The following is a 144179-nucleotide window of genomic DNA, read 5'->3' as shown; positions in this document are numbered from 1 at the left end:
CTCATACTGCAACAACACTGAGTCGTGCGAGCACCGCAACCTTGAGACTCAGTAACCTATTACACTTGTCGGGTGTGTATCCATTGTTGGGATACCGGACGACGACGACTTGGGGGATGACGCGTAAGCAGCAGGGGACAGCGATAAAGGGAATGGAAGTACTTGCTGGCAGCGGTGTGGATAGTTGGAGGACCTGGTTTATCGAGAACGTGTGAGTGCTCTGTTGGGTCGAACGTAGCTGGGAGGCAGTAGCCTGGACTGTGAAGTTTTATAGGCGCCATCACGCCAGTTGGAGTTTAACTATCAGCTGCTCGACCGTTGGAGAGAGCAAGCCTCCTCGAGAAACCGTTACGTCCCCACATTGTAGGCTGTATGGTTAGACCTTTTTTTAACTCGCAGTTAATTTTGTTCTTAACTGACGTGTGAGCCACTGCATCCTGGTTCCTTTAGAGTTTATTTGGTATTTTGGTCGTTCCTCCAATCTCCCGGGGAATTCCGCTTTAAAGTATTACTGTCCGTACGTGTGAGATGACTTTTTGTGTTGGAGAGAAGGAGATGGCTATCCCGGCGGTAGCGTAACTACTGGCAGGGTCTCCCGTGCCGGAGAGGATGCAGACAAAGAGTCTGTCACAACGTCCCACTTTTTCCTTTATCCAGGCCTGAATTTTCCTTTCTTGAAATGGTAACATAGCTCTTAGCCACAGCGAAGGTAGCCTCCCTATGGAAGTAAACCCTGAGGGAAAACCCACGTCCTCGGAATCTGGACGAATCAAAAGGCATCGACTCTGGTTAAGAACAAGGACTCCGATTTGTGTGACATGGAATGTGCAGGGGTTAGAATGAAAAATTGAGAATATAATTAGAGAAATGGAAGTACTAAAAATGGCTATCCCAGTAGTGGCAGAAACGAAAAAGAAAGGATATGAACAAGAAGTAACTAGGGACTGCCTTCTGTTTTGGAGTTAAGTGGAAAGAAACATAAAGAGCAAAACGAAGAGTAGCTGTTTTTTAAAAAAGAAAACGGAAATAAGGAATAATTAATTGGAAAGAAGTGAATGAAACGATAATCACTGTAAATTCATGAAATAAAGTTGGTCTTAATTAGGGTGTATGTTCCTACTGCAGATGAGCCTGACGAGAAGAAGTGAGATTTCTTCAATGATTTACAAGAAGTGGTTGACGAATGTTCAGATGGACGTGTGTTACCAATAGTGGGATATTTAAATGGACGAACTGAGAAAAAAAGATTAAATAATGACGTTGTAGGATCTTGGGGAGAGGATGTAGAAAGCGATAAAGGAAAGAGGTTGACCAACTTCTTTAAGTTTCAGAAGTGTATTCTTAGGAATGGCCGATTCCAGCCTAAATAAATACATAAGTATACCTGACTCAATCCATCAAGGAACCTAAAATCAATTATAGACTATGTAATAGTGCGGAGACAGCGGATAATTAAGGTGCAGGATGTAAGGGTAAAAAAAGAAACAGATTGTGGCTCCGATCATTTTATAGTTGCTTCAAAATCTACTTTTCCGGTTAAGACCAAGGTGAAACTGGAGGGGAAAGAGGTGGATGCTGGTAGTAGAACCGTGGAGGATCCAAAATATAAGCAACATCTGCTACAAGAATAAAGTGTGAAAACTTCGTATTAGCAATGATTAAATCCAGGATTGGACGCAGTGGAGGCGGACTGGAATGCCAATGAGCTACACGGTTTCTTGAAACAGTCAATTAAGGAAGCAGCGGAGGAGGCTGTAGAAAGGCAAGAGAGAAAAGTAAGAACTGACAGATGTCGACGGTGTTGTTGAAGGTAGTTGATGAGAAGAAGAAACTATATCACATTTGGGTGTGAAGGGGACTGGAAAGGTAAAAGGTGTATAAAAAAGGGCTAAGAGCAACAAAATGTAAGGAAGAGGAATCGGAAAGAGGGAAATAGAGCATTCGCTTGTATATAGGGGGTCGATTGAGGCACGGAGGAAGATGAAAATGTGTATCAATACCGCACCCACAATGCAGCCTATTTCTATTGGATAAAGGAAAAAGCGCTTTGAAGAACTTCTAGTAGAAAAAATACTTGACCGCGTGATACACGTCCACAACAAAAACAGTACATTATGTAATAAAGAACCTGTGTTAGAGTTAGAGATAAAAGAGATGATAAAAAAGGCAAGAAATGAAAAGGCAAGTGATTCGGGAAAAGCTGTGATGGAATTGTGGAAATATCGGCCCCCTCAAATGGAGAGACTTGAGATATGTAAACAGTTCAATCAGGTAGTGAAGAAAGGGAAAATACCGAGAGATTTGTGTGTGTCATGCATATCTTCTATCTACAAAAAAGGAAACAAGAAGAACCCAAATAATTATAGGGGAATTAGTTTTATGGCTTCTATCAGTAGACCTGTTAGCGCTGTACTGAGAAACAGGTTGAAGAATGATATTGAAGCAAAGATGCGAGGGGAACAGGCAGGTTTTACAGTTGGACGATCTTGTGTGGATTATATTTTTAGCCTTTTAGAAGGTCCATGTGAAGGATCAGGAAAAACACCTAATATTTGTGGATTTAGAAAAAGTGTATGATTTTGTACCCATCAGCGGACTATGGGAAGCGATGGTATATATTGGTGGAGGAGCACAATATATATCCGTAATTCAAAGAATATGCCACTAATCGTACACAGTAGTCAAAGTAGGAAGAGTGAAACGTTCCAAACATAGAAAGGACTCAGACAGTGCTGCAGTATGTCACCGACCCTGTTTAAAATATATAAGCAGTATACATTGGAACAGTGGAATCAGACACGTGGAGCTAAGAGATTTCCTTCCCAGCATAATACTGTCTGTTCATTACTATTTGCCAATGATAAGGTACTGATAGCACGAAGTAGAAAGGATATCAAATTTACCACAAAAAAGTTAATGGAAGCATTTGAACGAAGTGGGCTTAGAATGAATGTGAGCAAAACAGAATTTCTAGTAATATGAGGACATGGAAGAGATATAGTACTGCCGCAAGGAACTATTACAGCTGTAAAGCAACTTCAGTACTTAGGTCCGATCGTTTATTCCTCGAGAAACTGTTAGGCAGATGTGGAACGCAGGTTCGAACAGGCAAGAGGAGCAATTAAAATGTTAAATAAAGTTCTGTAGATCCGAGGAATATCAAAAGAAACAAAGAAGAGGATTTTGCAAATTGTAGTGGAAAATATACTAACGTACGGCACAGAAGAATGGACCAGGAGGGAGCGGTAGAGAAATAGAATACAGGCAGTAGATTAGGTTAGGTTAGGTTAGTGTTTAACGTCCCGTCGACAACGAGCTCATTAGAGACGGATACAGGCAGTAGAGAAGGATGGAATAGAGAGGACAGCCAGGATATCCTGAACAAAGCAGATAATAAATGAGGAAATTAGGGAAATAATGGATATGGAACAACCAGCTAACCCTAATTCGAGCAAAGATTTGAGAATAGAGCTCTTCAACGGCATGGGGCATGTTCGGCGAATGGGGCAAGGATGACCGCCAAAAGCAGTACTGGAATAGTCGCCTCCAGGAAGCAGGAGGCGTAGACGGCCGAGATTAACGTGGAGGGCGGGAGTAATTGGAATGGTGAGGAAAAGAGATCTGAAAGAAAAAGATTGCCATAACAGCGAATGGGAATGCAGGGTAATTGCTGAATAGTGAAGAAGCCCTTTGAAGTAAGTAAGTCCTCCAATATGCTGTTGTGAACCAAAGTCACTCATTCGTATTTTCCTACCCGGTTGAGTTCAGCTGATTTTCTGGACACGAATTCTTGATTGGTGGCGAACATGGGTTACAATTTGACGTTTTTGTCTACTTGTCACGTTACTGAGTAACATGGCTGGATTATCTGTCTGGTGCATTACTTATTCAGTGCTTGTCAACCTTCTCTGCAATTCATTCGTGTTTCGGTACTTTACTGAAATAGTATTCAATGCCTTTAGTGCTTACCAAACTGATCTAATTGATTGGCACTTTGTATTTTATTAGAATACTGTTTAATATTTTCAGTTATTCTCAAACTTGTTTTATTCGTTGATGTTTTTGCATGTAATTAGAATAGAATTTCATTCTGCTGATAGTCATGTGTTACACGACAGATCAGCCGTTATATAGCGCCTTAGTTATAGAATCCAGGATAAAACGCAGAATGGGGCCTCATTATATGCTTTTATTGGTCTTGTGGCATTCTCCAAATCATTTTGTAATGTAAATTCTTCACAAGAGGTATCTATTTTAGTAAAACATCTGAGTCTAGTAAATCTACATTATTTGCTACCAGGTGTTTTCCGAACTAGCAGCCTATGTAACAACTGTCTTGGTGATTTGGTTGTTTCCCGTTTCTGGCTGGTGAACTTAGCTGATTCCTTCCGTGTATTTGGTCGGCTAATGCCGTTGTTTGCTTATCGGTAACCCCCAACATTGAGCGTTTTCCTTGTTCTGGTGTTCTATATTTCAGTTGTAAATGGTACCAATAAGGGAATCTTTATATGTATTATTAATTTCGGTTATTAATTAATGCAACTGATTTTCTCTAAATCCCACTTACGTAAATCTAAGCGACACCGTTTAGAGAAAGACTCTAGTATAAGTTCAGACTAGTGTCATGATCGAGCTTTGCGCCTAAAGCTCACTGTGTTTATAAGTCTGATAACCTACCTGCCCGTGGAGGCATGTTTAGACGTAAGCTTAATATCCATAAAAATGGTTGCTTATAAATTTTTTGTATTTTAACCTAATTTGCGTGACCGTCGGCTGTTAATTCAGTTATTCTGTATTTGTCTTAAATGCTATGTAAGTTCCGTATAGTGACTTCACAGGGTTGGCTAGTGTTGCTCTAAACTGGTCATTACAGCCAAGGCATAGTGTTCCTTAATGAAATTTGCATACAGTACGTGAGTACTTTAAATTATCTTGGCTTCGCTGTTGTAGACATTTATCATTGGTCTTTAAGCCGTTTCTGCAGTTACTAATGTAATTATTTACTTAATCAGCTGATTTTCTTGATTTGTAGTTGCCGTGCGGCAGTTAATTATTTTACTGCATCTGCTGAGTGCTTAACTTATTTTCATACTGGCGCACCAATGTGGGGCGATCTTTCTTGCTGTCCTTTCTTTTTTGTTATTGACGCTGTACCTCACAAGTGGCTCGTAGTGAAATTGCGTGCTTATGGAATATCGTCTCAGTTATGTGAAGGGATTTGCGATTTCCTGATAGAGAGGTCACAGTTCGTAGTAATTGGCGAAAAGTCATTGAGAAAAACAGAAGTGATTTCAGGTGTTCCCCATGGCAGTGTTATAGGCACTTTGCTGTTCCTTATCTACATAAACGATTTGGGAGACAATCTGAGCAGCCGTCTTCGGTTGTTTGCGGATGACGCTGTCGTTTATCGACTAATAAAGTCATCAGAAGATAAAAACAAACGATTTAGAGAAAATATCTGAATGATGCGAAAAGTGTCAGTTGACCCTAAATAACAAAAAGTGTGAGGTCATCCACATGAGTGCTAAAAGGAACTTGTTAAACTTAGGTTACACGATAAATCAGTCTAATCTAAAAACCGATAATTCAACTAAATACCTAGGTATTACAATTACGAACAACTTAAACTGGAAAGAACACATAGAAAATGTTGTGGGGAAGGCTAACCAAGGGCTGCGTTTTATTGGCAGGACACTTAGAAAACGTAACAGTCCTACTAAGGAGACTGCCTACACTACGCTTGTCCGTCCTCTTTTATAGTACTGCTGCGCGTTGTGGGATCCTTACCAGATAGGACTGACGGAGTAAAGCTAAAAGTTCAAAGAAAGGCAGCACGTTTTCTATTATCACGAAATATGGGAAAGAGTGTCACAGAAATGATACAGGATTTGGGATGGACATCATTAAAAGAAAGGCGTTTTTCGTTGCGACGGAATCTTCTCACGAAATTCCATTCACCAACTTTCTCTTCCGAATGCGAAAATATTTTGTTGACACTGACCCATATAGGGAGGAACGATCACCACGATAAAATAAGGGAAATCAGAGCTCGTACGGAAAGATATAGGTGTTTATTCTTTCCGCGCGCTATACGATATTGGAATAATAGAGAATTGTGAAAGTGGTTCGATGAACCCTCTGCCACGCACTTAAATGTGATTTGCAGAGTATCCATGTAGTTGTAGATGTAGATGCTCCCATGCGTTTTAAGTATTGTGTTTACTGATGTGGAGAGTCTTGACTTTAAATACCTAGTCATCAATGCTCGTACTATTAAATTATATACTTCCGCCTTTGTAACGGGTCTTAATTGTTCATAACAATGAAGTACTGATTAAGTATATTTCGTGGTCCTAGTACCTTACCAGTCAGTAAACAGCTCCCTACCGCTTCAAACACCTCGTCTGTATCTTACTGTTGGCACTCATATGATGCCCGGTAACGTTCCGCAGTCTTCCTTCAAACCGGGAACTGTCCATCGGATTGCTGCAGGTTATTCATTGCTCCAGATTACTCGTTTCCAGTCATCCACCGTCCAGTGTCGCCGCACTTTACACCCCATAACTGGACTGCTAGGAGCACTTTGGTATTTGCTTGATTCCTTCCACGCTCTCTTGTGATCTTTTACAACCACCCTCCGCAATGCTCGACGGACTCTGTACACCAGTACATGAGGTGTGTCTGGTTCTGGTTTAGCTGTGGCTGTTCCTTCGCGAGACCACTTCGCAGTCGTGGCCAGCTTCAGAAGAGATACACCTGTTACTCAGGTGACAACCAATGACTAGACCGCATTCGAAGACACTGAGATCTCCCGATTTACTCATTCTATTGTTACTGCTTCTCTGCTGGCAGCACAATACTCACCTTCGTCTTTTTTACTTGAGGGCCAATCTCTCGTGCAGCTTGTGATCAGCTTCGCATTCAATATGGGTGCACAACATTTCTGATCAGATATTGTACAGGATTGTAAAACAAGTGACAGGGCCAACAATAATTCGCGAGAACTCTAGAAACTAGTAGTACCTCCATGTCTGCAGAAATTCTCTTTCGTTAGGAACAGGCACTGAATTGCTTCGGAGTTTAAGTATCAGTGAGACAAGTTGTATGGTAGCTCTGCTTCCACAGCAGCAATTGCGCGCACTCCACCTGACACGCCTCGATATGCGTCGCTTCCGGCCTGCGACGGAAGCCCCCTGCTGGTTACCTGTGTTCTGACAGCGGCCTTCACATTTAAAGCGGCCGAGCAACGCCAGCAGTTCCGACCTCCCAACCGCTACTGTCTGCTCTGCTCTGACGTCTGAAGGCGTAGTCTCTCAGTGTGTCAGCCTGACACTGTACTCACGTTTCGACATTATGGCTTTGAAAAGACATAGTTTTCATCAAACAACTACCATCTCTACTTTTCAGTACTCGATATAGAGATACACGGTCCAGTCACGTTCATGTGACTACTACCTATGTTCAGCGTCAACGTGCTACAACCACTCACAGACAGCACGTGGAAGCACTAGCAGTGGAGGAAATATAAAGCGTTTCTGGGAGAAGGGGGGAGGGCGGTGGCGAAAAAAAGTGCAGTCATTGTCGTAATAAGGAAACGGAACCAATTATTTAACGTATCAAAGGTCACGATCATTGGCTTTCGGGCCAAGGGCAGAAACATATCCGAAACAGCTAAGTTTGTAAAGTATTCGCGTGCTGCCGCGGTTAAAGTATACTACTGGCCATTAAAATTGCTACACCACGAAGATGACCTGCTACAGACGCGAAATTTAACCGACAGGAAGAAGATGCTGTGATATGCAAATGATTAGCTTTTCTGAGCATTCATACAAGGTTGGCGCCGGTGGCAACACCTACAACGTGCTGACGTGCGGAAAGTTTCTAACCGATTTCTCATACACAAACAGCAGTTGACTGGCGTTGCCTGGTGAAACGTTGTTGTGATGCCTCGTGTAAGGAGGAAAAATGCGAACCATCACGTTTCCGACTTTGATAAAGGATGGATTGTAGCCTATCGCGATTGCGGTTTATCGTATCGCGACATTGCTGCTCGCGATGGTCGAGATCCAACGACTGTTAGCAGAAAATGGAATCGGTGGGTTCAGGAGAGTAATACGGAACGCCGTGCTGGATCCAAATGGCCTCGTATCACTACCAGTCGAGATGACAGGCTTATTATCCGCATGGATGTAACGGATCGTGCAGCCACGTCTCGATCCCTGAGTCAACAGATGGGGACGATTGAAAGACAACAACCACCTGCACGAACAGTTCGACGACGTATGCAGCAGCATGGACTATCAGTTCGGAGACCACGGCTGCGGTTACCCTTGGCGCTGCATCACAGACAGGCGCACCTGCGATGGTGTACTCAACGACGAACCTGGGTGCACGAATGGCAAAACGTCATTTTTTCGGATGAATCCAGTTTCTGTTTGCAACATCATGATGGTCGCACCCGTGTTTGGTGACATCGCCGTGAACACTCATTGGAAGCATGTATTCGTCATCGCCATACTGGCATATCACCCGACACGATGGTATGGGGTGCCATTGGTTACACGTCTCGGTCACCTCTTGTTCGCATTGACGGCACTTTGAACAGTGGACGTTACATTTCAGATGTGTTACGACCCGTGACTGTACCCTTCATTCGATCCCTGCGAAACCCTAAATTTCAGCAGGATAATGCACGACCGCATGTTGCAGGTCCCGTACGGGCCTTTTACAGAAAATGTTCGACTGCTGCCCTGGCCAGCACATTCTCCAGATCTCTCACCAATTGAAAACGTCTGGTCAATGGTGGCCGAGCAACTGGCTCGTCACAATACGCCAGTCACTACTCTTGATGAACTGTGGTATCGTGTTGAAGCTGCACGGGCAGCTGTACCTGTACACGCCATCCAAGCTCTGTATGACTCAAAGCCCAGGCATATCAAGGCCGTTATTACGGCCAGAGGTGGTTGTTCTGGGTACTGATTTCTCAGGATCTATGCACCCAAATTGCATGAAAATGTAACCACATGTCAGTTCTAGTATAATATATTTGTCGAATGAATACCCGTTATCATCTGCATTTATTCTTTGTGTAGCAATTTTAATGGCCAGTAGTGTATATCGTGCGTGACAAAATGAAGCTACCCAAATCAGCACCGAGGCAACTATGGTGCGCCGTTGGCCTTAGAGGTGAACGACAGCTGTTGAGATGTGTGCCGGCAATTAGACGTGCCAATGTTGAGGAACTGACCACCAAGATGAACCAAGTGGCTACCAACAGTACCTCCTCAATGACCGTTCAGCGAACTTTTCCGCGTAAGGGCCTCCGCAGCAGGAACCAGGTACATGCACTAATGCCGACAGTTGCTCATCGGCGACGAAGGCTGGAATTTGAACGCTACCAATTGACGGAAGGGTCTACGCCGCAGGAGAAAGCGTTATGGTCTTCGAAGTGTTTTCGTGGATTCTCTGGGTAATCTCGTCATTCTGGAAGACATACTGGGTCAACGTAAGTCCTTGGGGACCGCGTCCACCTCTATATGCAGCTTGTTTTTCTCTGTAGAGGGTCTGTTTGATGAATGTAGGTGGGTAAACTATAGTACGATACAGCAAAAACGGATTGTTGTAAATTTTCTGCAACACTTAACATTGACCGGAGAAAGAGATTTTTACTCTGCAGCGGAGTGTACACTGATATGACACTTCCTGGCAGATTAAAACTGTGTGCCGGACCGAGACTCGAACTCGGGACCTTTGCCTTTCGCGGGCACGTGCTCTCTCATCTGAGCTACCCAAGCACGACTCACGCTCCGAGTTCGAGTCTCGGTCCGGCACACAGTTTTAATCTGCCAGGAAGTTTCTCTTTTAGAAATGCCGCTGTCGGGGACGTGATTGTGAAGCAGAGGCCCGAAAGAATAACGACAGCTAAACCGAGACCAGGCAGACCACTCGTACTTGCGGAGGCTGGTTGTAAAAACCGACACGAAATGAGCGGAAGGAATCACACGTGAGCTCCAAAGCGCTATGAGCAGTCCAGCTAACACAGTGACTGTATATAGGGAGTTAAGATAAATATGTTACAGCTCCACTTAAGGCACACATCTCTGCAGTCATAGCTAACCCACGCTTGAGATGGTGTAGAGAGGAACGGCACTGGCAACGAGTGATTTGAGTGATGAACAGCCTGTTGCAGACTGATGGAATGGTTTGGATTTGGCGAAAGCCTGGGGAACGTTACCTTAAGTGCAGAGGAGGTGTTATCACGGAATAGGGATGTGTTTCATCGTTATGGTCTTCTCCACTTATTGCACTTAACGAAAATCCTAAATGCGGAAGGATACGAATCCATTTTACAGCGTACGCATTTTACTGTGTGCAGTAGAGCAACAGTTCGGAGGCAATGATTGTATCAGCAATGAAATGCACTCTGTCATATCGCGGCTTCTGCAGACAATAGTTTGTGGGCGATAACATTGCTGAAATGGACTGGTCTGCCTAAAGATCTGACCTGAACCCAATGGAATACGTCTGAGATGAACTAGAACATCAACTTCACTCCAGACCCCAGCATCTGACATCACTGTGATCTCTGGTTTCGGCTGTTGAGGAATTCCGAAAAGCATTTCACGCGGTTCCCTGCTGCAGGTTGTTAACGAAGGTACGATCATACGGAATAAGTTCACAGATATGTGAGTGGCTGGAAGACTTCTTAAGCAATAAACCCCGTATATTGTCCTCGACGGCGAGTGTTCATCGGAGACAAAGGTATCGTCAGGAGTGCCCCAGCTAAGTGGTATTGGGCCTTTGTTGTTCTCTATAGACATAAATGATTTGGCGGACAGTTTGTTTGCTGATGATGGGGTGGTGTACGGTAAGGTGTCGAAGCTGAGTGACTGTAGGAAGATACAAGACGACCTAGACAAAATTTCCTGTTGGTGTGATGAATGACAGCTAGCCCCAAATGTGAAAAAATGGAAGTTAATGCAGATGAGTAGGAAGAGTGAACGTGTAATGTTCGGATACAGTATTATTAGTGTCCTGCCTGACACAATCAAGTCGTTTAAATATTGGAGCATTACGTTGCAAAGCGATTTGAAATGGGACGAGCGTGTGAGAACTATGGTAGGGAAGGCGACTGTTCGACTTCAGTTTATTGGGAGAATTTTAGGAAAGAGTTGTTCATCCGAGACAGTATGTAGGACGCTGGTGCTATCTATTCTTGAATACTGTTCAAGTGTTTGGAATCCGTATCAGGTCGGATTGAAGGAAGACATCGAAGTAGTTCAGAAGCGGGCTGCTAGATGTGTTACCGGTAGGTCTGAACAACACGTAAGTGGCACGGAGATGCTTCGGGATCTCAAATGGGAATCTCTCGAGGGAAGCCGATGTTCTTTTCGAGAAACACTGTTGAAAACATTTAGAGAACCGGCACTTGAAGATGACTACCGAACGAATCTCCTGCAGCCAACATACATTGCGCGCAAGGACTGCGAACATAAGATAGGAGAAATTAGGGCTCATACAGAGGCATATAGGCGGTCGTTTTTCCCCCGCTCTATTTGCGAGTGGAACAGGAAAGGAAATGAATGATAGTGGTGCAAGGTAGCCTCCGTCACACACCATACGGTGGCTTGCAGAGTATCTATGTAGATGTAGATGTAGAATGTGCTGCCGTAAGTTACCGTATACTTTTGAACATTAGCGTTTAATAGAAAAGTTAGATAACAGAAACGTTACATTACTGTAGAGACCATTCAGTAATTTTATCGTAATCCCTTATAAACATTACTTTTGCAAAAGAGTAGGTCCCTTGTGTATTACTCGTTGTTGTGTGCAGCACTGCGCAAGTGTACTCAAGAGATAAGCAAAACAGCAACAGAAACAGAAAAGCTGGCTGCGGATAATTCACGGATATGCTTTCTTCAACAATCCGTCAGCAGGAGTAAGAAATAGCGACATTGCGACGCTTCACGTTTTTTGACGTAGTGTTCGGGAGTATTCACATCCACAAAGAAAGGTCGCGACGTACAATATCTGAATATTATACTCGTGAATTGGTTCCCAATACTTTTCAAAATTTGTTGTTTGTCGAAATTACAACAAACTGTTGATGGTGTCTAATAACTCGGACTGGGAGGTTAACACGCATGTCTATATAGCGACAAGGTGTACTCATGTTGCGATGAGATAGGAACGAGGAAACGACAAGTCACGTTCATAAAAGACTTAGGCTTTCACTCGGTACTGAGCGAGTTACATAACGTCTAATCATCAAGTTTAAGAGTTCTTGCCGCGCTTCTGTTAAGTCTCCGCCTAAAAAAGTTCAGCGTAACGCACATTGCCTTTAAAAATACCATCGATGGGCGATTCAGGTACCTGGATTGAGTACGTACCTGACTGTGGACCATGTTCATGCAACAACCCAGGCTGTAGTGAAAGGCCGAATTATCTCCAGAGCGAGGAGGAACTGAAGCACATCGCGATTTCATTCATCTGAGAGTTCGTGCTGAAACTATACAGAGTGTGCCAGGAATGAATGGTCAGTATTCATGAATATGACAGGCACGACCATTCGAAGCGAATAGTTCTAGTAAATATGATCTGTAAAGTGCGTGTCATATGAGCTATGAGCTCTTGTTCAGTAGAAGAGATGTTTTCCACAGTAGCGAAGATATACAAAGCTCGTAGATCTTAAGGTATGCACTAGAGCCCATGTTTATTGGACCTTGTGTTCTTGGTTTGGTCCCTATTAGCACTTCTCGAATTCTGGATTTCAGAAGAGTTGTCATACTCAGAAAGCCATTTACATTTCACTCGCCAAATTTTACAAGTTATAAGTAATAAAATAACTTCGGTTAGAATTTTCTGTGCATTATCCAAGGCATTTAACTGTGTGAATCACAATATTTTCCTAGATAAATTGAAGTTCTGTGGGACTGATGGCATAAACAGCCATAGGATAATGTCATATGTAACCAAAAGAATGGACAAAGTTGTGGTTAGTAATTAGATCAATGTAGTCCTGGGACTTTATGCTGACTGGCGAGAAAACATGTACTGAGCTCCTCAAGGCTCAGTGTTATGTCCACTATTGTTTCTCATATGTATGGAAACGATCTTCCATATGACATAAAACAAGAAGAATTGGTTCTTTTTTTATATGACACTAGTATTGTCATCAATCCCACCATACGCACAGATACAGAAGAACCGGTAAGCATGGTCTTAAAATTATCATTGACTAGTTTTCTATGAATGATTTCATCTTCAGTTTTAAAATGACACAACATATTCATTTCTGCACATCTAGGGGTACTACACTAATGATAAGTGTAGCACGTGGGGAAATAATAAATAAGATGGAAACTTCAAAATTCTTAGTTATTCATATTGATGAGAATTTAAGCTAGAAAAAACACATTTTGGAACTCATAAAACAACTTACTTCAGTCAAATTTGTACTTAGAATTATTGCAAATCTTGGGGAGAGACAAATCGATAAACTGACATATTTTGCACATTTTCTTTAAGAAAGAAAGTCTTCATTGCTCAAAAACATGCCGTAAGATTAATACATGGTGCACACCTACAGTCATCTTGAACACAGTGTATTTACTTCACCACGAAATTTGTTGCAAATAATCTACTAAAGTTCTAAAGGAAGAATTACACTCCTGGAAATGGAAAAAAAAGAACACATTGACACCGGTGTGTCAGACCCACCATACTTGCTCCGGACACTGCGAGAGGGCTGTACAAGCAATGATCACACGCACGGCACAGCGGACACACCAGGAACTGCGGTGGTGGCCGTCGAATGGCGCTAGCTGCGCAGCATTTGTGCACCGCCGCCGTCAGTGTCAGCCAGTTTGCCGTGGCATACGGAGCTCCATCGCAGTCTTTAACACTGGTAGCATGCCGCGACAGCGTGGACGTGAACCATATGTGCAGTTGACGGACTTTGAGCGAGGGCGTATAGTGGGCATGCGGGAGGCCGGGTGGACGTACCGCCGAATTGCTCAACACGTGGGGTGTGAGGTCTCCACAGTACATCGATGTTGTCTCCAGTGGTCGGCGGAAGGTGCACGTGCCCGTCGACCTGGGACCGGACCGCAGCGACGCACGGATGCACGCCAAGACCGTAGGATCCTACGCAGTGCCGTAGGGGACAGCACCGCCAGTTCCCAGCAAATTAGGGACACTGTTGCTCCTGGGGTATCGGCGAGGACCATTCGCAACCGTCTCCATGAAGCTGGGCTACGGTCCCGCACACCGTTAGGCCGTCTTCCGCTCACGCCCCAACATCGTGCAGCCCGCCTCCAGTGGTGTCGCGACAGGCGTGAATGGAGGGACGAATGGAGACGTGTCGTCTTCAGCGATGAGAGTCGCTTCTGCCTTGGTGCCAATGATGGTCGTATGCGTGTTTGGCGCCGTGCAGGTGAGCGCCACAATCAGGACTGCATACGACCGAGGCACACAGGGCCAACACCCGGCATCATGGTGTGGGGAGCGATGTCCTACACTGGCCGTACACCACTGGTGATCGTCGAGGGGACACTGAATAGTGCACGGTACATCCAAACCGTCATCGAACCCATCGTTCTACCATTCCTAGACCGGCAAGGGAACTTGCTGTTCCAACAGGACAATGCACGTCCGCATGTATCCCGTGCCACCCAACGTGCTCTAGAAGGTGTAAGTCAACTACCCTGGCCAGCAAGATCTCCGGATCTGTCCCCCATTGAGCATGTTTGGGACTGGATGAAGCGTCGTCTCATGCGGTCTGCACGTCCAGCACGAACGCTGGTCCAACTGAGGCGCCAGGTGGAAATGGCATGGCAAGCCGTTCCACAGGACTACATCCAGCATCTCTACGATCGTCTCCATGGGAGAATAGCAGCCTGCATTGCTGCGAAAGGTGGATATACACTGTACTAGTGCCGACATTGTGCATGCTCTGTTGCCTGTGTCTATGTGCCTGTGGTTCTGTCAGTGTGATCATGTGATGTATCTGACCCCAGGAATGTGCCAATAAAGTTTCCCCTTCCTGGGACAATGAATTCACGGTGTTCTTATTTCAATTTCCAGGAGTGTATGTCCATAATTACAGTATCAGAAGCAAAAATGACATTCATTACTCCACATTAAGGCTGTCTTTAGCACAAAAAGGCGTGCACAATGCTGCGACAAAAATTTTTGATAACTTACACAGGGATATAGCAAAGTAAAATTTCAAAACAAACTAAAAAAGTTTCTTGTTGACAACTCTTTCTATTCTGTAGAAGAACTTCTATTATTATTGTAATGTGTGAAAGGTGGTGGCTAGAAAGTACTAACTGACGTCTGTAGATATTTTGAAAAAGTAAGTTAAAAGATAAAATTAAAAAAAGTGTTACGCATGTAACAACATTTAAAAATTAAGTCGTGACATGTATCTAAAATGACTCGTTACTCATCATTAGAAATTATCGTGCAGATGATCCATGGAACATGAAGCTATCTAACTAACTATGGAAAGCAAAGACCTCGTAGTAACGGATATTTATTTCACGGCATCGAATATGAACCTTATGTTTACTAGCAGTTTTATTTCAAATGATCGTTACTGTAATATCCCTGAATATTGTCCTTTCCTCCTGGGTCATCCATAATACATGCAGTGAAGTGCAGCTGACTGTGTACCAATGAGTGCCACAGAACTTATGTTTTAATGTGGTAGCGGAAATCCCCAATTCTTTCAAGGCATACTCACAGTATGATTGTAGAAGACGGTATTACTTCCTGATAATGACGATATTATTAAAGAGAAAACAAAAGAGAGCCTACAATGTATGCTAAAATATTTCAAATTTGTATGTAAGGTCTAATCTGCAAAAGTACCAGAAGGAATAATGTGAAATTACTCAGATAATTTAAAATTTGTATCACTCTTTGATCGCAAAAAAGCACTTGCAATCAAAGATTGATATCAATTAAAAGACTTAAACACTCAGATAATATTAAGTAAGTAATAAACAGGTCATTAGTAAGTCGGTTATGTGGTTGCAAGTAGCTATGCTTTTCGATTGTGGTGGTTGGTTGGTTGATTTGGGGGGTGGGGGGAGGGGGGTAGTGACTAAATAGCGAGGTCATCGGTCTCAGCGGGTTAGGGAAGGATGGAGAAGGAAATCGGCCATACGTTTCCAAGAAACCATCTCGGCATTTGACTGAAGTGATTTAGGGAAATTACAGGAAACCTAAATCAACAGATGGTGATACGATAAGAATATGTGAACAGAATCACAGTAAACATATGAAATTCGGCCTTTTACGCGATATGAAACTCATAACAAAAAGATCACTACAAAAACTGAATTTACATGCTGATGTGTGGCAGAAAATCTTTTTAACTACCCCAGAAAATTCACGGAAAATATTTTGTCGTACAAGTGAGTACAATTACACCCACACATGAAATAATGAAACGTATTGCTTGATACGCAGATAAGGCTGCATCGTAACTGAAAGCAAAGGCACGTAGTTTACCGTTTCTTTTGACAAGATGTAATTATAGAAGGAGCGCAACTTCAGTTGCACAATGATACACGGTACAGAATGATTGGCGTTGTTGAAGGGACCACCGTCACGTCAGCCTTAGGTGACTCACAGAATCACGAAAACCTTGAACGAGATAACCAGATGGAGACATGAACCCTGTTCTTCCAAAACAGGAATGAAGTGTCGTAAGTTTATTGGCACTTCACAAGATAAGGCAGCGATATGGAAAGTAAGCGAGGTTAAAATGATAGAAAAACGAGGATGAAACATGAGATAAATTATTAATCAAAGGGAAAGTTCAAATGGCTCTGAGCACTATGGGACTCAACATCTGTGGTCATAAGTCCCATAGAACTTAGAACTACTTAAACCTAACTAACCTAAGGACATCACACACATCCATGCCCGAGGCAGGATTCGAACCTGCGATCGTAGCAGTCGCGCGGTTCCGGACTGAGCGCCTATAACCGCTAGACCACCGCGGCCGGCAATCAAAGGGAAAGAAAAACATACGTAGGTTAAGAGGAATGCAGGAATAAGGACTACTGAAAAGATTGTCGGACCACTTCCTCAATCGTCGAAGGAGACCGTAGATATTGTATGTTATTCACTGTAAGACATTAACCCCTAGACTTCCGGAATCAAGTAAAATATGGCACACATCACTGACACGAAACGTTATTCAAAGTTCTCTTTTGCACGAACTTCACGCTACGTTAGTGGTTGATGAATCGGTTAGTGACTGAAATGGAAACCAAAGTGCTTTCACAAGCATACGTCGTATTCACAAGCGCCTCCCGAGGGAAGGCACCACACGAGGAACGGCAGACAGCAGTCCTTGACCGACCGCCAGACCCCACAGCATTTACGAGGCGCGTCTGCATTCCAGCCTCAAAGGTCTCCGATCGAGTCCCGTTACTGACACGGTTCTGAGCGAGAGAAACCGCGTCGCGTCAACGCTTACTAGGAAACGGGATTAACTCCATTACGTCACTAACCTCTGAGCTGACACAGGTTCCCTTAAAAGATGCTGTGGCACTAGAGACGTCTCGGCATTATGTAATGTTCCTTAAACTGCAGCTGTGCTCATGGTATGGCTGCAAACGCTTATCAGTATATTTCAGCAAACGCGAACTCGGGGTAACGTCGCTCTCTCGAAAAGTGAAAACGGTGAATCAACATGAAAGACAGGGTGGGGGGTTGACAAAAGTAACGAATATTCCGTTCTGAGGATAGTGCTTCTACCACCTCATGAGTCAGCTGATCAAACATCATCTCTGTGGAAGCGTCTGATACAAAAGAGTGCTTCTTTCCGTAAATACTATTTCAAATGAAACTTCCTGGCAGATTAAAACTGTGTGCCCGACCGAGACTCGAACTCGGGACCTTTGCCTTTCGCGGGCAAGTGCTCCACCATCTGAGCTACCGAAGCACGACTCACGCCCGGTCCTCACAGCTTTACTTCTGCCAGTATCTCATTCTGGAACTATTTCAAATGCTCGCTGCTTTTTCACTTTCGGGCAGTTGTCCAAAATCGTTTCTTGTGACAGACATGATGTTATGGGTAAAAGAAAAACAAAGAAATAATCGACCCAGTGAAAGCGTGTTTGATCAACAAAACCGAAGAACAGACGAGAGCGTAACGCCTCACAGTTAAGTGCATTTAGGAACTACAATATATTTCGTTGATTATCACTTATTTTCAAGCAAGAACGTACGCGGTACCGGTACCGATTTGGTAGCAGAGGAAAAATTTTGTCATGACTGGCTCTCCCAAGAGTTTCAATCTTCTGCGGGAATGCGGTCTGTTTGAGGGACCATCTCTCAATTTATATCTTCCAGTGATCTGTCAAACTGTTGTGGCTGTATCATATCTACCAACATAATCTTAGCTACTTCTTCCGTCCTTTCTACGACACTGCTTTCATTTCCCTCGTGCAGCCCTTATATACATTCCCTCCAACTTCTGCATTCCTTTCTCTCTTAGTACCGGGTTGCCATACGAGCTCTCGATAATCACACAGCTGCTTCCGGTTCCCCAGAAGTCTCTTTACCTTTCCTATTGGCAGTCTCTATCGTTCCCGTAGTTAAGCAAACTTCTGCATCCCTGCGTTCCTCGTCTAGACTTTCCTGCTTTGCTATTTTGTACTTTCTGTCACTCTCGTTCCTTTAGACCAATTTTTTCCCTTTCGCCTGATTCATTTACTGCTTTTATGGCAACACTGCTTCGGTTTTACGTAGCGATTCATCTGTTTAGTCAACAGACAAAATGAATAAATGTCAGCTACATCCGAAGACGCCAGTATGATCAATGAGATCTGACATAGACAAGTGAAGAATCTACTGGGCATATATTTCAAAAACTAGGAGAACAACACAATTAATCAGAATTGCGACCATTCTTTCCTCAGCAAAATGTTTGTATATTTCCGAGTGTGTCCGACTTATGAATCCTGTGCTGCACGCTTCCGCACTGACATTTTAAGCTTTCGGGCGGTGTTCTGCTTCTCAGCAGCGGACACACAACGAGACAAGACAGAGGCCGGTGGTGCCTGCATTCCGGGAGAATAGCGGTCACGCAGCAAGTTGCAAGGTGTACGCAGAGGATAACACAGCAGGCCAGGCAAGGTCACTCCAAGGCCGACGCAGCTCGGTCGTCCGCCCCTGAAATGCTGGAGATAGCTACCACAACCTTGAGAGAGATATACAGTCATTGCACTTTTTCTGTTGCTTATTTTCGCTGTAGCTTTCAAATGGTTCAAATGGCTCTGAGCACTATGGGACTCAACTGCTGAGGTCATTAGTCCCCTAGAACTTAGAACTAGTTAAACCTAACTAACCTAAGGACATCACACACATCCATGCCCGAGGCAGGATTCGAACCTGCGACCGTAGCGGTCTCGCGGTTCCAGACTGCAGCGCCAGAACCGCGCGGCCACTTCGGCCGGCGCTGTAGCTTTAAGCTTGCCACATCTGCAAGAGAAGAGTTCTCACTACGTTAGAAGTTCACTGACAATTCAACCACTACTTGTGCGGGAAAGGTGAAAGCTAGACTGTGTCTACAGAAAATGCACATGACGGACTAAACTCATTGGAAGTATTCTACGAAAATGTTATTCAGGCACGAATTAAGTGGCTCACAAAACCTTCTTGAAACTAACAAGGATTGCTCGTGAGATGGAGGCCACTAGAGGTAGAAGTACACTACTGGCCATTAAAATTTCTACACCACGAAGATGACCTGCTACAGACGCGAAATTTAACCGACAGGAAGAAGATGCTGTGATATGCAAATGATTAGCTTTTCTGAGCATTCATACAAGGTTCGTGCCGGTGGCGACACCTACAACGGGCTGACACGAGGAAAGTTTCCAACCGATTTCTCATACACAGGCAGCAGTTGACCGGCGATGCCTGGTGAAACGTTGTTGTGATGCCACGTGTAAGGAGGAAAAATGCGTACCATCACGTTTACGACTTTGATAAAGGTCGGATTGTAGCCTATCGCGATTGCGGTTCATCGTATCTCGACATTGCTGCTCGAGTTGGTTGAGATCCAAGGACTGTTAACAGAATATGGAATCGGTGGGTTCAGTAGGATAATACGGAACGCCGTGGTGCATCCCAACGGCCTCGTATCACTAGCAGTCGAGGTGACAGGAATCTTATCCGCATGGCTGTAACGGATCGTGCAACCACGTCTCGATCCCTGAGTCAACAGGTGGGGACGTTTGTGGACGTTACATTTCAGATGTGTTACGACCCGGGGCTCTATCCTTCATTCGATCCCTGCGAAACCCTACATTTCAGCAGGATAATACACGACCGCATGTTGCAGGTCCTGTACGGGCCTTTCTGGATACAGAAAATGTTCGACTCCTGCCCTGGCCAGCACATTCTCCAGATCTCTCACCAACTGAAAACGTCTGGTCAATGGTGGCCGAGCAACTGGCTCGTCACAATACGCCAGTCACTACTCTTGATGAACTGTGGTCTCGTGTTGAAGCTGCATGGTCAGTTGTACCTGTACACGCCATCCGAGCTCTGTTTGACTCAGTGCCCAGGCGTATCAAGGCTGTTATTACGGCCAGAGGTGGTTGTTCTTGGTACTAATTTCTCAGGATCTATGCACCCATATTGCGTGAAAATGTAACTACATGTCAGTTCTAGTATAATATATTTGTCGAATGAATACCCGTTATCATCTGCATTTCTTCTTGGTGTAGCAATTTTAATGACCAGTAGTGTAATGTAGGAGATAGAGAACATTCCAAGAAGAGCACCACGTTTCGTCACGGTCTCATTTAGTGTGGGCGAGAGCATCACGGAAATTCTCTCGAGTGTTGGAAGCTACAAGAGACCCGTCATGCATCACGGAAAGAATTACAGTAAAAATTCTGATGTCGTACGTTCCAATAAATTATGCATCACTTTACCTCTTTTCTTATACGTAATAAGACCACGACAACCGGGGAAGATCGAGCAGATACAGAGTCTTACGGAAATCTTTCTTCCCTCTCGCGAATGAAAAAAAATCGGAGCATATGACAGACGTATCCGAAATTTTCTCAAAAATCCCTAAAGTGTTTTTCACAGTGATGATTCAGGCGCAGCTGGGCTAAGTCCCGGGCCAGAAAGGAAAAACAGAAAATACGACATGCATCGATGTATGTTCACAAATGTGCATAGCATGTCGACGGTCGAAACCGGCGTCATTGAACTAGTCCTTTCAGTGCGAGGTAATAGATATCAAGCGTTTACTCAGATACTCCCGGATTTAGGTGATACGTTAGATTATTAAGTGCATTTACCAGTGCTGAATTTTATTAAAGCGGATCATTATAATCACATAGAAATCGCGAGTATAAAACAAAGGTACCAAAGTGCTGCGAAAAAACACGTAGAACTGCTGTGATTCTTCCAATGTGCAGAATTTTTTGCAGGTTACAACGCTGACCCTGTCGAATATTGTCACAGGCGATGAGACATGGGCTGACCACTTAGAATCAGAAACAAACGACAATCGACGGAATAGCGCCACACTATGTCTCCTCCGAAGAAAAGGTTCAAAGTCGTACCCTCAGCCGGTAAAGTCTTGGCAACGGTCTTCTGGATTGTGCTGTTAGATTTCCTCTCTCACAGAGCAACGGTCAACAGCGAAATGTTCTGCGCTACCCTCAGAAAACTGAAGAAACAGCTTTAGAGCGTTCGTCGTCCCAAAAATGCAAACAAATTTCTCCTTCTCCGTAACAACGCAAGACCTCACATAAGTCTGCGTCCATAACAACGCAAGGCCTCACATAAGTCTGCGAATTTATTGGACTGTTGCTCGTCACCCTTCCTACAGCTCAGATCTCGCACCTCCCGACTTACACCTGAAGGATGCAAATGGTTCAAATGGCTCTGAGCACTATGGGACTTAACATCTGAGGTCATCAGTCCCCTAGAACTTAGAACTACTTAAACCTAACTAACCTAAGGACATCACACACATCCATGCCCGAGGCAGGATTCGAACCTGCGACCGAAGCGGTCGCGCGGTTCCAGACTGAAGCACCTAGAACCGTTCGGCCACACTGGCCGGCCCTGAAGGATGCACTAAGCAGGAAGCAGTACGTGGATGATGGCTAGGTTGCTGGTGCAGCAAAATGTTAGCTCCGACGTCGACCAGTAGAGTGGGACCATGCGAGCACACAGACTCTCTCAGTAAGGCTGTCGCACTGAGCGAAGATTACATTGAAACATGGATCTTTTTGACCGATAGTGTGCGGTGTAATACGGTGTATTGGAGTCCCAAATAAAATCAATCAATTGTTGAGTGACTGAGCTTGCCTGTGTTTACTTTTTCCGAATCTGATTACTCCCTAAGGTGTTCCCGCACGCTTACGACGAATTTCGCTGCACTCTGGACTTTCCCTCTGGCTCCCTGTTCACTTCGTAAATTCCGCCGTTATCGACCATAGGGACGGTCTGTTTGTTCCCGCCGTGTGTACGTCACCGTCAGTGCGAGTGATCATAAACGGTGTCCCACCTACGCCGAGTACGACAGAAAACTTTGACTGATACCCGGCTTGTTATATTCTATAAAACCGCGAAAGAGTCGGAGCCCTGGCCCATCGTGCAACGCTGTCTGACAGCGTTCCTCGCACGACGGGCCGCTCTCTGTGTGCGCGGCTGTGTAAACTCCAACGACGCCTACCTGCCCTGCAGTGAGGAGCCGCCTGACCTGTGTAGATGTCCGGAAGCTTTTCAAAACATTTACTTTGGGCGGCCAATAACCGTAACTCGATTCCCTGCAGAATATAACGCTCGCGTTCCCTACGGCTTCTGAGAAAATCAACAGCTAATAAAAACCTCCTGTACGCACAATATTTACTCAATCAATGCACAATTCGATTCTTCCTCTCCCCCACCCTACTTCTCTCTCTCTCTCTCTCTCTCTCTCTCTCTCTCTCTCTCTCTCTCTCTCTCCCTCTCTCTCTCTCTCTGTCTATGGCTATTTCCCCGTTTCTCCCTCCCTCTTGCATTTTCAAACAAACGCAGTTCTGCCTCGTGCACTTAGAACGGCTATCCGTGATGCCTACATCAATTTTCAGTCAGATTTCGAAAATAGCTACATTTCTTGGGAATTGGCAAACCGCTTAAGTTGCGTTTGGTCCTTTATTATTGGATCACTAACTGTTTCGTGGCACTAAAGGCCACACCTTCAGGTAAACATATAAGATGAGGCTTTTAGTGGCACGAAAACGTTGGTGATCCAACAATAAAGCGGAAGCGGTTTATTAATACCCAAGATGACTACTCATAGTTGTGGTTGCCCTACCGACAAGGTTGTCTGCAACTACATTTCTGTCGCTCTGAACACTCCCATGATTGTTTCATTCGCCAGAAAAGTACACAACCAGCAGCCGAGTGGAAAATTAATTCTAGGAACAAGGTAGACTGCATCTATGTTATTTACCCCGCAACATCATTTTCGACAGGAGTGCTAGTTCCGCAAGAATTGCAACAGAACTTCTTGCGAATTTCGGGAAGTAGGAAAAGAGGTACTGGCGGAAGTAAAGCCGTAAGGATGGGTCGTGAGTCATGCTTCAACAGTTCAGTCGGCAGAGGACTTGCCCGCGAAAGGGAAAGGTCGCAGATTGGAGTCCCAGTATTCAGTTTCAACAAGTTACTGGCTATGGTCGTCATCGACCATCTATGACTAGGTCAACCTCTGACGCAATGTGGTTTTCTCGGTGGTTGGAGTGAACTTCTGAATCGATCTTATGAACTGAATATGACCGATGATTGCCGAAACCAGTAATTTCTCATCAAAATTGTGTGTGATTGTGAAATAAAATATACTATTTTCAAAACATCTATTATGACAGCAGTGAAATATTTCTTGAGAAAATCTTAGGAAGTCCATGTACTACGTTAAGTCAATGAACGGTTCCATATTTCCATCTCCTCGCTCCTCGCTTGTATAAATTGAACAGAAAGATGAAATTTTACATTTCATTCTTTATAAATGCATTCAGACAAGAGGATTATACTGCTTTACTGCCGCAAATAACCTACGAATTGGTGCTACTGAAACAGGCATTACCAGTTTTAATGCCGTTTCCAGTCGCACTTTCTTTCGCGGTATGAGAGTTGTGCATCCGTTAAGCGTGAGGGACTCTAATGGATGTTTGAATAGCGTGGTGTCATGTCCGCGTTGTACAACGATGAGAGAACGGAGACCGTTAAACCTGGAGCCGGCACGTAACATACTCCTCTCGAATAGTACAAAGGGACCCGCCGGATTATTACCCATATGACGAAAGTTTGTCATCAACAATGTCACAAACACTTTCTCCATGAGATGCTACGAAGAGGTCAATGACATTCTTGCTCATTTTCCTGATCAGAAATTTTACGTAACCACCTCATGTCCCCTTCTCAGCCATATACTATTGGTGAAAATTTCTTCCACCATCATGATTCGAAACGGCTGTATCCGAGTCGAGCGCCGCCACACGAATACATCGGCAACAATTCGCCGTAGATTTAATTTCTAAATTGCTTCGGAGTCGTAACCGTTTCAAGATCATATTTCTCGAGAGCCTCCCCAGCAAAGACTACTTAATATGTCTGGAAAGTAGTCACTCCCTTCTTTAAAAGATGTTACAGAACGGAGCGCACAATTACTGAACACTATCCAGAAATACCGTTTGTTGCTGGATCCTAAAGTACAGTCTAGCCTCGAACATTGCTACATTCCTAAAGGAAAAGGAGATTCTCTTTTTTTTCGTAGGGTTAGTCGAACTCTCTGATCAAACAGTGCCACATTTATCATTCTCTGCCAATTAGTGAAGCTCAAGAACGAGCTTATACAGATGTTGGACCTACATATGAGAACAATAACCAAATAGGGGCTGGTAAAAACATCAACGGCAAATGTTAGTCTCCTCTCAAATAATAACGCTGATAACCTAGCCCTTGACGGCCCATAAGCTCCTTCTAATAATGAAATGCTAAATGTACAAAACGGTGGCCCTCCAAACGATTTCGTGCTGCCTGCAGGTCTGTCATCATTTTGTTCGTAATACTTGGAATAAAACGACAAGAAATTTTATGTATTTTTCGTACGAGAAATTATAAATTCAAAACTAGCAGTTGAAAACTGTAACCTATAGTTCCAATGTGGTTAGGATGTCAATGTTAGAGGTTGAACACCTTTTATTTAGTCGATAGCTGCACAGCGTACGAACGCGAGTTTCGTCGTCCCTAGCCTAATGACGATAAAAGTTAGATCGGCTCTAACTTTGTTCGGCGTTTGTCATGCAGCACAAAGAGTTCGACGCAAAGGAAGCTCTAGAAGCGTTTATTCTTCGGGTGGCCGTGTCTTTCCACCAACTCTTTTGTAGTCGTTGAAAACACTACGTGAATCTTAATTATTACTTTCTTTGTTTACTATAATTATTATATTTGAAACGTTACCATCAACAGTGACTGCATCAGTTAGTTGAAGTATTCGTTACAAGTTCTGCATAATAACGTGGACTAATCTAACACGATAGCGAGTGGTCGCTTTTTTAATGAAGAATGAACAGAAAAATACTGTTTTGTACAGCATGCTAATAACCCGCTTTAAGTTGAAGGGACATAACGATTGTCTTGCATGTGAGTAAGTATTCTTTTCATAGACGTCATCTCCGTCAGAGCAAACATTAGTGTTAAACTGGAATCTGATTCACAACAAAAATGTGTTTATAAAGAAAGCAAAAGACTACACTGCTGCTTTCCAAGCCAGTTACCGTTTTGCGAAGTAACAAGAAAAGGTCATACACAGTCGGAGAGACTGTAAAAACTTGTATAAGGCCATTTAAAAATGTCGCTTTTACTGCAGTTCACTGATGAGAATGTTTTTTTTTTCTTTTTTCCTTTCTGAATAAAGTTGTGCATTAATACCATTTATTATGCTTCTATCACTCTTTCAGCTTAAACTAATCTATACAAAAACAGTAGAAGTATTGCTCTTTATTCAATAACTTTCAAATAATAAGCTGAAATTATGTTTGACGCACCAAGATATTAAGTTTTTGAAAATCCGGTCCCCCGCTTTCTAGAAGTTACTTATCCTTGATTTACACTAAACGAAGTGGAAAGCACGATTACACTGCCTTCACAGATAATCCGTTAACCACACTAATGGGGTTTAATTTCCAGTTTTATCTATACGCGATCGAGGTCTTAGGTGAACTGAGTAACCGAAATGATAAGCATCGTTACGTGAGCCTGTTACAAAAATGCTCTCGTAGTGAGCTCCATCTTAGATGAGTTCCTTTTCAACTGCATTCCCCAAAGTAATGTGATACACTAACTTTCGAAACAGCGGATGCTACGTAGGGCATTTCATCTTGGTTTGTACGCTTTCTTAAATTATTAATTAACTGTCAGCACGATGGTTTTTCTGATGCTGGAGTTCTCAGGCGCATTTGTCAGTTTGAAATAACAGTTTCAGGCTTTATTTTTCTTTTCTTTCTTCGAGGTAATACGTCATTTGCGAAATACACCATAAGACAAAAAAAAAAAGAAATCATCCGAATAGGGCGCAAATCGGCAGATATGTACACCCACAGACAAAAAAAAAATTATTAGCCGCGTGGGATTAGCCGAGCGGTCTTAGGCGCTGCAGTCATGGACTGTGCGGCTGATCCCGGCGGAGGTTCGAGTCCTCCCTCGGGCATGGGTGTGTATGTTTGTCCTTAGGATGATTTAGGTTAAGTAGTGTGTAGGCTTAGGGACTGATGACCTTAGCAGTTAAGTCCCATAAAATTTCACACACTTTTTTTTAATGGTTACCACTACAGAAAAAATGATTGATTTATTCAAGAGAAAGAGTTTCACAAACAGAGCGAGGCAATAAGCAGTGGTCAACATCTGGGCCTTATGCAAGCAGTTATTCGGCTTGACACTGACTGATAGTTGGTGCATGTCCTCCTGAGCGATATTGTGCCGAATTCAGTCCACTTATCATGTTAGATCGACAAAATCCCGATACGGTTGGAGGGCCCTGCCCGTAATGCTCCAAACGTTCTCAAATGGGGAGAGAACTGGCGACCTTGCTGGCCAAGGTAGGGTTTTGCAAGCACGAAGACAAGCATTACAAACTGTCCCAGCGTGCGACGGGGCGTTATCTCGCCGAAATGAAAGCCCAGGATGGCTTGCCACAAAAGGCCGCAAAACGAGGCGTGGAATATCTTCGACTTACCATTGTGCTGAGGGTGCAGCGGATGACAACCAAAGGGGTCCTGCTATGAAAAGAAAACTCACCTCAGACCATCTCTCGTGGTTGCCGGGACGCATGGTGGGCGACAGTCAGGTTGGTATCCCACCGCTGTCTGGGGCGCCTCTAGACACGTCTTCGGCCTCATAATCTCATTGCATGGAATAGAATTGTCTTCAGTGATGAGTCCCGCTTCGAACTGAGCCCCACTGACCAGCGAAGACGTATCTGTAGACAGCGATGGGATACCAAGCCGACCTTCCCCTGCCATAAGCTCCGACAACCAGGAGTTACCTATCAAAGCACCTAGGCTAACATGTAAAGCTGATAACTAACACATTTTTAACTTAAGGTACTGAAAACTGCGGGAGGACCGAGACGGTTTGACTGAACAAAAGAGGGTCAGTCAATAAATAAGTTGCAAACTGGGTTGGAGACATCACAGCGGCATGTGTCTGTCTGAAATTATTTTCCTTGTCAACACACCCCACTTGTAAACTAAAACACTTATCCCATAGCTCGACAAAGCGTTAAAAGCCTGCAGCATAGAATTCTTGTGGCGGCGTTCGCGTCTAAGGAGTGACATCTCAGATAATAACATGTTTGAAATTACAATTAAATCAATCCCATTAGCTGCTGACAGGCGTTGATATACATAAAGGGGACAGTCGAAAATGTGTGCACCGACCGGGACTCGAACCTGCGATCTCCTGCTTACATGGTAGACGCTCTATCCATCTGGGCCACCGAGGGCGCAGAGGACAGTGCGACTGTCCCCGTTGATGTATATCAACGCCTGTCAGCAGCTAATGGCATTGATTTAATTGTAATTTCATTCTAGGGAGCTGCACTTGTTTATTTCATTATTTAAACTGCTGTAACCCACAAGGGTAGTGAAATACTCGTGAATGCGGTAACATGTGCCATTACTGGATAACTCGAGCAGTCAGGACGCTTCTTGAGTATGATTTTTTTTTTTTTTTGTCGTTTGCTGAATCCCTGTATCCAATTGAATCAAAATTTCCATGAGATACAGTTCTAACCTTAAACGGAACGAATTTCGGTCTGGACGTGTTCTGAGGACAGTTCCTCAGCTCACAAACATCGGGTTGTTCTATTCGGGTACACATTTGTAGCACACCTACTATCTTGATCTGCCTGCAAATCATTACTAATTGGACGCGGAATACTGTTTATCGTCTACCTTCCACCCGACATGTACTGTTGCCTTCTAGGTACTGGAACATGACTCGAACTGTTCGAACAGTTTACATCACAGTTCAGAAAATCTCGGGTTCTGTTCCATCTTTTTATCGGCCTACGATCTAGTGACCTTTGTTGGTACCATCAGAACAACCTGTCCCAGCGTTTTTAATGGACTATGGATTATCTTCTAGGGCGCAGATCACGCGTAACAGCTGAAACTAATAAACAAATAAAAGATTGTAATCAAGATTCTGTGTAATTCTCGAGCTTTCGATTGTCCTGCTATCTGCCAAGGTCTGATGGCACTTTCTCCAATACGGGTCATTCAGCAGTAATTTATTCTCGCAATAAAAATTACAGTCAGTTCATTATGATACAGTTCGTTTGATCGGCATATAATTCTTGATTAGTAGTCTTCACTGTTTCATCTGAACGTTGCCGTCTTGTTCTCAAACTGATTAAAATCTGGTAAAGTTTTTCTCTGTCATTCAAATATGTGAACAGTGATTGAATTGCTCGTTTGCAAAATACTAGGTAAATCATTACTGCCTGTTACAATCAAATAAATAAATAATAAATACTGTATTCAGTGAAGCAATATTTTTTGAAGGACAACATTTTCGTCTTTCTGTTACCTTCAGTTAAAATTCGGCATATATTTTTCTTATATCCATACATACTGTACGAGAGCGCGTATGGTAACGGTGTTCAACCGCAATAGGAGTGTGTGCATTGGTAGGGTTTAATGTTGTGTACTCCGCTGTTTCACGAAACTGTGAAATACATGTAGCGCCATAGCTTATTTGTTATGTCTAGTTCGTAGTTTCTTGCGTATCCCTTGAACTCGCGCCGCACGAGTCAAACGTCACGTGATCGTTCAAACGACCTCGATACTATATCGAACGCTGCGGCGTATCGGGAAATCTCGAGCCCGTTCGAATACGAGTGTCGCTTGCCAACCCTGCTAGATACGAGTAGGCGCAAAATTTAAAACGATATGCCGTATTTCGGCGTTTGCGACTATTTATTGATTGGCCGCCGTACGTCGAAGTTTGCCACACGTTGCAGCTGAGCGCGTTTTGACACAGAAATTGTGATCGTGATCGATCCCGGGTAGCTTTATAGAAACCGCATGACTCAGAGAATGGTTCCCCAATTATGACTATGGTGTAGCCTGTAGTTTATCGATTTATACTGTGTTGCAACTACTAGTTCAGATGTATCAAATATACCACAGAAAAAGACAGGAACTGCCATTAGATGCCAGGACAGGAACTTCGTATTAGCAAGATGTGTTACTTCTTCGCGATGATACTAAAGTTTACAGTGCCAATAGAATAAGTAAGTTCATACATCAATCTCGCTGGTAAATTTTTGTATATTTACAGCATATTTTCGAAAGAATACGCAGTAACTCATTTTCATCTTTTAATGAATATCTTTCACGAGAAAGGATTCTAAGTGACGACTTTTGCTTCGCAGAATTAATATCTCACTTACTTTATAAATGGAACTCAGTGCCCATTATAATTTTTAAGTAATAAAATATGCAAATTAATAAATACACAGTTAAAATTTATCTTTGATATCTGTTATTCCTACGCCGAGAGGCAATGAGCTCAATCTGTCAATATGATTTAAATCGGTGTTCTATACGTTCTCTGCATACAGTTCATTCTGCATTGCAGGTTGATACAGAACTTGACTTGGTGACGATAACTGCTTTATCATCCGCATTATCAGTTGTCAGTATGCCTTGCCGTATAGGAACTGCTAAAATTTACTAAACGCGAATAGGTATTTATATTTTAGTAGCTCAGTCTAACAGTCAGTATCCAGCAACGAGGTTATCTTCCGTGAATGTTGCCTTCCTCAGTGAAGTGAGAGTTACTGTGAAAGCTCTTCCTCTCAACTCATCAGAAAACGACGACTTCGAGACGAATGGGAAAGCATCAGGAGACAGGCAGCAACGAGCGGCGTGTCCGAAGCTGGCACGGGAAGAACCGTGCTAGGGGCGACCCTGATGTAGGTCATCTGGTCGCTCCCGTTATTCAGGCACAAGAACGACGTCCAGCAACACAACGAAACGTTGGCATTCATGACCGGCACTAAAACAGTAGTGCAATACAAAATTCCTTTCGCCCGATATTTCCAATGCCTATTTCACGATTTTTAGGTTAATTTTTAAGTTTTGCATTCTCACAAGAACAGATAAATCATCGATTACTACAAACATACCTATATCTTCATTTCTATCTTTGGTTTACGGTAAAGCTTGGATTGCTCTATACCACCCATATGCAGACGAAATTTCAGAGGTTAAGGGCATCTGTCTTTCCAGCTATTTCACAATTCAGTGAATCACGATACAATGAAAATACAAGACAGGTGTAGAAAGACGATAGAAACTCCCGAGGCAGTAACTGATCTGAGTGTGCTGGCGTGGATCCATCTTTCACTGTGACAAACCTTTATTTTCCTCTTCTTTAACCAGGTAGAAACCAAGCCAGAATTTACGATGGATCGTATCCAACAATACATTAATATTGTAAAAGAAATTACTTACATTTTTATGGAATTTACTTAGCGTACTTTATACCATTACGAAGATACGTACTTGTCAGTAACCAATGGTTATGTGAGAGCGATATCAAGGACACCATGGTGGATCCTGTTCGAAACGCTGTAGTCGTAGGAATATATTAGTAGCATAGCGGAAGAGAGGACAGTATATGGCAGAATACAGAGACTTCGACTACATGCAGTGCAAGAGACAAATGCAGTTCATTAATTTCCACCCTGTACTATGAAACTAAGAGCGCAGTGTTTATTGCAATGTCATCCATAGAGAACGGTTAAGTAGTCTATTATTTCTTTTATATTTTATGTTGAGCCCATTGGTGAAAAAAAGACGGTGGGCCTTGATTCAGTCATTAATTCTGGTCTTCTAGATGTTGAATCTCACCTTTCCAAATGACACGTTTCCATCCATGTGATAGTCGTAGCTTTTGAATGATCCTGCTACGGTTTGTTAAAAAGTGTGTAGAAAGCGAGAGTGCGGCGTTAGGTGAAGTTAGTGACGTTCAAGCTGTATGATCAGAGTCAAATGATTTTCACTTTTTAGTAATAAAAGCAACAACTTCAGGAAAGTATTTAGATATTCGTTTGGTGTGTTCCGAAGAAAGAACAGATACTAAATCAACCTATTGAGGTATAAATCCCTCGAACTCCGTTCAGATAAACTTTATAATATTTCACTTCACGTAATGCGAAATACTTCTTGGTTATCATAAACCTGTTTAAGCGTATAAAGACTGCTAGTGCTGTAAGCAATTTCTTAGAAAACTTTCCAACGTTTAGACTGTTTGCGGTCAATTTGCTTGGTGCATATATAGAATTTTGGCGACCAGCAACCTTTTTGTTACTTTCACATCACTTTGTAGCAATCTTCCTACTCAAAGGCTTCCCTCCCTCTCTCCCTCTGTCTAGCTCTCTCTGTTTCTTTCTCTCTCTTAACAATGTCTTCCCACGAAATAAAAAGTTTATTTTACTTATCACGGGTCTCCCCTGCCACACGTCTAGCACGGCAAACGAACCTTTGTATAAGAAGAAAGTGAACAGGGCACGTAATTAACTCCTGTAGGACACTTGACACCTGTTAGCCTTATGTTGTAACTGAAAACGTTTTTTGCACATGAAACGTATGAAGAACAGACGGAGTGAACGAGCGACCAGAACCCGTAAATGCATTCCAAATTTGGCATGTAGGTTGCCCACCAGGAACGTAGTTGATGAATAGTTCCTTCGTCATGCATTCAGGGTTCTTGATATACTTCTAAATCTTTAAAATGCAGACGTCATTGGACATTCGTCTGCATCATTTGAGGCTACAAACTGAATGCCGACTGTGGTTTATTTGTGTAGAGCTAAGTAGTATTGTCCTTTTAAATGAAATGAAACGTAAGATACGTATTTCGTATCTGTACACGACTAATAAACATTTCGTTTGACTGAATGTAAGAATATACTTCTGTCACCTATTATTTGACAAGGACCTGTTATTAGGTTCTAATTCACATCTACTTACATACTCTGCAAATGACTGTGATGTGCATGGGAGTTTGTACTTAGCATGTTAGGGTTTCTACCTGTTTCAGTCTCGTACGGAGCACCATAAGAATGGCTGTTTAAACGCCACTGTGCTTGCTGTAATCAATCGAATTTTGTCTCCAGTCTCCACAGGAACGATTCCTAAGGGGCTGCAAAACATCTCTAGATGCTTCACCTAATACTGGTTCTTGAAAGATTCTAAGTAGGCTTCCCGAGATAATATGAGTGCACACTGAAGAGTCTGCCATTTTTGGCTCTTTAATATTTTCATGCTCCTCCCCCAGAGTCAAATGACTGTTGATATCGCCCTTCATTGTATATATTTAATACTCCGTCTCAGTCATATTTAGTATGAGTCCCACTGCTTGAGAAATATCCTCTGATGGTACACAAAAGTGATATGTAAGCAGTCTCCTTTGTAGACTGCATTTTCTCAGTATCCTGTCAATGACAGGAAACCCGCCATCTGCTTTACCTAAGACTGAGACTATGTAATCATTTCATATCCCACAAACTGTTGCACACAGGTATTTGAACGAGCTGACTGATACTACTGTCACATATTGTTATGCAATATTGTTTCATTCTCTCCCACTATTCCATGGTTATTATTTTGTGAGCACTTGAGCTAAACAGCGAGACAGTGAACTGCCGGTGTGGTCGCATAGTCCTGTCGTCGGCAGAAGATAGTGAGTGGATCTCCTTGGAAGAAACGGACCTCCCCAGGGAGACGGCCAGTTCTCGCAAAAGTGAGGCTGGTGCCTGCGTTGTGCTATTATGGACAGAACTGGCATCCTGGCCTAGTTGTGTGTGTGTTTGGGGGGGGGGGGGGGGGGGAGGGGGCGCTATTCCGCCACAGCCGTCCCTAGACAATAACTGAGTGTTTTCTGCACATGCATCAAACGCCGGGACAGTGTGGCCCCACACAGCCAGTATGAGAAAGACGATTGATTTTGCTACAACTTTTGTTTCTGAAGTCTTGGTGCAAAGGGCCCGACAAGCTGCGGAAACACTACTGCAGACTAGTACCAGCCTTGTGTTTGTTAATGTGCATTTTGTACATCAAGAGTGGAAAGTTCCCACTGCGTTCCCCTGTTTTTCGCGGAATGAGCGATACTCTGCGTGCTAGCTGATATTAATCTGGGAACATATAAGCGTCGCAAACTGCGATAGCACGATCTACATTCTAAGTAGCTTGTTATTTTCTTACTTTGTCATGCAACTTGTGTTGCTCAATCTGATCATAATTTGTGGCATCTTGTTGTATCATTAACTTTGGTTTCACGAGGTGCCCAGATGAGCAGATCTTGTTGCACTTTCTCCAAACACTCTTCCACACTTTCTGGTACCTCCTTACAGGTCTGTTCAAATTGTAATTTGATATGAGTTTAGAGAACTTTGCTCTCTGCTAATTCTACTGTGATTTGTGTCAATCATTACACTGTTAATCTCAGTCTTGATTTAGATCTCAAGATCCCTCATTGTCTGTGTTTTTCCCATTGTTTGACAACCCACAAATAACAAGTGTAATTTGCAGTACACCAATTTCTTGTTCTCAATGTGGCAGTGCTTTGATAGTGTACGGTGACCAAACTCGGCTATCCGTTACAATAAGAATTCTGAGAAAAGAGCATTGAGTTCACTCGTGTCGTATGAGCAAAGATTTATTTTATAAGGAGAACTGCACTTGTGATCCTCGAGTCAGGAAGGGGTCACACCAGATTCAACTTTCACAACGTTTCTTCGTTTTGTGAGGTGCATAATTTTACATTTCTCTGTATTTCAAACAAAATCCTTACACCACATTGAAATCTTATGCAGATATGACTGAATATTTCTGCAGTTTTTTTTCTCGAGATATTACCCCATTATAATTTACTGCATCATTTGCGGAAAGACTGAGTTCATTATTAATACGGTATGCCATGTCATTATTACATGACATGAACAAATAATCCCAGCGCATATCCTTGGAGCACACTTGAAGTTACTGCTACATTATCGGTGAATCTTCATCCAACACAGCAAACAGCGTCCTCCCTACCACGAAATCCTGAATCCAGTCAATTTTTTTTTTCCTCATGTAATCGACATATTGTTAATAATCTCTTGTGTGGTACAGAGTCAAATGCTTTCTGGAAGCCAGGAAATGCTGTATCTGCTGACTGCTGTGAGTTGTGGCTTTCAGTATCTCATGCGAGAAAAGCGCAAGTTGGATTCTTCGGAGTCCATGCTGGCTGACTTAGAGGAGGTCATTATATTCGAGATACTTCATTATGCATGAGCTCGGAATGTGATCTAGGATTCTAGAACACATGGATATCATTGACGTACGACGATAGTTTTATGGATCACTTCTCCTGTTGTTCTTGTAGACGAGTGTGACCTGAGCTCTCTTCTGTACATACTGATTCGACGTTCTCCGTGTTTTGGCGTCAACTGCTGCTGTAATTCACAGTTTTTTTCGAATTATCTTAGATCATCTAAACATGAAGCGCATGTTAACCACAGATTAGTAATTTGGAAGAACCCCTTTCGAGCAGACTCACGAAAATAAACTCGTCGCTGATATTAAGTAATATGAGAACGGAAAACACCACCATTCCAAAAATTGCCAGTAACAAATTTAATCAGTATTAGCCAGTGGACATAACGTAAAACACATTTTGGCGGCGTGACGCGAGCTTCGATCGGCAGATCAGGTGAGTATTTACGTGGGTGGCTTCATATGCGGAGTTCGTTATCCGCTGGGCGCCCGCAGTTTCAACGTTGTATTGAAGTGGCTTCTATTTACCGTGAACTGCAACGCCTGAAAAGCAGTGCTACAAACACCAATACCATTTGCAGAGCTGTCCAATTTGCAGCTAGGACACAAAGACTTGCCGTCTCATTGCGAAAAGCACACAAAATCAGTGACTAACACTAGCAGTTGTGGCATTTAATTTGTTTTGCAGCTGCGGCTTCAGCATACATAAAGCTAAAGCATCGTAATAGGTTTGTCATTTACAGAAATCTATACGATATGTGCTGTTATAATTTGGATGGGGTTACAAACCTTGCGTCTTGTTTGTTTAGTGTACGACCAGACGCAAATTACCCCAGAATCATTAATATGCGTTCTTTTCACGGATTTGCGGACACAATACAGTTCATATTTTTCTCATGTAAGAAGTATACCCTAACGGTATTGTTAAGCGATACATTGTTCATTAGTAAACTTGCATTTTACAGAAAAATGTTAGCCACAGTGACGGCTCCGGAATTTACGAGTACGTCAGTGTTCACTGTTTCTAGACGCGTCCTTACTACTATAAACAACGGGATATTGCCCTACTAGTTGTCTGTTTGACGAAACATCTACCATGAATTCAGCGTGACGAATTACGAATTATCAGTAATATTCCACTTGGATGATCCGTGTGTGAAACGGAGCGTGTTGAGGCTACTCTTTGTTGGCAGGTTGTTTCCTCTGAGCGAAAGCCAATTTGATCTTGTCAGTTTAAAGTTGTGAGGCTGATTTATTCTGTATCTTTCACAGAGAAAATTATTTTGTTATTGTTACACTGTAAGGGTAATTGACTTCGTATGTGGCATTGAAAAGAAAATTGTAATTGTGAAATTAGGGTACATAATATTGTGGCGAGTTGATAGTACTGATGTTTTGGTGAGTAATTGGTGAGCGCGGACATCTATATTTAGCTGAGTGCTAACGTTAGTAATCCCTAATTACGCCAAAAATGTCTCCCGACATTTTTCTTGTTCCAGTTGTACACTCCTGGAAATGGAAAAAAGAACACATTGACACCGGTGTGTCAGACCCACCATACTTGCTCCGGACACTGCAAGAGGGCTGTACAAGCAATGATCACACGCACGGCACAGCGGACACACCAGGAACCGCGGTGTTGGCCGTCGAATGGCGCTAGCTGCGCAGCATTTGTGTACCGCCGCCGTCAGTGTCAGCCAGTTTGCCGTGGCATACGGACCTCCATCGCAGTCTTTAACACTGGTAGCATGCCGCGACAGCGTGGACGTGAACCGTATGTGCAGTTGACGGACTTTGAGCGAGGGCGTATAGTGGGCATGCGGGAGGCCGGGTGGACGTACCGCCGAATTGCTTAACACGTGGGGCGTGAGGTCTCCACAGTATATCGATGTTGTCGCCAGTGGTCGGCGGAAGGTGCACGTGCCCGTCGACCTGGGACCGGACCGCAGCGACGCACGGATGCACGCCAAGACCGTAGGATCCTACGCAGTGCCGTAGGGGACCGCACCGCCACTTCCCAGCAAATTAGGGACACTGTTGCTCCTGGGGTATCGGCGAGGACCATTCGCAACCGTCTCCTTGAAGCTGGGCTACGGTCCCGCACACCATTAGGCCGTCTTCCGCTCACGCCCCAACATCGTGCAGCCCGCCTCCAGTGGTGTCGCGACAGGCGTGAATGGAGGGACGAATGGAGACGTGTCGTCTTCAGCGATGAGAGTCGCTTCTGCCTTGGTGCCAATGATGGTCATATGCGTGTTTGGCGCCGTGCAGGTGAGCGCCACAATCAGGACTGCATACGACCGAGGCACACAGGGCCAACACCCGGCATCATGGTGTGGGGAGCGATCTCCTACACTGGCCGTACACCACTGGTGATCGTCGAGGGGACACTGAATAGTGCACGGTACATCCAAACCGTCATCGAACCCATCGTTCTACCATTCCTAGACCGGCAAGGAAACTTGCTAATGCACGTTCGCATGTATCCCGTGCTACCCAACGTGCTCTAGAAGGTGTAAGTCAACTACCCTGGCCAGCAAGATCTCCGGATCTGTCCTCCATTGAGAATGTTTGGGACTGGATGAAGCGTCGTCTCACGCGGTCTGCACGTCCAGCACGAACGCTGGTCCAACTGAGGCGCCAGGTGGAAATGGCATGGCAAGCCGTTTCACAGGACTACATCCAGCATCTCTACGATCGTCTCCATGGGAGAATAGCAGCCTGCATTGCTGCGAAAGGTGGATATACACTGTACTAGTGCCGACATTGTGCATGCTCTGTTGCCTGTGTCTATGTGCCTGTGGTTCTGTCAGTGTGATCATGTGATGTATCTGACCCCAGGAATGTGTCAATAAAGTTTCCCCTTCCTGGGACAATGAATTCACGGTGTTCTTATTTCAATTTCCAGGAGTGTATTTGGGGAACCTATTATCATTTTCCATTTTGGTGTCTGTGGACAAGGGCCAAATATTGTGAAGTATTATTGCTGTTGCACTAATTTTTATTACTGAGGCGAAGTCTTGTGATGAAGGAATTTTATCTTAACCTTTTATCTCAAGTCCTGCTTTAAAAAACTGCAGCTGAGCCGAAAATTAAGTGCAGCTTATTACTTACTGTCACATGTCAAGAAGGAAATTTTATGTTTAGTAAATAGTTTGTTTAACTGAGTACACACCTGCACAACCCCCAGTCGGAACCACACTCCACCCAAATCCTACTCTATGAGCATCACCTTTAGTGCGAACAGATGGTTGACAATCATAGCACAGAAGAGCCCCTATATCAATAGGCAGTTGCTTCTGAACACATATTTATAGGATTTTAATCATCAGGCTTTCGACTGGTTTGATGCAGCCCGCTGTGAATTCCTCTCTTGAGTCAACTTCTTCATTTCAGAGTAGGACTTCCACACGACGTCGTTATTTACTAGATGTATTCGAATTTTTTTCTTGCTCCACATTTTTTAACCTCTACACTTCGCTCTAGCGCTATGGAAGTTATTCCCTAATCTCTTAACAGATGTCCTATCATCATGTTCCTTCATCTCGTCGATGTTTACCATACATCCCTTTTCTCTCCGATTCTACGGAGAACCCCTTCATTCCTTACTTTATAAGTCCACCTGATATCCAACGTTCTTCTGTGTCACCACATCCCACACGCTCAGATTCTCGTCTGTTCCTGTGATCCCACTGTTCACGATTCACTACCAAAAATAATGTGCTCCAAACGTACACTCTCAGAAATTTCTTCCTCAAATTAAGACTTATGTTTCATACCATACACTGTCCTTGGCCAAGAAAGCCCCGTATGTCTGTGCTAGACTGCTTTTTATGTCCTCCTTGCTTCGTAAATTATGGGTTATTTTGCTCCAAAGGTAACAGAATTCTTTATCTTTGTCTCCTCGTGATCACCAATCCTGATGTTAAGTTTCTCGCTGTTTTCGTTTCTGCTATTTCTCAATACTTTTTTTTCTTTTTTCGGTTTATTTTCAATTCATATTCTATGCTCATTAACGTGCTAATTCCTTTCAGCACATTCACCCTGAGCATTAACCCCATTCTCGAACCTTTCTGTTATTTCCGCCATTGCTTCTCTAATGTATAGATTGAACAGTAGGAGCGAACGACCTTCTTACACTCTTTGTAATCCGAGCACTTCCTTCTTCGTCTTCAAATGTTATTGTTCCCTCTTGGTTCTTATACATGTTGTATACCACCCGTTTCTTTTCCTGCAGCCTACTCCCGTTTCTCTCAGAATTTCATACATCATGCACAATTTCTCTTCGTCGAACGCTTTTTCTAGATTTGCAAATCCTATGAACGTATTTTGATATTTCTTCCGTCTTGATTCCATTATCAAGCGCAGTATCTAACTTGGCTCTCTGGTGCCTCTACTTTTCCTAAAGCCAGCAGACCCATCCCAAACTTTCTTTTACATTCTTTTGTACACTGTTCTTGTCAATACCTGGGATGCATGAGATATTACACTGATTGCTCGATATTTTTCACACCTATCTGCCCTTCACATCTTCAGAATTTTGAGGACGATATTTTCTGAAAGTCTAAAGGTGTGACACCAGCCTCATAGTTCAGCTGCTGTTTCCCCCAATAACCTTAGGAATTCCAGTGGAATGCTATCCATCCATTCTTCTTTACCAACTTCTGCCTGCCCTATGTCTTGCTTATCAACTCCAGTTTGTTCTTCTATGAAGTCATCACATAAATCTACCTTCTATGGAGGCCTTCAGTGTACTCTTTCCACCTATCTGCTGTTTCCTCTGTGCTTAGCAATGAAATTCTCATTGCACTCTTAATGTTACCACTCTTGCTTTAAATTTCATCGACGATCATTTCTTTCTCAATTACTTCACATTTTTCCTGCAGCCATTCTGCCTTTTCCTCCCGGCACTTCCTCTTTCATTTTAATGGCTCTGAGCACTATGCGACTTAACTTCTGAGGTCATCAGTCGCCTAGAACTTAGAACTAATTAAACCTAACTAACCTAAGGACATCACACACATCCATTCCCGAGGCAGGATTCGAACCTGCGATCGTAGCGGTCACGCGGTTCCAGACTGAAGCACCTAGAACCAACCGCACGGCCACACCGGCCGGCGTTTTTTTTTTTTTTTTTTTTTTTTTTTCATTTGACTCCTAAGTGATTTGTATTGCTGTAGTCTTGTCGTTCCCTGAACATTTCTGTGCTTCTTCACGTCGATAAAGTGAAGTATTTCTTCTGTTACCCAAGGTTTCCTCGGCGTAACCTTCCATGTACCTTCGTGTGACCGTCCAAGATCTGTGAATTTTGCTTTTTAGAGATGTCCATCCCTCTTCAACTGAACTGTCTGTTGTGATATTCCTTAGCGAATTTCAACCGCGTTTCATCTTTCTTCAGTACTTCACTGCCCCCCTTCCTTCCATACTGATTGTTATGTACTGTTCTCTTAAACTTCAGTCTCCCGTTCATCATTACTAAATTGCGATCTATGTCTATATCTGCTCCTGGGTAAGCCTCTTCTTGTGATTCTTGGACAGTGTATTCGCTATTAACTTCTGAAATTTACAGCACAACTCAGTTACTGTTTCTCCCCCCTCATTCGTACTTCTTCGCCAATATTCTCCAGTAACCCTTTCTTCAGTTCCTTCCAACACTATCGCGTTCCAATCCCCCAAGATTATTAGATTTTCATCTCAATTTACGTATTGAATTACTCGTTCTATATACTCATTTATATGTGGACTTTCTGTCTCTTCATCTTCTGATTGCGACGTCGGCATGTATACCTGCACTCTCGTTGTCGGTGTTGGTTTGGTATCGAATTTGATGAGGACGATCCTAACAATGAACTGCGGATAGTAGTTTACTCTCTGCCCTTCTTTGCTATTCATAACGAATTCTACTCTCCTTATTCCATTTGCAACTGCTGCTGTTATTACCCTAAAATCGTCTGACCAGAAATCATTATTATATGTCCATATCACTTCACCGACGCCCGCTCTACCTCGACTGAGCCCTTTTCATATTTTCTAGGCTTCCTAATACGTTCAAAGCATTCCATGCTCCGACGCGTAGAATGTTACCCCTTCGTTGGTTATTTCATCTTTTTCTCATTATCACCTCCCCCTTGGTAATCCCTTCCCAGAGATCCGATGGGGGACTAGTCCAAAATGGAGAGAACATCAAGACACTTTTTTCAATTACAGACCGTATGTCTTGTGGATATACATTATATGTATTTAATGCAGTGGCTTCTGTTGCCTTCTGCATTCTCGTGTCGTTGATCGTTGTCAATTCTTCCTCCTTTTTGGGACAATTTTCCGCCCCAAAGTAAAGAGAGTGCTCTGAACCCTTGTCCGCTCCTCCGCCGTCCTTAACATGGCATTTGGCTGAACAAGACTGGCTTGGAAATGAAGAACACACTTCCTACTCCGCGATCGCAGTATAGAAAGTTTTATTGTTCCAAGATCTTGGAACAACAAAAGTTTCAATACTGCGATCGCGACATACGAAGTGTGTTCTTCAGTGAGTGGGTTCGAACCCTGGACACGAGACGGTATATTACTCATCAGAGACGCTACCCACTTCTTTTTTCTTTTTTTATGTTGTCCCTTTTGTGTGCACCTATCCTCTTACCTAACTAACTTCAACCCGCAAAAAATCAAAACGAAAATCCAATCTGCCCCACCTTTACTTTACCATAAAAAAAATGAACTATACCCCTTTGGCGTTGCCCTAACTATCATGTATAACAGAATGTTAGAAAAAATATGATTCAAAGGGTAAATTAAAATAACTTTCTATATGACTTATGCTACTTCAGTTAAAATAAACCTGCCAAGAAAAGATGCAACTGGAGTTTTCTTGTCCACTGCCATTGGCGTTTCATATCTCCAAAAACGTCATCTAAAATATCGGCTGCATTACTTATCCCTCAATGAATGCAGCTTTCCATGAATCAGACAAAATCTTTCCTTCCCCGTAGCTTTCAATTCAGGTCATTCTTTCTTCGATGTGATGCCGTGCGCAACGTCACACTGAGCCTGGCACTCTCCAACTAGAGGGTGGTTTCCGAAACCGCCAGACCACGGGTCCTAGGAGAGCTATTACACGAGACAGAAATACTTTTGTTATTTGATACCAATGTCTCATGTACACCGATTCCTCGCTAGGGATCCTTGAAGGGTTTAACTCTGAACTTCCCTTAGGCTTACGTTCACAGTTTTGTTCACTGCCTTGTATGTAACACGTTAATAATGGAAGTTGGTATGGAACATAGTTACCCATTATTACTGGGAAGAGTAAGTTTTGACTGATGTTAGTAATGTCTCTGTCCACGCCCCTGCCCGTTGGTTGAAGCAGCAGGTATTATTCGTAAAACTTCGTTGTTTTGAGCATAATGGACCGTAAGCAGACAGATTCCAGTTGCGCATTGACGTATGCGGACGACATATTCAGTAATATCTCAAAAACATAGTTTGAACACAGTCTCTGAATATCACTAGCGTCAAAACTGTCATGGACCCTTAGCGGGGAAACGGTTCCCGGGTGACAATTTAGTCACATACAAAAAGTATTTATTTTTATTTTCTCCACACACTCTAAAATTTTGTATACAGATTTTTTACAGCACATGTAATGAATCAACGTCGTAAACACCTAACACGAATATAATAGTGCGGAAAAACTTCCGTTTGTCATTGTATTTGCGAGTAGAAAACAGTTCCTCATCCTCGTGGGAGCGCTGTGTACCACACTTCCTTGCACACTCGGAGAGGTGGCCTCGTCATATTAAAATCGGCTCTGCATGCGAGCGTTTTGTTATATGCATCAAAGAAGGAATCCATAAAGTCGATTTGAAAACAGAAAGTCTTGAGAGAGAAAAAAACTAATGGCGAATACACTATCGCTGTCAGAAAACTCATTTAGCAAGATTATGAAAACGAAATTTATATTTCGCTCTCATTAATCATCCAGTAATATCTTTATATTTTCACGACTGATAGTATGTATAAGTCCCATGCTACTTGACAGAGCGTAGGGGAACGATGCGGGAGACCCGTATTGCCGTACTAGGCAAGGTCCTGGTGGAGGTGGTTTGATGTTACCTTCCTCCGACCGTAATGGGGATGAATGATGATGACGACGACACAACACCTAGTCATCTCGAGGCAGGTGAGAAATCCCTGACCCCGCCGGGAATCGAACCTGGGACCCCCTCCTCGGGAACCGAGAACAATACCGCGAGACTACGAGCGGCGGACGAATGACAGCTAGGTCAACGGAAAATGCAGCTTTCGGCGAAGTTTAACTGCTCTATTTCCGTCTCCTCAATTCTGATAACCAGGCCAGGATCAACTAGTTAAGGTGCGAACTATACGCAGGCACATGTGAGAAATTTGTACCTTCCGTGACTTCCTAGGTATTCTCAGCGAATAAATCAGGTCAGTATTAGGGAGGCATATCTGAAGACCTGAATATGGAACGTAAATTTTTCTTCAAGCAAAAATGATGTTTTAATTGAACTGCCTGCTTCATTTCCCAACACGAGCATAACCCACAAAATTGTCTCCCTAATGTTTTTCGGGATGGTGGCCTACGGCGCAAGATTAGAAATCTTCTCTCCTATTTTGAGCTCTTACTCGAATGTAATAGTTCTGACGATAACGAAGATGTCTTAATCGTCTCACATCATTCAAAATAACACATATTGCCGTGCAGTTTCTTATGGTTTATTAGACTTGCATATTCACTTTTTAAATCATATTCATGATATGCCTGGCGTCTAGATGGGAGTGTTCTGAACAGACACCTCTCGACAAGTTTAGAGAAAGGCTTAGTTTGAGGATGTTAATGCGCATAGAGACAATGAGTTCAATGCAAACTTGCTGCCTCTTCTTTTTCTCAAACTCATCCCTCTTCGTTATAGAGCTACCTCTTACCAAGCTCGAAACAATTTTTGAATTACGATTTGCAGAAAACCAAAACGTTGTAGTAAAAGTAAATTCCTATGGTAGTGTTTCTGGGTTTAGGTGCTTACTTAAGAAGGTTGCCACGACGCTTTGGGCTCTTTCCTTTACGAAATACGAGTTTCGTATTTCAGATGTAATTGTTTACTAAAACTGACCTTGGCGAACACGAGTTGCTCGCAGTTCTACTTTTACGTTGTTGACAACGAGATCTGACACCTCGCCGGTGATTCACTTTTAAAGACCATCGTCAATGGCCTGAGATGCCATGAGATGCCCTCAGTCATTGACTAACCTGAAAGAGATTTGAGGTTTAACTTTTTGACTAAGTCCAGTGTGAGAAATGTTCGCCACCACCACTCTTCTGCTGCCAGAAACACGTAAGTCTCTCCGCACTGGGGTCCACGCCAGCTACCTCTTGAATGAACGTCACCGCACTAACGCCCACCAGGGTTCTCGAATAACAAGCCAAGTTTCCATCGAGTGAAATACTGGATTTGAGCTAAGTAGAGGCAACACAAGAAATCCTCGTACAACTATTCTCCTTCATGTTTGGGTTGGTGTATAAATTCGTAGAGTTTTTCTGTAAGTTTAATAAACACAGCAGATAGACATAACAGAGATTTTAGTTATCAATAATATATTCTCCTTCACTATTTCTAATAGTATGCTAACGCTGGGGAAACATGTCGATTCCGCGACTGTAGAAATTACGTGGTTGTGAGGAAAACCCGTGGAGCCACGTTCGGGACGCATTTTCATCCGGAAAGGAAGTTCCTTGAACGTTGACACAGAGCGGAAAATTTGAAAATCTGAGGGCGCAAGTTCAGGTGAATAAGGCAGGCGCGGTTTGACTTCCCGACCCAACTCCAGTATAATGTTTTCTGTCAGTGTAGCAGAGTGCGGATGGGCGTTGTCGTGGACTGGCGTCACTTCACGCAGTCTTTCTGGTCGTTGCACTTGCATTGCGTCTACAAGACATCTCAGTTGTTAGCACTCGGATTACAGCTCGGGTAAGCAATTCGTACTACACCACACCGTCATTGTTCCACCAGATACATAACAATATCCTCTGCGGATGCCCGCAGATCTTCGTACAGGGAGTTGCTGCGCTGTTTGGGCTCAACCATTCCTTTCTTTTCCTTATACTAGGATAAAGACGCCATTTCTCGTCACCACTAACGGTACAGGACAGGAAAGGTCGCTGTTATTCACGAGCCAACTGATGACGAGCAAGCAGAGATGCACCAATGGCCCACCTGTTGATTTTTGTGATTTTGGTTTGTAGCATACCGTAACCATACATCCGATTTTTGAATCTTCCCCACTGTGTGCAAATGTCACATGATGGTGGAATGGTCACAGTTAATCACATTTCCCAATTCCAGAGTACAATGACTTGGATGATTGCGGATTAATACGTTCATACGATCTTCATCAAACCCCGAAGGTCTTCCTGAACGTGGAGTGTCATTAATGGTAAAAAAATCCTCCTTAAAACGAGGTAACTATTTTCTTGCCGTGTTCAGTCCAGTGACATTATCCCCATACACGACGCAAATGTTTATGCCTGTCACTGCCTCTGTCACCCCTCTACTGAACTCAAAACAGAATAATACGTCGGAAAAGTTCCGATTTCTCCACTTGACGCTCCATTTTCTAGCATCCATAGTTCCACGCATTACCTTCATCTGACAAAATGAAAATACGTAAACTCAAGTAGCGTAGGCAACTACAATAAAAATGACAGTCGATAAAAATACTCAAAGCACCCGGAATACCAACATGCTAAAAAGAAACACTACAAACTTATGCACCAAGCCAGATGGCAAATGTTTTGTAACCGTTCCTGTAGAGGATCTTGACGCCTTTCGAACTTCACAAAAGCTGCGCACACGTTCGCAGACTCACAAATGAAGATGACAAGATCGGACATTCAGACACATGTCGTTACTACTGACCCATGGGCTAGTTCAGCAATCAACAGCACGTAAAAGAAAACACATGAAATGTATTCGCTGTTGCGAATACGAACAATCATCAGCTGTATAAGGGAATTATGACAGTGAAAATTTGTGCTGGACCAAGATTCGAGACCAGATTTCCCACTTTACGCTTTAACGTTTTGGCTGTCCGCATACGACCCACAGCCAGATCAAAACTTCCATGTGTCATCGTCCCTGTACCTGTACACGCATTATGTAATTCCAGTACAGGGGAGGAAATGTATATGCATGTACGAAGGAATACTGCGTCGTTCTTCTTACCAACACAGGCACTGTGACATCGTAAAAGGAAATAACCTATCACATCATTATTATCAGGTTTCATCCGCTACAGACGTAAAGATAATTAACGATCGGGTGCAGCGCCCTGGGAATAAGTCAGCTGGCGTCCCATGTGTAAACTGTACCGTACAGAGCAAATACGCAGCACTTTCACGGGTAGTGCCGAGTAAGTGCGGGCGGCAGCCAGAACTGGAGGCGGAGCGAAACGTAATCACGCGGTCGGAATGAGCTCCGACAGCGTCCATTGTCTCCAACAGCAGGTAGCCGCCTCTCCCCCACCCCAGCGGTATCGCGTTTCCCATCTGCCGCGCAGGAGGGTCCTCTGAGGCCAGCTTTCATTACGCTACCAGATGTCACATCTACCGCACGCCTACTTGCTGCAAGTAAAGTCAGTTACCAGAATACGTGAGCACATCAACTGTGTCGCTACCATGAGACACAAGCAAGAGCAGACTTGTCGACGGATTCTATCAGTTGCATATTTTGCAACCAAGGAGCACCGGTATTAATATCTAGTTGAGCAATACTTGACGCAACAATCGTTAGCGCACATAGTACGGAAGGATGCAAAAATCAGTTTCGTATCGACAGATAAACACAGCGGACAAAAGCACCCCAGGAGACTTCAAGCTAATACCGTACAACACGACCTCTAGCCTTTATGCGTAGAGCTGACAAATTTCTTCAGCTATTCCACACCCAAATGAAGCAACTCATTCACGATTAGAACCTGTAGAACTACCTAAATGTGAGAATGTTGATTGTTACCTTTCACTGCCAAGAATTATTGTTGACGGTGACTTCAATTCGCCCTTGAAATGTTGGCAGAAATACTGTTTAAAGTTGGGGGTGGGCGTAAAACATCGTCCGAAACTGTTCTACATGCTTTCTTGGAAAATTATTTTGAGCAGTTAGTCCAGGAGCCCACTCAGAGTGTAAATAGTTGCGATGACACATTTGAAACCTTAGCAACAAACAAACGTAAGGGAATACGGAGCATCGTAACGATTACAGGGATTAGTGACCACAAGGTCGTTGTACCAAGACTGAGTAAGGTAGCATCCAAATCCACCACAAACAAACACAAAATATTTGTTTACTTTTGTTATTTGGGGCCCGCAGTGCAAAATATGTCTTTTAATGACATCATTATTTAATAATAATAGCCAGCTACACTGCTATGTAAGTTATTTATATCTTATCTCATTCACAATGAGCCCATTTCGGCAAGTTGCCATCGTCAGGTGCTCTGTAAATTTAAATTTAAATTAAAAACGTAAACTAAAACTAACTTTACGCAAAGACATAATTAGGAACAAACATATAAAAAAATAATAATAAACAACTGAATTTCACGCATCACTTATTTATAATGGTAACTATGTGAACATGTAACATCGCTGACCCACTGTCATCCAACTGTCATAAAAGTAGCATACGTGGAAAACCAAGTAACATCCGACATACATCTCCACTCTGCACCTGGGAGAAAGTAATAATTCCAAAACAGACAGGACATAACAGCAACGATGTTACGTGTAAGGTAAAACACCTAATGATATATTATGAATTTTCAGATCATAGTTACCAAACCAATATATTAAGACCATTGCTTACGCATGTATCTACAGAGCACCTGACGATGGCAATTTGCCGAAATGGGCTCATTGTGAATGAGGTAAAATATAAACAGCTTACATAACTTACACTCAATGAGATAAAATATAAACAGCTGGCTATTATTCATAAATAATCATGTCATTAAAAAACAAAACATTTGTACTTAAAAAAAGCAGATGAAAATGTGCTTGTCGACTTCCTAACAGACAGTCTCCACTCCTTCCAGACTACGTAATTATAGACCAGATGTGGCTTAATTTCAAAGAAATAGTATCTACAGCAGTTGGGAGACATACTGATAAGCGATGGCACTGATCTCACATAGTACACAAAACAGTCAGAACACTATTGGAGAAGTCACAGAAAAACGATGCCACATTTAAAAGAATGCAAAGTCTCCAAGATTTGCGACGTTTTACTGAATCTAGAAATTTAGCGCGGATTTCAATGCGAGATTCTTTTAATAGTTTCCGCAACGAATATGTCTGCTAACCGAGCAGAAAAGCCAAAGAGGCTGTCAACTTTATCAAGTCAAGTAAATAACTAGGGATTACAATTATAAACAGCTTAATTTGGGGCAATCACATAGATAATGTTGTGGGGAAGGCAAACCAAAGAGTAAGTTTTATTAGCAGAACACTTAGAAGATGCAACAGTTCTACTAAAGAAACTGCTTTCACTACATTTGTCCATCCTCCTCTAGAGCAGTGACGCACGGTATAGGATCCTTACCAGGTATAACTGACGGAAGGCATCGAAAAAGTTGAAAGAAAGCCTTATCGCGAAATACAAAACAAATATCTTGGTACTTTACTACACCGAAGTAATATATATGGGGAAACGAAAAATATGCTTCGTACACGATGCAGAAGGGTGTGCCGCTACTCTCCTTACGCTTCATTATCCAGGTACGTCTTCACGCATGTTGTATGCTATTCCACCTAAAATCGGACATGTTCTTGTCAGCTCGGTCAATGGGTATCTTCTACCAGCTGATGATCCAGCTGCGCGGAGGGTCGTGTAGGGCACTCCCTAAGTAATTAGAAAAACGTTGTCCATATTTGGGGTTCCGTACAATCTTGCAGTGAAGTTGTAGATAGATCTTTAGGTCCATCGTGAAATAAGTTATTGTACGACATGCTCATGGACCCCCGTGACTGCGTTGGTTTTATTGCGCGGGAAATATTGTTCATCTGCAAATAGTAGAAGCTAAGGTGTAATGTGTTCCGGAGTCAGTCGTAGAAAATACGACAAAATTTGTCGCACTAAGCGCCATACGTCTTCTGCCCCGCCACATGTGAGACGGTGCTCGTTCATGTCCTGTAACCCGCAGTCTGCACGTAGAGGCAAGTCGGCCATATTTATCTTGTGAAGGTGTGATCTGGTGATGTGTTTACCGTTGATTGTGATGTACCATGTGCATCGCACGTCTGTGTCCAATGTAACCGCATGTATCGTCCACCACACCACCTTCCAACTAACCTGAGGGTTTTTGGCCTCCACGATGTTTGGTGGACGCCTCTGCTGTAGGACGCGATATATAACCCGCGCCGGAGCCTGTTTCGTCGGTGGTACTGCGAGACGGACATAATTGTGTGCAGTGTAAAAGTGCCCGAAGTAGTAAAAGAGTGGGGGTATGTCTTTCGTCGTCAGTGGCGGCATAAGGGAGTACGGAGCTAAAGACTACAGCAGCAAACCCGTCAAACTTTCCGGATGGTGGCACCACAGCTTGATGTGTGAGCTGACATACAGGGTCACCGCTCTTTCGTGAGCATGGACTAGGCCAAGACCTCCTCTTTCTGCGGGAAGTGTCAGCGACTCATAACTGACTTCGAAGAGCATGCCTGTACTGACGTAGTCTCCGAATGCCGCTAACAGACGTCTAGGCATCAGCAACGGTATTGGAAGGACACGAGCTATGTGTGGAGGGCGCGATGCGAGGTAAACATTATCGAAGTGTGTCCCTTTACGAATGTCGAGGGTCCGCAGACGAAGGTTCGAGATCTGGACCCGAATTTGTTGTAATAAGCAGCGGTAGTAGTTAAGGGCCGCAGTGCGCCGTATGTCGTCGTGAAACTCTATTCCGAGATATCTGACAGTGCCACTAAGCTGTAGGGGTTCGACACACGCTGGAGTCAACCCGTCTCCTATGGCCATGGCCACCGATTTGGTGACGTTGAGACACGAACCGAGACTCGAACTCGGGACATTTGCCTTTCGCGAGCAAGTGTTCTACCGACTGAGCTACCAAGCACGACTCAGGATCCGTCCTCGCAGCTTGGATTCTCCCAGTACCTCATCTCCTACCTTCCAAAACTTCACAGAAACTCTTATTGAACCTTACAGAACTAGCACTCCTGCAAGAAAAGATATTGCGGAGACATGGCTTAGCCACAGCCCGCGGGATGTTTCCAGAATGAAATTTTTCACGCTGCACTAAGCCATGTCTCCACAATATCCTTTCTTCCAGAAGTACTAGTTCTGTAAGGTTCGCAGAAGAGCTTCTGTAATGTTAGGAAGATAGGACACGAGATACTGGCAGAAATGAAGCTGTGAGGGGGATTCGTGAGTCGTGCTTGGGTATCTCTGTCGGTAGAGCACTTGCCCACGAAGGCAAAGGCCACGAGTTCGAGTCTCGGTCCGGCACACAGTTTTAGTCTGCCAGGAAGTTTCATATCAGCGCACACTCCACTGCAGAATGAAAATCTCATTCCAGAGCACGCACTGTTCGAGAGTGGAACGGTAGAGAAAAGAGACTGATGGTGGTTTGATGAAACCTCTGCCAAGTGCCTGTAGACATAGAGAGCGATCGAAGTGCTCTTTTCTCGTGGATCGCTAATGTTTTTCCTGGCGAACTTATAATATGTGCTGAGAAAGGAAGCATTGTAGGAAAATTATTACTACCTCTTAGCTACAGTTGCGATTTAATATAGGTGATTACGGACTGTCAGATCTTTTCAGCTTAGTCACAGTGTAACGTGTTAATGCGGCGCCATGTGTGGCTGTCTCTACATTGAAACTCTGGTAACACTTCATACATGACGAGGAAATAGATGTGTTGCACTTTAAATTGTAAAGATCTAAAGAAGGTCCGTAACAACCAAAACTAGCAATCGCCTACATTAAATGGCAACCGTGACTTAAATAAATAATCAGTTATAAGATTAATTTCGTATCTACGTAATTGTACCTAGTTGTTATCTGTAAGACTTCTCTAACATTCAAATTTAAAATGAAACGCGTGCCACACAACCGGAAAGAGTAGTACTGACTGTCAAGAAGACTTTCTTTTCTTTTAGAAAGAAGCTATTGCTGCTTAGCCTTTTCCGGTCTAGTAAGTTTTGACGAGACTCTCGGTCTTTGGCTCGGGTGGTGTCGAGAAAACTTGGGAGTATTTCGGCGGCGCACTTGCAAGTCGTCTACACACAATAATGATGATCGTTGGGGCAAGACCCCGCAGCAAGAAGTTAATCACTGTCGAGAATTACGACGCCTCCACAGCATGTATTTCGTTATGACAACTGACGACCCGCTGAAGTCTTCACTACCACATAACGCTACCGTCTGAAGATGAAAGGCAGGTGTCGTTGAAAAACTATGAAGTTTTAGCGACGTCAGCAAATGGCACGTCGAAGAGCCCTGACCCTCGGTGACAACATAAAAGCTCCATATCAGCTTTATCAACGCAGCTCGAGCCTAATTGTAATGTGCTGTCATATAGCATTTTTTAGATTCTCGCAAAAATACAGGTCGAGATATTCTAGAAAACAATATGATTTCGCAATTATTATTTTCCGACGAAGATGACTGAGTTAAGGTGCAGGTCATCCCTCCAACGACTAGTTCGGCAAGTTGCCCACACATCTATATGCGAACCTGAGGTTCAGCGTGGAAGCAGAACTAGGGCTAGTGGGACATTCGACATTTCCGGGAATCAAACGACGTGCAAGTAAACACCTACTAAAGAAACACCATATTTAATGAAGAGAAATCTTCAGACGTAATAGTTACTTCGGTCGTTCACCTAGTAAGTGTTACAGGATCGTTATTGTTAGCAATATTTGTAAATGATGTAATGGATAACGTATCCCATTAAACCTACCGCGGATCCTATTGTTGTACTTATACATAAACTCGGAACGCTAGAAGACTGTAGCTAAATTCAGAAAGACCTGCAGAGTATCTACGATTAGTCCAAGTACTGGCAGTCGACCCTCAGAATACAAGAATGTAGCGCAATGCGCGTAAATTAGGGGAAAATTCTTCCATTGTGATTACACGATTTCCGAAAAAACACTGGAAACAATTACTTGAGTTAAATAGCGAGGAGCAATGCGGACGGAGCGATATTAAGAGAAACGACCACAAAAAAATTAATCGTAGGAGAAGCAGAAGCCAGAATCAGATTCATTGGAGGAATGTTCAGGAAATATAGGCTTACTCTTCCCAAGAAGAATGCAGCATATAAAACACTCGTTCAACCAATATTTGATTATCACTTAACAGTCTGAGATAGGATTGATAGAGGAAACAGAGACGCTCCAGAGAAGGGCGGCGTACTTCGTCAAAAGTTGGTTCGTCAAGAGTCAAGGAGGAGCTCATCGAACTCCAGAGTCAGAAGCTAAAAGAGAGGCGTTTCGCGTCACGGTTCTGTTTACTGTTAGAACTGCATGAACGTTAAGTTCGTAGAAGAGTCAGCAATCATTCATCCTGCGCGCCATTTGTGACTGGATCACGGAATAAAGGGGGAAGTAGTGTCAGCGATGCACAAAGTCACCTACCCCACAAACTATGAGGTAGATTGTGTGGTATAGGTGTAGAGTCGCATCAGTAGCAATGGGACGCTGCAATCCGTACTAGTCTTTGACATGCCAGTTCATTACTAACCACGAACTCTTTTGTTCATCTGCGAAAAAAGCTTTAATATGTGTAGTTCTCCTACCTACTACAAGAGAGAATAAGGTAACAGAAACAAGAATTATTTTGACAACAACGATAATGAAGTAATCAAAACAGCACTACCTAAAGATGTGAAGAAGTCTTTAAAATACACTGACAAAATTAAAATAACTGCAACCGCGATTAGTTATGGCTTTTATGTATTACCTTTTGTTTACTACTTTTCTTTATTCTGAAACGTAAGAATAAGTTAAATGTTCTTAGTGACGTGTAATTCAACAACAGTTGGTTCTGTAAAAGTGTACCGTCTCTGTTATTACCTTCTATTAATTGTTTTGAAAGCGTTTAGGCAATAATTTATATTATTGAGAACTTTTTGAAAAGCCCATGGTGCAAAATAACGTTCCTCCATAGGTAAGATTCCAAAATTTGGTCAATATTGTCGGCCGGTGTGACCGAGCGGTTCTAGGCGCTACAGTCTGGAAACGCGCGACCGCTACGTCGCAGGTTCGAATCCTGCCTCGGGCATGGATGTGTGTGATGTCCTTAGGTTAGTTAGGTTTAAGTAGTTCTAAGTTCTAGGGGACTGATGACCTCAGAAGTTAAGTCCCATAGTGCTCAGAGCCATTTTTTGGTCAATATTCAATTAACAATGAACGCCGTTGGATTCATACTACAATTTAAAAGCAAATTTCCCGTATTTCACATTTTAACCACTGTTCTAAGCTGCCACTATGTCGTTGTAACAACATTGACAGTATACTATGTTAGTTTCCTTTCCATCGAGCGAGATATCATGGTTCGGTGATTTCTGCTGGAATGGACGGCCATCCTGATACACGTTCCCCTTGGTTTCCTTAACCGACGATGGCAAATACTGGTCTTCATTCTCTGTAAAGGAGAAAGCAGATTTCGTCCTCCTTGATCGATACCGTTGGGCCTTCAAGCCCTGTTCGGACGATGTTTGTTTGTTTTGTCTTCCTCTGTTTTCGGTATCTGTCTTAACGTTTTGCTACAGGTTCCAGAGAACCGCCGCAAGCACTGCTCCCAGCGAATAAATTCGTCTTGCAAGATAACAACGTTCATTTTGTGTGTTTGGACTGGCTGTATGAGTGCACTTGAATTCCTACAACCAAAAATAAAAAATGGAAATATCTAACATTGGTTGTTTAGTCAGGAGTATAAAAGTCTTCCCTTACCACCACAATCGCCACAGTTGCACTTTATCGCATAACTAACTGACGAAACCGTCAAGACCTGGGTATTCATTTCGTCAATTTTCTGTTAGAAACTAAAACCAAAAGCGAACTGTGTTTTTAGTGTAATATTGAAAAAAATTCTTTGAAATTATGAAATAGTTTCTGCACACTGGGTGCAGCTGCTTCAGGTGTTTTCAACTCTATTTTTTAAATGTCTCTTCAAATGGTTCAAATGACTCTAAGCAGTATGGGCCTCAACATCTGAGGTCATCAGTTCCCTACACTTAGAACTACTTAAACCTAACTAACCTAAGGACATCACACACATCCATGCCCGAGGCAGGATTCGAACCTGCGACCGTAGCAGCATCGCGGTTCCGGACAGAAGTGCCTAGAACCGCTCGGCCACAGCGGCCGGCTAAATGTCTCTATGGCAACGGTTCTTTATAGCTCTCTAGAAGGCTATCGTTTTCGCCTAGAGCTGTAACAACCTGTAAAAAGCAAGGTAAGGTGGCAGAGATTTCCTTAACATGATTAGTCTGTAGGAGTGCCTTAATAGTAAAGGATAAATGAATTAAAACTTCACGCACGTAGCGGCAGTTTTTCACGTATCTCAGTGTTTATGACATAATATATCCTGATCTACGTGTCACACAGTGATTTTATATTTTAGGTACATACAGCGGCATATGTCGATACTGTCCGTGAAATTTATTGCAAACAGAGTTAGTAGTATAGCTGTAATAAATTTAAACGTCATACATGATGCAGCAGTTTTTCACGCAGCTCGTCCTTTATGACTTCATATCTCCTGAACTATGATAGATAGCTGGTTCTTACCCTCACAGCGACTGTTGCCTGACAGTAAGGGATTTGTGTGCCAAGATTGACTGAAATTAGTCCAGTGGTTTAGGAGGAGATGTGGAACATACACACATACATACATCAGTTTTTATAATCCGTACGGATTGCTGCCCATATGGTAGAGACAATTAGGAGTTCTTTAAGGATGTTTTAGGTGTAAAGCTCTCAACAATGTACTTACCTGCAGAACTTCAATACCTTCCAATGCCTGTATACGAAATAGAACGATTTTCTTGCAATGAATGATATCAGATCCGTTTGACCGCCACTCAGAATTTACATGCTTCGCTCCAAAGGAGAATTCAAGGTGGTATCACGCCAAAAGTATTCTTACACTGGGTGGGTGTTGTATTCACTCCGTTGTCCTGTTCACTGGCCGTCTCGGAAAAGCTGCTAAATGAATCTTCGTCCATCTGCTAAGCCTTTCCTGTCAAATGAACAGGAATGGTTGCAAAATTTGTGCTCTAGACACTCCCGACAATGTCTTCATTTCTGACGACGTTTTTCAATATGTTGAACCATTTGTTTTTACTCCCTGATGTTCAATAAGAATATACGTCTTTCTTTTCACATTAGTGTGATATTATGCTGCCACGAATCTGTTGAATAGTTGTACTGTGAATGTGACGAAATACAGTGTGTCGACATTGTTTTAATGTGATTCTGATGAGGTCCTAGGCCGAAAATCCGTTAGCTGTACAACAAAAAGAAATACGATCGAGACGGAAAGCAGGAAACAGAATTTCCTACGGTCGCTGCCTAAAGTCCTAAGTTTCTGTTATGTGTAATGAACGGGCTGTACGGATCATGCAAAATGCTGAACTTACACTTCCCCTCTTCTCAAGAAAGACTTAGCCTAACGCCAGATTATTCTCTAGGTCTTCAACAGAATACTGACAGCGATTTCCGTCTGGGAATATCGCGCCCTTGTTTTGCTGTTTTTAACAATCCTATTATATCGTTTTTCAGTGACAGGGACGGCAAGTTGAATGGAAGCTAATTCTGTTGCACATTAAACACAGAATCCAAGAGGAAAAGCGTCGGTTCCACAGCCCTTCCTGTTATCAGCCGATCTTAACTGCTTTTCGATACCGCTAATGCTACTTTCACCACTCTCCACTCCCGGAGCCATGCGACAGAGCAATAGAGGCAGTTGATATTCTGCTTTGCTGCAGTCCGGAACCGCGATGCTGCTACGGTCGCAGGTTCGAATCCTGCCTCGGGCATGGGTGTGTGTGATGTCCTTAGGTTACTTCGGTTTAAGTAGTTCTAAGTTCTAGGGGACTTATGACCTAAGATGTTGAGTCCCATAGTGCTCAGAGCCATTTGAACCATTTGATATTCTGCTTTCTTCCGGGAACGAATTTCGGGAAACAATGCTCGTAGAATCGGGCTTCCTTTCATCTTATCCACTATCTTTCTTATTTGTAATAAATTCATCAATACAAGATTTGAATTTATAAGTGGATGTTATCAAAAACTTTTTGATCACTGGTACTTTCACACAAAATTCTTTTTACACCGATAGCGAAACAACTGATCGACTGTCCACAAACCCGTGGCTTCTTCTGAATGAGTGGCTCGTTTTGAGTCTTCAGTAGCCTCCTAAAGTTCTCTTTAAGACATGGACAGTGCCTTGATGCTACCTTAAGCTGCCGTAGCGCAAGTGTGCGATCTTTAAGAGACTGGCAGTTGACTGTAGCCACGGTTTATAACTGTAATCGTAACTTTTATCTCCTTTGCCAATGTACACTTGTTGCCAAACATTTACCGATAGTTAAGTCCCACGTCAGCTGCACGTACTATAATCAATATGTGAATGCCTCGAATCTGTTCTTTCGGACATGTCCGAAAGAACAGAGAACACACGCTCATATAATTGATATGCATAGCTGGGTAATGGATCCATCTTCTTCAGTGCGGCTGCACAAATGCGTCCGCCAGCCGATGTGACCGAGCGGTTCTAGGTGCTTCAGTCTGGAACCGCGCGACCGCTACGGTCGCAGGTTCGAATCTTGCCCCGGGCATGGATGTGTGTGATGTCCTTAGGTTAGCTAGATTTAAGTAGTCCGGGGCTGATGACCGCAGATGTGAAGTCCCATAGTGCTCAGAGCCATTTGAACCATTTTTGAACAAATACGTCCAACCTCATGCGGGAATCTCAGAGCAGCGAACATGGAGTCAATGAACAGGGACTGTGGATAAGTGGCATTCGATGGTAGTGTCGATCGGCCTTGAGGCGGTTCGAGATAGTCCGCGCAATTATGATACTGCTGTGTCCAAGATGGCGCAGTGGTTAACGCAACAGCCTAGTAAGCAGGAGATTCCGGGTTCGAATCTCAGACTCGTACAAATTTTCGCTCGTCGCCGCCGATTCTGTGTAATGTCCCAAGGCAGCTGGCAGCAGTGATCCCCTCCGATTTACATATGGTCAGTATGACCACACGCTGATGCGATCACCATGGTTTGATCCACGTACAATGCGTTCAAAATTTTTGATCATTTACGTAAAATTTTGTCAGTTGATATGCTGTCTTTTGTTTTTGAAGCCTCTCTTTCGTGGTCGTAGTTTTGCAAGTAATATAAGAGCTCTGCTGTCTTTTGTGACTGTATAAACTCTTATTTTGAACACAAGCGGTTCGCTTTATTTAACGCATCTTCAGTGGTAAGATTTTATGGTTCCTACATTACTTACATGTGTTCTTACGCACAAAGGCGTTCGGCTTTTAACACACTGCACATGGAAACAAGAAAATATTGTGTCAGTGGGATATGTTGGTTTAAAAATCGAACGTCGGTACATAAGAACGCGTTGAGATAACGTAGGAGCAAAAATCACCACTGAAGATGCTTTAAAAAAGTGAAACGCTTGTTGTCCAAATGAGACTTTGCTCAGTCGCAGAAGACGGCGTAACTCCCGTATTATTTGTCAGTTTCCTTACCGCATCAGGCTTAAGTGAGAAGTCACGCCGTCAACAACTTCCTCCGTCGTAGCTGTCAAGCGCTAGTTGTCTTAATTGGCAAAGCGCTTTCCTCCCAAGAGTGCTGTTTCGTTTTACTTTGGTTCATAAATATTATCTTGACTGCAGTCAAATTTGTGAAATGACTGACAAAATCTCAAGAGCCTTTTCTCTCCAGCAGCTCCTAATTTATTTATCAAGTATTTTGAGAACCGCGATTTAAATTCGACTCCTTGTCTTCTTTCCTCTGTTTTTGTTGACATCAGCTGAACGGTTTCTGACGAGGAATATCTGGATTGAGACCTTCAGCACCTAAAAAGTGTCTTGTTGTGGTGAACGATACATTTAGCTGGCTCCCTCTTTGAAACGAAATTACGATGTTCGTCTATTAAATCAGCTGTTGCTGTTCTACATTTAGCAAACGAGACAGACAAAGCCACCCAAGAAAGAAGAGACGTTACGACCGTAAAAGACAGTCTCGGGTTTAGGGTTACTGGGATTTATAATGTTCCTTAAAGGTGTGGCATCTATTATGCTGGTCATGTTACACTCACTGTGACAAAAAGTTATGCACAGCGATGACACGGCAATGAAAATCGAGATATCTGCAAATCAGCGTCGCTACACAGCATACAATTATTGTTCCTTGCATCGACCTACAAGGATTCTTTCATCGAGGAACCCTTTGAGATCAGAAAGTATATCTATAACTTCTGCTATATTCAATGAAGTTTCAAAATAACAGCCGGATTACGTCGACTCCTTGCCACGATATTTCGTTTGACAACCATTCAGCCATCTTCAGGTGAGTGTCTTGCACTGGAGATTGTTGGTTTACATCGCTAACTTCATACCAAAAATTGGCGCAGAGACGCGTGCTCAAAGGCAGCCGCTACATGAGCGACCTCTGTCGATTTTCGCGTCCTCTTCGAATATTGCTCGCACGAAGGCGCATGCGCAATAGTGATACTACACGAGCGCTTTCTTCCGGAATGCGCGCTCGCGGAGTTGAAATTCAAATGTCAAAATTAATAAAATTAGTAGTCACTAGACATCTCATTTTATGACCAATGAATTTTTGATTTGCAAACGCTTAGAGCGTTTGAAATAAAGCAATAGTTATTAAAAGAAACGTGTCTGAATTCCTAAAGGACCAAACTACTGAGGTCATCGGTTCCTAGACTTACACACTAGTTAAACTTAATTATGCTAAGAACAACACACACACACACACACACACACACCCATGTCCGAGGGAGGACTCCGAATTTGTACAAGTAGACGCACGTTTCTCAAATTAGTGATCGCGATTTATTGTTGTACTTACTGCTGCAAGAAAATAATGAAGAAGAAATTGCACACCAACAGTTAAGTAACGGAAAAAACTGAAACACGTCTCATATTTGGACAAAGCTTGAGAAAAGTTTCCTTGCGACTTATGAAACGTCATTTATTACACTAGTATGTCTCATTATTACATAATATGTTATAGAGTGAACTTATAGGTCTGGTTCTAATTCAAAACCCTTAATTAAATGAAATTTTAATGCAGTGTACTGTCTTCATACAAAGTAATGCCTGCGTGTTAATTTCAGACTGAAAACCTAAATGAAAATTCCATTATTGATACAAACACAGCTATTTCTGTTGGAAGGTAAATCGATTTACCGGCTGAAAGTCCCAGAAAAGAAAAATTAAGAAGTAAAATAAAACAGCTGCAAGCAAAAAAAAAAAAGATATCTACAAAACAAAGTAGCTTCACTGTCATCTGAATCTAAAAGCTGTGGCAGCTTGCATATTTGAACAGTAATGAGTTTAAAAGCCTGTGTGACAAGCTGTTAGCTAAATATTTATCTCAAATTGTTTCCTTAGCATGTTTTCATTTAGTCGGTTTGATTAATTCCATTTCGTAAGAATGTCCATTTAGAGCCATAGTGGTAAACAGCTATCTTTTCGCTTTTACTCGGTTTCATTATAGCACCTAGCGCAACGCTTGACTTCATACAAATCAAAGGAGCCGCCCTCTGTTTTCCTTACTGTACACTATCTATTCTGTGACAGTACTATACCGATTCTTATGTCATGTTTTTATTGATAGTTTCTAACTGTCGGCGTTGTTATTAAATAAGCACTGATCTTTTCTTGAACTTTTTATAATAAACCAAACTTTCACACGAATGGAAATTTTGCGAGTAAACGTTCCTCGTTTTCAAAAAAGTTGTATTTAAAATCTATAAGTTTTAGCACTGTTGCTGTGGCAGATTGACATGCCAGTCTTTTATCAGGATATCAGCAAAAAACGGAACAATCTGTTATAATTGAGATCGAACAAATATCGAAAACCATCAGTTATAACCGGTACATGTATTTTAGTTCTGTATAATAGGTCTGTTTCCCCATTCCTTTTGAAGTGTAGGTCTGTACCCGCTAGACCACCACAATCGCTTTTCTGTGCCAATAATTTCCAATACGTACTTCTACAGTGAAACAGTAAAATGCTTACTTTTGAATATTTCTTCATTCTTCGAAAGTTATTTAAGATAAACTGACGTTAGGTGTTCGAAACTGGGCAGAGAGAAACTATGGGACAAAGTCATTGTTCCAACCATCGTCCGGACTGTATGAGTGCCTTTTCGTAGCTAATAGAGCGTAACTGGCGATATTACTGATAATTATAGGGTGCGTCTACCGCCCTGATTACAGTGGAAGCATTCATCCATGACGTTTCAGTGGAAACAATTGACGGGTACCCTCATTACTGCCTCGCGGGAACGGCAGGCCACAGCTCGATGTATGCTCCATCGCCAACAGGACGACAAGTGTCCTTTTGTTCCTGTTGACCTGCAACAATAGTCAGAGTTTCGGGTCGCTCCAGTGAATATCACGAGTAAATTTCCCGATAACGTGGTATTAATAGGTGCCGATTTCAACTTGCCAGACATCTTCTTCAGGTACGGATCGGTTAGAGCTATGAGACTCCTTTCCTTCACGTTCACGTCTGCTGTTTTTTTTTTTTTTTTACTTTTTTCACAGTTTGTAAAGTAGTCAGTAGAGAAGAATTTTCTGTGAAATTATTTTCTGTCATCCAGCAAGTACAAGACTGTACAGTTCAACGATATCTTTCTTTCTCCGACATAGTTCCGCAATGAAGTGACAATAAATAAAGTACGCGCTTATTGTACGTGTAGCAAACTGTGGGACAGGAGTGATCAGTTCCTATGGGAACATAGCCATCGAACCACCAAGCATGAGCAAAAATTGCCCCACATTTTCCTTTTATAAAGAAATCGCAACAGATATACTTGTATGCTTATGGACCTTTTCTCTATTTGACTTTCACCTTACAAAAATATTGCACGAACATTTATATGGTTAAAATTTTGAAATGTGGTCAAGTGTATATTTTGCCCTTGGTTGGTATTACCTGTGACCATAATTCAAATTGTGTCTAAATTTCATTTGGCATCCTTGACATGCAGTAACTGCAAAAATTCGTTCAGAAAATTGCTGTTTTTTCAAGTAAATTTATTAGATAACAGATATTAGAACCGCCATCTTGATATCTGCGGGGATATAACCCGCTATTTGTCATGTAACCTTTGATCTCCAGACACCATACTTCATTGCGTGTTAGTGGTAGAGCAATTTAATTAAGCTAGATCCAACGTGTTGGGTACACTATACGCAGAACCACGGTTTTGTACAGGTTTGTAGTGCATGAGGCAAAAATTCACCGACATTGTTAACATTAATACCTTGTACTTATGTACAGTTTTAATGGGGCATTTAGGTAACAATGACCGATTTCTATTTGGCCTAATGTATCTATACGCAATAGACCTGTCTGGACTTCATAGTCACCTACTATTTAAGTGTCTACTTCTTCTTCTTCTTCATCTTCTCCTTCTTCTTCTTCTTCCCGTTTCCCTGTATATACTTGCCTTCTGTATGGCCAATTACGTAGATACTCTCTGTAAGTTTTTTTTAGAAATTTCGTTTACTAATTTGTTTAGATGCTTTCATTGATCGACTTTCCTAACGGCTTTTTACATTTGGCGTTCATTGTGAATCTCTGATGTGTCTCTGATGTTTCTATAAGTCCCGGAGAACAGGGCTGTGTGTTCTGGGGTTCCCAGTTCCCCACATGTGCAATTTTGGGTCTGACTTAGACCACGCAGTTGAAGTCCGTGGGATAAGGTCCGTGACCAGTTAAAAAGAACACCATGCCGCGGCGAATCATGGATGCATTGTAATATCTTTGATGCCAAGCTGTGTTTTCTATAACAAAATTATAGCCGTTATCATGGTTGTGAGTGGTTATACCAGTGACGCGAGTGACAAGCTGTTGAAACTGATAAGACCGCAGCAGACAAAAAAGTCATCGCAATACCGTTTAATGATTGTTGGATGAAGTACATTATGCACAATGGATTGAGAAATCACTATTGGTTTATTCTATCCATTGTCGAAAGGTTTATTGAATTACAGTAACAAAATTAGGGCACGAGATTCGAATAAAACTCCAACTTTCCCAAATGCTTTAGTCTGGGATGATATTTCTTACCTGATCCCAGACGCGACGGTGAAATTCAGTGCACTACCTTACTTGCTTTCTAATATTTCCTCCGTCAGAGTCGTCGCGCACGACCATATCAGTGGAATCCACTTTAACGACTGCCCCTCCCTGCTGACGCGCGCTCAGAAACAAACAACCGTAAAACTCATTTTTGAGCCCACAGAGGGTTAACTGAGCATTGTTGCACCTCACAGACATCGTATTTGTTTTTGTACCGATCAAAATGCGGCAACGGTGACCTCACATGTTACAGGAAACTGTTTAGATGGATTAACAGAACAAGGGATGAGGCGTTCTCATACGAATCAACGAGAAAAAATATTGCTAAGAAATATTGTAACGAATCTGAATGATTGGACACGTATTATGATGTTTGTAACTTAAACTGAAGCGATGAGGGAAGGAAAGAATCGCAGGGGCAGATCCAAATATGAGTATACAAACCTGAAGACGTTGAAAAAATCAGCCAACCATTTGCAAAGCAATGCCCACAGGTAGAGGCTCTTGTCACCATAAAATTATAACAGAAGTCACAGGATAAAGTATTTGCAATCTTAAGTGTACATCATGCCAGAGACAGAGGCCAACAGTCAGTTTTATATATGAACAGGAGCCGCTCGGCTTCAGCTATTCTAATGTACCACCATGTGATGTAACAAGGCCCACTCCGTCTGAAGAAGATATTTTTAGACATATAGAAACCTGCCTCAAGAGCTAATAAACCTTTTTTTTTGCAACTATTCGCTGGTTTTTTCAATGTCTTCATATTTACACAGTTGCTGATTCGCAGCCATGTTTAAGATTTTGAGTACTATACAAACCATATGGTTATCGATGCGAGATGCATCAGATATGCTGAAATGGGGAAGTTGGGGTTGGAGAACACCATCGAACAACCTTATGGTTGATAACCGAAACAACAAGAAGACGTAAACACCTGAAAATACGAACTAAATTCTGAAATGTGTAGGGTAAATAAATAATGATATGAATCACAATGCTTTCAGTCAAAACAACACAATAACAAGCACTGTAAAAAATAAAGTCTGATGTAGACGAAATTCACAAAACTCTGACAAGGTTTCTTCCGAGACCGAAATAACAGCATGAGGACAATACTCATGCACATATAACACAGAATACTTAAAAAAAATTTCTTTTAGGATACATAAAAGAAGAGGGAACACAATATTACAAATCTGGTGTCGTTTACTTTCATTTGGCTCTGACAAAAATGCATTAAGCATTTTATGCTTAATCTCTATGTACAAAAGGCAATGCCTGACAGACTGACTAACCGGTCATCGCCCAGCCCATACCGCTAAGGATAGAAACCTGAAATTTGGAGAAGATATGGGTCTTATACTGTAGGCATCGTTTAAGAAGGCATTTTTCTAAATTCTTACCCTAAGGGTGTGAAATAGGAGATAAATGTCGCTATTAAGGCAATTTTGAAACTAAACCTACGAAAATTGGTATTTTGTTTCTTGGTCACAAATAAAGAAATATGTGTTTAGCATTTTTGGAAATTTAACCCTATGGGGGTGAAACAGTGGGTAAAAACATTTTTGAAAATATATCATTATTAAAAATCTACTAAAATATTTTTAAAGTTACCCCATAATAGGGTGAAATAGGGGATAAGACTTTTTAAGAAAATATTTTATTATGAAAGCATTTTTAAAGCTAAATGTATCAAAATTTAAATTTGACTTGTAAGTTATAAATAAAATAATTTATGATTCGCTGTTTTTGGAAGTTCAACCCGTATAGGGGTGAAACTGGGTATAAAAGTTTTTGTGGAAATATTTAATTGTGCAAGCATTTTTGAAGTTACGTCTACGACAATTTGTATGTTGCTTCTCTGTTAGAAATAAAACATATGCATGTCACTGTTCTTGTAAGTTCAATCCTTAAGGGGCGGAACGTTTTATGAAAATATATCATTGCGAAAAAATTTTTAAAGCTAAAACTTTGGAAATTGGTGTTTGCTTTCTCAGTTAAAGATGAAAAAAATACGTGTTTCGCTATTTCTGGAAATTCAGTTCCTAAGTGGGTGAAATAGGGTCAGACTGACTCACTGACTCATCATCGTCCAGCCCAAACCGTGGAGGATAGAAACTTGAAGTTTGGGGAGGTTGTGGATCATCTATTTTAGGCATCGTTTAAGAAGTGATTATCCGAAATCCCACTCCTGAGAGTATGAAATAGAGGATAAAAGGCTTTTGGAATGTAGTCGCTGTTAAGAGGAATTTAAAGCTAGAACAATGAATAATGGTATTTGGTTTCTCACTCAGAAAATAAAAAAAAACGGGTTTCATAATTTTTAGAAATTCAACAAATAAGGAGGTAAAATAGTGGGTGAATTTTTTTTAATAAATAATTGTTAAAGAACTTCTAAAGGATTTTTAGGATTACATCTACAACAATTGGTATTTGCCTCGGTTAGAAACAAAAAAATATGTGTTTCAGTGGTTCTCTAAATTCAAACCGTAAGCGAGTGCAATATCGGATGAAAATTTTTAAGAAAATATTTCGTTACATTAAAATATTTTAAAGCTTAATTTTTGAAAATTGTTATTTCATTTCTCGGTTAGATATCAACAAATATTTGTTAGAGGATGGAAGCTGCTATGGAAATATCTTCACAGAACGCAAACGGCATGATCGACAGAAACTTTGGATTCCAGCTACCAGAATCGTTTTTTGGTCAGAAGTGCATACGCAAAAGACGATTCGTGAAAAGCTTGGTGCAGTTTGCGAATCAGTTTGTGAACAACATGAAAATTCGATTAAATAAAAACAAAAAAAGTATCTGCAGGCCACACGGTCTACGCGAGCGAAGCAGCTGCCGCAGAGTTAGTGGCTTAATACAAGAAGCGATCAAAAAGTGTGTATGAAACACAGCGCGACTCCGATGAGGGCATACAAGCACCGACATGTAGGCAAGGGATTAGGGAGGTATTCGTGTCTTTCTGACATGCATGCGGTAAACGCAGGGACCTGAAACTTGGCGACGTCATAACCAAATGCGTCCTAACAGGATCAACGTGCTGTTATTCTTTCCTTGGCGACCGAAGAACAAACGCCGGTAAACGTCCACCGGAGAACGAAGAAAGAGTATGGGGCGCCATTTGTGTCGATACCACCGTTGTTGAAAACTGCGACAGGGGATGTGGCTGTTTCCTGATGACGTACGCCCCCATACCGCAAACGTCGTAACGTAGAAGCTCTGCCAACTCAAGCAGGAGACACCCGAGCACCAACCCTGTAGTCCTGATCTCTCCTCGAGCGATTATCATGGCTTCAGTCCCTTAGGAAACGCCTTGAAGGGTCCACGATTCCTGTCGGACGAGAATGTGCAGCGGGCACTTACGCACTTCTTCAAGCAGAAGGACACGGGGTATTACCAAACGGTTAGCTTCAACGTAGTGTGTTGATGAGATGATTGCCTCAATGCTCAGGGCAATTTTACCTCACTGGACTGTGCGGCCTTCGAAAGGAAGCTTTATGATCGGCTCCTTATACAGGGTGGTCAGACACAGTCTGCAAAGCTAGTAAAATGGTTACAGCGTAGGTGGTGCGGAGAAATAATTGTTAAGAAAAAAAATTAGTTACGTCGCGTCGTATCCGAGTCCCGGTCAACATTGTCACGGACGCTATAGTTTTGGCTTCCTGCCGTAAGAGTATTGCTGCTCATGTGTCGAGGCGGCTGGCGTGCTTAATTAAATGTGTGAAACAGGCCGGCAGGTCACCAAAGGTTGCTAATGCTCCGTGTAGATGACAGCGCAAGAGACTGCTCAGCCTTTGGCTGCGGTTCGATCCTTACTAACGTTCTATGTCTAATGTTTGTATCGCTCTCTTGCTCGTTTCTACGAGGATGAGTCAAATGAAAACCTTAAATTTGTAATAACAAATCGAAATTTCGCGCCGTTATCCTGTAAGTTCGTAAGCGTGCTACAAACAGCGTGCAGAATGGCCTGTAGGTGGCAGCATAGTGCAGATGAACACATACCGTCGCAGTATCAGTATAACGATGGCCGCCCCATTTGCGACTTGCACGAGGGAAGAACAGCGTTCTGTTATTCGGTTTTTGCCTAGTGAAGGAGTGAAAGCTATTGAAATTCATCGACGAATGACGATGGTGATGCATGTTTGTCACAGCAGCAAGTCTACGAATGGAGTAGGAAGTTCGCAAATGGTGTGACTTCAGTGGAAGATGCTCCTCGTCCAGGTGAGGCACAACGAGTTGTGACTCCACAGAACATCGCAGCAGTTGAAGTCATAGTGAAGGAAAACCGCCGAGTGACACTGAATGGCCGGCCGCAGTGGCCATGCGGTTCTAGGCGCTACAATCTGGAACCGCGCGACCGCTACGGTCGCAGGTTCGAATCCTGCCTCGGGCATGGATGTGTGTGATGTCCTTAGGTTAGTTAGGATTAAGTAGTTCTAAGTTCTAGGGGACTGATGACCAAAGAAGTTAAGTGCCATAGTGCTCAGAGCCATTTGAACCATTTTTTGACACTGAATGACATTGCAGCATGTTTAAATATTAGTTATGGGTCAGCACACCACACTGTGCATGATGTGCTCCAGTTTCACAAAGTGTCTGCAAGATGAGTGCCACGGAAGCTGACTCCTGAAATGAGGGAACGACGTGTTGATGCTTGTGTAGAACTTCTTCGGCGATTTGAACGAGAAGGCTTCCTTGCAAGAATCGTTACTGAGGACGAAACCTAGGTTCACTTACACCAACCGGAAACGGAGAGAGCGAGCAAGGAACGGCACCATTCCTCATCATCAAAACCAAAAATGTTTCGAACAGAACCATCAGCAGGGAAGGTTATGCTGACTCTCTTTTGGGACGAAAAAAGCGTCAGTTTGGAGCATTACATGCCTAGAGAGACCACTATCACCAGTGCAGCATGCACAGATCGCCTAAAAAATCATTTGCGGCCTGCAATCAAATCAAAGCGACGTGGATTGCTGTCAGCAGGTGTCCTTTTGCAACATGACAGTGCAAGGCCCCACACTGCTCGCAACCCAGTTGCAACAATCACAGACCTGCATTTTGAGTGTCTTCCTCATCCATTACACTCACCAGACCTTGCCCCAAGTGGTTTCCATATGTTTGGACAACTCAAAGACGCAGTGGGAGGAAAGAAGTTCCGCTCTGATGAAGAGGTACGCCACGCGGTGCATGAGTGGTCGCGCGGACTACCAAAACAGTTTTTTTCTAAAGGAATTTGTGCACTTTTTAAGAGCTGGAAGACTTTCATTGAGCGTGGGGGAGATTATGTTGTAAGTGATACAGCTTTGTACCACTTCTGCACAATAAATAATATTTAAAAAAATATTTAAGGTTTTCATTTGACTCACCCTTGTAGGAAACCAAACGAAGAACTTGTTTGGCGATACCGTCTCTGGCGGAACGTTTGACTTTGCGCACGCAACGGCTTGATTGGCTAACTTCAATGTTAATCAACTCGGAAACGGCGCTGTGCACTGAAATTTGTTCTTCTAAATTATCTCTCCGCACAACCTACCCTGCAACATCCTTGCAAAATTTTCAGACTGTTTCTGAACACCCTATATATTTCATGCAGAAAATCGAGAGAATAATTTTTGCCATCTACGAAACGTGGCAAATGTGGTGTTTCTCAGGGAAATGAAATACGTGAATCCAAACTGGATGCTCCCTGAAACGAAGCAGGAAGAGGTGCAGCGGCGCCTGCTTGCTCCAGTTCCCTGGTGCTGGCCCGGACCCGATGGGCAGGTTGGCTGAGTACCGGGAGCACAGGTTAAAGGCCGGACGACGCGCACGCCCTCCGCAAGGCTTTCACCACATCGCAGCGCCAGCAAGTGTTACAAAACTCTGAACGCTGCGTAAACATGGAGGTCCTCGCCTATGCGGAATAAGCCGTGAACTTTAACGTACTCACCTGTACGTAAGTAGGAAGGTTACCCAGAACAAATGTGAAATTTCACGAGATAGGGGATACCGTGGCAGGCTGCCAGACGGGTTGGTTGTCCCAAGTTTCAGTTCTCAGTGGCTGCTGCACCTGATGCTCTTCCTGTGGTCTAAACTCAAACACCAGCAAGGTCGCAAAATTCTGAGTAGAGTGTTTGCAGCTTCTAGGCCCTGGCGCCAATTTTTCGAAAAATTTTTCAGCTGGAAGCTTTCAGTTATTGATATAATATGTTCCCATTATTCACTCTGTACTCGAGGAAGCCTACATCACAAGTATTTTCCATAATTTTATAACATTTGCACAATATTATTTCGTATCGACATTGATTTCATGTTCAAGGTCTGTTCTACATCCAAATCTACATTTATACTCCGCAAGCCACCCAACGGTGTGTGGCGGAGGGCACTTTACGTGATACTCTCATTACCTCCCTTTCCTGTTTCAGTCGCGTATGGTTCGCGGGAAGAACGACTGCCGGAAAGCCTCCGTGCGCGCTCGAATCTCTCTAATTTTATATTCTTGATCTCCTCGGGAGATATAATTAGGGGGAAGCAATATATTCGATACCTCATCCAGAAACGCTCTCTAAACCTGGACAGCAAGCTACACTTGCAGAGTCTGCCACTTGAGTCTGCTAAACATCTCAGTAACGCTATCACGCTTACCAAATAATCCTGTGACGAAACGTGCCGCTCTTCTTTGGATCTTCTCTATCTCCTCTGTCAACCCGACCTGGTATGGATCCCACACTGATGAGCAACACTCAAGTATAGGTCGAACGAGTGTTTTGTAAGCCACCTCCTTTGTTGATGGACTACATTTTCTAAGGTCTGTTTCGTCTGAATGTTTGAGTTGGCTGTCTCAAAAATTTCGGAGACAGATGTTACATCTGACAAACTACACCGGCAGCTGTTTTATTTTAAAAAATGATGAGAAATCAAGGGAAAGACAAACCTAGTAGAAGTTGCTCCGTACATCACACTTGCAGTACTGAGGAAGGCAAAAAAGGAGACATTATCATCTCGTAAAGTTGCAGCTGATCATCAAATAGCTTATCACACTTTTACAAAAACCATGACTCCCATCTGAGCACATAACGATTTAATTTCATAGATCCAGTGCAGTCATTCTCCCGACGTGGTGCACATAAGCTACAGCATCTTCACCGCAGTCTCTCTGGGCCGTTCAAGACGTTTCTCAACTGTGATTGCTGGATGATTAACAAGCCACGAAAGTGGATGAAATTATTTACGATGTCCGTTACCATGTTTCTCGTGAATATCCTCCTACAATGATTCCATCTAATATTTCTTCAGGATTTCAGGGAATGTATCCACTAAATTGCGACATATTCACAGATACTGATTTAGTAGCTAGCTATGTGACCGACAGGTAGCTGCTTGCGAAAGTTGCTTTCCAGAAAAGCGTACAAAGGAACTATCTTGTTCTGTCAAATCAACAGCTTCCATATACTTTACAAAATAATTCTAATGACACCCAAGCCCAAAAGTTGCACAAGTCACCTCTTTTAGTAAGACCTTTACCAAAGCAAATTACAGAGATAAATCACTCCCGAAAAAGAGATACAGCAATTTTAAAAGATTTATCGAAGAATTAGCCGAAAACACAAATAAAAAATGCAATGAAATGTCTATTTAGAAAAGCAAATGAATATAACGAGATTGCAAGAAATACAAAAAGAAGAAGGAAATAAAAATCTCAGTTAGTTTAGAAGAGGATGATGGTGATAACTGTTTCTGATTAGTTTGTTTTCAACCATTTCTAACACTAAAGCTGTAAGATAAACAGATCCACTATAGAGAATGTAAGAACTAGGTTCACGAATTACGTACCCCTGGGCCAAATAACTTTTATATGTGTAAAAATGGTGAGAGTGCGCTAGAATGTGATTAGGCGAATGCAGGACATTTTTCAATATATACGTAAATTACTGTTTTGGAGTCTAAATTGGTCTTAAGGGCGAATTATTTCTTTTACTGTTTTATTCCTCATACAACTTTTTTGAATAAATAATTTCCTACACCGTCTAAGTTGGATGTAGCTTATTGCGAATGCACAGTTAAGCGAGGAGAAGAACTTACAGTTTCGAATACGTATGAAATATATTTCTTAAAGACACCCAGCCAGCGCTGCAGTTTTCCTCTTGCACATGAAATACTGCTTCAGTATAAGTCAGATTTATATCGTTGTCTTCCCGGAGTGAAGTTTTGTCACCGCTGTTTAAATCAGAAGAAACACTCCCGCTGTTTGTGTAAGGGTTAAGAAATTGCAGCATTCTTTCGAAAAAGCTCAAATACTGCTAACAAAATTAACAAAGAATTATTAGAGTTGCATGCCTCAAATGTTTCCTTCCATCGCAGGGCAATTTCCTATTCGTTTTCACCAGCTGAAGCGTTAAAAAGCCGCTAAAATCCACAGATTTCAACATCAGTGATCTGTGGTGGACAGAGTGGAGCGCCAATAGTTTGACTATTCTGACTCCGTCCAAAGACCTCGCGTGTCCGAACTTCCCTCCTGACAATGGAAAGGTCTCAACAGCATTCGAACATCACATTTAGTTTGAAGGACCATCTGTGCAAATGAGGCAAATCCGCTAGTCCTCAGTGTGACTGCGGTACCATGCGCCATACAGTGGACAATATTGTCAGTGATTACATCAGGGCGTACACGGGACCAAAAACAGATTTGTATGAACTGAAGGATGCTGCAGTTTTCTGGCTGGATTGTTTCGATATTAATGTTAAATAATTATTCTTAATCAGCTGTCAGTTTTAGTGTAAATTTATGTTTCATTTTATGGTTCTTTTTATTGCTTACTTTATTATTCATTTCTGTGTTGTTTTTCTTCTTGATTTTAATGTTCGTTCAGCTGCTAATCTTAATCTTCACTTTATTTTTCCTTTTTATTGACTCCTCTTACAGCTAATTTTTACTGGTCATTTTACAGTCCATTTCATTGTACATTATGCTTTTCATTTTACTTCACATTTTACTGCTAATAAGCGTAAAACTTGATGTAAGTTACTTTTCTCAGCTCTTCACTGGAGTAATTTAAACAACCACTGTACCATACGTACCAAACGATAAATAAATAAATAGAAGAAATTCCGTTGTCTGAACTCCCGACATCACAGACGAAATCAGCAGCATTATCCTTTCGAAAAAATATTAAAAACGAAAGTTACTTGTTTATTGCACTCAAATAGGGCTATTGCCACGTGCGTTATTCATATGTATAGTTCATGCAGTCTGTCGTGGTTGTAGTCCCACCTATCTCGAGACTGGCAAACATTTTTCTTATGCTTTTTGCTTACAACTGTGGGAGCATATGTGTTCTGCGTATTGGAATGTGGGACAAAATAGTTACAGTCTACTGTTCAGTGGATGTTGAGGTCACTCTTGGCAGATACTGTATCTCACATGGCTGTAAGTTGCCTGAAGCATTCATTCTCATTCTCAGGCTTACTGTTCATTCGAGGAAGACACTACATCAGCTTGTCAACAAAATTAATGGACGACCATGGAAAGAGTAACATAAAAATAATAGTGGATTAAAACGCTGCTTGATGAACATCGGTTAGGTTCAGAAAAGATGAAGGTACAAGATAATTAATTCAGACCTCGCCCCAGCTGGCGAGAGAATAATGGAAACATTCACTATACTTGTGGAATTACAAAAGGTGGTACAAAAAGTAAGTACAATGGAATGCTGCACTCTTGGTAGTATTGTATGGTGAAAACATAATGAAGCAAAAGAGAGTTTCAGATCATGGTGGATACCAGCTGTAAAGTGTAGAGATAGATCGCCAAAAGCAGAGAAGGAGCTCTGAATTGACTGCAAGCTCTACATTACACAGAATTTTGGTTAAGAATAAACAGAGCTAAGATAACTGCGGTTACAAGTGAAAGTAAAAAATCAGCTACCTGGCAAATATCGGAATTGCGAAAGATATAGTAGTAAAATAAATGAAAGTATTACTATCCTCAGCAAGGAACGGGAAATCTGATGGACGCCGGAGAAGAAAATAGTTTTCAGTACAACTCTACTGGCATCAGAAACTAGCATTCAGTTGAGAAAGACTGTTTCTGGACTGCACATCAAGAACATAGGAGTGAAATGTAGATCTTGGTTATACTGGGAAAGAGGAAGTAGATGTATGAGCGCGTACTGAAAACTAATTTCTCCGAATTTTTGATGTGAAAACTCCTAGAGCGTTTTAAATGAAACAATAGTTATTAACGTTCTATATCTTTACTCTTCACGTCACTGCAGTCTTCTGACGCTAGAGGCCTCCGAATTTTAGTGTGTAATGTGTCGGTGTGTAGTGTAACTACATCGGTGTGTGAGAAATCCTCAGAAAACCGAGGGCATGAATTTAAAGAGTTCGTCCACACATGGAGCATCTTCTCATCCAGCATGACAATGCCGCACCACACACGAGCACCGTGACATCTGCAGTAAGCCGACGCCTTGAATTCACTGTCATGGATTATCTTCCATACAGTTGCGTCTTGGCCTCATCCAATTTTCATCCATATCCGAAACTTACAAAACATTTTCGAAGACTTCATTTTGATAATGATGAAGCATGGGAGTACAGCTGAGGTTATGGCTCCATTAACAAAGTCCAACCTCCTACAGTAATGGAATCAACAAACTGATCTCTCGTTGGGAGAAATGTTCAAAAATGATTCAAATGGCTCTGAGCACTATGGGACTTAACAACTGAGATCATCAGTCCCCTAGAACTTAGAACTACTTAAACCAGTCCTTAGGTTATAAGGACATCACACACATCCATGCCCGAGGCAGGATTCGAACCTATGACCGTAGCAGTCGCGCGGATCCAGACTGAAGCACCTAGAACCGCTCGGCCACACCGGCCGGCGGGGGAAATGTGTTAGTCACCAGGGTGACTATGTTGAGAAATAAATATCTACACACACTGGGTTTATCAGCGAGAAGTCGCATTTGAGTTCTGGTTGTTTGTGAGAAGATCGTGTTATGTTCCATGTAAAAAGAGTAGACATTTACCAGCACGTGACGGAGTTCGGTAGTGGCAGGATTGTGGTCTACAGTGTTCTATCGCTCAGAGATATTGCTGCTCTCATTGGTGTAGATCCCACGACTACCATGTAAAAATAGAATCACTGGTTTTAGAACTCTGTACTCAGCGAAGCCCCACGGAAACGGAATCCAATACGACAGTCATTTTGATCGCTAGGCAGCGAAAATCCTACAGCCTAGTCACGTACCTTGAGTCAGGAAACTGACTTCTTTGCAACACGACCAGTATCCACTTGGGCCGGCGCCCACGCGAAATACGAGCCCCGCAAAACTTGTGTCTTCACAGTAGTCGCGTTGCCACCACAATTCGTGAACGCTCGGCTCCGTGCAGAGTCCACGGGAAATCAATACGTTCTTGAAAAGGTATCCACTGAAAGGTCTTAACTTTGTCCTCCGCTATCGAGAACTTGTATGCATTTCAAGGCCCAGTCAAAAATTATTAAACTCATCTCTGCCTACTGCGACGGCTGCTGACTCTCTTCATACTCTCATTCCCTGTGACATACACGCCAAGGCCTGTCTTTCTCGTGAGCCTCGACAAGGACAGTATGAAGATGTCTGGAGCACCGTGTCAACACGGTGACTATTGTTGCGTTTTCTTTTAAGGCGGAAGCAGGGAGGCGCGCCGACAGTGATACACACAACGTCAACAATGGACACAAGTAATGCACTACGTCTTCTTCCCATTTCTGCGTTACTATTGGAGGATCCGAGGCACCGAGGAGAACTAACGTTACCAGACTGCGCTCATCATCGCCTTACGGGCACAGTACCTAGCGTGATGGTACGGTACAGCAGCCATCAAGCAGAAGATTGTTTTGAACACACTGAACTTCACTAGGCACGATCCTGTTGGTGGTATCCCGTTTCCTTCCTCCGACCTCTGAACTGACTTACCCAGCCAGTACTTGTATTGCATACAGTTAAACGTGGACTCAGAGCCACAGTGCAAGTCGGCATTTTTCACATCAACAAACATTGCCGGAGGTGAAAGGAGTGACCAGTGACAGATAAGAATTCTAGAATTGACCGAGGATCGAACCTGAGGCCTTTGTGGTGGTTTACCACTGAGCCACCGAGTCATATAATGGTTTTGGGTGCCAGTGGTTGCTCAACGCGATCACCTATGGTTCGCATAACTGGTAATTTGGTACATTTCTGATGTACTGAAGCCAGTGGATAGCGTGCCGTACCTTCGGGGTGTCCGTGATATATTCTACAAGATGCCACCCTGACATACATTGATAACGGGTGCGTTCGACTGTTGTTGGGGCCAGGTACCCATTGAACACATCTGGTGCTGAGTTACTGAATGTCACGCCTCTAAGACGCCTCTAAGACGAACTCAGGTAGAGAGCTGCAGCAACAGAGAATGGAACATTAGTGTCTGTCAGTCGAATTCTGTACGACTCGATGCCGAGCCGGGCCGGATTTGATGCACTGTTGCTGGCAGAGGGGGAAGCCCCGAGTAATAAATTTCTCACTCTTTATACCTCCAAATCACTTACAAATTTAATCATTTATTCTTCCTACTACACTGTATACATACAACAAGTACAATTTAGTTACTTGCTATGCTTCTGATGTTGCAGTTTTAATGGTCAGCTATGTAGGTAGGTGTATGAGGCAAGCAAAAAGTTCTGTGCACGGTGCGAGACGCGCGTCAAGTCGGTCCCACAGTGCGTCAGAGAGACACTTCTGCTTTGGAGGTTTTGCATGCAGCGAGCACCGGCAGGTACAGGTAGAGGCAGTTAGTTTCCTCGTGACGCAATCGCAGGCCGGGTCCGTGTTGCCGCAACCCGGCGTCGCGCCTTCCCACTCCCAGCCGTGGCCTCTGGCAGCGTGGCTAGCGTGTGCCACACCGACCACCGAACGCTGCCGGCATACTTTGCTAAGCTCCTGTAGCAACACGTTCAAGAGATCCCTACGATCGCAAAACTTGTCGTATACGGCACCAGTCCCTGGAGTTGTTATAGCTGTAACACTCTTCTGGTTCTCAGAATTTGTTTACTGCCTATTTGTTTGTTTACGTGCCCATATATAGAGTGAGGAAAACAAACTTGATAATGAAGTAAGAGCAGAGGAATCGCGAGAAATTTTCCGGATAATCATAGGTCGGAAATACGCCAATGTGAAGCTATAGACATAAAAACAGGCATAATCCGGGCAGTGACGACCGCGCGGAAATGTGTGCATTTAAGCTTACTTCCTCCAATTAATGCCTGTTACTGTGAGAGCATAGTTACTATTCATAGTATAAGAAAATTATGTAAATTGAAGGAGGAGATGGGAAAGAAAGGAAGGAAAGGGAAGATGCTACTGATGTCAGCTGAGTCGACGAGTGAAAATGTGTGCCCCATTGGGATTCGAACGCGGGATCTCCTGTTTACTAGACAGTTACGTTAAACACTGCGCTAGCTGGACACGCGTTCATCGCAACTGCGCAGACTATCTCGGCACACCCACCTAGCGCATACTATCCATAGACCCCGTCCATATCCTCCACGTTCCCTACTTTGAGATTCCTGCAGGAGGTCGAACGTAATTGTGCATCCAAACTGAAGATGGTGGATTCGTTGTCCTTCGAGACAAATGAATTATATGAATGCGTGATGTCTGTTCTTTCGGACATGTCGCAAAGGGCAGACACCACACACCGGTTCCAGTCAGATCACCGAAGTTAAGTGCTGTCGGACTGGGCTAGCACTTGGATGGGTGACCATCCGGTCTGCCAAGCACTACTGGCAAGCGGGGTGCACTCGGCCCTCGTGAGGCAAAGAGGGGCTACTTGATTGAGAAGTAGCGGCTCCGGTCTCGTAAATTGGTGTACGGCCGAGAAGGCAGTGTGCTCCATATCCGCATCCAGTGACGCCTGTGGGCTGAGGATGACACGGCGGCCGGCCACTACCGTTGGGCCTTAATGTCCTGTTCCGGCAGGGTCTGTCTGAAAACAGGAGTTTAATTGAAATTTTTTAACATTTAACCACTTCAGCCATTCAGCAACAGAATTCAGGCATTTCCATTGACTGTTTCTTGCTAACGCTGGTTGCACTTGCTGTAATGTGATGGTTCCTACCAAGACCTTGAGAAGTTCATTTCTTAACAGGTGCTGGGAAACCAACCTGGGAAAATCACTCACCGCGCAGGCTTAGCGGAGCGGTCTAAGGCACTGTAGTCATGGACTGTGCGGCTGGTCACGGCGGAGGTTCGAGTCCTCCCTCGGGCATGGGTGTGTGTATTTGTCCTTAGGATAATTTAGGTTAAGTAGTGTGTAAGCTTAGGGACTGATGACCTTAGCAGTTAAGTCCCATAAGATTTCATAAACATGTGAACATTTGAAAATTACTCAACCTTGACGCAGCCCCATCGTCCTTCTCTGTAACATTACTGTTACATATCACTATGTGATATTGTTTCATTATGTGTTACTACATCATCGTTATTATGTTGTGAGTATGGATCTGTCTGCTTTCCGATTTTCGCGCTGGAACAGCGCACTACCGGTGTGGTCTCACGGTGCTTTTGTCAGTGACTGTCATTAACACATATGCGCCTTCCCAGGGAAATGGGCAGCTTCAAGGGGGGAGGGAGGGCGAGGGGCGGTGCCTGCTTGGTACTACTGTTGACAGGGCCAGAACAACGCACTTGCTGTTGGCAGCAAGCACCCTGCTGCCACTGCTGAGGTACCCAGAGCCAGAGGATAATTGAATTTTCGAAGTGGTACATAGAGGGGTGCAAAGACTGGCCACAGGCTTTAAATGTTCAGAAATCTAAAACTTTGCACTTCACAAAAGGCAGAAACGTAATATCCTGTGACTTCAGCACCAATGAGTCACAGCCGGAATTAGCCAATTGTTATAAATACACAGTTGTATCAATTTGTGGGAATTTGAAATAGGAGGATGACATAAACTCAGTCGTAAATGAAGCAGGTAGTAGACTTCGACTGGCTGATGGGATACAGGAAAAATGGAACGAGTTTACAACGAAGACTGCTTACAAAATACTCGTTCAACTCGTTCTAGAATATTACTCAAGTGAATGGAACCCGTACCATACAGGATATTAGGGATTTTGAAGATACACAACGAAGAGTAATACGTCATGGAGATGGAGAAAGACCTGAACTGTCAAACGCTTAAAGGTACATGCCACTATCCCTCGAAGCCTACATACAATTTTTTCAAGGATCATATTAAGTGGCGGATCCAATTATAAATTGCAACCACCAACCTATCGCTCCCGATTTGACCGCAAAGACGAAGTTAGACTAATTATAGTGCCAACAGAGACATTTAAGCAAACATTCTTCAAGAAAATGGAATAAGAATAGACCCAAGTATGTCGTACAGTGGGAAGACATCGGCTATCCAGCTCATAACAGTCTACAGAGCGGAATTTTTTGTGCTTAAGATGGATTAACCAGTAATTAGATGAGTGCTCGTTACTTTGTCTCATCAGTGTACTTCACCTGTTACGGCAGTTTCTTCTTCCTCGGCGCGATGGCATCTACCAGCAGGACAATGCAGCTTATCACAGCTCGCAGAGTATGTGAACAGTTCGAAGAGCAGAATGACGAGTTTACCATGCTCCCCTGGCCACCAAATTCTCTGGATATAGACCCAATCGAGAATCTGTGGGACCATCTCGATCGGATGTTTTCACCATACATCCACAACAGAGAAAACTGGAGTCGACATGGCTCCATGGCCCTGTCAGTACCTTCCAGAGCCTCATTGACTCTCTTCCTCCACGTCTCGTTGCGGTCCGTACTGCAAAAGAGTGCTACGGCTTGCGTGAGTTTCGAATTCGAAGTGTTCGTCCACACATGAGCACCCTCTCCTTCACTATGAGAATGCCAGACCACACGCTGCGTCGTCTGAAACAATCATCGACCATCTTCCTTACAGTTCTCACTTGGCTGCATCCGATTTTAATCCGTTTCTATGCCTTAAGGAAGACTTTCGAAGGTTTCACTTTGATAGTGATGAAGCGCCACAAACAGAGGAAAGGTTGTGGCTCCGTTAACAGAGTCAAAGATTCAGTGACTATATCGAGAAATAAATGTGAATATATAAAGAATAAAGATTTAGGATGTTAATATTGTTTTTTTAATGAGCTTTAAGAGTTTTCACAGAAAATAATTCGAAGACATTACTTTTCAGTACTCCCTCGTTTGTCTTGCACTCCTCATAAGACAGAAAGGCGGATCCGACTAGATACAACTCGCTCACCCGAAGATAACCGCTGCTACTTAAAGTGAATACTGCATCCTGTTTTCTTTTGGTATGAATTATTTTCCGAAGACGAAAGTGATGGGACAGATACCGTTAAAGTTTAACAATGTCCGCATTCGTGTAGTGCTGGCGTTTGTTTAGTGAATGAAGAAATATAATTCACATGTTAAATTATCTTTTTCTGCATTTATTTTCCTACTTGCCGTTTATGTTGTGCTGATTATTTGAACAACTATTTTTAATTTTTGCATCAGCAACCAAAAATTATATTTAGTTTGCTGCATCTGCAGAGTTACATATCCCGTCAATCATAAGTTACTATATTCTACAACTACATTCTGCGTGTTACTGCAGAATACTTCGTAAAGAGAACTTCTTATTGTACAATATTTATGGTTTCATCTGGTACCAATAATGAATGTATTATTACTGTGCGTAATTAGTCTAATTTCAGTTTCACGGGCTCTAAGTTATTCGTAGGGAGCTGCATAATAACGCAAATTTCGTATTGAAAGCGGTTTCCTGGCATTTAAAGGTGTTTTTTGTGATCTGGCGGCAACATTCGTTGAGTTTGTTGCAGCTCATGAAGCATGAAATCCTGAATGCCGTTCGTCATCTCCCAGTCCCGTGTTAGTCCAATTTGATCTGGATCTCAAACGCTGTACTATTACACCCATAACACTAGTAGAACTGTACAGTATTCAGCTACCTTCATCAGAAGACTTACATATGAGCGTTCCACTTCACCTTCAATATTTTATTTTTCATGATTTCTTGCAGGACATGAATGAAGCGAATTTTTATTTCATCTTTTACTCAGGTCTTACAGCATGTCTATGTTCCGTGAAGTGAAAAAGTTTATATATCGCCTATATATTAAGCTCTAGTTCTGTCAGGTTGATACAACGGTGAAATCTGACTGCATATTGAAACTTCCTGACAGATTAAAACTGTACGATGGACCGGAATTTGAATCCGAGACCTTTGCCTTTCGCTGACGTAAGCTCTATCGACACAGCTTTCCAACCACCACTCACGACACTCCCTCACAGCTTTACTTCTGCCAGTACCTCATCTCGACAGCTTTTCCGCGAAAGGCAAAAGTCTCACGCTGGAATCCCAGTCCGGCACACCGTTTTAATCCGTCAGGAAATTTCAAGTATAACAGAAGAGACTGTATTCTAAGTATGAAAAAATTCTTGATGCAGTTGAAAACTTCACTAGTTATTCACCCCCGAATATTTTTTTCTTCTTCAACGGAACTTTACCTAATGTGTTACGAGAATCTAAAATCACCGACATCAGTATGTAACCTCTGCTAATGATTTTTAAGATATGTTCTGCAGGGCATTGTATTGGTACGTAGGAAAAGCCAAAGATAACCGTTGTAAGCGCCCGCAAAAGATGTATTTTGCTACCCCGGAAGGCGAGAACAAATGATAAAGGCCTCATTAAATTTTTTGACAAATGGTTCAAATGCCTCTGAGCACTATGGGACTTAACTTCTGAGGTCATCAGTCCCCTAGAACTTAGAACTACTTAAACCTAACTAACCTAAGGACATCACACACATCCATGCCCGAGGCAGGATTCGAACCTGCGACCGTAGCGGTCACGTGGTTCCAGACTGTAGTGCCTAGAACCGCTCGGCCACTCCGGCCGGCCAATTTTTTGTCACCTTACGTCTTGAGTTCTCGTGGAGAGAGGACGTGTTTAGATATGAGATGCATGTAGTAGCTTTCACGGTATCTGAATAATAATTTCTCTCAGTACAAAAATATAAAGCCTTTTTATTTTCTTCCGCGCACCACGAAAATTTCATGTCACACCTGCTGCCTGTATATGGGGGAGAAGTCCGATAAATGAAAATTACATTACCTACATGGTCAAGAATAAGAAGTTTTGCTGCGTCGGAAGAAGCACCTAACGGAAGTGTGTAGATCTCGACAACATGGAAATAAGTTCAACTTAATACGGACTCGCAGGAGAGAAGATATAAAGTTACAGAATTTGGCCATTAATTGTAAAACGAAATAATTGAGTTCTGGTTACAAAAAAATTAACTTCCTTATTTAGGTATTTTTATTATTACTAAAGCTAATTTTCGTGCGGTCTGTTTTCCAAATTCTTGTCCCTTGAGTTGGAGAAGATTGTATTATTTCAGGTAGGTCGCTATGTCAGATCTTGGATTACGATCAGCGAATGGATGTAAGGTGTACTGGATCGTAGTGTCGTGATTTCTGTTGGCAATCACTCGAATAAACAACCTGGCTAAGTCACCTACGATTTGTGTGTGTGTGTGTGTGTGTGTGTGTGTGTGTGTGTGTGTGTGTGTGTGTGTGAGTGAGTGAGTGAGTGATTGTATGAATGTGTGTGGAGAGAGAGTGAGAGAGAGAGAGAGAGAGAGAGAGAGAGAGAGAGAGGGAGGGAGAGAGAGGGAGAGGAAGAGGGCGAGGGCGAGGGGGAGAGAGCGAGAGAGAGAGATGAGAGAAGCATAGCATTGGGTAACCAATGTAACCGGCGGTGCCCTTTACTTTGCCAGGATGACATATGACATTTCCACATATTTTTACGACAACCATTAACGACTGCTGGATCACTAAACCAAACAAACATCCAGCGAGGTGCAATTCCAATTTATTTCCAGAAGTGAAAGCAGTATTTCATGAAGAACAATTTGCTTGCAAGGGATATATTTAGAAATGCCTAGATTCTCCTGCCTGTAATGTTTTTCAACACTGAAAATATCATTGTTTCAGTAGGTGTGCTCCTTTAGGTTATGGAGCATCGTTGTAGCTAAATGGTTTAAATGGCTCTGAGCACTATGGGACTTAACATCTGTGGTCATCAGTCCCCTAGAACTTAGAACTACTTAAACCTAACTAACCTAAGGACATCACACACAGCCATGTCCGAGGCAGGGTTCGAACCTGCGACCGTGGCAGTCGCGCGGTTCCGGACTGAGCGCCTAGAACCGCGAGACCACCGCGGCCGGCTGTAGCTAAAATATCAATATTTATGTACTGCATTTCCTCGTGATGAAGTCGTAGCAGAAGATATATATCATTCTTATCAAGAAGTACTAAGATTACCCAGTGATGAAGCGAAGAAGCAGTGGCAATTCAACAACGGTAACAAAATGAATTCGCTGCGGTCGATTGCAACCATAAAAATTTATCTTTAGCCATTAGGAAACGTATATGATTACATGATGCAATTAAGCCATGATATTTTGCAGTCTGCTTGTACCGAATAAATTTTCATACGCATCGAAGAAAAAATTGACATTTATGGTAAGGACTATGGGACCAAACAGCTAAAGTCATCAGTCCCTGGGCTTACGCACTACTTAATCTAACTTAAAGTAACTAATGCTAAGGACAACACACACACCGGTGCCCGAGGGAGGACTCGAACCATCGAGAGGGGGGGGGGGGGGGGGAAAGGGGGACAGCACGAACAGTGACAAGAACCCCTAGATCGCACGGCTACCCCGCGCGGCCGTATCGAAGATCGAAGGACTCTACAACACACGATTCATGAAATTCGAAAGGAAAAGTAAACCATCTAATATTTTCCACTTCCAACAACAGTTGCAAGTCTTGTAAATATTGCTATCACTGCATAACACCCAACTTATATTAAGAATAGTGTTTACTCATTTTTACATGTAAACTACATCCTTTAGTGAATTACTAATGTTTTGTACTATAATGACGTGTTATTTAGGTATGAAACAACTACTGTAAGCTGTGCTTTAATGCAGTGCTGTCAAGTACGAATCATTTGTTCCCGTCTGTGTATTTGTAAACTGCGATATTCGGAATTTTTTAACTTATTTTTTAGTTTGGTTCACACTGAGTATCGATAGTTGTGCAGCGACTTCCGGTTAAGCTGTATTTAGTAGCAAAAATAAACTTTACCAACTCACCGTGGTATATGAATCATCGTTGTTCGTGCTGCGCGCGCTGACCGTAATATTTGATCAGTCGCTGTTGGTGAGCAGCGTTCTTCAGATACAGTTACGATGAGGTGTGTGTGTTTCCATCTAACCGAAACGAAACTACACTCATGTCGAGAGGTTTCAGTGTGAATCAATTCATTATATTTCATGGCATGAATCAAAATACGGCTTTAAGTGGGATTTGGAGACACAACAATTGCAGTACCTATGGGTGGTAAGAATTTGTTCAAAGTGTTGACGCCGATCATAAATATGAACACTACCTAGTACAATTCTTATAGACAGCGACATAATAACACTGCGTTATTCTTGATTTAGTCATCTGACGATAACCATTTTATATTTCACACAACATGATGCCGTGATTACTTTTATGAACCTGATGCTGGTCACACGACTGAAACTGGTTGTATAGATAAAGGATTTTATCAGCAACTCAAGGCGGTAACATGTCGTTTTTCCAATTTTTCAAAATATTAAAAGTTGTGAATCCGTCATTAACTGTTATGCCTTAAAAATCCTCATAGCCAGTTGGCCGTATGCTATTGAAGGAATAAGTTTGATCGGCCGATTGTCGCCCGTATCAACGTAGCAGTGTTATAGCTTGCTGTGGGTAAGCCTGTGCTGATGAGATGCATGTCGGCTCTTGTGCAACAAGCGTAACGGAAGCGTCAGGCGCTGTTGTTACGAAATTATTACCACCGATATCCGATGCAGACACTAATTGTTCTGGTAGTTCCCCAGCGCGATTCAAATTCGGAGAAAGGTCTTACAGTGGCTTACAGACTGGAGCCTCTCGGTGAAGTAAACACGGCTTTTTGTTTCACAACAGGTGGAATCTCTGTTGTATAGTTGTCTTAAGGCTTACAATTTTTTACACTGTATCGATGATTACCGTAGGTGACTTTGCCACTTATGACTAACAATGATATTCAGGCAAACTCGCCTCCCAGACACCAATAAAACTCAGAGAGACCTGTTGCGGTGTTGACACAGTGTCGACATGGTCAGTACGTATTATATAAAATATAATTTGAACTCTACCCCACATGTACAGATTCCTCTCTTTCAAGCATGTCAGGTCAGTAGCAAATACCACAATATATAGTTCACTTACTAACACTCGCTTTAAATCTTCACAGTTCTGTAAGTTTTTGTAATTACTTACACAAGTTCAAATGGTTCAGATGGCTCTGAGCACAATGGGATTTAACAGCGGTGGTCATCAGTCCCCTAGAACTTAGAACTACTTAAACCTAACTAACCTAAGGACATCACACACATCCATGCCCGAGGCAGGATTCGAACCTGCGACCGTAGCAGCCGCGCAGTTCCGGACTGCGCGCCTAGAACCGCGAGACCACCGCGGCCGGCTTACACAAGTTTTGCAATTACTTACACACTATTTGATTCTGCGTCGCTTAATGGAATCCTCCACTCCTACACAGCTCCCACGGTTTGCGTTGGCGAAAGCTGGCTACCTACACGCCTACACGATTATTCCTAACGGTGCATTGCTTCGACAATGCCGCTTGAGGCAACAGTTCAGACGACTCGAGTTTCAGATGGTGGCAGGAGGACCACTGACAAAAATTCATGTTTCAGACGGGCGTCATTACGTCGAGTATCTGATTCCCTAGTGGAGGTAGAATTTTCTTTTCGCCGATCAGCGTGCACTCTCATTACAGTGGCCGACGCAAATAAAGGAAAACGGTTTTGACTCTGAGTCTACCTTACAAAACGATAGGTATAAACAACTTTAATGACAAAGGCTTTCGGATCATACGTCATATTTTAGCTGCAATTTGTAATTATCAGAAAAATACGTAATTTTCCTCGTGAAATAGATGAGACTGTGCTTCGCTATTCGTCCGATTTAAAACTGAAATTATCAAATAGGTCACATGATTCTTTTCTTAGTATTTTGTGCAATTACCAATTTAAACGAATTACATATAAAGCTGGTAAATTTAGTCTGTTGTACTAGTATATACCACGAATAATGAAGTCGTAACCGCTCGGACTACCACCGGCGCCTTCTCTTAGGATAATGTAGAATTACAGTGACTGACAAACACAAAAAACTGATAGTAATCTCTATATGAATCTCGGGCAACCATACAACCTTAAAAAACCTGTCTGTAAGTCACAAACAAGAAACCGGCATCCATATTTACGTTTTAACCAACATAAAAATGGTAAAGGGAAACGCGATGTATTTCTATTGCATCGCAACATCATACTTTATTCAATCGAATCTTGTTCAGTATTTTATAACCACATTGTAATTATTCACAAGATAAAACAACCCTTTATTTCCCTAAAAATCTGTGTGTTACTTCGTTCTTTGATAAATTTCATTTTAAATTGCCGTTTCATAAAGGAATTTTGTACAGGGTTAACGGAAGGTATGAATATAAAATTCTATAGCTGTAGCTATGTTATTTGGAGTATTTCAATGAAAATTTTTTTTCTCAGCTTTAGATGCTCCTGTGCTGATTAAAAGTGCCATATGTCCGATTCCAACAACGTTTAGTCACTCACAGTACTACACAGCTACCAGTTAACCAACATTCAAACCGAGTGTGGCAAATAGTTCGTAAAATTGGACAGAACTTGAAAAATAAAGTTAGTGCTACTTAAATATTGCTAAAAGCGATTACGCATAACGCAGTATGCGCATCACTGAGACAGATGAATACAAAGAATATTCTTTCACACGTATTCTTCTATTCTACTGATTTATTCTGATGAATTAGGAAATGTTCGATTTGCACTGCTTCATTTTCGACTTACGGATTAAGTCCACTGTTCGTTTCACTCTTCGCTAATCTGTGACTGATTTATCAAAGTACAAATGTATGCATACAGTTGCAGATTTCGTGAAATGATTCATTGTATTTTGCTTTCTTCACTGTGTGTTCCAAACGGCTTCAAAATTTGTTTGACTCGAGAGAACAATGATTGCTGCTTTATTAAAATTAAGAAAATGGCATTGCAGACAGCAATGTGAAACATACACAGTAAGCTAGTTTACGTGGAACTTGCCAAAGCCGAATAGTAGTGCTCATGGTGATTCTCTGGACAGATACATTGATTAGTCTGCTGCTGCAGTGGAAAATCGCTGTGAGTGCTCCATTAACTATTATCAAGCCCTTTCCCTCTTGCTAATCCTGATGTGGATTATCTATCCACGACAGCACATGGTTCTGTATACATGGACAGTTCATAGTCACAAGTTACACTGAGCTTGCTACAAACACGATGTATTGGAGCCTGGAAGATCCTTTTGTAATACTTCTTCTCAGTGCCTCTACCCAACGACCAATAAGAAATACTTTAAATGACATCATATTCACCATCGCCTGTACAGTTTATTACAATTTCCACGATAGTAATTTGGATCTTAGGTCATTTTCAAGTGGTTAAAGGAGCTGAAAATACAGCAGTTGCCAACATTTTTTATCCCACCCGTTACGTACCGATGGTGTAAGTAAAGAATTCTGGCATGAGCCACAGAAGCTCACATTTGTTTTGTTAATTATATTAATGTCGAAAATTGCTGTATTTTTAGCACCATTAATCGCTTTAAAATGATTCATGGTCGAAATTTCAGTCGTGCAAATTGTAGTAAATAGAACACTCTGTGGTGAATATCATGTCTTTTAAAAAATTCAATGAGGCTGTGACCCCACAAAACATTCACCTGCGTATGAAATATTATATTTCGTGTAAAGTGAAATCACGTAGGGGTTAGATAATAGTGATCAGGCCTGGTGTGAAGTGTAATGCTTACACCATAAACAAATGACACGAATGGGGGATAAATGCTGCACACCATGTTTCTTGCTTTGGTGAATCAATATCTAACCAAGATTCTAACTGTTAAAATTCATAACGAGCACTGTTAACAACGTACGGAAAAGCACAATGACTGCTGGCGGTCAAGAATTATGCTTTAAGACGATTAAAAAAAAAAGAAACACCTACACATATATGGGAATAAAGTGTTTGTACTGTCATCGGTGAAAGAATACACTTCTCATCCTGTAATGTCATCTACATAGCTAGAAACGACTGCGATTGCTAATTGCTTGCCATTTGAGTCATGTTCTGGGATGCACTTCATTTTTAATATCTTTCGTAGCATAAAGTTAAAACTGATTGCATACTAGGTTCAGGCCTAAGTGTATATTGCATGTAATATGGTTTATAGACTGGTTGACATATGAGTGCCCTAGAAGTCCTGAAAGATAAAGTATGGTCAATAAAAATTTGGGAACATTAGACATTAGCTCCCCGTCGATAACGAGGCCATTAAAGACTGAGCACAGCGTCGGGCGTAAAAATGCTGGGGAAAGAAATAAGCTCTCTCGGTTTCAGAGGTATCAACATGGCATTTGCCTCAGTTGGTTTAGGAAAACCACAGATCTACATCTGGATAGGCCGCGTGTATATGAAATCCGCTCCTTCCGCATGTAAAGCCAATGCCTTTTTCATAGCTCTATCTCGTTCGCTGCATTCTCATTTGATTGGCGACACTGGTTCATGATCGCGTACAGCAGGAAGGCAGTTGTAACGTCAAAACATAAATTAATTAAAATCATTTTTCTATGTCCAGAGACTCGTGTGCAAAGATAAGGAACAGTTAGTACGTTTCTACACAACCTCTGGATGAATAAATTACGCCTCTCAGTGACTTTATTTGGTATTCACATATTCACTGTCTTCTTCTTCTGGTGAACACAAGAATCCATCACTGATGATTACTATTTTACTGGCGAATTTATCGGAGCTTAAGTGCTATATTGATATGCCAGGAACACAGGCACTGATATACCAATACATTATTGAATGCAGTTATGAAGAGATAGTGTGAAATTCAAGGCAAAAAGTTATTTCTGTTACGTGTTATTACTTAACCATCCTAAAAATGCACTCGTAACTTTATATACTTTTAATCTGGTTAACAAAAAGTGTATAAATTTTGTGGCTGTCCGCTTATATTTTTGGAGGTGTACACTTCAATCAAGGTATTCTATTGTGTAAACAAATACGCACCTCTGACGCTATGTTATTAGTCGTTATTGAAACAACAGAGCCAGCTAGCAGTCCTAGGTGATTTAACTATAAACTTTTAGCTGCTTGAGTGAAATTAACATTTGCAGTGAATATTTATTACTAAAGAAAGATCTCTCGTCGTTTTTACCTACATGAACATATTCTCATTATCTTCATTTACATAAATTATTTTTAAAAATTCTTTTTTACTACGCGGACGCTACTCAGAGTTCGAGTTTGCTAACGTCGTTCAACTTTGGACATCAAGAATGATGCCATATGGACGCCTTGTGCAGCGTCATTAAGAACGACGGTGTGCGCGAGTGTGGCACTGCCCTGGAAAAACAGCTCACCCTTGTCCATGGATATACCACCGCATGTGAATCGTGAAGGCAAGAATTCCTGCGACTAGGAACTTATACATCACACCAAAGCAGCAAATTGATCGAATCTCAACCAGAAAGGTTCTTGATACTTGGATTAATTTGTATTGTTGCAGTTTGTAATCTTCCATTGTTCTATCGCTGTACCTCATAAATTTATTCACTCATTCCAGCCTGTTACATACATTGTATGAAGTACAAAAAAACTCCTGATTCTTTAATGAATCGAACTCTCGCATGTATGAAACAGCTTCAAACGTCTGATTACTTTACAAATGAGTCAATGTGTTAAATTTTTAACTGTGAGAGCGGAAGCAAGAAGAAAATTAGGAAAGGTGTGAAATTATTCTTCAAGTTTGTTGGAAGTCGCTTAGTGTTCTCATTATGAAACAGTGGATGAATACAGTCTCGGTAACTTGTGATCTATTTAAGCAAAAGCTATTTTTCCACGCATTTCAATGTTTGTAACGACACAGAGTCGTAGTTTAGGAATTACGTGCCGTAGACTGACGTAACTTCGCAGGTACATTCAGTCGTATGTGTGGATACTGCCTACGAACTGTGTTGCGGAGCCCATAGTACATGGTTATTACAAATGATTGAAGCGATTTCACAGCTCTACAATAACTTTATTATTTGAGATATTTTCACAATGCTTTGCACACACATACAAAAACTCAAAAAGTTTTTTTAGGCATTGACAAATGTTCGATATGTGCCCCTTTAGTGATTCGGCAGACATCAAGCCGATAATCAAGTTCCTCCCACACTCGGTGCAGCATGTCCCCATCAATGAGTTCGAAAACATCGTTGATGCGAGCTCGCAGATCTGGCACGTTTCTTGGTAGAGGAGGTTTAAACACTGAATCTTTCACATAACCCCACAGAAAGAAATTGCATAGGGTTAAGTCGGGAGAGCGTGGAGGCCATGACATGAATTGCTGATCATGATCTCCACCACGACAGATCCATCGGTTTTCCAATCTCCTGTTTAAGAAATGACGAACATCATTATGGAAGTGCGGTGGAGCACCATCCTGTGGTACGTTTAGCTCCCTGCTTGCTTTATTCGTCGACTTCCGCGGGCTACGCGTGAAACTTGCCCGCATGCGTTCAACCGTTTCTTCGCTCACTGCAGGCCGACCGGTTGATTTCCCCTTACAGAGGCATCCAGAAGCTTTAAACTGCGCATACCATCGCCGAATGGAGTTAGCAGTTGGTAGATCTTTGTTGAACTTCGTCCTGAAGTGTAGTTGCACTGTTATGACTGACTGATGTGAGTGCATTTCAAGCACGACGTACGCTTTCTCGGCTCCTGTCGCCATTTTGTCTCACTGCACTCTCGAGCGCTCTGGCGGCAGAAACCTGAAGTGCGGCTTCAGCCGAACAAAACTTTATGAGTTTTTCTACGTATCTGTAGTGTGTCGTGACCATATGTCAATGAGTGGAGCTACAGTGAATTTATGAAATCGCTTCAATCATTTGTAATAGCCCAGTACAGAAGTAATAGATTAAAACTCATATCTGACGCTGAAGTTTGCGTTCATGAAGAGTGACAATGTAGTAAGCGAAAGGCATCTTTCCTTTCATCTTTTTTAGGTCTGTCAGCGAAAAAATGTCCGGTAAAGTTACGTTATTATGCATAGAGTTTGTTAGAAGCCGCTAAGCGCTCTTATTCGCAAATACTGGATGAAAACGGTCCGCTTATTTGTGCCGTCGGTTACCATGCCGCAAATGAAACACACACTTTCTACCAGTAACACTTGTTTATTGCGTTAAACTTTTAACATGAGATTACACTTCATAAAGAGCAGATTATAACATCATTTTAAACATCTACACCTTTCAAACTGTACTGTCGTAGCACTTCTTTCTTCCTACATATTAAGTGCATTGTGCTCTAATCGTGATCGTATTCAATTCTTCCTCACGCAGTAGGAACATTCGTTCTCAGCTAGAGAGGGAAGGTGGCTCCGAGCACCCCAAACGGGTAAATGCTAAATGTTTTCTGCCCGTAGCTAACAGTGGCAGTATGAAGCAACACGTAGGTGCTACACTCAGAATGATTCCGGTTTGTGCAGGGTGTTATCACGAAAGTTCGATATCTATTCAAAATAATAAACAGATTCTATGATCGCATAAATGACACAACAAAACCCAAATATTTTAATTCTCGGCGGAACTATGTGAGTCGTATTATTTTTATAGCAGACAGATGCACCATTTGAATAAACAGAAATCTTCAGTGGGAGCCCTTGGCAATAGACCAAAGAAGCATGTGACGAAGCCTAATGTTGAGCCGTGACACAGAAGCACAGACTGCAGTCAGATGCTAATCATTTGCTTAAATGTAGAGGACGTCGTCCTCCACCGAGTGGCCTTCTGGCGGGAGGTGATATTATCAGAGGTAAACAACTAAAATAGCTACTTACAAAACGGAGTATGACGGAACAGTCAAGCAGAACTGAAAGAGCATAGAAAGAAACTCGGCATTTAGTTCATAGCGTGAAACACTCTTGCCCATCGCTCTATCTCGGAATAAGCGTGATTGTAATAACTCGGCGGACAGATGGCAAACAGGGATAAGATAACGCCGAGACAATAAATCGGCTGAAGCCATCAGACAAAAGAATAAAGGAAAAATAACAAAATGTCATTACGAAATGGAGGTATGTCTTCTGAGGACGGTACACCTACGACGGTTGAATAATCCTACATTCACATTTTCTATGGGACGATCGCTCTAGTGTTCAGTTCTTCACCACTCATAAGATGGACGTGTTTTATAAATGAAGCTGTATTATATATATAGGGAAACACACTGTCTCACTTTTTCGAAAAGCGTGTTGCCTTTAGTGTACTTGACTTCCATATGGTCAAAATCATCAAAAGCCTATGTAAGAAGGATCGTCGTGTGTCAGTGTTACCTGATAATAAACGAGGAAGTTGGCAACTACTTTCACCTACAGTTACTAAGACTCGAGTGACCATTAATGTACTACACACGTGGCGCAATGATATCCATCACAGAAAAAAATGTTGACTACCCGTGTATCCTAACAATAATCCGTACCACAAGTTATTGATTTTACATCAAGTTTCGTGTTTATTTATGGCGATATTCCGATTTATTTTGTGGGTGTGCTCACGGGGCGTCTTAGTTTACGTTAAATTTGGCGCTTGTGTCTATGTCTGATGGCACAATGCACGACCAAAAGAAGAATGACAGAATCAACATTTTTATGTAAACTATGCTAAATTTCGTATGTATTCATGTTTTAAATATTTTTCTGCTGTGTTAATTAGGCAGAGTAAGGGAAACAGGGAGAGACTAGACTAAAATGGTGCGTAATCATACCCGTGGCTGGCTCATGTATCCGAATCACACTAACACTATGAACGAGAAACGGGACTGCATATTCCGCAGCATCTCATCATTGTAAAATGTACAGTAAAATACTTATACACCGTTACCATGAAGTAGACGATTATTCACTGGACTGCTGCATGTACAGGCACATATTTGTGACTCTGCCTTCGTGAATGGACAACTTTGGCACACGTTTACAGCATCCTTGATGGCTAGGTTAGTAACAGCAATTGCTGAGGTTGTAGCATTTTGCGCGGTGGGTCAATTGACGTGACATCACTGAGTAGAGTGTTGAATGGAAGATGCTTGTGGGCTTCCTTGGTGGCGAACTTTCGAGCAAGCCAGACGGAAGTGTGCAGTATGCAGTTAGTCGTGCTCCGTACTGATGGTCGACATTAATGAAATCTTAAAGCAATTCATTTCGCACTTCAGCAGTTTGATTCTGATTTACTCATTTAAAATTCATACCTTTTCATTGAAAGTATACTTCCTTTGTGTCGGTTTCCTTAACCCTCTATTCCAGGCGATACATTACGCCTGGCTAATAAGGTTTGATGTTAAGTTATCGCCCAAACTATCTTTCGTGTTTCGTGACTGCTTCCAAAAAAATGGCTCTGAGCACTATGGGACTTAACATCTATGGTCATCAGTCCCCTAGAACTTAGAACTACTTAAACCTAACTAACCTAAGGACATCACACAACACCCAGTCATCACGAGGCAGAGAAAATCCCTGACCCCGCCGGGAATGACTGCTTCCATTCATAACACCTGTTGAGATTGTAACCATCTTCCCTGCAAGCACATGTGATGCCAAAAGCTTTGCTTTATCAGCCATTATATTGTTCCATGTATAATAATTTTCTTATATAATCGAAAAACTGAGTTACCTATCACCTCATGTAATTCTCTATTCAGGTTTCTGAACACAAGGATGTCTGATCCGTGAACTTCGTCAGCTACTGAGTATGCGGTCTTCTAATGTTTATAGCTTTGGAAACCAGCAAACATCTTTCCCATAATCTTGACTTAATATTACGTGACCAAAAACAGCTCAATAAGTCACCTCTTCTAAACTGCACCTAATACTCCCAGTTTTCCAGTGCCTCCCACACATTGTTTCTTTCTATTCCTTCATTTTCCTGTATGCACTTTTTTAATACATTATTTTGTTACAGTTATTAATTCTATCTCTTACTCTTTTCCTGTACCACTTTCCATATCTAACACCGCTTCAAGTTAACGTCACTTATTTCCACTTTTAATTTTATTTAAATTGTTAAATAGGCACTGTTTCTCGAGTTTGCTGCCCTCATATTTATTTATTGTTCAACTTCATACCTTTTAATTGCATTACCACTGCAGTATCTAAGATGACATTTATTATTTGTTATTCCTCAGTCTAGATGAGTGATATATTTTTCAGTCTTGTTTACAAAGGTTGTAACTTCTCTCACAGTGATAGCCAAGCTCTGATATGGCCTTGTAAGTCGAAAAACAACTACATAAATTAATCTGGTAGAACGTACACAGTATTGATCTTTTTATTTATATTACTATTCATTTCGTTCGATGTATCATGTACTTCTTTCTCACTTCCACTGAGGGCAGGACTATCATCAGCGAATATTATCGGTGATATTCACTCACACTGAATTTTCGGCCCATTCTTGAACCTACCTTCTATCTGTCATTGTTTCTTTAATGCGCATATTAAACAGTAGAGGAAAAAGACTGCATCCTTGTCTTTACCTTTCTAATCCTAGCACCTCGTTCTTGGTCTTCAATTCTTTTTGTTCATTCTCGGTTCTTATACGTATTGTATATTACCCTTCTTTTCCTGTAGTCTACACCTATTTTCCTCAGAATTCCGAGCATCTTGCACCATTTTACACAGTCAAATTCTTTTTCTAGGTCGACAAATCCTGTGAAGATGGCTTTATTTTTCTTGCTTCCGTTATCAAGCGCAACCTCCAAACTGCCTTTACGGCTCCTGAAGCCAAACATCGTCATCTGATAGATCCTCAATTTCATTTACCATTTTTCTGTATATTACTGTTGGCAGAAACTTCGGTGCAATAGTTGTTAAAATTATTATACGATATTTTGCGTATTTATTCACCTTGCTATCTTCAGGACTGTGTGGATTAATTTTTCCGAAAGTCGGATGGTGTGTCTCCAGTCTCATATATTCTACACACCAACTTGCCACTTAATTGCCACTTCGCCAAATTACATTGCCAGAAAAAATAGTACACCATTTCAGAGGTTTCCAGTTCATTCAAAATCTATTGTTGCAACAGTGCATATGGAGTACATGATACGATTAAATTTATAGATCAATAGCTGAAACACCTGTAACATGGTGTAATCTCCACAGGAGGCAATGGAAGCGCTGACTCCGGCATCCAATCGATCGTACATATGGCGAATAATGTACTGTGCATCTTTAATACCCACGCCTGCTCGATCTGTTCACGTGGTTCTGTAACAGATATTGGTTGAAGAGTCGCACAACTTACTTCTCGTCCCATCACATCCCACACGTGCTCGATTGGAGACATGTCCGGAGATCGTACTGGCATAAAAGTTGCTGCAGGTCTTGCAGAGCTCGTTGAGTTTCACGGGCACTGTGGGGGCGAGCATTGTCCTCTTGGAAAAAACACACCATCTTCGTGTTGTAAGAACAATAAAAGAACAGGTATAACAACATTCTGCATCTCCAGAAACACCAAAGGTGAACGAGAGTTGTAGCCTATCGCACCTCAGACCATAAGGCATGGGATGAGGCGAGTGTGTCTTGGAAGAAAGCTCTGTACAAGACAGCGCTCACCAAGTCTACACCAGACATGCGAACAACCATCGCTTGCGTGCAGGCAGACTTTGCAAAATCTGCTTTCATCGCTGAAGACCATGATGCGCCATTCCACCTTCCAAGTGATCCTCTGATGGCACCAATCGAGCCGTGCTTGTCTTTCCCGTGGCGTGAGCTGAAGATAGGTTATAGGTGTGCCTACCCGTAGTCCTATTGCTAATAACCGGTTCGCAACAGTTCTTGTCGACACGTCTGGATTCGTAAGTCCTGCTATGCTATGCTAGATGTAGGATCTGCCATTGCTGCCCTTAAAGTACGACGATCGTGGCGGACCTCTGCGCTGCTTGGACATCAACAGGTGAGAGGATGTTCACGTGACCACCGATACTGGCATCAATGCACAACTGAGGCAGCGCGTCCAACTCGTGTGGCAATTCTCCGAAAGGACCATTCCGCCACTCAGAGTGCCACAATTTGAGCCCTGTCGAACCTCATCAGTCGGCTGTAGGAAGCACAGGTGTGTCTCTGTGGCACGGACGCATGCTTGCTCCACACGTCTGCACCACACTGAGCCTTCAGTCCCTATTAAAGGGTAGACATAGATGGCGCTCTGGTAACTATGCCAGTATGTTGGCGGACGAAGTTGAAACCATTATCAGCACATCTAGTACTCTCCAGGCGACATACGCTCTCATCAGATCAAAATCGACGTCGTCTTTCCGTGTACACAGATTTTTTTTCCCGGCAGTGTATTTCAGAGTTTCCAAAGCACTGCTATCTACACTACTGGCCATTAAAATTGCTACACCACGAAGATGACGTGCTACAGACATGAAATTTAACCGACACGAAGAAGATGCTACGATGTGCAAATGAGTAGCTTTTCAGAGCATTCACACAAGTTTGGCGCCGGTGGCGACACCTACAACGTGCTGACACGAGGGAAGTTTCCAACCGATTTCTCATACACGTCACGTTTCCGACTTTGATGAGGTCGGATTGTAGCCTATCGCGGTTGCGGTTTATCGTATCGCGACATTACTGCTCGCCTTGGTCGAGATCCAATGACTGTTAGCAGAATATGGAATCGGTGGGTTCAGGAGAGTAATACGGAAAACCGTGTTGGATCCCAACGGCCTCGTATCACAAGCAGTCGAGATGACAGGCACCTTATCTGCATGGCTGTAACGGAACGTGCAGCCACCTCTCGATCCCTGAGTGAACAGATGGGGACGTTTGCAAGACCACAACCATCTGCACGAACAGTTCGACGACGTTTGCAGCAGCATGGACTATCAGCTCGGAGACCATGGCTGCGGTTACCCTTGACGCTGCGTCACAGACAGGAGCGCTTGCCATGGTGTATTCAACGACGAACCTGGGTGCACGAATGGCAAAACGTCATTTTTTCGGATGAATCCAGGTTCTGTTTACAGCATCATGACGGTCGCATCCGTGTTTGGAGACATCGTGGTGAACACACATTGGAAGCGTGTATTCGTCATTACCATACTGGCGTATCACTCGGCGTGATGGTATGGGGTGCCATTGGTTACACTTCTCGGTCATCTCTTGTTCGCATTGACAGCACTCTGAACAGTGAACGTTATATTTCAGATGTGTTTCGACCCGTGGCTCTACCCTTCATTCGATCCCTGCGAAACCCTACATTTCAGCAGGATAATGCACGACCGCATGTTGCAGGTCCTGTACGGGCCTTTCTGGGTACAGAAAATGTTCGACTACTGCCCTGGCCAGCACATTCTCCAGATCTCTCACCAATTGAAAACGTCTGGCCAATGGTGGCCGAGCAACTGGCTCGTCACAATACGCCAGTCACTACTCTTGATGAACTGTGGTATCGTGTTGAAGCTGCACGGGCAGCTGTACCTGTACACGCCAATTCCCAGGCGTATCAAGGCCGTTATTACGGCCAGCGGTGGTTGTTCTGGATACTGATTTCTCAGGATCTATGCGCCCAAATTGCGTGAAAATGTGATCACATGTCAGTTCTAGTATAATATATTTGTGCAATGAATACCCGTTTATCATCTGCATTTCTCCTTGGTGTAGCAATTTTAGTGGCCAGTAGTGCATTCCTTCCCTCTTATTTTACCACAAGTCTTTTAAAGTTCTTTTAAACTCTGACTGTAATATTGGATCACCCATGTCATCCATATTACCTCCCAGTTCCAACAATATCTCCGAAACTCAATTAAGTCTAAAGTTTTCCCACAATCAACTACAAGACTGATGCGTGTGTGTGTTCGCCTTCAGGTGGTCATTTTACGGGTGAAGAGCCACCGGTGACTGTGTGTAGCAGCTGGCACCTGGCAAGTGCGGCCTCGGTACGTGAGGCATGACGGCGGCGGCGGCGGGGGAGAAGCCCGTTGGACCGTCCTTGACAGGCGACCCGACCGCAGTGGAAAACCCGCAAGGCGCTCACGTAACACGCGATGCTCCGACAACAAGAGTCGCCCTGTGGGAACAGCGAGGCATAATCACCAGCTGCAATCGCCTCCGGTACCTGCGTCACGTTATCAAATGCACGTCCATGGATAATGAGACAATTACTTTTCTCCACCTGCTGTGTACCTTGACCGACCGCCACCAAGCTGATACTCCAGTATATCGAAGCCTGTGGTTACGCTGACTAGAATTTCATCCTTATGTGAGCTTATCTGCAGTATTTTCTGCACAGAGGAAAGGTCATTTCTACAAATAAAGAATGTCGTATGTAATTGATAGCTGTTAAGTGTGTCTAACATTACCGGAATTTTTCAGCTGGAGATCGCAACACAACTTGTCCAGAAGATGTGCACATGTAGCTCATCGCCATCTTTCGGACATTGAGAATTACGGAGCGATTGGCGTGTGGGACATGGGAACATCCTACCAAGAGATCGCAGAGATAGTTGGACGTATGACAAGAATTGCAGAAAGAGTGGTGGAGAGGCAGACTCAGGACAACAAACAGACAAGAAGAATACGCTCGCGTTCTTCTAGAACAGCCATTGCCTACCTTTCTGAGAACATTACCCGTCAGTTAGATAATAGCTGGTACCCACACCGCCTCCTTTGCCAGTCACCGTCAACATTAGCACATAAATAAGCTTTACAGTGAGAAAGTGTTTTCTTTCAACACTTCTATTTTCATCATGACGAAAGATGAGTGGTATTTAGTTTTTGGACCTGTTTTATTAAACGATAAGATATCTGCTACAGCTTCTTAATAACCACTTTATTTATGGAATGATGAAGCAATTCTCAGTGCCTTGCGATGGCTACAACTCCTTAGAAATGAAACCGAACTATCCACAGTGAGGATAGACTTCTGTTACAAAATTTGCTACCTCTCGCTAGCGACACTTGCTTCACCCGCTTCCTGCTCACACATTTAAAACCAAGTGAAAGTGAGTGCACTATACTTTGTAAATCACTTGATTGCGCGACTCCTTACTTCTGAACCGATACGAATTGGGAAATTTAAGTTTCCAGTGGTTTGTGTCTGACCACTTTCATTAATAATAATACAATGTAGGCCCTCCAACAATGTAGCTGCTGTTAAATTGTTGCTGCAGTGTTGGGTTGTCAAATAATTCGTTTATGCCTTGCAAAGTGAATATTGAAGCAATTTCTGGCCAGTTTGAACTAGCCATTTTCATGAGATATTTATGCATACATGACGCATATGCTTCAGAGTGGCCCAGTGGCAAGGCACATTCTTGTCAATAAAAATTCCATGGTTGTTTGGGATCATGACGTCCATGAATGGTTCCAGATGGTCTCCAAGGAGCCAAACATAACCATTTCCAGTCATTGATTGGTTCACTTGGATCAGAGGACCAATGGTGCAGTTGTTAGCACACTGGACTCGCATTCGGGAGGAAGACGATTCAAACCCACGTCCTGTCAGCCAGGTTTATGTTTTCCGTGATTTTTTTAAACCGCTCCAGGCAAATGCCGGGCACGGCCGATTTCCTTCCCCATCATTGACACAATCCGAGCTTGTGATCTATCTCTAATGTCGATGGGTCGTTAAACCCAATTTTCCCTCTTTCCCAGGGGACCAATGGCTGCAGATGGTCTTTAAGTAGCCAAACAACCATTTCAGTCATTGATCACTTGGACCAGAGTACCCAGTCCATCTGCGCCACACTCGAACCCATTCATCAGTTACTGATAACTGAAATCTGGACTCATCTAACTAGGTTGCGGTTTTTCAGTCGTCTATGGTCTAACCTATACGGTCATAAGAGGCACTACAGGCGATGTCGTGCTGTTAGCAAAGGCACTTGCGTAAGTCTTCTGTTGCCATAGCTCATGAACGCCCACTTTCGCCCCACTGTCCAAATGGATACGTTCAAAAAATGTTCAAAGGTGTGTGAAATCTTATGGGACTTAACTGCTAAGGTCATCATTCCCTAAGCTAACACACTACTTAACCTAAACCATCCTAAGGTCAAACAGACACACCCATGCCCGAGGGAGGACTCGAAACTCCGCCGGGACCAGCCGCACAGTCCATGACTGCAGCTCCACAGACCGCTCGGCTAATCCCGCGCGGCCGGATACGTTCGCCGTACGTCCCACACTGATTTCTATGGTTATTTCACGCAGTGTTGCTTGTCTGTTAGCACTGACAACTCTACATAAACGCCGCTGCTCTCAGTCGTTAAGTGAAGGCCGCCGCCCACTGTGTCGTCTGTGGTGACAGGTAATGCCTGAAATTTAGTATTCTTGGCTTGCTCCTGACACTGTGGATCTCGGAATATTGAATTCCCTAACGATTCCCGAAATAGAATGTCGCATGTGTCTAGCTCCAACTACTATTCCGCATTGAAAGTATGTTAACATCCCATCGTGCGGCCATAATTACGTTTGAAACCTTTTCACATTAATCCGCCGACGCACTGCCATTTTCTACCTTGCATATGCGATGCTACCGCCGTCTGAATGGGTGCATATCGCTATCCCATGTCGCGCGGGGTAGCCGAGCGATGTGAAGCGCCTTGTCGAGGTCCGCGAGGCTTACCCTGTCGGAGGTTCGAGTCCTCCCTCGGGCATGGGTGTGTGTGTTCTTCTTAGTGTAAGTTAGTTTAAGTTAGATTAAGTAGTGCGTAAGTTTAGGGACCGATGACCTCAGTAGTTTGGTCCCATTAGATCTTACGACAAATTTCCGAAATTTCCGCTATCTCACGACTGTCACCTCACTATATGTCATCGGTACTGCAGTCTTACGAAACAATGAAACACTATCGAACTGCTTTGAATTTTACCCCCCAGGAAATTTAATTTTACTCCTCAGATGGTAATTATCTCCAGGTCGGAACACCACAAGAACATGTTACGATTTTTCGAATGGCTCAGAAGAATAGACGAATGACAGCAGCTGAAGTCTAAGCAGATACTACAGGGAGACCGTCATATAAACCGTCTGGAACAGATTACTAGCAGCTGGGTTAAGATCTCGAGTTGCCTCGTGTTGTTTACCGCTGCGACCTTACCGCAAACAACAAACAACCTGCATAGTGTACAGATAAACTAGAATACCGACGGGTATTCTGTGGTGTGCAACGACGAGTCTACCTTTTTTCTGGGGGGTCAGATGGACGCTTGCGTCCCCGTAGACGAGCTCGTGAAAGATCGCAGGAAGCAGCGATTCTCTAGATCGATATCCCTCCAACTCCTGGTATCATCCTATGGAGAGCTCTAGATAATTAAAGCTACTAATTAATTTTTTGCTTATTTGCAGGTTCTCATTGAAATCCCCGCCCCACAGTACCCTAGCACGCCACTAGAGGCGCCACAATAAAATGCTGCCGACCATCTCCACTTTGTCATACGAGATCCGCCGTTTTGTTTTGGTTCCTCTGGATCAAGGTTCCCTAACTTTTCCTTGAACGCAGTTTATTCAATAAAAAGCGTCAGAAATGGATTAACAGTAACTGACAATGACAAGCTAACGCCTTGGCCAGTCTGGACAAGGTATCTGGAATGTGATTCAATACGAATAAACAATTATATTCGTGACAATCATACCATCATTGCTGAAGGGTTAGTTAGATTAAGTAGTGCGTAAGCGTAGGGATCGATGACCTCAGCAGCTCGGTCCCACAGGAACTTACCACAAATTTCCAAATACTACAGAAGGGTGTGTGTGTGCATCTATGGCCGAAGTTGAAGGCATATTGAAGCTTTAACTTCAAATAAATCTTCAGAATGAACACTTAAACTATTTAATCTCTGTAAAAATCACTTGGCTTTCCTTGCAGTTCGTCTCACTGTTGCGGCTTGATCTGACAATATTAATCTGCAGGTGGCGGCTGAAGTGGCTGCGAAATGAGTCATTCGTTCTGTATCAACAACCTCTAAGTTCCAGTTAGCCAGAAAATTGCCTGAGTGAAGCCTGCCAGTGAAGGTACCTGCTCCCAAGTCTCCTATCAAGACACCTGGCTGTAGGATAACTTTCTGCCATTTGCGTCCTGCGAGGAAGACTGCTTTACAAGTTTTTCTGGTGTCACGAAACTTCGACTGGTTGTACAAAAAATGTCACGAGAACCAACCTGTGAGAGGTTTTTTTTACAAGACGCTGGTCTCTGTACGGTGTAAAGTCAAGCACCGGCACGTCAGCCGGGAACGGTAGAGAAGAGATGGCTGTGAGAAGAGGTCAACCAATTGCACGCTGACCGACCCCTCTCCCGGACGATAACGCGCCAGCAATGGCCCCTACGTGATGAGGACATAAGAGCCGCGACCGACTGGCGACGCCCAGTCGAATAGTAGCTTCAAGACTGGCGACTCGGATAGAAGCGTCAACGCTCATTGCTCCGCTTGTACACTCTATGAAACACGGATTTGTGATGTGTTATACTGAAGAGATTGCTTGTTTTGTATGTTGCCCTTTTGCGACACATCTATGTAGTTATCAAAGTTAAGTACTGTCATTTACTTCTTTGTAATGAAACCCATTAATATGATTTGTTTGAATTCTTTCTCTAGAGAACCGAGTACGTAGGATTCCTAGACTCCACATATTTGACAACGAGCATAGAGACATAATAGTCTCCTTCTCTCATTCTCATTTCAGGTGGTCAACCAGTAATAAGGTTCGTAACACTCGGCGCTGCAAAATTATCCTATTCTCTTTTTCTCTGTCTACACGGGTGTCGGACAATGAGGATGGACAGCTGTGTTTCTCTTTCCCATTCACAAATTATTTGCGTTACCCAAAAGTACCTGTTTTCACATTTTGTTGAGCATTTACTTATGTGACCAGATCACGGTGATGGTGTCCCACGATATTCACGGGTGTCTTCATCTTTTCTCTCTCTCACTCCACTCTCAAATGTTATCCTTGGTGGTCTGTGTATTTCGACGAAACTGATTTTCTACCGTTCCGTCCACAAAAGCTTTTCCAGGACGCTGTCAAAAGGGCACACACACACACACACACACACACACACACACACACACACACAGCTCGTTAAAAACAGAGCCCGTTGTCCAGGCATAACGTCGAGATACATTCTGTATTGTGACTTTAGTGTCCGGCGCCCAGGGGTGGCTATCCTCAAAGCGCTGCCCACCGTGACCACACGGCGCTGTCCCTTGCAGGTGTCCGAGGGTCTTCCGCGAATTCTCCATCAGCGGCCTCCCAGCCGGCTTTTATGACCTATAGCGCACTCGCTCGCTTACAGCTCAGTGCAATATGATTTCGTTGAAGTTACTCATTTAGTTGAACATCCAGTTCAATAAAGGAAGTTGTAATCTACGTTAGATGAGTACTGGAAATCATTGGTACTGATACATTTATCGGCGGCGTTTAATTATTCCTATTTGATTTCTCTTTTTGTTCCGAGTTTTATATTAGTTTTGTGAAAAACGGTTGTGTAACAACCTACACCACGAAATGTGGCATTAAAAATTGATAATTATCCAATATATCCAGGGAAATGGTTCCTGTAATGATTCCCTAAGCCTGCAAAATCAGGTCACACACAAGTCGTTTGGAAAAAGACGTTCGATCTCAGTGACCGTGCAGGCTTCCTCGTGTTCCCATACACCAAATCAGGTAAATGCAAGGTCGCCTCTTCAGCAATGAAAATACCGCTGCACTGGGCGTTATAGGCTGAAATTTGTGTGTGACTTACCGTTTGTCCGAAATCCTCGGTAGTCACTTTCACAGAATCTTCCTTACTTCCAACAGCTTTAGAGAGCCTACCGCATCCTGGTTCGACGGGATATCTCTCTCAGTTGATATTTGTAACAAAAATTGTCGACCAGCTATTTTGACTGTTGTCTTCCGATTCGCCGCGCAGTGTAGCCGAGCGGTCTTAGGCGTCTTGCCACGGTCCGGGCGGCTGCCCCCCGTCGGAGGTTCGAGTCCTCCCTCGGGCATGGGTGTTTGTGTCGTCCATAGCATAAGTTAGTTTAAGTTAGATTAAGTAGTGTGTAGGCTTAGGAACCGATGACCTCAACAGTTTGGTCCCATAAGACCTTACCACAAATTTCCAAATTTTTGTACCGATTTCGTAACAAACATAAACGAATTTGGTCCCTCCACATACACTCTGCTTCCTAATGCGTCCCTTTTCTTCATGACTGATGCATTATCTTTCGGAAAATTGTTAGTATCATCCTGAGCCTGACGTCACGTGAGGGACATCCTTAAATGACAATAAATTACAGAAACTCTGCATCTTCGAGTGTATTCGCAGACACACCAGCTATGGTCGGAGTCCAACGCTGCCATGTTTTCCAACGACGTCGACCTACACTTTTCATACCAAACTGTGTATTCGATCAAATGCCTTCGGAAATTTGAGCTTGCCTCATTGATATGGCGAAAAGATCACTCGTTTTCAGTGTAGACGAACAGAAAGCTTTATTGAATACTCGAATAATTTTTAACCATCCTGGATGGCAATCATTTCATATTCCGTGACGAATTTTCGTTTTAAGAATGTGCTATGGATTTTCTGAAGATAAAGATGCAGGAAACATCGTCAGAAAATAGTGTTTTAACCATTTTTGGAAGATCTCTCATGTATCTTAACCAAGAACATTGTGTGCTTTGCAATGAGTGAAGCGCTGCTCTGTGACTATATAACAAACGTATTTTTTAACAGCGCATTATTATCCTTTTCGAAAAACTAATACAAACGTGTGAGATGCGAAGGACCTTTGTTTATGCTGCACCGAAAGTCGTTCCGTAGGAGATCGCTGTCATTTCAGACACATAGTTCGCTAGGCAGGACTTCAAAAATGGTAAATTGTAGATTCTAAATGTTTTGTACAAATGTCTTGCTGCAACATGAGAGATGCTTCTCAGTGTCAGTGAATAATGCGTCCCAGAGCACGGGAAGTTGCAGCTACCCGGTGAGCAGGTTAGTAAACAATCAGAACGCCACGAGCTGACTTCATCGCCGTCTTGCTTATCAGTGGAATGCAGATAACGGGAGCTGTAAATGAGTTCCACGGCGAACTGCCTCAGGACTAGAATTTATTGCCACGGGCGCTGTGCGCACTAACCGGCTACCTGGCTCTTTTATCCTGGAAACGTAACGAGGGAAATAACGAGGTCTCCCGACATGCAAATGAGAAACCAGACATTTTGTTTCAATATGTTCAGCAAATCTTAATCCAAAGGATTTGGTGACGCGTTGAATTTCGTCGTCCTGAAGAGACCCGCTGCAAAGACGGTCGAAACATCAGTTTACAGTTGTTTCCTGCTATGTAATAACGTAACCTAGTATCCAAAACTATTTTATTCAGTTTCAAAGTATTTACGACTTCGCTATCACTACTGAACAGCTAAGAAACAAGTAGCTCTTACTATAGACGTTTCTGTGTGGATTTCATTTTTCAAGTGAAAAGAACGCTAACATCTGGGGACTAGGTCCGTGGTATCAGTGATTCGTGGATGAATAACAGTAGGGCTTATGATGATTTCCAAACAGGTCTGAAATGTATTTCGAACGAAAGGATACAGTCTACAATATACAGCAATCAGTCTTTCATTATCAATTCAATCGCACAATTCGAAAAGTCTTATGTTTATATTATGTTGCGTATTGTTACCATCTACTCCAGAAGCATTATTATTTTCATCATCGTAGAAGGTAATGAGCTGTTGTGTTTTACTTTCTAACATGAGTGGATCGCAGTTCATACATGCAGACAAGGAAGTAACGAACAAGCAAAAAAGTGGTCAAATGTGTGTGAAATCTGGTGGGACTTAACTGCTAAGGTCATCAGTCCCTAAGCTTACACACTACTTAACCTAAATTATCCTAAGGACAAACACATACACCCATGCCCGAGGGAGGACTCGAACCTCCGCCGGGACCAGCCGCACAGTCCATGACTGCAGCGCCTTAGACCGCTCGGCTAATCCAGCGCGGCTAACGAACAAGCTGCCGCGTAAATGAGTTGAAAGATTTGAGTGTTGTGTTCTCTGTCCTGCAAAGTCGTCTATATGTTTAAAATATGAGAAGTTCCTTTCAAGATCTCCGGTAAATTCTAAAAAAAAAATAAAAAAAAATAAAAACACATTATTTTCATATATTTTAGACTCAATCTCAGGTCTAATGACTTTATGAAACTTGTACTGTCACAAAAATTTACGTGAATGAAATACCAATCATCTGATCCGAATGATGTATGTTTTACATACTACCAACAGATACTGTTCACAATCCGTATTTTATACGTGATAGGAAGGAATTTCTCAGATTTTAAGCAACGTTAAATGGGTTTGCCCACGGAACAACTGACTCATTTTTCTGCATTGCCATGTCGTAAATCAGAGCTACAGTGAGACTTTTGTAAACCAATGAAATCGATTTCTAGGTTCAGTCATTACAAACTATCTGAAATAATAGTAGTCGCTTGTGGTACAGAAACAGACGATGACCTGCATATTTTGTACTTGTGTCAGTCACCACTCATAAATTGTGTTGCTTACTTTTACTGGCAGTTTCATCTCTGTTCGCACGTTAAACTCAGTATCGAGTTAATCCGACGTCTTATGAATTGAAAATAGATGCGTTTTCTGCCTTTTCTTTCAAAAAAATTCGAAATGAACACCCGAGACGTAAGAATTCTAGATATCATGTACAGTTAATTTTTGAGCAAGGTGGTATTCTTAATAGTTGCCAAACAAGTAACAGGGACAGCCTCATCGCATGATTATCCCTCTAGGGCCCATGGCAGATGCAACCAGGCGTGACGCAACGATATGCGAAACTTTCTCTGGCTTGAATATGAGCTGCATCAGGGTTAATCATATGCTGCATAATGACGACCCTTACAACAGGTGTTTCACGCCGAGCACAAGCTTAACTTTCAACATCCGTATACGGGTCATTGTCCTTCCCATTAAAAACATCTAAGTGTTAGAAATCAGAACCGGCTCTCGAAAATACTGATACGGTATACTAAATCGCATATCTTTAGACTATTCACACAGGAGGTCTACGCCCAATATATTAATGACTGAGCACACCCTTTGACACTACTTCAGTTTGCTAAATAACAAGAATCAACTTGTTGTATAAACGTTATCAAAGATATCATCGGAACATCAGAATCAACCTCGGTGCATAGTATTGTGCCCAATGGGAAGTCTACTACCATAATTACAGTTTCCACATGACACGATACTTTGTGTTATGTTTGTTTCTGATAGTCCGATGATGCGCACTACCGAAATGCGTCTATGAAGTTTTCATGGCAAGTGATTTGTTATTGTTTAGCGATCTGAAGTGCTGTTACGAATGTGCCCAGTTTTGTTACATATGTGTGTATGCTTGAGTGTGAGAGAGACAGAGACTAACCAACAGGAAGACAGAGAAAGAACAGCGTATCATCGCAAAGAGATTCTCGATCTTTATTTCACAGTATAAAATGTTTACCAATGGACATCCAAATGTTCACTTCATATTCCACATAGTTGTCACTGTGTGTAACGGCTGAGTGGCAAGTTCAGCTTGTTTGCTGTATTATTTTCATATCCCGTTTCCCACGATTCACTCCCCATGGCACCTCCACAGTGTCACCGCCTCCAGACGCTCGATTTACAGCGGAGTACGTTTATTTCTACATTTACACTCCGCAAGTCATCATATGGTGTGTGGTAAGAGTTCTTTGTTTACCACAGAGATTTCCCCACTTCCCTGTTCCAGTGGTGAATGGCGCGCGGGAAGAACGATTATTGGTGTAAGCCCGAACCTCTCTAATTTTGCTTTAATTATGCTTTCGCGAGCTAGAGAAAACCTAGGAAGAAGCAATATGTTCGACAAAAATCCTAGGAAACAACGGTCTCGGAATATTAACAGTAAACCACACCGTGATACAAACTGTCTCTGTTTTGGAGTTGAATGAGGATTTCCGTGACGCTTTTTCGCTTAATAAGCAAACCTGTGGCGAAAGGCGGTGATCTTGCGATCTCCTGTACTTCCTCTATCAATCCTATCTGCTAAGGGTCTCAGAGGGGCGAGCAGTACTCAAGTAATGGTCGAACGAGAATTTTGTAGGCCGATGCTGCGTTTTGCGTCCCTCTGCCGTCGAACAGTGAACGACTTGATTCCCCCTTTCGATAATTTCGCCGAACAATAACATCTGTGTTGATTCCGCTAACATTCGCCCGGTGGCGCTTCGCTACTCTATTACACCGCCGCGCAGGCTTGTCGGTCAGGCTTCTAAGTGGTCGGTACACTGATCGTGAGAGATAGTGGTTGAATTCGACACGTGGAAAGGACGAGAAATTGTTGGTCAAAGACAGTTACAAATCCTGTCTCCATGAGTGTCTCGTCGATAGCATTGACAGATACAAGTGTACGAGGAGAACATGTTTCATGAAATTAAATTCTTTCAATTGTAATACCGGTTCGCAATTTGACCATAATCATCAAAAGGTGACGCTGGTATATTAAATCGGCAGAGAGTCAGTAATATTGTGAAAAGAAGGGCTGAAGAAAATTTGTGTGAGCGCCCCTCGAAACTTATAAACCTCGACTTAGCTCCTGGCGAGACTGATACTATCACAACTCAGCATTTTATTCGAATAAGGAAAAATATCAGTGCCACTCGATTACGCAAACTTTCGAAGTTCCCCTTCTTACAATAATAACACGAGGCACTGGTGAGAAATTTTTTCCACAGAAACAGGGGACAATATTTTTTTCCTTTTTTGTGAACGGCTCTGAAAACAATATAGTGGGTTTCGTATGCCAAAACCAGTTGAATTTTTTCGAGAATTTTATTTATAGATGAGATCGTCAAGAGCTGCCCTAAGGTGTTACATCCAATATTTGTAATTCATGGAGTCAATGAAAAAAACTTTTTTCACTGTTTTGTCCCAAATCAAAAACAAAATTTAAACATATAAGGAAGCTTTGCACGTAACAGCAATCCATACATTAAATACGTTGACTTTGAGATGGCAGTTCAGCGAAATTTCTTACGTGTGGCCCCAAAATAAAGGGCTGCAGATTTCGTCTCGGTCAGACAAGGTGGAGAAAGATTCAGCCATTGGAATTATCAAGTGATTTTAAATCAAAGGATCTGAAACCGAAAGACTTCTGAAAACTTTATTTGGACTGCCTCTCCTGCCCCTGACGAAACTGAAGATTGCTTACGGAAGACGTAATGTCACTCAAACCTGACTGTGATGATCTGGATGACTTTCCTGGTTATCTACTTCACACCTGTATTCTTGCAGATAATGATTTTCCACCCATTATGTTGGCAGACTTTAGCAGTAGTTCTAGACGGACTGTAACTGGTGTGAGACATTCCACTCTTCAATTGAACGCTTCATTTTACTCTTCCTGTTGTAACACGTTCCATCTGTTAGAGACGCTAAAGGGTGTTCAAACTGAAACTTATGCAAAAATCAGGAGCGGGAAGGAAACTACTCTAAAAAAACATATAAGGGACAAACAAAACTATACAAAAGAACAGATAAGACTGCTGTCTAATTCAATCATTTTCCGGTATGAGTATCTTCAAAACAATTGCTGCATTTTTCTCCCACCTACATAATTTTATTACTTAGGCTTCACAATTGCAACTTTGCTTGTACTGTACTTATATCATGGGAATATCAAAAAGCCAGACATCTTTAACCATACCTACTGTGTGTCGACGGTCCTAAGACTGTGTAAAATGAGAAGGGAAATAAGGGAAATGTTATGGCACTGTTGATAGCAACGGGAATCAGCACGTACGCTATGGGAAAATGAGATGACAACTAACGGGGATCAGTACAATTTGGGGTAGCGTTGTGGGCTACCTCTTTCATGGGTCGATTACACTTCCTGAAGATTATTCCAATCAACCCAACTTTGGTATTTCCTTTTCCCAAGATTAGTTTATGTGGCCATTCCATATTTTGTGAATGAGACTGGTTCTGGGGATTGGTCGCCAATCGTGTAATCACACAATAACGGTAATTTCCGTCTATGAGCATTCCGTTCCATTTGTTTATGTTGAGGATCAACTGCTAGTTCCTGCACCAAGCACTGAAAATTTGCAGGTCTTCTTGCATTTCGCTACAATTTTCTAGCGTTGCAACTTCTCTTCATACAAAGTACTATCCACGAACTGCCTCACGGAGCTTCAGACGTTATCGTCTGGGTCATTTATGTATTTTGACACTAATGCAGAAGCAACACTGACACGTGTGAACGCCACGCGGCCTGAGGCGCCTGGCCACGGTTGGCGCGCGGCTCCCCCCACCCCCTTACACCCCCGCCCCCCACCCCTCCCCCCGTCGGAGGTTCGAGTCCTCCCTCAACTCGAGCATAGGTGTGTGTGTTGTCCTTGGCATAAGTTAGATTAAGTAATGTGTAATCCTAGGGACCGATGACCTCAACAGTTTGGCCCCATAGGAAGTCATCAATAACACACCTATGAACCTCCAGCATGAGGCAGGAATAATGGTTAGTAATTTGTTTTTATTAAAACTACTATTTGTATTTCTGTTGAAATTGCAATCATAAATGTCATTTATTGCCGGTGGCCAGCTTCGGACACGACGTCCATTATCAAACCATTGCCTTAGTCGTAAATACTGAAACATAATACAATCAGTACATTTCCAAATAGCCACAATGGACAATCATGAGTAATATTTTCTGGTGCTACGTGACAGGAAGCACTGACAATATACTGGAGATGATGTAGCTATTACACATGATAACCAAATGTGGCTGTTTGCAAATGTACAGGTTGCGTTATATTTCAGTTCTTACGATGAAGGCAGTGGTCTGATAATGGACGTCGTGTCCGAAACTAGTTAAGAACTAAAGGATGTTCCTCAATGGAGCTTCGACAGAATTACAATGGTAGTTTTTAGACTTACACATTACTGATTTCATTATGTAATAGAAGGCTTGAGTGGATTTCTAGTTTACACGATTCCTACATCAGCAACGTCAAGATTGGAAAACGAATGGAAGAACAGGAAGAAATGTAGCTCATTTTTTGTAGAACAGTTTATTATAGGTCCATAGCTGATAACAATATTTCAGGAAATAAATCCTCAGCGGCCGGAGGCGACTTGGATTTGCAGTTACTCTAGCACAACCAGTTTCGAGGCTAAGATCTCACTATCATATTCATTAACAGCAATAACAAGTTTGTACATTAAATGTATTCATAAATGCTAATAACGACAACTATCAGTTGTAAAATGGAATGACGACGATGAAAATTTCTGTCGCACCGGGACTCGAACCCGGATTTCCCGCTTACAACGAGCGGTCGCCTTAGCATTTGGCTATTTTTTTAAAAACAAAAATGAAACAAGGAAAAAGGGTTTTTGAAGGTTTGTTTCTCTGTATTTTTTATTTTTACTTTATTTTTAGACAAATGGATAAAGGAAAGCCGTTCCTCTTCGGCTACATTAACAGAATAATAGGAAGTCGTCCCGTTACGACATAAGGATGCTCCATACTATAGTCCGCTGCGAATATTTCGATGACTGTCGTCTCGATGCTGTGTCGTTTCCGTTGTTTGTTCAGTCTCATAAAAAAAGGGAACTGGAAAGAGGTGCTATGATTATCTTCTCATGTCATCGATAATCCAGGGTATGGGCGCACGACTTACGGCCACACCAAAACTCGCATATATCTTCAACCACACGTCTACGATCTGTACTCGTACATCCATTATGTATATTCCCGCAGAGGTCAGACGTTGTACATGAAAGTCACTTGCCCGTTATCGGCAGATAAATACGATATTTCAGGTACTGAAATATGGTAAAAAATTTGTAGTCTCTTTTCAAATGTCAAGGCTGTGTGACGATGATAAGCATTTCATAATCAAGTTTTACCTAGAAAATAGATAATGGCAGAATAAATAAACAAAAAAAGTCCGTTTTAGACCTTGCAGATTAGCTCCAGCAAAAATTTGTTGCTGTTGTGTAATCTCAAACAGTAGTAAGGGTGAAAGGCGCTTAATGTACAGAAGATTCGGTTTCATATTCAGAATTCAAATAGTTTTCATCGGTTAGATATATATGACAACTCTCGAACTGTAGATAATTGGGAGGGAAAGTTTGCAAATGAAAAACAGTTCTTTGAATCGAACTGTGAGTCACCATCTTTAGTTAATATCTCATAATAACATTCCATTACCAATTCTTTTAGAAGGAAAAGTCAAAAAAGCAAATTCTAGCTTAACGCCCCGTCGACGACGAGGGCGTTAGAAGCGGTGTACAAGATTGAGATTTGGAAGGATGAAGGAGGAAATCTGATTTTTTCGTTATCACAGGATGAATTGCTGCATTCGCCTTAAGGAAACAACCAACTTAAACCCTGATGGTGTGACGGGCGTTCCGGCCGTCAGCCTGCGGAATGCGCGTCCAGTGCCTTAGAATTGAGATAACTGATACTCTTGGTTAAGGGGAGTAACTTACGTCATACAGGGCGAAAAGATCATTCGTGGAGATCATTTGAAATGACACATTTATTCACTCCTAAGGGATCGAGGTATGACTACAATGGCCGGTCGCTGTGGCCGAGCGGTTCTAGGCGCTTCAGTCCGGAACCGCGTTGCTGCTAAGGCCGCAGGTTCTAATCCTGCCTCGGGCATGTATTGTGTAATGTCCTTAGGTTAGTTAGGTTTAAGTAGTTCTAAGTCTAGGGGACTGATGATCTCAGATGTTAAGCCCCATAGTGCTTGGAGCCATTTGATTTTTATGACCGCAATCAAAATAACTATAAAACAGAAAACAATAAAGAGGTATTCAGAGTTAACTGCCTTTCTTCCATAAGCTTTTCAGTGTGAGTGCCATCAAAATGGTTCAAATGGCTCTGAGTACTATGGAACTCAACTGCTGTGGTCATTAGTCCCCTAGAACTTAGAACTACTTAAACCTAACTAACCTAAGGACATCACATACAGCCATGCCCGAGGCAGGATTCGAACCTGCGACCGTAGCAGTCGCGCGGTTCCGGACTGCGCGCCTAGAACCGCGACACCACCGCGGCCGGCGAGTGCAATCAGCAGCAGTTGGTCTCTCACGTTACCATGCTGAGGCACGGCTGATTTAAAAGTGGCTGCATCTCACGTTGACTAATGAACGAAATATCTGTGTTCGGAATATCAGACCAGCAGCGTTATTAGATTGAGGAGTAGCTAGTATATCTACATCTACGTCTACATTTACGTCTACACCCCACAAGCCATCTTGCAGTGTGCAGTAGAGGATACTTCGTGTATCATTGTCATCCCCTCCTTTCCTTTTCCAGTCGAGAATGGTTCGCGGGAAGAACGACTGCCGGCAAGCCTCCTTGCGGGCTCGAATCTCTCTGATTTTACCTTCACGGTCTTTTTTGCGACATATACGTAGAGCGAAGCAATATATTTGTTGACTCTTCATGGAACGTCAGCTCTCGGAATTTTAAAAGTAAATCAAAATGTGATGCAGACCGCCTCTCGTCCAGCGTTTGCCACTGGAGTTGGCTGATGATGCTTTTGTGCTTATTAAATGAACTTACTACGAAACGCGCTGCTTTTCTTTGAAACAACTCTATTTCCTCTAACAGTCTTATGTGTCCCATGCTGACAAACGAGTGAGTTCTCAGCTACTTCCTTTGTTGGTGAACTACATTTCCTGAGAATTCTTTCTATGAATCTCAGTCTGGCATCCCTCTGCCATACTCGCGATTATTTCTACGAGGGTCATTCAATAATTAACGAGACAAATTAGTCTGCGGAAAAAACTGTTAGTATGGCAAGTTTGGTACTTTTATAGCTTTAAGTTGGCATCATTGGGATGAGCCCTCATCAGCTGACGTATCAATATTGTTTTGTTTATAATCTCAAAAATATATTTCAAGATGGCGAGTCCGCCTGAAACGTCCACATTAGTTGAACAATTTTTTTTTTTTTTTTTTTTTTTTTACTTTCAGAAGGCGAGAAACCAATGAATATATACTGCAGAATGTCTAAAGTTTATCGTGAAGGTTGTATGAATCGTGAAAGTTTTTACAAGTGAGTAGACTAGTTCAAAAATGGTCGCGACTCAGTGACTGACGAGTACCGTTCTGGTCAACCAGTTGCAGTTTCAACTCCCTCACTTGAAAGTCGAATTGATGGCATTATTCGTGCCGACTACCATGTGACTATGGAAATAATAGTTGATAAGGTTCAAGTTAGTACTGGTACAGTTCATAACGTTATCTGTAACAAGCTTAAGAACCGCAAAACATGTGCAACAGGCGTCCCAAAGGAGTTGACGCGGCGACACAAGGAAACAAGATTGAGAATGTGCACAGATGGTTCAAATGGCTCTGAGCACTATGGGACTTAACTTCTGAGGTCATCAGTCACCTAGAACTTAGAACTACTTAAACCTAACCAACCTAAGGACATCACACACATCCACGCCCAAGGCAGGATTCGAACCTGCGACCGTAACGGTCGCGCGGTTCCAGACTGTAGCGCCTAGAGCCGCTCGGCCACCTCGGCCGGCCAATGCGCACAGAGCTAAAGGAACGTTATGAAAGAGAAGGTGAGCACTTCTTCAACAAAATTTTAACTTTTGATGAAACTTGGGTTCACTATTATGAGCCAAAATCAAAAAGACAAAGCATGGAGTGGAAGCACACCAACTCACCTGTAAAGAAAAAACTCAAAACCCAAGCATCAGCAGGAAAAGTCATGTTGACGGTGTTTTGAGACGCTGAAGGTCCAGTTTTTTCTGATTATCTCGAAGAGCAGGGTACGATGAACAGCCAATACTACTCGGATTTGCTTTCAAACAAGGTGAAGCGTACCATGAGAGAGAGACGTCGTGGATCTCAGAGGAAAAGTGTGATTCTCCAGCAAGACAACGCACGTCCTCATATTGCTCAACTAACCCGTGAAATCATCGACAAAATGGGCTGGAAAGTACTGCCTCATCCCCCTCACATTCCTGATTTAGCACCTAGTGATTTCCATTTGTTTGGTGAAATGAAGGAGGCATTACTTGGGAAGAGGTTCCAGGACAACGAGGACGTAAAAAAGTTTGAGGGAAATTGGTTCAAACATCAACATAAAGAGTTCTTTGCAGTCGGAATAAAAAAGCTTGAAGCCCGTTGGAACAAGTGCATAAATGTTCAAGGGGATTATGTTGAAAAGTAGAAAAAGTATTGTTTTGTAAAAATAAACCCTTTTTTCTCCAGACCAATTTGTCTCTTTAATTATTGAATGATCCTCATATACGGCCGTTCCCCTTCAGATCGCTCAGTACGCATACACCTAGATATTTTACCAATGTAACTGCTACCAGTGATAGTTTCTGCAGCCGGCCAGAGTGGCCGAGCGGTTCTCAGACTGGAACCGCGAGACTGCTACGGTCGCAGGTTCGAATCCTGCCTCGGGCATGGATGTGTGTGATGTCCTTAGGTTAGTTATGTTTGAGTAGTTCTAAGTTCTATGGGACTGATGACCTCAGAGGTTAAGTCCCATAGTGCTCAGAGCCATTTGAACCATTTGATAGTTTCTGCAATTGTGCAGTCATACAATAAAGGGTCTTTCTGCCTACGTATTCGCAGTACGTTACATTTGTTTGTGTTGAGGGTCAATTACCACGCAGCAAGCGTCAGTTATCTGCAGGTCTTCCTGGATGTCGCTACAATTTTCTAGATACAACAGCATCATTCGCTAAAAGCTCAGGGAACCACCGACGTTATCTACTAGGTCACTTGTATATATTGTGGAAATCAATCGTCCTGTAACACTCTCCGTAAGCACTTCTGGAGATTTCTCTCCTTTCAGAATGACATTCGTCGTCTCTTTGCTACAACACACAATTGTCTACTTTATTTTTATAGATTTTCGTTCAGGAAAAGACTGTATGCTTATTGTGGAGACGTTTTACTTTTAACGCGAGAGGCCTAACATATTATTTTATTTATTGTTTTCAATAAAATTATTGTGTGGTCAATTTATCGGCCGTAATTTGAATTTGAGAGCAACAGTTCCAGTCCGTTATCTATTATATTATTTTCTAATTTATAGAAGTTAACTGTAGCTCTAATGTGACAAGTACAATTGCATTTAACACCACGTAATGGCCACAGATTGCTATTTAAGGTAGTTCGCCTCAGTAAACAGCACTAATCATGGTTCAGCTGTGAATATGAATTGACAAGATACGTGTATCGAGATTTTAAACGTGGTATGTCTTCGTTCTCTTATATACAATATATTATTGTATTTTTAGTAAAAATATTACCTGTCGTTTATGCTTTGACTGAAATGCTTTATGTTTTATATATATTATTGGTGGCAAATTCTTCAAGGGACGTGGGAAGCCTCTTTCAAGTGATGGTTTGTAGATGTCTCCGTAAATTGTACAGAGAAACGTAATTACTGGATAAAGAGATACGGGAGGCTGTGGGTTTCTTACAACAAGACGCTCAGGAAATATCTGTGAACTATCCCTGGACGCTCCTGGTCCCAATCATTCTAAGTCTGTAGAAAAGGAGTGATTTTGGCAATTTACACAACTAATTACATTTCTTTTAGATTCAGGAAAATCGGGAACAGCTGAGGCAGCTACTGCTAACAATGGCCAATCTAGTCGTAAATATAGCGCAGTCACGGCAATGAGGTTTTTTATTAATACACTCCGAATGCTGCTCGTTTACTGACTACGCAAAATATGATTCCCCAAACAAAGAGTGTGTGTTTTTTTGTGATCCTTTAAGTACTATTTGATGGTCTTAGTCCTTATTGAGAAGAGTGAGGCCGTCTGTAAAAGGCATTTACGGTGCAACGAACACAGTATTGAAGCACTACCAGTGATGACAGACAAAAACAGTGGAACCTGCACGGATTTTATTTCACCTATTACCACATGCGTCATTACAGCTTCAGAAACAAGTATTCTAAAGATTTTCAGACCTTCCACACCTCCATAAAAGATTTACGACAGGTCGCAAACACAGGCATTTGGTTTCTGAGGCAAATCCCCATACACTGCACCATAAACGGCGTCCTTTTCTTATTGTCATTCTTCTGAGTGGTTCGATGTGGCCCTCCACAAATTGCTCTCCCAGTGTCAAACTCTTCTTCTCAGCAACTTGAATGCGTGGTATATTAATCCAACTGTCCACACCTCCATAAAAGATTTACGACAGGTCGCAAACACAGACATTTGGTTTCTGAGGCAAAGCCCCATACACTGCACCATAAACGGCGTCCTTTTCTTACTGTCATTCTTCTGAGTGGTTCGATGTGGCCCTCCACAGATTGCTCTCCCAGTGTCAAACTCTTCTTCTCAGCAACTTGAATGCGTGGTATATTAATCCAACTGTGCGATAGTTGTCGCCCTTACCTGCCTATGCTATCTTTGGGTTTGTGCCGATGACATTATTCTGGAAGTCTCATGGTAGGTCTCTAGACTCGACATCAGCTTTAATAGTCGTTTAGTTCCTACCTTCCCCCAATTATTTTAGTAATTCCGAAGGAATCTTATCTGTGCCTTCCACCTTATTCAGTCGCAAGTCTTCCAAAGCTCCGTTTAACTCTCTTCCTGTATCCCCTGTGTCCCATTTCTATTGGTTAAAATGGCTCTGAGCACTATGGGACTCAACGTCTGAGGTCATTAGTCCCCTAGAACTTAGAACTAGTTAAACCTAACTAACCTAAGGACATCACACACATCCATGCCCGAGGCAGGATTCGAACCTGCGACCATAGTGATCTCGCGGTTCCAGACTGTAGCGCCTAGAACCGCTTGGCCACTTCGGCCGGCCCCATTTCTCTTATCACGTCGTCCGACGGTCCCTCCCCTTTGTACAAGTCTTATATCTCTTTCTGCCTAACTCCCTCCACTTGGCCCAAAAAGTGTAAGTAGAAAAAACGTTTTTGAAAAATGTGTTATTTTTGAAACTGTAGTTAGATTTTCAAAAGCAAAACATTTTTTCGATATATCAATACCCGAAACAAAAATTCGTGCTTACATTGTTTCCCTTAACAAGTACTGCTCATTATCGAAGATTAATTCTATGATAATAGAAAAACAAACATTTTTATTAGAAATCATTGTTTTACTAGTAGGAAAACTTTTCCACGTTCAGAACTACGTTTTGAGTACCAACATGCTCCGGAACTTGCGAAAATTCAACGGATGTGGCATTTTCTGTTTTTCTTTTCTTTCACTTTAAATTTCCCTTTACATTTTTCCTTATGTTTTTTTCTTTTGTTTAGCGCATTTAGTGGTTCGCTACCTTCGGAGACCCCGAGGCATAGCTCCAGTCGGTGCAGTCTAGTTACGCCCCTGTTTTATGGAAACATGACTAATTACTAATCGAAAACAGTGTTGGGAAATAGTCATTTGTATGCGGAACTGCTGTTTTATTACTATGAACTGTGAAGTATTCTCAGCTGACTTTAAAACAATAAGATGCATACCCAATAAGCGTGCCGGCCGGTGTGGCCGTGCGGTTCCAAGCGCGTCAGTTTGGAACCGCGTGACCGCTACGGTCGCATGTTCTAATCCTGCCTCGGGCATGGATGTGTGTGATGTCCTTAAGTTAGTTAGGTTTAAGTATTTCTAAGTTCTAGGGGACTGATGACCTCAGTAGTAAAGTCCCATAGTGCTCAGAGCCATTTGAGCCAACCCAATAAGCGTAAGTTCGACACTGAATCACAATGCGTTAACGTAAATCAAACATTCCTGAAAACTTCAGTAATGAGTTCTGCCATTTATTACTTAATCGAGTGTGTAATACTTCCTGTTAAATTTGCTTGCTGCTCTACTTCTCCTACTACTCGAACATGTCAGACCTAAACTTCGGAGCTGCAGAGCGCGTCCCTGTACCCGAGAGAAACTGGGTTCTCTGGAACAAGACGGCTGTTTGTCACTCGTGAAGTCCCATTTAGACCGCAGTCTTCTGGTGACGGGAAAATAGTTTGCGAGCCTGTTACACACCAAGTGCGAATCATCAGCGCACACTTGTCAGCGAGAAGTCTAGCTAAGTGCAACAGCACTGCAGACAATGGGCGGCACCGTCGACGTTGGTTCTGCTAAACATATTTGACTGTCGGGATAACAGAGAAGAAATAGAAGAGTAGTAGAGGACAAGGGCTATGAGCCACAGTGTTAAGGAGCATGTAACGATTAGCCACCCCATTTCAGACGCCGATTACTTGTTGAAATATCCTACTGTCTCGAAAAAATATTAGAGCAAATAATATCCAGGAGATGCTCGTTAGTCGATATTCGTTTGCACGTGAGGATGCAAGTGAATCTCACCGCAGGCAAGGAATAACTGGAAAGAACTCACTTTTTGGCATGAAACATGCAAAACAATCTTATGTCAACAGTAAATTCCTTAAAAAGAGCACCGCTTTCTACACTGCGCAACAAAATTGAAGGATTACTTTTTTCGTAATTGACCCCCGGTCCGACGCATAAGTTTGAAATTTGGCTCAAAGATGCCAAAACCTTCGTCTGTAAGCGCTAAAGCGTGGCGCCCTGCGACGTCACCCTCGGGCTCACTGGCACCAGATTTCATCGCAATTCTGCCCAAACCCGCCAGGCACGTTTCGCACAATGAGAAGGTCGTCACACACCCTCTTGCCCACATTTCACCCCTTCCTTTGAGGCCGCAACCACGGGGGACACAACCGCTGCAACGAGAGTTGAAATCACGCGGTTTTATTATTGATGGCTGAGGAATATATTTCAGACACATCGTCGCTCATAATTGACACGAAAACGTCTCAGTCGATGGCATAAAGGGTGTCAATGAAACCACTCCTTCGCTTAGGACGGTCGAAAACCAGAGTTCGTAGAGCTATGAGCAATGGGTGGACGTTCTTTACAACGTTCGAGCCTGCTGTCATCCCCTGGGCGTTTCAACCCCCCTACAAGTACTTCGTGGGACTCCTACCCCCCTGACCGTGATCTTAGCCCTTTGGAGTGCAGCGCGACCGCAATTTTCGCTCTGCTGCACAGCTTGGAGCAACTAGTGACCGTTAAAAACCACCTACAAGATGTAGTCCATCAACAAGGGAGGCAGCTTACAAAAGCCTCGTTCGACCAATACCTGAACATAGCTCGCCCTTATGTGATCGGTACCAGGTAGGACTGATGGAGGAAGTAGAGAAGATCCAAAGAAGAGCATTGCGTTTCTTTAGAGGTTCTTTTAGAAAGCACAAAAGCGACATGAAGACGACCAACCAACTCCAGGTGCAGTCGCTGCAGGAGAGAAATTACGACAGCGTATGTGCATAGAAGAGATAACAAATATATTGCTTGCTCTTATGTACAGGGTGATTATAACTAAAATTAAACTTCCAAAACGCTCAGAATGACGTCAAATTGCAACGAAATATTGTCGGAGGAGAGGGAAAACATATGCAGAAGAAAAAAAAAATAATGTGAAAATTGATCAATGCTGTATGTGTTACAATACGTAAAGGAAAACACCTGTAATGCCCACGAGCCATTGAAGTTGGTATAAGCAATCCCGGTAAACGGCCTTTCCTCCTTTCTCGTCTGCGACGTTCAACGTTCAAATGTGGGTTAAATCTTATGGGACTTAACTGCTAAGGTCATCAGTCCCGAAGCTTAAACACTACTTAACCTAAATTATCCTAAGGATACACACCCGTCCCCAAGGGAGGACTCGAACCTCCGCCAGGACCAGCTGCGACGTTCGCAATGACTCTCTCAATGCAGGATCGCGCTCTGCTTGTAAAGCTGTATTAGAAGAATGATGACTGTGCACACGTCGCCCTGCAGAAGTTCCAGACACTGAAGGGTTTGATAAAAGGCATTGGTCCGTTGACTGCCGTGGGTCTGGAGAAAATGATACGGAAATTCCAACAGACGGGTTCTTTTGGTGTGCAGCCTGGTAGAGCGAGGAAACGAATTGATTCGACGTCAGTGGGAGCAGTGGCCACGGCAATGAAGGAGGAGACGAGTGGTGGTGTGCAAACATGTAGTGTACGGAGAATTGCCCGAACATTGGACGTACCGCTGAGCACGGTGCGTAAAATCTTACGAAACGTCCTTCTTTGCTATCCGTTCAAAATTGCTCATGTCCTTGAGTTGCTTCTTGTTGACCTGCCAGCAAGAGAGACCTTTGGTGTAGAATTTCTTGCTCGCATGGAAGTGGACAATGACTGGCCGCGGAAAATTTTGTGGACACACGAGGCCCACTTCCATCTGACAGGATGTTTCAATACACAGAATTGCTGAATATGGGCAACGGATAATTCACACACAAATTAACTAAGACCACTTCATCCTGAAAAGGTCACTGTGTTGTGCGAGTTTACAGCATCATTTATCATAAGGCTATATGTATTCGAAGAGACAGGTGCTTTCGGTTCTGTTACTTGTACCGTCATTGGTAAGCGCTACGGGTGTCTTTTGCGCAACCACGTCATTCCACTTCTCTAACAGCGTAGAGTCCCATGTGAAACCATTGTCACAGCAGTGTATCATCATAAATTCATGCTCAACTTGTCCAGAAAAATGCACACAACCCAACCTCAGCTGCTCGAGGTTTGGCCACTCATTCTCCACGACAGTACTAGCCCGCATATTGGCAAATATTATAGCCCAAAAACTAGGCGAATACTGATAGAAAATGTTGCCGCTTTTTCCCTACAGCCCGAACACGAGTGCACGAGACTGACTTGTTCACGAAATGGAAGTCGTTATCTTTCTCTGGAAGAGCTTTCTACCACCGTTGCCGGAGCCATTCGACAGATAAACAGAAGTGGTTTCCTGGATGAAATTATAAAGCTTCCGAGAAGTTGGGATTCAGTCAGAGAAGCAGGGAGACTATACTGAAGGATTGTAAAGGGATACTGAAAAAAAGTTTGTAGGTAAAAAGAAATTAGTGTGCATTATTTATGAAACAACCCTCGTACAATGAATAAGCAGTGGAATTACCTTCTTTCCTATCCCATATTTATCGAGAATCTCTTGGGCGTAACTGAGAAAGAGCTCTCGTAACTCTTGCGTACAAAAAAGCGAAAAGATCGGACGCACATAATTACACAGCAATATTGCTGACATTCGAGTGTTGTAGGATTCTAGAGCATGTCCCAACCTCAAACATTATGACATCGGTGCAGGAAATAAAGCTTCTATCATGAATTCAACTCATGCGAAACACAGCTGGAATTGATACAGCACATCTTACAAACAACATTTACAAGGGAACAGGTAGATCCCGTCTTCGTAGATTTACTACAGCATCAACTGCTAATTTCGGAAATTTGTGATTGGCTCGATAACTAACTTCGGACATATGTGACTGACTGGAAAAACATTTAATTAATAGAACTCATCGTGTTATACCTGACGAATGAAAGTAGCAGTGGGTTTGCCCGAAGGAAGCTTAACAATACCTCAAATGTTCTCAGTGTACACGAACTGTTTGTTGGTTAGGATCGGCAGCACTAAGAGATTATTCACTGACAATGCTGCTGTCTAGAGGAAAGTATCGTCGTTACACGATCGCAAGGAAATGTTGAAAGACTTGGTCAAAAACTTCGTTTGGTGCAATGGATAAATACTAGATCATGCATACAGCAATACAATCCAGTAGTAGCCGATTACTGGATGGATGATGAACATCTTGACGGCGTTGCATCGTATAAGTATTTTACAGTAATACTGAGAAGCGATATAAAATGGGACGATGACGCAAATTGATATTAGGGAACAGAAATGACAGATTACTTGGACCTCAAGTCGGCATGACAACAGACATCTAACGAATTCAGAGACGCTCTGTTAGGACCGAAACAGGTTTATATAATGAAAGTGCATTAGAAAGGCTCGTTGGACTTTAAATAGTAATCATCGGAAGAGACACAACTTAGTTCTCGTAACTTTAGAGAACTAGTATACGAAGAAGACTGTGCAACCTTTCTACTGTCAGTATACATAGTAAAATCTTCCCTGGGCCACTACATAACACTGCCACGTTCTCTAAATCATTTTCTGTATCCTGGACTCGACCTTGGAACTATGTTTCTCAAAAATCAGAGAAATTAAATTCCTCTGAAACTTTAAAAGACAATTAATGACGCATGATACGTTACCACAGCTATCTCTTCTGCAGGGCGAGTCACTAGCTATTGCCACCAAGAATAACTTCGAAAGCATGGTAGGAGCTGAAAGTTGCATGGGACAACGGGGGCCATAATATGATGTTGGTTTTTTGTTGCTAGATGGGGACGCTTCAGAGATATGAAAGTCAACTTCGCTGTTTTAAATGGGGTGCTATAATTTGGTACTTATTTTCTGATAGCGGCTATCGAGACTAATCCAATGATGTATAACAGGAAGGTCGTCGAAGGTCAACGAAGGTCACAAAAGTGGCATTAACGTCCATTTACAGGTGTTCGCAGTGACGACCGTTGGTATCAATGCAGTGCTGCAATCTTCTTATCATAGGTTAAGTGGTATTCCTCATCACATCGGCACTTATTGAAGCACATGCTCTGACAATTCTGTCTCTCATATCTTCAGGTGTAGTTGGAATGTCTTTATAAACAATGTCTTTCACGAATCCCCACAAGAAAAAATCGAGAGGCGTCAATTCTGGAGAACGAGCCAGCCACGACATATCTCCTCCGCGTCCAGTCCAACGATTTGGGAATTGTCTCTGCAACTCATTTCTAGCCATCAGCGAAAAATATGCCGGACACCCATCATGTTGATACTACATTGTGTTCCTTGTTCCTAAAACTATTTCTTCCAATGACAGACCTAATGTTTCTTGCAGGAATGTGGTGTACTTCCTACCATTAAGATTTCCTTCGATGGAATAGGGGCCTATAACTCTGTCCTCCAGAATCCCACACCATAGATTCACCGCCCACGGTTTTTGGTGTGCAACTTGCCGCAGCCAACATGAATTTTCAGTTGCGCAGTAACGCATGTTATGCAAATTAACATTTTCATGGTTCGTGAATGTCGCCTCGTCAGTAAATAAAATCAAATTAATAAATGCGTCATCCGTTCTGAATCTGAAGTTGAGCCCATCGGCAGAATTCAATGCGACGCATACAGTCCGTACCAGTTAATTCTTGGTGGAGACTGATTGGTAAGGATGATATTTATGGTGATGCAGAACACGAACAACACTACTTTGGCTCATGCCAGAGTCCCTTGCGATTTGACGTGCATATCACATGGATCTGAAACCATTGTGGAAATAGTACCAATTTGCATTTCCTCGATAGTAACTTTCCTTTGCCAGATATGTTTCCGATGCGTTAAAGACCGAGTTGTTCTCAATTTATCATACACATATTTAAATGTGCGACGTGTAGGGTGAGTGCGTTGAGGACATCTTTCAGCATATATGTTGCTAGCTCTCACTGAGTTTCGTTGGCATTCTCCGTAAATGAGAGGCATATCGACTTGTTCTTCGAAGGAATACATTATTCACATTCGCTTGAATCGACGATACTAGTCTTCCCGTCCCTATTAGTGTTGTATTGCGAAACCGTCGAATGGTGATTACATGTCAATGGCACCTTAGATGGATACGGCGTATTCGGTGAATATTTACTATTTGAACGACGTACGAGAGAGAATTGTCAGAGCATGTTCTTCGATAAATACCTAAGTGATAAGGAATACTACTCAATCCGTGATAAGAAGATTATAGCACTGCATTGATACCAGTGGTCGTCACTTCGAACACCTTCTGTAAATGGACGTTCATACCACCTTTTTGACCTTCGTTGACCTTCAAAGACCCTGCTATTACACATCATTGGATTCGGCGCGACAGCCGCTATCAGAAAATAAGTACCAAACTAAAGCATCAAATTTTAAAAAAACAAACTTGACCTACGTATCTCTGAAGCGACCCCACCTAGCAACAAGAAACCAGCACCCCCCCAGTGTCCCATGCAATTTTTGTTCCACAAACATTTCCTCTCCTATCATACTTTGGGAGTTATTCTTGGCGGCAATAGTTAGTGACTCACCCTGTATATACTTGTCTGCAGCTCACTCTCGCCAAAACCCTTTCCCCATAACTTTTCCCACCCCCTAGTCTACAGAGTTCTCTCGTTGAATTCTGCTCTTTCTTAACAGCCACCGTCACTGACATTCAATCTTCTCCTCCTCCACTATCCCTTCCTCCACTGGTAATGTTAAACACAGCCTCGAATTTGCTAAACTAACCAATGTCACTCTTAAAGCTCTTTAATGTTATTAGTGTCAGTTATTATTATTATTATAATTACTGTGAATGCTTTGTAGTACAATTGGTATGTGCTGTTACTCGTCAAATCTAAGAGAGGGCCATTTAGCCCCAATCTGGTCAGGCTAAATAAGCAAAAAATAAATAAATATATCTTGTGTAGGGACCATGAGCATACGTAAGTGGAGTAGTACATAAAATCGACAATATTGGTACGAAGTGCCCATCTCCTGCGGAGTATAACTGTAGATGTAGAATCACAATGTTTGGGTTCATCGAAGACAGGTCGGGAGGACTACCTCGTAGCTAGAGAGCAACTCTAGTCATGTTGATTGGTCCTTACGGCAAGCATCCCTGCCCCCGGCTCAGCGGCTGTGATGGACCAACACGTGCTGGGTCGGCGTGCGGCATTCCTTCCCGTGGCGCTGTGACGCGCTCCACTTTCCCTTGGCGACCTTGACGGAACCGTAGCCGCCCAGGAATTCCTTCGTTCTCACAGCGCAACACACTTCCGTCTTCTTACCGAGAACACTTGTCGGTCGGACGGCATCTCATTACAAGCTTTTGTGCACTGTGTTCGCCACGGACGTGGCGTATTCGTATCAGGTGTAATGCCTGTATTTACAAGAAATAGTGACGACACTAAGAACCGAAAATAATGGATCACATACGCGCACACTGTCGACTTTTTCACTCTCTTCCTCTGCCTCTCTTGTTACGACATAGGCGTACTCTGAAATAGTGAAGTTTATTCGTGAAGAAAGTATTAAAGCGATGTCTCACTTTGGGAAAAATAAATATCACTACATATGGAGGCCACTTTTTCTTGCACGTGTGGAACTCCACAGCATGAAAATGCTAAAACATTTCATGTTACCGTATAGATATTGCACATTCTGCCCAAACGACAGTAATATCTAATTTCTACTTTGTTTCCGAACTGGTAATGGGTATATTACCATTCTCAGGGAGGTACTGTTATTTTAGCACATACCAAAGATTTTCTCGTGCTAAGCCAGCAATAAAATAATAGAAACTTGTACAGCCTATTAAGCAGCTTATTTCAATGTGTAATGTAACGTGACATAAATCCCCGTTTCCCTTACACAATAAAATTAAGCTGCAGATGAGTCCTAGATTAGACCTAGCACAACATATCACTGTTATTAGAAACGTTTATTACTGAAGCGAAATTTTTCAATTATTTGCTTTCATCGAGTGATTTGGTTTAAGTTCAGTATTATATTATGCAATAATCACGTTAACTATTGCGATTCTTTCAAGGTCAACGAAGGTCAAAAAGGTGGCATGAACGTCCATTTACAGAAGGTGTTCCAAGTGATGACCGTTGGTATCAATGCACTGCTGCCATCTTCTTATCATAGATTAAGTGGTATTCCTCATCACATCGGCACTTACCGAAGCACATACTCTGACAATTACAAGAACCGCGCTCATTCAATAAGGAGTAGAAGGAACCCAAGTGCCGACAGCTCTCTTTTTTCTGGTCGAAAGTAGCAGGTAGCAGACTATGTAAGGGTACTTGGTTTGACTATCCTCTTTTGCGTCCTTCCATCTATGACAACACAAACCACAACAGAGCCTCGTCATAATCATCCTTATCATACATATCCACGCTTGACACTTAGTAAAATAAAAAGCGCGCGAGAGTTTGTGTGTGTGTGTGTGTGTGTGTGTGTGTGTGTGTGTGTGTATGTGTGTGTGTGTATAGGAAGCATCCATCTCGTCGTGACAGTTTTCACCCTCTACTTCAGTGCACGATTATAAACACCACAGCCGGCCGCTGTGGCCGAGTGGTTCTAGGTGCCACAGTCCGGAACCGCGCTGCTGCTACGGTCGCAGGTTCGAATCCAGCCTCGGGCATGGGTGTACGTGATGTCCTTAGGTTGGTTAGGTTTAAGCAGTTCTAAGACTAGGGGACTGATGATCTCAGATGTTAAGTCCCTTAGTGCTTAGAGCCATTTGAACCATAAACACCACATAAAACTGACGTCCCCATGTTTACCTGATAATAGCTCACCCTAACAATACACACTGTTTCCTCCTTCCTTCTTGCGCAGTCTTGCATCTTCTAGAGACGTATTAAAAGCTACCTCAAACGGCCTGAAACGAGTTCTAACCACCTCTTGAAGTCTTTGTAGTAATAATATTACCTACAATGTGAGAAATAGCCACGTCCTGTGACAGAACCAACTTCAAGAACCTACGCCTTGCGGGCGAGTTTGTGGTTGCAACCGCAAAACAGCATGGGAGTGGCAGCCCGAGATTACTGAGTAACCACCGTCTCCGTCACAGGTTTACGACAAGCGAACCGTAGCAGCGGCCGCAGGCAGGAGGTAATCTTCTCACGGAACAGTCGAAAGCTGCCTTGCTTCGCTTCAGAAGAAAGTGCTCGCGATTCGCACGACTTACACAGTTTCCACCTTTCTTTCGAATTTGTTCTTAGCTTCCAGTATGTGTTTCTCTGTAACACAGTTCCAAAAGATCTCTGTTTACTTCTGTTCTATATATATATATATATATTTTTCTTTATGGAATGCTGTTCACTGTGTAAAACGACAAGCAAAATTTCTGCAACTTTAGCCCGGTTTCTCAAATTCCTCAAAACACCACCACGTATTTCCCATATTAGGAATGGATTAGACCTTATTTTTTAATATCCAATACCAATATTCAGCCTCGCGTCAGCTACTCAATTAAGTGAATTCCAGCGATGGATAATAGCCAGCCGCACACGCATGAAACGGTATGCGTATGTAACACAACAGTGACTGTGTTGAATCTCTAAAAATTTGCGTAAAAAGGTCTACCTGTATGGGTTTTGGAGATCACAAGCTTTATTCTTTTCTGTAATTACCTTATTTACCATAATTGAAGAGAATCGAAGGATTTGAGATGTGGCGTTACAAAGACCTCCTGAAAATCCAGTCGTAACAAAAGTGGAGGAGGCTGTCGACAGAATCGGCGAGGAAATCAATATGTGGAAAAAATTGACTAAAACAAAGGACTTAAGATATCAGGGAATAACTTCGGAGACCTGTAGAGGGCAAAAACTGTAAGGGTTGATATAGGTTAGAATATGTAGATCAGTAACTGAGGACGGTGGATGTAGACACTACTCTGAGATGAAGAGATTGGCACAAGACGCAAATCGTGGCAAGCAGCATCAAACCAGTCGGAAGCCTGCCGACGAAAAGTGAAAAAGCGGTTTTATTCGTGTGTCATTTGGTGCGGCTATCTGTTGTAACGCATGAAGGACGGGAATGAGAAATGCCTGAGAGAGGATGTGATATTTGGCAAGAACAACATTAACCCTGCGTCCACACAAGGAATTCGTTTTGTGTGATTTCCCGAATACTTGGCCCGAGTGCTGGATGGTGCTTTCGGCGAATCCATAAACGAATTCCTCTTACACATTTATAGTGCTCAAAGCTTCATGGTCGCAACGAAGAAGACATGTTGAAAGGTGAACCGACCTTTCTTCCTCACTTGTACAGAGCTTTATAAGATGCCTAGGTAGCCATCAAATTCAAGTAATACACATCACAACTGCAATAGTACAGTGAGCTTCAGTCATTTTTAGTATTATACTGTCACCGTCCTGGCGAGGATTAACATTGCTTTCTGCACTTATAAGCATTCTGTGAACAACACAGTGGAAGATAACTTTCTCTCCCTTCGAATCCAGCACCGGAGTAACCGACTGTTGTCTGCAACATTGCCATGGTTTATCAGGCATGAACCTATTGGAGGTGTTACGTCCTTACGTTCCTCTTAAGAACCGGCTCAAACCAGCCAGTTATCGAGAGCGAACAGCTTGCATTGAGCTACAGTGAAGCGTGAGATTTTGTAGATTCTTGAATAGCCGTTTCATTCAACAACAAAAACGTTCTAGAACAGACACACGATCTAGATGGAATCCTTGGATTTGAACACAACAGACGGAGAGTTTATAGTTACAAAATATGTCCCGCAGCGTTTTGTCATCATCATCATCATCATCATCATTTAAAACTGATTATGCCTTTCAGCGTTCAGTCTGGAGCATAGTCCCCCTTATAAAATTCCTCCATGATCCCCTATTCAGTGCTAACATTGGTGCCTCTTCTGATGTTAAGCCTATTTCTTCAAAATCGTTCTTAACCGAATCCAGGTACCTTCTCCTTGGTCTACCCCGACTCCTCCTACCCTCTACTGCTGAGCCCATGAGTCTCTTGGGTAACCTAGCTTCTCCCATGCGTGTAACATGACCGCACCATCTAAGCCTGTTCGCCCTGACTACTACATCTATAGAGTTCATTCCCAGTTTTTCTTTGATTTCCTCATTGTGCACACCCTCCTGCCATTGTTCCCATCTACTAGTACCTGCAATCATCCTAGCTACTTTCATATCCGTAACCTCAACCTTATTGATAAGGTAACCCAGCTTTCGCTCCCATACAACAAAGTTAGTCGAAAGATTGAACGGTGCACAGATAACTTAGTCTTGTTACTGACTTCCTTCTTGCAGAAGAGACTAGATCGTAGCTGAGCACTCACTGCATTAACTTTGCTACACCTCGCTTCCAGTTCTTTCACTATGTTGCCATCCTGTGAGAATATGTATCCTAAGTTCTTGAAACCGTCCACCTGTTCTAACTTTGTTCCTCCTATTTGGCACTCAATTCGTTTACATCTCTTTCCCACTGACATTACTTTTGTTTTGGAGATGCTAATCTTCATACCATAGTCCTTACATTTCTGATCTAGCTCTGAAATATTACTTTGCAAACTTTCAATAGAATCTGCCATCACAGCAGCGTTTTGTGGGCGACATAATTCCATCAAGCACTTTCCTAACAACAATCGTTCAGACAGTTGGACAGACTGCGATGCTCCACCAAAACCCGTGGGGGAGGAAATCCACCTAGCCGTCCAGAGATAACTCCCAGGTTCCACCTGCGGGACGAGCGGCGCTGGGACCTCACCTTGTCGACGCAGGAGACGATGACGCGGTCCAGCGGCGACTTGGAGTCGTGCGCATGCGCGGCGCGCTCCCTGCACCAGGCTGCGCCCATCGCTGAGCAGGCGCTGTCGGCTGTCGGCTGTCGCACTCCCGCCGGCTGCGCGCAGACTGGAAGGCTGTGGGCCAGCGCCAGCCTCCCCACCCCACGGCGCGCCGCGGAGCAGCCGGCAGCCGTGGGCTCACGTGTCTCGGCTGGCCGGCACCGGGCACCGCGCCTCCACGTCGCCAAGGTCGCCGCAGCTAGCGCGCTGCGCACTATTTGCATACATCGTAATAATTGTGTTAGGTGACCCCCGGCAACAGGCACCGAGAAAACATTGACAGTGCACAGCCGACAACTTCAGCCGAGAGACTCCCTTCTCCCTCCCATCCTAATGCCAAGGCACTTTTTGTTTTTTGTTTTTTTTTTCCTTTCCTAGGTGAACGATAATTGCCGGTTCCCTTGATTTCCGTAATATGGTCTACACAAACATGTGATTTCTTCTTCTTCTCTTCAGGTATAGGCGAAACTGCCATTTACGGTACCGCTAGGTATTCGTTATATTTTTCCCTATTCTCTAGAATTATATCAGTACTTTGGACAGGTCAGGAAAACTGCTGGTGAATCCTGTTGATGCCGCCGGCCGGAGTGGTCGTGCGGTTCTAGGCGCTGCAGTCTGGAACCGAGCGACCGCTACGGTCGCAGGTTCGAATCCTTCCTCGGGCATGGATGTGTGTTATGTCCTTAGGTTAGTTAGGTTTAATTAGTTCTAAGTTCTAGGCGACTGATGACCTCAGACGTTAAGTCGCATAGTGCTCAGAGATATTTGAACCATCTGAACCTGTTGATGCCATGGGCAGATGGAGGGAATATTTTGAAGAGTTGCTCAATGTAGGTGAAAATACGATCAGTAATGTTTCAGATTTCGATGTACAATGCGATAGGAATGATGATGGAAATAGGATCACATTTGAGGAAGTGGAGAAAATAGTCAATAGATTGCAGTGTAATAAAGCGGCTAGGGTGGATGAATGAAATTAAGTCGGAACTCATCAAATACAGTGGAAGGTCAGGTCTTAAATGGCTACACAGGATAATTGAAATGCCATGGGAGTCGGGACAGGTTCCATCAGACTCGACGAAAGCACTAATTACACCAATCTTTAAACATGGAAACAGAAAAGATTGTAACAACTACAAAGGTATCTCTTTAATCAGCATTGTGGGTAAAATCTTCTCAGGTATTGTTGAAAGGAAAGTGCGAGTATTAGTTGAGGACAAATTGGGTGAAAATCAGTGTGGGTTTAGGCCTCTTAGAGGTTGTCAGGACCAGATCTTTAGCTTACGGCAAATAATGGAGAAGTGTTACGAGTGGAACAGGGAATTGTATTTATCCTTTATAGATCTAGAAAAGGCATATGACCGGGTTCATAGGAGGAAGTTATTGTCTGTTCTACGAGATTATGGAATAGGAGGCAAACTTTGCAAGCAATTAAAGGTCTTTACATAGATAGTCAGGCAGCAGTTAGAGTTGATGGCAAATTGAGTTCATGGCTCAGAGTAGTTTCATGGGTAAGACAAGGCTGCAACCTGTCTCCATTGTTGTTCATATTATTTATGGATCATATGTTGAAAACAATAGACTGGCTGGGTGAGATTAAGATATGTGAACACAAAATAAGCAGTCTCGCATATGCGGATGACTTAGGTGTGATGGCAGATTCGATTGAATGTTCGCAAAGTAATATGTCAGAGCTAGATCAGAAATGTAAGGACTATGGTATGAAGATTAGCATCTCCAAAACGAAAGTAATGTCAGTAGGAAAGAGATATAAACGGATTGAGTGCCAAATAGGAGGAACAAAGTTAGAACAGGTGGACGGTTTCAAGTACTTAGGATGCATATTCTCACAGGATGGCAATATAGTGAAAGAACTGGAAGCGAGGTGTAGCAAAGCTAATGCAGTGAGCGCTCAGCTACGATCTGCTCTCTTCTGCAAAAAGGAAGTCAGTAACAAGACTAAGTTATCTGTGCACCGTTCAATCTTTCGACTAACTTTGTTGTATGGGAGCGAAAGCTGGGTGGATTCAGGTTACCTTATCAATAAGGTTGAGGTTACGGATATGAAAGTAGCTAGGATGATTGCAGGTACTAGTAGATGGGAACAATGGCAGGAGGGTGTCCACAATGAGGAAATCAAAGAAAAACTGGGAATGAACTCTATAGATGTAGCAGTCAGAGCGAACGGGCTTAGATGGTGGGGTCATGTTACATGCATGGGAGAAGCAAGGTTACCCAAGAGACTCATTGGTTCAGCAGTAGAGGGTAGGAGGAGTCGGGGTAGACCAAAGAGAAGGTACCTGGATTCGGCTAAGAATGATTTTGAAGAAATAGGCTTAACATCAGAAGACGCACCAATGTTAGCGCTGAATAGGGGATCATGGAGGAATTTTATAAGGGGGACTATGCTCCAGACTGAACGCTGAAAGGCATAATCAGTCTTAAATGATGATGATGATGATGATAATGATGAGACTAAAAAATTTTAGTTCCTGTCTAATGTCTTGATTCCTTAGTCTGTCTTCTATTGTGCAATCTTTAAGTCGTCTCAGGAGTTTCATTTCCTGTGCCTGAATAGAGATTTCATGCTTTTTGCTAAGCACTCAGGTCTCGTTTCCATACAGGAGTGTGGAGGCTGCAACTGTTTTGCAGAATTTGAGTTCTTTCCTAGTTTTGTTTATAAATTTTCTGTTAATTGCTCCACAAACCCAACTAAATTTACTTAGCTTAAATTCTATGTCTTTGCTGTAAACGTGTGCCACCTCACATCCCAGATACCTGAAGCGCTTCATTTGCTCTCAAATCTTTTACTCTACCCACGAAGGCCATTATCTCAATTTTTTCTGTTGAGACCTCCGTGTCAAATTTCGCGCTTATTTGTTTCAGAAAGTAAATTGCTTTCTGAAGGTCCTCTTCTTTATCTGGTAGGATCATTGCGTCGTCAGCATATAGCAAGTAATTTAAGAGAGTTTGTTTAAAAGAGTCCTCCTATCTTCGTATACACTTTTCTGAAGTTCTGTTTTCCAATATGGATGTATGTAAATGTTAAAGTTGTGAAGATACAGCAGCCTTGTCGTACTCCTTTGTTGGTTGGCGTCTCATTAGTTATTTCTTCGTTGAGATATAGAGTGATAGTCGCGTTCAGACTCAAACTTTTTTATCGCATTTATTGGATGTTTGGGGTATCCGCGATTCGTCACTCTCTTCCAAAGTTTCTGCCTATTGATATTATCAAAAGGTTTTTGTTAAAAAAACAAAGCAACGTGTGTTTCTTTATTATAATCTCTGAGTTTTTTTAATAGCTCTTGTAAAATAAAAACTCCATCTATCGTCGAGCAGCCTTTCCTAAAACTCATTTGTTCCTCAGGTTTTACTACTTCCGTTATGTTTTTAAGTCATGTTTTTAAGACCTTAGTATATATCTTGTATGTTGAGTCTAATAAACTTATTCCTCTGTAGTTACTGCGCAGGATTTTGTCTCCTTTAAAAAAATATAGATATCACTCTAGCAATCTTCCAGTCTTTGGGGATAGGTGTGATTGTCTCGGCGAATATATGACTAACACACTACTCTGCAAAACGAGATAGATAAAGTACCGTAACTCATAGGTATTAACTATCGGTAGTAATGAATGAAAGTGTGGGAGCCTGTTGCCAAATGTCTCCCACACGTACACAGAAAGCTGCACGTCACGGAATATAACATACTGGTTGTCGGGCAAAGAGACCACCGTTGCAGTCTCCGTGGCACTCTCAACTACAGCAGCAAATGACCGCTGCACTGTGCAGCAGGCAAGAACACACCCACTTTGACCAGCGGGTGCAATTACAGCCTAATTTTAGAGATGATAATGAAACTGCTTTGAAGCCAAGATCGCTGTATAACATTTGTATTTCACGATGACACGTTTCCACGAACCTCGCTGTCGTCATCTCATTTTCGGAAATTTAGGGTTCATACATATCAGTCACATAGCGAGAACATTCCACTAATGGTACAGCATAAGTGCACTGGTTTGTCGGCATAAGAAGACGAAAATATAAAACGCACGTTGCACCAAAAGCTTGCGCAGGAGTGACATAGGTGTAAAAAATACCGTCATACAATGATAACATCAAGGTAGCAGTTCCAGCGAATCAGCCCGCATCTCGTGGTCGTGCGGTAGCGTTCTCGCTTCCCACGCACGGGTTCCCGGGTTCGATTCCCAGCGGGGTCAGGGATTTTCTCTGCCTCGTGATGGCTGGGTGTTGTGTGCTGTCCTTAGGTTAGTTAGGTTTAAGTAGTTCTAAGTTCTAGGGGACTAATGACCATCGATGTTAAGTCCCATAGAGCTCAGAGCCATTTTTGAACCAAGTTCCAGCGTTTGCATTTGGTGCTATGTGTATTTTATGTTTTCATCTTGTTATTACTGACAAACCAATGTACTTACACTTTAACATTAGTGAAATGTGATCCCATTATGTGATTGATATACATGCATTCTAAATTTCCGAATGCATTTTAAATTTCCGAAGATCAGATGATGACACGAAGTTTCTGTCGCAACCGCTAGACGTGAAATAAAAGTATTATTCAGCGATCCTAGCTTCAAACCAATTTTGTTTTCATCAGTCCAATAGATCGCTCCCAGCACACAACATGTGTAAGCTGTACATTTAAGAGGATTCCACAGTTTGCTATCATGCTGGAAGCTTAGGGACTGGACCAACGTGAAGGTGGCCGCCTACACTCTAAGTGGTGATTCTGGTCGAACCATGATATGGTGGGAGAAGGAAATACGAAATGTACCCAGGAACATTGTCTCACATGATCGTTTTGGTGATCCAGATACTATGGCGTAGAGAGGCGTAAGTTGCAAGGGCGTACTCACCTCCAAATCTTTGAAGTTAGCGTTATTCTGACACCGAACCCCTTCGCTACCCTCGTCTTTCCAGGGGTGCATTCGGCCCTGACTTCCTTTTTATGGATGATAACACGCGATGGCATCAAACAGCACAGCTGGAGGAGGCCTTGGAATTATAGGGTATTCGGCGAATGGTCCTGCATGACGTTTCCCCCGACTCAGATCCCATCGAGCACACACGGGACGCGTTGGAGAGACGTACTGCATACGTCTACATGCACTAATCATAATCCAACAGTTGTCAAAGACTCTGGTCCTAATTCTTAACTCACCTTGTGATCAATATGGGAGCACGTTGCTGAGCTTGCATTGCCATCAGAGCTCGCCGAACATTCTAGTACGAACCATGTCCCGTCTTTTGTAGTATCTAGGGGCTCTTCAAAAATCGTGGCTAATTCAGTATAATTATTGTTTTTGAATAAATATGTCATTTCTGTTCGTCTCATTGCGTATTTCTTTCAGTTATCTCCTGTGCTTTATTGTAGCAGTTCCTATATGTATGGCCCAAGTTTCATCGAGCTGTATTACTTGGCAGTATTACGTCGTGCGAAAATAAAATCGAATCCAGTATGCCAAACTGGACGGCGAATGGCCGACAGATATAAAAATTAAAACGGTTTTACGCCAAGGAAGCCTAATGAAATGGTTCAAATGGCTCTGAGCACTATGGGACTTAACTTCTGAGGTCATCAGTCCCCTAGAACGTAGAACTACTTAAACCTAACTAACCTAAGGACATCACATACATCCATGCCCGAGGCAGGATTCTAACCTGCGACCGTAGCGATCGCACGGTTCCAGACTGTAGCGCCTAGAACCGCTCGGCCACTCCGGCCGGTCGTAATGAAACCTCTAATGTTTTAAACAGGCGAGGGGACTTCAAAAAGCACGTTACAAGTTATTAAGGTAGGCCAAGTAACCTTTGTCGAATGCCTTACTACGTTTCTAAGTGTCGCAGACACACGGCACTATTTTGGAGCATAGTCATCAAGTGTCTATAAACAACGGTCGGAACGTTCTACCAATCTTTCAGTTCGTCGCCCTTACAAATCTGCTCCGTGATCACGGAACCACTCGAGAAACGGTGTGTGAACGTCCCCACTGTTGGAAAACCTCTTTCCCTTCCAGATGTTCGTCCTCGACTGCCTGGAGATTGTTCTCTGTAGTCAAAGCCAGTGGCCTTCCTTCCCGATCACCTTCACCTAAGTCTCTGTGACTTGATCAAATTTTTGCCATAATTCCACTGCGGCTGGACGCTACATTGCATTTAGTCCCTAAAGGTTGAGCAATAATAAAACCGACAAAGTGCGTTGACGGATTCCTGACGGGATATGGAGAAAAAAAAGGTCCTATGAACATGTGTGTCTGGAAATGGATGGTGTGCGTGCGACAACAAAACGTCTCGGATCGCGTTACACAGCTGCATCGCATCCGCGACAGAACAGAAGTTCAAAGTGGCCTCCATCAGATGATAGGGGTAGCAGCGGTTGTCAATCAGGGCGCACATAACAGTACTTTGGCTTATACCATACTGGCGGACCATTTGCCTCTAGATTGCACTAGGGTTCGTCCCAATGTTCTGTGGAATCCGACCCTCCAGATCTGGTGTACGCTCAGTCCGCCGTCTCCCTACACGTTCGTCTATCTAAAATTACCCATGATCGCACAAACGCTGAGAAAGAGCTGGAAATGTTGTCTGATGTGATTGGTTTCTGTGAGGGTACTTGTTTCGGTACAGCCGTGGTGCCTTTCGACCGTTTCCATCTGCTTGACCTAGAAACGACGGAGAGGCTTCGTCCCAGCCATATCCCTCGGTGGTACACAACCCCACAACAGGCTACAGCAGTCCACTCACGCCACCGCCGCCCCACAACGGACCCAGGGTTATTGAGCGGTTCGGCCCCCAGTGGGCCCCTGGGAACGTCTCATTTCAGATGAGTGTAGCCCCAATTTTTGCATGGTACAGTAATTATGGTCGACGCGTACGTGGAGACAGTGTTTGCGCAGCAATCGCCGACGTAGTGTAACTGCGGCGGAATAAGAGGAAGTAGCCCGCATTCGCCGAGGCATATGGCCTTAAAAACCATGAACTGTCAATCATCAGCGCCATCTACCGTGGCGACGATGTATTTCCGGATACACATTCATAGGACATTTTATCCTCCAAGAATTAGTCCCCTGCCGTTCCCCTGTTTTATTAAAATTCATCCTGTATTCCGACAGAATTTTACAGTGAATCTTTGTGCACTTTAGACATTTTGCCCACAAGAAAGTTAATGTCTACCAGACTCCAACTTTGGAGTAAGTTTCCAGTTGCCACCTCATTTCACTGCCACACTGTGATGCACCTGTAATTCGTATGGCAGCAGAACTCTTGTCTGCAATAATCCCCCACCCTCACCTACCTTGGCCTCACCATTGACCGTCACCTTACCTGGATCCCTCTTCTCCACTCTATCCAGTCCAAAGCCTAACTCCTCAAACTCCTCTCTGATCGGACATGGGGGTTGCACACCTCTACCATCCTCCACACCTACAAATCCTTAATCCATCCCATCCTCTGTTATGCCAGTCCCGCCTGGATATCCGCCCCCCCCCCCCCCCCCGTCCAAATTCTATAAGTCCCTCCAGATCCTCAAGCGCCATGCACTCAACCTACCCTTCCATATACACCTCCCATCCCCCACGTGGATCCTCTACAACCTGATTCCTTTCCCCCATCTGCTCCTATTCCTCGAACATATCTGCATACTCTACACCTCCCGCCACCTTGATCCCCCTCATGCCCTGGTTGCTCCTTTCCTCTCCAACCCCGGCCCTCTGCCGCTTCTTCACTGTTGTGTTCCCCGTACCCTCCATCTCTACACCCCTCATCTCCTTTCCCAAGGTGGCTTCTGTCAACTCCCCCTTCTGAATGATGCCCTCTCTTCCTCCATTTATCCCTCCTATCAACTCTAATCCTCACCTCTCCCTCCTTTCCTCTGTCCTTTCCCTGGCCTCCCTCTTCCCCCTCCTTCCATCCTGTTTTTTCCCCACCTACCCTCTCTCTGCCTCCCTTCTCCCCCCCCCCCTCTCTGAGCCTGAGTTCTTTTGCATTCCCCTCCTCTGCCTTTCCCCACGCCATCTCGCGTCTGCCCAGTCCCCCCCACCCACTTATGAGTCCTCGTCCTCTGTCGGCTCCTTCCCCCCCTCCCCCCACTTCGTATTTCCTCTCCTTCCCCCCTTTTCTTTCCCATCATTTGTCTAGGTTCCCTTCATCTACCCTCAGCTGTGGTGTGTCATATTTGTGCCAACTTTTTAGTGCAGTGTTTAAGTGAGTGTTCAGTGTTGTGCGTCTTTTCCAAAGTGTTGCGAACAAAAATCATGATGACGCTGGGTGTGATTTATACATCTCTTGCGAACAGAAACCAGACTGTCGCCGTGTTTTTTACTTGTCTGTCTATTATTTTACCTGTCTGCTTCCTGTGTGTTTTATTAGCATCGCCATCCCTTTGTTTTATGGTTTAAGTTCCACAATGTTCCGCAATTGTACCATTTAAGTCACCGATTTTATCGCCTGCTCTTATTATTTATCTTCATTTTTTTTAAAAAAAATTCTGTAGGCTGAAGAGCGGTGTACTAAGCTGCTGCCAGCCCGCCCCCTTCGGGGGGAATCGAATCTCAATAAAGGAAAAAAATAAAAACTGCAAGAAACCCGTAACGTGTACTCTCGTCTGACAATGCGCCACTGTTGTTGCGCAAGTTCTCAGTGTGGGACTGTGTGTGTCACTTACTTTCTGAAGTCCTTACGTACGTAAGAGATTTATCAGATTGGATCAGCAGCACATTAAAATTACTACCCGGCGATGCAGTTGTATACAGGGAAGAATCGTCGTCGGTCGATCTTAAGGAAATGCAGAAAAGCTTCCATTTGGTGTAATAGGAGACCGTTCTCTTTAAATGTGGCTTAATACAAAATGCCTATAACAAAGAATCCAATAGCATCCGATTACTAAATCAGTGATGAACATCTTGAGCACATGAGATCGCTTAGGTATTCAGTGGTAATGCTAAGAAGTGATATGAAATCGGACAATTACGTTAAAATACTACTAGAGAAGATGACTCGAAGATTAAATTTGTTTCAAGGGCTCTGGAAAAATTTAATGCCTCTGTAGGAGGCAACGTACAAGACCCCAATGTGATGAACTCTGTTTCTGTGGTGTCCTTGTCAAGACAACAGACACCAAACGAACTGAGAGGCGCACTGCTAGCGTCGTAACACCACGGCATAGCCATACGACAGTGTATCAAAAACGGTCGGGCAGGTTAAATGGAAATCCTTGAACGAAATAGACACTGTTAGGTAAATTTAGTGAACCTGTGTTCGAAGATAACTGTGTGATCGTTATGCAGCCAGTAAGTTACTGGAACTGGACAAAAATATGGTAACACCGCGAGAAATGCTCGCTTGAATGTAAGTGCAGGTGCTAACCACGCCTGCAGATGGCACTTTTGTATTTGATCACGAACGGCACCTGTGCTACGTCCTCATACGATGAAAGTACCAGGAGGGCCATAACAGTGTTCCGTATAGTTGTGAGTGCATTATGTCGGAGCGAAGTGAAATCTAGCGAAGACAAACTGTTGGTTTTCCTATGGTGGGTGCTTCCGCGACCAAAGTAGTCGAAGTGTTTGGTGATTCAAGGGGCAGAGTATCGACGAATTTATACCGCACACAGGGAAAGCGGAAAAACATCATACGTTATGCCACACATGAAAATGTGTGCTGAATGATCGTGACTGACAGTCATTGAAGAGGACCGTGAAGAAAAATAAGGGGCAGTAGCTGTAAACGTCACTGCAGAACTGAATTCGCATTCCCGAACACTGTCAACATCAAAATGACACAAGGGAGCTCCACAGAAGGGGAATTACAAGGCGAGCTGGTATTCCAAACTATTAATCAGTGATGCAAATGCCCGCAACAGGAAAACGTGCCGTAGAAAGAAAACCTGAACAACGAAGCAATGGAAGAATGCGATTTGGTCGATTGAGTTTTATTTCACACTGTTTCCAACTTCCTGCCGATTTTACGTCCCAAGAGCGATATGTGGTGGAGCTTCCGTGACAACTTGGGCAGACATATCATGGTACTCCATGGGCCCCATGGTAGCTCCGCAAGGTCCCATTATTCTCGAGGATTATGTGACCATTTTGGCTGATCAGCTCCATCTCATGGTAACAATGTTTGTTCCCTAGTTGTGATGCTGTGTTATAAGGCGACACAAAGCAGCAGTTCACGCAGCTCGGATCGTCCAGGGCTGTTTTGTGAGTATGACTGTGAATTGTCACAACTCCCCGTCTCACCAGTCAGCCGATGTAGATATTATTGAACCTCTGTGGTCTTCTTTGCAGAGGTCAGCGTGTGGGTCGGCCGCAGTGGCCGAGCGGTTCTAGGCGCTTCAGTCCGGAACAGCGCGACTGCTACGGTCACAGGTTCGAATCCTACCTCGGGCATGGATGTGTGTTAGTTAGACTTAAGTAGTTCTTTGTTCTAGGGGACTGATGACCTCAGATAAGTCCCATAGTGCTCAGAGCCATTTGAATTTTTTTTTTTTGTTTTTGACGGCGTGTGATCGCTATGCCTACCCATCATTGTTCCACGAGTTTCCACCATTTTGCAGGAAGAGTGGTAGAAGATTCTCTTGAAAACCATACGGGATGTGCATTTATATATTCCGAGAAGACTGGAACCTGTTTTGAATGCCAACTTGTTTCCTGGACCGTATTATGCATTGTAATGTGTTGCATTTTTGCCCTTTTGTCTCCTCCCCCCCCCCCCCCAAGTATACCTTGCGTAGCGATCATGGGAACAGTACGAGAGGTATTAAAATATGTGCAGAGGTATGTAGACAATCATTTTTCCATCGCTCAATACACGAGTGGGATATGAAAGAAAACTGATAGTTTTTGAAGAATGTACTCCCACTATGCGCTGTAGAGTGGCTTGTAGAGTATTTATGCGAATATAGATGTATGTCGCAAAATGTGAAAAGTGAAGTTAGTTAGCTACTAGTTCGACAGATCAGATTCACTATAAATGTATTGTGTGGGACGTGTCAACAAACAAACAACACTTAAATGCAACTTATAATAACTACAAAATAAAAATAATGTGTCTATGGCTATATGCTAGACATTTACAGGTTTCTTTAGATGACCTATTGTCTGTACTTAATAATTCCTCAACGGCATAGCAGGAATTGTTGAGGACAAACATCTTTAATCTACATCTATTAGGCAATTTATTTCCATCAGCAGATTGTCAAAGAGTTTTGCCGCTGCATGTTTCAGCTCTTTCTGTGCAAAAGTAAATTTCATTGTACGCAAAATCGATTTTTTTCCTTCTAGTGTTGTGCTTGTGAATACCTCTGTTGAACTCTAAATCATACAGGTGTCGGTAATAAATTTCATAAGTGAGGCTGTGTTTAATATTCCTAGCCGTTTAAAGAGACACCTGGAAGAGTTAATTGAAAGATCTCCACACATAATTTTAATTACTTCCTTCTGTACAATAAATACTTTTTGACTAAGTGAGGAGTTAACTCAGAATGTTATCCCATAGAGACATCAACGGATGAAAGTATGTACAATACGTTAACTTGCTGATTTCTACGTCCCCAAAGTTAGTAATTGGTCTTATGGCAAAAGCAGACAAACCTAAACATTTAGCAAGTGTACTAAGAATCCATCATCTCCTGAACACATTAAATAAGTGTTAAATTCCAGTACATTTTGTTATGTGGCTGCTTATCCTCTAAACTGTCGCGCAAAATATTTTATAAAATGTTCAAGTGTGTGTGAAATCTTATGGGATTTAACTGCTAAGGTCATCAGTCCCTAAGTTTACACACTACTTAACCCAAATTATCCTAAGGACAAACACACACACCCATGCCCGAGGGAGGACTCGAACCGCCACCGAAAATATTTTATAATTTTGTAGGTTAATCACCATGGTCAGTGTAGTCGAGCCTTTAAAGCTGCAGCACAACTGGAGACCATATTCAATACTACCAGTAACAAATAAATACTTCTTCCATTCCGTTTATCGTGGTGAAGGATGTGTGATTTTCTGCAGCCCCGCCGAAGAGCTCTTTGTAGCTGGCTTCGGCAACACAGAACTTTATTTAAAAGGCTCAGGAGTGGTAACAAAAGCGTTCAGAGCTGAAAGTTGTCTTTCAGAGCAGGCAGACAATGCAAAACTCACTTCCTCCCATCCCCACACACTGAGCAGCCCAAGGGATGGCCTATCTGCCATTAAAACATCATGTCTAAGACGTCCAAGGAAATCCTTTTGGAAAGATAATATGTGAAGCCAGGTGAAGATGCGAAAATAAGGGAAGCGAGGTATTTACTGTTTCTCTGTTTTTTCACCATGAAAGAATGTTAGTTTAAAACCCTTGCAATGGGCACTCTGATTTGCTGGCAATAGCTGTTCTTGTAGAATGTGCATTTTCCCATGTGTAAGACCTCTGATAGGCCGGAAGTAAAAACCCGTCGTGGAGTGGGAGAGATTTTCTGCCTTTCTCCTCATTCCAATCCACCATTGGTTAAGTGTGACAAAACCTGTGGAGATGGATTTTTTAACTTATTTACAAAATTATTGGAACTCACAAAAAATGCTGCACTTGGCTGGTGAGATTCATCTACATCTACATCTACATCTACATTTATACTCCGCAAGCCACCCAATGGTGTGTGGCGGAGGGCACTTTACGTGCCACTGTCATTACCTCCCTTTCCTGTTCCAGTCGCGTATGGTTCGCGGGAAGAACGACTGTCTGAAAGCCTCCGTACGCGCTCTAATCTCTCTAATTTTACATTCGTGATCTCCTCGGGAGGTATAAGTAGGGGGAAGCAATATATTCGATACCTCATCCAGAAACGCACCCTCTCGAAACCTGGCGAGCAAGCTACACCGCGATGCAGAGCGCCTCTCTTGCAGAGTCTGCCACTTGAGTTTGTTAAACATCTCCGTAACGCTATCACGGTTACCAAATAACCCTGTGACGAAACGCACTGCTCTTCTTTGGATCTTCTCTATCTCCTCCGTCAACCCGATCTGGTACGGATCCCACACTATGAGCAATACTCAAGTATAGGTCGAACGAGTGTTTTGTAAGCCACCTCCTTTGTTGATGGACTACATTTTCTAAGGACTCTCCCAATGAATCTCAACTTGGTACCCGCCTTACCAACAATTTATTTTATATGATCATTCCACTTCAAATCGTTCCGCACGTGTACTCCCAGATATTTTACAGAAGTAACTGCTACCAGTGTTTGTTCCGCTATCATATAATCATACAATAAAGGATCCTTCTTTCTATGTATTCGCAATACATTACATTTGTCTATGTTAAGGGTCAGTTGCCACTCCCTGCACCAAGTGCCTATCCGCTGCAGATCTTCCTGTATTTCGCTACAATTTTCTAATGCTGCAACTTCTGTGTATACTACAGCATCATCCGCGAAAAGCCGCATGGAATTTCCGACACTATCTACTAGGTCATTTATATATATTGTGAAAGGCAATGGTCCCATAACACTTTCCTGTGGCACGCCAGAGGTTACTTTAACGTCTGTAGACGTCTCTCCATTGATAACAACATGCTGTGTTCTGTTTGCTAAAAACTCTTCAGTCCAGCTACACAGCTGGTCTGATATTCCGTAGGCTCTTACTTTGTTTATCAGGCGACAGTGCGGAACTGTATCGAACCCCTTCCGGAAGTCAAGAAAAACAGCATCTACCTGGGAGCCTGTATCTAATATTTTCTGGGTCTCATGAACAAATAAAGCGAGTTGGGTCTCACACGATCGCTGTTTCCGGAATCCATGTTGATTCCTACATAGTAGATTCTGGGTTTCCAAAAACGACATGATACTCGAGCAAAAAACATGTTCTAAAATTCTACAACAGATCGACGTCAGAGATATAGGTCTATAGTTTTGCGCATCTGCTCGACGACCATTCTTGAAGACTGGGACTACCTGTGCTCTTTTCCAATCATTTGGAACCTTCCGTTCCTCTAGAGACTTGCGGTACAAGGCTGTTAGAAGGGGGGCAAGTTCTTTCGTGTACTTTGTGTAGAATCGTATTGGTATCCCGTCAGGTCCAGCGGACTTTCCTCTGTTGAGTGATTCCAGTTGCTTTTCTATTCCTTGGACACTAATTTCGATGTCAGCCATTTTTTCGTTTGTGCGAGGATTTAGAGAAGGAACTGCAGTGCATTCTTCCTCTGTGAAACAGCTTTGGAAAAAGGTGTTTAGTATTTCAGCTTCACGCGTGTCATCCTCCGTTTCAATGCCATTCCTACGCTGCCAGATACAGTCAAGTTTCAGAGATTTAAATCACAGGACTCTGGCTGTCATACGATCGCCTGAGTCAGGAGCTCTAGTGGTACAGCGCTTCAGATAGAATTTGCAGAATATTGGCAATAATTTTGCTGACCGTGACGTTGTAGAAGGGGGTGACTTCAACAAGCCTGGTATAGATTGGGAGCGGTCAGAAATCGAAACTGGTGGTTCAATATGGTTCAAATGGCTCTGAGCATTATGGGACTTAACATCTGTGGTCATCAGTCCCATAGAACTTAGAACTAATTAAACCTAACTAACCTAAGGACATCACACACATCCATGCCCGAGGCAGGATTCGAACCTGCGACCGTAGCAGTCTCGCGGTTCCGGACTGAGCGCCTAGAACCGCTAGACCACCGCGGCCGGCGAAACTGGAGGCTGAGACAGGAATTCGTACGACATTGCTCTGGATCTCTTGTTCGAAAAGTGCTTTGAGCAGATAGAGAACCGACTCGTGAGGGTAACGTCTTAAGCCTCCTGACAACAAACAGATCTGAACTTATCGAATCACTTAACGTAGAGGAAGGTATCGGTGATAACAAAGTTTCGATAGCATCAATGGTGTGACAAGGAATTTTAAGAAAGGTAGGAAGATATTCTTGCTTAGTAAGAGTGACAGGATACAAATTTCAGGGTATGCGAGTAGTCAGCATCAAATATTCGTTGATGAGGACGAAGATGTGGAAAACAAAAGGAAAAAATTCAAAGGAATGGTGCAAAATGTCCTACACAAATATGTTCCAGTAAGAACTTAAAGTATGAGAAAAGCCCATCCTGCTTTAATATCCGTGTTAGATAACTGCTACATAAACAAAGAGAATTTCATCTCAGATTCAAGAACAGTACAAACCTAGTTGACAAACAAAAGTTGAACGAAGCAAAAATGAGAGTAAGGAGAGCAATGAGAAAACCGTTCAGTGACTTCGAAAGTAATATTTTGTCATCTGATCTGAGTAAAGACTG

This window comes from Schistocerca piceifrons, chromosome 4, assembly GCF_021461385.2.
Source record: "Schistocerca piceifrons isolate TAMUIC-IGC-003096 chromosome 4, iqSchPice1.1, whole genome shotgun sequence".
NCBI lineage: Eukaryota > Metazoa > Arthropoda > Insecta > Orthoptera > Acrididae > Schistocerca > Schistocerca piceifrons.
This window is presented reverse-complemented; position numbering follows the sequence as displayed.